The sequence below is a fragment of the Xenopus tropicalis genome, chromosome 7 (genome assembly GCF_000004195.4).
Source record: "Xenopus tropicalis strain Nigerian chromosome 7, UCB_Xtro_10.0, whole genome shotgun sequence".
Lineage (NCBI taxonomy): Eukaryota > Metazoa > Chordata > Amphibia > Anura > Pipidae > Xenopus > Xenopus tropicalis.
In genome coordinates, this window is record NC_030683.2 from 132,694,872 (window position 1) to 132,836,541 (window position 141,670).

Below are 141,670 nucleotides of genomic sequence, written 5' to 3' on the forward strand. Positions count from 1 at the left end.
CACCCCCCAATCCCACCCACCGGATCCATAATCACCCCCTAATCCCATCTGATCTATAATTTCCCCGCAGTTCCTATCTGATCCATAATCAGACCAGTTTCATCAGACGCTTTTAATTTAGTCCCAGTTAAAGGGGTGGGTCGGGGTATCGGCCGGTATCGTGGGAATATTATAGCTGCTCCCAGTTAAAGGGGTGGGTCGGGGTATCGGCCGGTATCGTGGGAATATTATAGCTGCTCCCAGTTAAAGGGGTGGGTCGGGGTATCGGCCGGTATCATGGGAATATTATAGCTGCTCCCAGTTAAAGGGGTGGGTCGGGGTATCGGCCGGTATCGTGGGAATATTATAGCTGCTCCCAGTTAAAGGGGTGGGTCGGGGTATCGGCCGGTATCGTGGGAATATTATAGCTGCTCCCAGTTAAAGGGGTGGGTCGGGGTATCGGCCGTATCGCTGGGATATTTATAGCTGCTCCCAGCTTAAAGGGTGGGTCGGGGTATCGCGGTATCCGTGGGATACTTAAGCTGCCCAGTAAGGGTGGGTCCGGGTATGGGCCGGTATCGTGGGATATCTATAGCTGCTCCAGTTAAAGGGGTGGGTCGGGGTATCGGCCAGTATCGTGGGAATTATAGGGAATATTACTAGCTGCTCCAGATTAAGGGGTGGGTCGGGTATCGGCCAGTATCGTGGGAATATTATAGCTGCTCCCAGTTAAAGGGGTGGGTCGGGGTATCGGCCGGTATCATGGGAATATTATAGCTGCTCCCAGTTAAAGGGGTGGGTCGGGGTATCGGCCGGTATCATGGGAATATTATAGCTGCTCCCAGTTAAAGGGGTGGGTCGGGGTATCGGCCGGTATCATGTGAATATTATAGCTGCTCCCAGTTAAAGGGGTGGGTCGGGGTATCGGCCGGTATCGTGGGAATATTATAGCTGCTCCCAGTTAAAGGGGTGGGTCGGGGTATCGGCCCCGTATCATGGCAATATTATAGCTGCTCCCAGTTAAAGGGGTTGGGTCGGGGTATCGGCCGGTATCGTGGGAATATTATAGCTGCTCCCAGTTAAAGGGGTGGGTCGGGGTATCGGCGGTATCGTGGGAATATTATAGCTGTCCAGTTAAAGGGGTGGGTCGGGGTATCGGCCAGTATCGTGGGAATATTATAGTGCTCCCAGTTAAAGGGGCTGTGGGTCGGGTATCGGCCAGTATCGTGGGAATTATAGCTGTTCCCAGTTAAAGGGGTGGGTCGGGGTATCGGCGGTATCGTGGGAATATTATAGCTGTTCGTTAAAGGGGTGGGTCGGGGTATCGGCGGTATCATGGGAATATTATAGCTGCTCCCAGTTAAAGGGTGGGTCGAGGTATCGGCCGGTATCATGGATATTATAGCTGCTCCCAGTTAAAGGGGTGGGTCGGGTATCGGCCGGTATCATGGAATATTATAGCTGCTCCAAGTTAAAGGGGTGGGTCGGGTATCGGCCGGTATCAATGGAATATTATAGCGTTCCAGTTAAAGGGGGTGGGTCGGTGGTATCGGCCGGTATCGTGGGAATATTATAGCTGCTCCCAGTTAAAGGGGTGGGTCGGGGTATCGGCCGGTATCGTGGGAATATTATAGCGTGCTCCCAGTTAAAGGGGTGGGTCGGGGTATCGGCCGGTATCGTGGGAATATTATAGCTGCTCCCAGTTAAAGGGGTGGGTCGGGGTATCGGCCGGTATCATGGGAATATTATAGCTGCTCCAGTTAAAGGGGTGGGTCGGGGTATCGGCCGGTATCGTGGGAATATTATAGCTGCTCCCAGTTAAAGGGGTGGGTCGGGGTATCGGCCAGTATCATGGGAATATTATAGCTGCTCCCAGTTAAAGGGTGGGTCGGGGTATCGGCGGATAATCTGGGAATATTATAGCTGCTCCCAGTTAAGGGGTGGGTCGGGGTATCGGCCGGTATCATGTGAATATTATAGCTGCTCCCAGTTAAGGGGTGGGTCGGGGTATCGGCCGTATCGTGGAATATTATAGCTGTTCCCAGTTAAGGTGGGTCGGGTATCGGCCGGTATCATGTGAATATTATAGCTTGTCCCAGTTAAAGGGTGGGTCGGGGTATCGGCCGGTATCATGGGAATATTATAGCTGCTCCCTCTGGGGTGGGTCGGGGTATCGGCCGGTATCGTGGGAATATTATAGCTGCTCCCAGTTAAAGGGGTGGGTCGGGGTATCGGCTTCTTCGGTATCATGGATATTATAGCTGTTCCAGTTAAAGGGGTGGGTCGGGGTATCGGCCGGTATCGTGGGAATATTATAGCTGCTCCAGATTAAAAGGGGGGGTCGGGATCGGCCAGTATCATGGGAATATTATAGCTGCTCCCAGTTAAGGGGTGGGTGGGGTATCGGCGATCATGGGAATTTATAGCTGTCAGTTATAAAGGGGTGGGTCGGGGTATCGGCCGGTATCGTGGGAATATGTATAGCTGCTCCCAGTTAAAGGTGGTCGGGGGTATCGGCCAGTATCGTGGGAATATTATAGCTGTTCCCAGTTAAAGGGGTGGGTCGGGGTATCGGCCGGTATCATGTGAATATTATAGCTGCTCCCAGTTAAAGGGGTGGGTCGGGGTATCGGCCGGTATCATGGGAATATTATAGCTGCTCCCAGTTAAAGGGGTGGGTCGGGGTATCGGCCGGTATCATGGGAAGATTATAGCTGCTCCCAGTTAAAGGGGTGGGTCGGGGTATCGGCCGGTATCATGGGAATATTATAGCTGCTCCCAGTTAAAGGCGGTGGGTCGGGGTATCGGCCGGTATCGTGGGAATATTATAGCTGCTCCCAGTTAAAGGGGTGGGTCGGGTATCGGCCAGTATCAGGGAATATTATAGCTGCTCCCAGTTAAAGGGGTGGGTCGGGGTATCGGCCGGTTATCTCGGGAATATTATAGCTGCTCCCAGTTAAAGGGTTGGGTCGGAGGGTATCGGCCGGTATCATGGGAATATTATAGCTGCTCCCAGTTAAAGGGGGGGTCGGGGTATCGGCCAGTATCGTGGGAATATTATAGCTGTTCCCAGTTAAAGGGGTGGGTCGGGGTATCGGCCGGTATCATGTGAATATTATAGCTGCTCCCAGTTAAAGGGGTGGGTCGGGGTATCGGCCGGTATCATGGGAATATTATAGCTGCTCCCAGTTAAAGGGGTGGGTCGGGGTATCGGCCGGTATCATGGGAATATTATAGCTGTTTCCAGTTAAGGTGGGTTGGGGTATCGGCGGTATCATGTGAATATTATAGCTGCTCCCAGTTAAAGGGGTGGGTCGGGGTATCGGCCGGTATCGTCGGGAATATTATAGCTGCTCCCAGTTAAAGGGGTGGGTCGGGGTATCGGCCGGTATCGTGGATATTTATAGCTGCTCCCAGTTAAAGGGGTGGGTCGGGGTATCGGCCGGTATCGTGGGAATATTATAGCTGCCCCAGTTAAAGGGGTGGGTCGGGGTATCGGCCAGTATCGTGGGAATATTATAGCTGTTCCCAGTTAAAGGGTGGGTCGGACGAAGGGTATCGGCCGGTATCATGTGAATATTATAGCTGCTCCCAGTTAAAGGGGTGGGTCGGGTTCGGCCGGTATCGTGGATAATTATAGCTGCTCCCAGTTAAAGGGGTGGGTCGGGGTATCGGCCCCGTATCATGGCAATATTATAGCTGCTCCCAGTTAAAGGGGTGGGTCGGGGTATCGGCCGGTATCGTGGGAATATTATAGCTGCTCCCAGTTAAAGGGGTGGGTCGGGGTATGGACCGTATCGTGGGAATATTATAGCTGCTCCCAGTTAAAGGGGTGGGTCGGGGTATCGGCCAGTATCGTGGGAATATTATAGCTGCTCCCAGTTAAAGGGGCTGGTCGGTCGGGGTATCGGCCAGTATCGTGGAATATTATAGCTGTTCCCAGTTAAAGGGTGGGTCGGGGTATCGGCCGGTATCGTGGGAATATTATAGCTGTTCCCAGTTAAAGGGGTGGGTCGGGGATCGGCCGGTATCATTGGAATATTATAGCTGCTCCCAGTTAAAGGGGTGGGTCGGGGTATCGGCCGGTATCATGGGAATATTATAGCTGCTCCCAGTTTAAAGGGTGGGTCGGGGTATCGGCCAGGTATCATGGGAATATTATAGCTGCTCCCAGTTTAAAGCGGGTGGGTCGGGGTATCGGCCGGTATCATGGGAATATTATAGCTGTTCCCAGTTAAAGGGGTGGGTCGGGGTATCGGCCGGTATCGTGGGATATATTATAGCTGCCTCCCAGTTTAAAGGGTGGGTCGGGGTATCGGCCGTATCGTGGGAATATTATAGCTGCTCCCAGTAAAGGGGTGGGTCGGGGTATCGGCCGGTATCGTGGGAATATTATAGCTGCTCCCAGTTAAAGGGGTGGGTCGGGGTATCGGCCAGTATCATGGGATATTATAGCTGCTTCCCAGTTAAAGGGGTGGGTCGGGGTATCGGCCAGGATCGTGGGATATATTAGCTGCTCCCAGTTAAAGGGGTGGGTCGGGGTATCGGCCGGTATCATGTGAATATTATAGCTGCTCCCAGTTAAAGGGGTGGGTCGGGGTATCGGCGTATCGTGGGAATATTATAGCTGTTCCCAGTTAAAGGGGTGGGTCGGGGATATCGGCCGGTATCATGTGAATATTATAGCTGCTCCCAGTTAAAGGGGTGGGTCGGAGTATCGGGCGGGTATCATGGGAATATTATAGCTGCTCCCAGTTAAAGGGGTGGGTCGGGGTATCGGCCGGTATCGTGGGAATATTATAGCTGCTCCCAGTTAAAGGGGTGGGGGGGTATCGGCCGGTCATGGAATATTATAGCTGTTCCCAGTTAAAGGGGTGGGTCGATGGTATCGGCCGGTATCGTGGGAAGTATTATAGCTGCTCCCAGTTAAAGGGGTGGGTCGGGGTATCGGCCAGTATCATGGGAATATTATAGCTGCTCCAGTTAAAGGGGTGGGTCGGGGTATCGGCCGGTATCATGGGAATATTATAGCTGCTCCCGTTTTAAAGGGTGGGTCGGGGTATCGGCCGGTATCGTGGGAATATTATAGCTGCGCCCAGTTAAAGGGGTGGGTCGGGGTATCGGCCAGTATCGTGGGAATATTATAGCTGTTCCCAGTTAAAGGGGTGGGTCGGGGTATCGGCCGGTATCATGTGAATATTATAGCTGCTCCCAGTTAAAGGGGTGGGTCGGGGTATCGGCCGGTATCATGGGATATTATAGCTGCTCCCAGTTAAAGGGGTGGGGTCGGGGTATCGGCCGGTATCATGGGAATATTATAGCTGCTCCCAGTTAAAGGGTGGTCGTGGGTATCGGCCGGTATCGTGGGAATATTATAGCTGCTCCCAGTTAAAGGGGTGGGTCGGGGTATCGGCCAGTATCATGGGAATATTATAGCTGCTCCCAGTTAAAGGGTGGTCGGGGTATCGGCCGGTATCTGGGGAATATTATAGCTGCTCCCAGGTTAAAGGTGGGTCGGGGTATCGGCCGGTATCATGGGAATATTATAGCTGCTCCCAGTTAAAGGGGTGGGTCGGGGTATCGGCCAGTATCGTGGGAATATTATAGCTGTTCCCAGTTAAAGGGGTGGTCGGGGTATCGGGCCGTATCATGTGAATATTATAGCTGCTCCCAGTTAAAGGGGTGGGTCGGGGTATCGGCGGTATCATGGGGAATATTATAGCTGCTCCCAGTTAAAGGGGTGGGTCGGGGTATCGGCCGGTATCATGGGAATATTATAGCTGTTCCCAGTTAAAGGGGTGGGTTGGGGTATCGGCCGGTATCATGTGAATATTATAGCTGCTCCCAGTTAAAGGGGTGGGTCGGGGTATCGCCCGGTATCGTGGGAATATTATAGCTGCTCCCAGTTTGAAAGGGGTGGGTAGGGGTATCGGCCGGTATCGTGGGAATATTATAGCTGCTCCCAGTTAAAGGGGTGGGTCGGGGTATCGGCCGGTATATGGGAATTATTATAGCTGCTCCCAGTTAAAGGGGTGGGTCGGGGTATCGGCCGGTATCATGGGAATATTATAGCTGCTCCCAGTTAAAGGGGTGGGTCGGGGTATCGGCCGGTATCGTGGGAATATTATAGCTGCTCCCAGTTAAAGGGGTGGGTCGGGGTATCGGCCGGTATCATGGGAATATTATAGCTGCTCCCAGTTAAAGGGGTGGGTAGGGGTATCGGCCCCGTATCATGGGAATATTATAGCTGCTCCCAGTTAAAGGGGTGGGTCGGGGTATCGGCCGGTATCATGGAATATTATAGCTGCTCCCAGTTAAAGGGGTGGGTCGGGGTATCGGCCGGTATCGTGGGAATATTATAGCTGCTCCCAGTTAAAGGGGTGGGTCGGGGTATCGGCCGGTTATCATGTGAATATTATAGCTGCTCCCAGTTAAAGGGGTGGGTCGGGTATGGCGGTATCGTGGCGGAAGTATTATAGCTGCTCCCAGTAAAGGGGTGGGTCGGGGTATCGGCCGGTATCATGTGAATATTATAGCTGCCTCCAGTTAAAGGGGTGGGTCGGGGTATCGCCCGGTATCATGGGAATATTATAGCTGCTCCCAGTTAAAGGGGTGGGTCGGGGGTATCGGCCGGTATCATGGGAATATTATAGCTGCTCCCAGTTAAAGGGGTGGGTCGGGTATCGGCCGGTATCATGGGAATATTATAGCTGCTCCCAGTTAAAGGGGTGGGTCGGGGTATCGGCCGGTATCGTGGGAATATTATAGCTGCTCCCAGTTAAAGGGGTGGGTCGGGGTATCGGCCGGTATCGTGGGAATATTATAGCTGCTCCCAGTTAAAGGGGTGGGTCGGGGTATCGGCCTGGTATCGTGGGAATATTATAGCTGCTCCAGTTAAAGGGGTGGGTCGGGGTATCGGCCGGTATCCTGTGAATATTATAGCTGCTCCCAGTTAAAGGGGTGGGTCGGGGTATCGGCCGGTATCATGGGAATATTATAGCTGCTCCCAGTTAAAGGGGTGGGTCGGGGTATCGGCCGGTATCGTGGGAATATTATAGCTGCTCCCAGTTAAAGGGGTGGGTCGGGGTATCGGCCGGTATCGTGGAATATTATAGCTGCTCCCAGTTAAAGGGGTGGGTCGGGATATCGGCCCGGTATCCTGGGAATATTATAGCTGCTCCCAGTTAAAGGGGTGGGTCGGGGTATCGGCCGGTATGGGAATATTATAGCTGCTCCAGTTAAAGGGGTGGGTCGGGGTATCGGCCGGTATCATGGGAATATTATAGCTGCTCCCAGTTAAAGGGGTGGGTCGGGGTATCGGCCGGTATCGTGGGAATATTATAGCTGCTCCCAGTTAAAGGGGTGGGTCGGGGTATCGGCGGTATCGTGGGAATATTATAGCTGCTCCCAGTTAAAGGGTGGGTCGGGGTATCGGCCGGTATCGTGGGAATATTATAGCTGCTCCCAGTTAAAGGGGTGGGTCGGGGTATCGGCCGGTATCGTGGGAATATTATAGCTGCTCCCAGTTAAAGGGGTGGGTCGGGGTATCGGCCGGTATCGTGGGAATATTATAGCTGCTCCCAGTTAAAGGGGTGGGTGGGGTATCGGCCGGTATCGTGGGAATATTATAGCTGCTCCCAGTTAAAGGGGATTGGGTCGGGGTATCGGCCGGTATCATGGAGATATTATAGCTGCTCCCGTTAAAGGGGTGGGTCGGGTATCGGCCGGTATCATGGGAATATTATAGCTGCTCCCAGTTAAAGGGGTGGGTCGGGGTATCGGCCGGTATCGTGGGAATATTATAGCTGTTCCCAGTTAAAGGGGTGGGTCGGGGTATCGGCCGGTATCGTGGGAATATTATAGCTGTTCCCAGTTAAAGGGGTGGGTCGGGGTATCGGCCGGTATCATGGGAATAATATAGCTGCTCCCAGTAAAGGGTGGGTCGGGGTATCGGCCGGTATCATGGGAATATTATAGCTGTTCCACAGTTAAAGGGGTGGGTCGGGGTATCGGCCGGTATCGTGGGAATATTATAGCTGCTCCCAGTTAAACGGGGTGGTCGGGGTATCGGCCGGTATCATGGGAATATTATAGCTGCTCCCAGTTAAAGGGGTGGGTCGGGGTATCGGCCGGTATCATGGGAATATTATAGCTGCTCCCAGTTAAAGGGGTGGGTCGGTGGTATCGGCCGGTAACGTGGGAATATTATAGCTGCTCCCAGTTAAGGGGTGGGTCGGGGTATCGGCCGGTATCATGGGAATATTATAGCTGCTCCCAGTTAAAGGGGTGGGTCGGGGTATCGGCCGGTATCATGGGAATATTATAGCTGCTCCCAGTTAAAGGGGTGGGTCGGGGTATCGGCCGGTATCATGGGAATATTATAGCTGCTCCCAGTTAAAGGGGTGGGTCGGGGTATCGGCCGGTATCATGGGAATATTATAGCTGCTCCCAGTTAAAGGGGTGGGTCGGGGTATCGGCCGGTATCATGGGAATAATATAGCTGCTCCCAGTTAAAGGGGTGGGTCAGACTCTGGGAAGGAATGAGTTAATGAGGCTGATTGCTGATTGGCCGGCTAACCCATATAAAGAGGGGAGGGGGAGGGGCGGGTTGCTCACAGAGGGAGGCTGGGTTTGGGGGTACCTGTGCAGCTGCTGAGCCCCTCACTTCTCTCCAGGTGAGTTTAACTCTTTCCTCCCCAGTGTCTCCTGGCAGCCTCCCCTGATAGGCAGAGACACAGGTATCCATGGAGATATGGGCCCCCCCTGCCCCCAGTACAGGGAACATTACTGTGCATAGGCCCAAATATATACTGATAATGAGGCTCCTCCCATTTATGGGGCAAAGTGTTAATTAAGCCCATTCCTATGAGGAGACTGGGGGGGCAGTATAGGGAGACTGGGGGGGCGATGCGGCTATAGGGAGACTGGGGGGCGGTATAGGGAGACTGGGGGGGCAGTATAGGAGACTGGGGGGGCGGTATAGGGAGACTGGGGGGCAGTATAGGGAGACTGGGGGGGGCAGTATAGGGAGACTGGGGGGGGCAGTATAGGGAGACTGGGGGGGCAGTATAGGGAGACTGGGGAGGGCAGTATAGGGAGACTGGGGGGGCAGTATAGGGAGACTGGGGGGGCAGTATAGGGAGACTGGGGGGGCAGTATAGGGAGACTGGGTGGGGGCAGTATAGGGAGACTGGGGGGGCAGTATAGGGAGACTGGGGGGGCAGTATAGGGAGACTGGGGGGGGCAGTATAGGAGACTGGGGGGGCAGTATAGGGAGATGGGGGGGCAGTATAGGGAGACTGGAGGGGGCAGTATAGGGAGACTGGGGGGGCAGTATAGGGAGACTGGGGGGGGCAGTATAGGGAGACTGGGGGGGGCAGTATAGGGAGACTGGGGGGGCAGTATTGGGAGACTGGGGGGGCAGTATAGGGAGACTGGGGGCAGTATAGGGAGACTGGGGGAGGCAGTATAGGGAGACTGGTGGGGGCAGTATAGGGACACGGGGGGGATAGGGAGACTGGGGGGGCAGTATAGGGAGACTGGGGGGGCAGTATAGGGACACGAGGGGGCAGTATAGGGAGACTGGGGGGGCAGTATTGGGAGACTGGGGGGGCAGTATAGGGAGACTGGGGGGCAGTATAGGGAGACTGGGGGGGCAGTATAGGGACACGGGCGGGGCAGTATAGGGAGACTGGGGGGCAGTATAGGGAGACTGGGGGCAGTATAGGGAGACTGGGGGCAGTATAGGGAGACTGGGGGGCAGTATAGGGACACGGGGGGGCAGTATAGGGAGACTGGGGGGGAGTTATAGGGACACGGGGGCAGTATAGGGAGACTGGGGGGGCAGTATAGGGACACGGGGGCAGTATAGGGAGACTGGGGGGCCAGTATAGGGAGACTGGGGGGCAGTATAGGGACACGGGGGGGCAGTAGGGAGACTGGGGGGGGCAGTATAGGGACACGGGGCAGTATAGGGAGACTGGGGGGGCAGTATAGGGACACGGGGGGGCAGTATAGGGACACGGTGGGGCAGTATAGGGAGATGGGGGCAGTTAGGGAGACTGGGGGGGCAGTATAGGGACACGGGGGGCAGTATTGGGAGACTGGGGGGGCAGTATAGGGAGATGGGGGCAGTATAGGGACCGGGGGGGCAGTATAGGGAGACTGGGGGGGCAGTATAGGGACACGGGGGGCAGTATTGGGAGACTGGGGGGGCAGTATAGGGACACGGGGGGGCAGTATTGGGAGACTGCGGGGCAGTATAGGGACACGGGGGGCAGTATAGGGAGATTGGGGCGGCAGTATTTGGAGACTGGGGGGGCAGTATAGGGAGGGGGGGGCAGTATAGGGACACGGGGGGGCAGTATAGGGAGACTGGAGGGGGCAGTATTGGGAGACGATGGGGGGCAGTATAGGGACACGGGGGGGCAGTATAGGATGTAGGGCAGTATAGGGACACGGGGGGCAGTATAGGGAGACTGGGGGGCAGTATAGGGACCACGGGGGCAGTATAGGGAGACTGGGGGGCAGTATTGGGAGACTGGGGGGGCAGTATAGGGACACGGGGGGGCAGTATAGGGAGACTGGGGGGGCAAGTATAGGGACACGGGGGGGCAGTATAGGGAGACTTGGGGCAGTATAGGGACACGGGGGGGCAGTATAGGGAGATGGGGGGGCAGTATTGGGAGACTGGGGGGCAGTATAGGGAGACTGGGGGGCGTATTGGGGACTGGGGGGCAGTATAGGGAGACTGGGGGGCAGTATTGGGAGACTGGGGGGGCAGTATAGGGAGACTGGCGGGGGCAGTATAGGGACACGGCGGGGCATATAGGGAGACTGGGGGGGCAGTATAGGGACACGGGGGGGCACGGAGCTGGCAGGGGCGGGGCACGGAGCTGGCAGGGGCGGGGCACGGAGCTGGCAGGGGCGGGGCACGGAGCTGGCAGGGGCGGGACACGGAGCTGGCAGGGGCGGGGCACAGAGCTGGCAAGGGGCGGGGCACATAAATACAGACCTGTGGGTTTTACATTATAAATAAGTTGTTTTCTCTTTAAACTGAGATTTTATTTAAAGGGGAACTTGTCCCTCCCCGAGTCCCGGCCAATCCGCTTCCCAACATTCCTATTGGCCCAGTAATCCCTGCGGGTTCCTATAAATGCTGAGAGGGCCCCGGCACCTCCCACAGACTTACCCCGGTGCCCTGGCACTGCCCCACCTGTTAATATTATACCCCCCCCCCCCCAGCCAGCCAATCCTGGCTCCCCCACAGTTTGCTCAGGGAGTTCCTATTGGTTAGTAAGTTATTTATGGGCAAATAGGGCTCCTCCTCTGTTCCATGGGCCCATTCATGCGCTGCTGCTGGGGTTGCTGGGAGTTGTAGTTTGACAGCAGCAGTCACCAGATCTTCTCGTTACACTGCTGGGAACCAACCGGCACAATCCACTCCGGGGCACGTAACATGGGGCAGTCTCTGCTGGGGGGGGGGGGGTATCTGGGCTGAGGGCCCGGGGAATCTCGTAGAGAAACAAATTTACATTACATGCATTTAAAGGGGAAGTTAACCTTTTATTGTGATTATATTGTGTCATTATCAGTCTGTGGTTTGTCTTTAACTCAGAATATTACCTGGTTGCTAGGGCCGCTGCCTGTGGAAACCAGAAAGCCTTTGGTGAGGCCAGGCCCCCTCCTAGTCTTCAGGGTAGGGGCTTTTATACAGAGCCCCAGCAGTAGGTGGCACAGGGGCCTCACTTGTCCCAAGAGCTTGCAGTCTAGAAATCCAATAAAAGGTGTCGCCCTGTAGTTTTCTGTCTTTATATCTAAGACTCTGAGTCCTCAGGAGAGAGAGGGGGTATTTACTCTGGGCCTTTATCAATATACCCCTGGGGGGGCAAATATAGATAAGTGGGAGGGACCTGCATTGGGAGAGATGATGCATCAGAGCGGATCCTGATTGGATACGGACCGGTTTATTTCGCTGACATCACAGAGAGATTAAAGCGAACACTGATTGGCTGCTCTGTCCCTCTCCGTCTGGCCAATGATTTTCATGAATTGGATCTGCCCCGCCCCCTGTTTCCCTGGAGGCTTTTCATCCTACTAAATTGCTGCTCCAGTCTGGGCCTTAGGGGCAGGGGTAAGCTTGGGGCACAGAGACCCTGGGGCACCCCATGTGTGGGGTGAGGGGGGGCAAGGGTGCCAGAGGGATGGGGGGCAGGGGTGATGGAGGGGTAAATAGGGGCAGGGGTGATGGAGGGGTGAATAGGGGCAGAGGATGGAGGGGGGCAGGGGTGATGGAGGGGTGAGGGAGGGGTGAGGGGCAGGGGTGATGGAGGGGTGAATAGGGGCAGGGGTGATGGAGGGGTGAATAGGGGCAGGGGTGAGGGGGGCAGGGGTGATGGAGGGGTGAGGAGGGGTGAAGGGGGGCAGGGGTGATGGAGGGGTGAATAGGGGCAGGGGGTGAATAGGGGAGGGGTGAAGGGGCATGGAGGGGATAGGGCAGGGTGATAGGGGCAGGGGTGATGGAGGGGGATATAGGGGCAGGGGTGAGGGGGAGGGGGGTGATGGAGGGGTGAATAGGGGCAGGGGTGAATAGGGGCAGGGGTGATGGAGGGGGGAATAGGGGCAGGGGTGAATAGGGGCAGGGGTGGAGGGGGGATGGAGGGTGAATAGGGGCAGGGGTGAGGGGGGAGGGGGCAGGGGTGATGGAGGGTGAATAGGGGCAGGGGTGAGGGGGCAGGGGGGCAGGGGTGATGGAGGGGTGAATAGGGGCAGGGGTGATGGAGGGGTGAGGGGGGCAGGGGTGATGGAGGGGTGAATAGGGGCAGGGGTGATGGAGGGGTGGGAGGGGTGAATAGGGGCAGGGGTGAGGGGGGCAGGGGTGATGGGGGGTGATGGAGGGGTGAGGGAGGGCAGGGGTGATGGAGGGGTGAATAGGGGAGGGGGTGAGGGGGGGCAGGGCTGATGGAGGGGTGCCCCCCATCAGTGTAACCTCCTCGGTTCTAGGATGAGTCCATTCTCCGTCAGGGCCGGGGCAGTAAAGCAGAGGTAGTTCATTTACACTGGGTTCTGCCCCATTAGTAGAAGAGCTGGAGGGAGAGGAGGGGCAGTAGGGCCGACACCAGCGTTAGGGAGGTTCTGGCGCCGTAACTCTCTTTGCCAGACGTGCAGTGGTCCTGGTTCTGCCCAATACAGGCCGCGTAGGCCATGACGTGGGGGATATAGTTCTGTTCATGGACCCCGTGCAGGAGGTGCGCCATTGGGCCCTTGGCAAACACCGCCACGTCCTCCCCACCGTGGGTTTCCATACGGAGCGGCACCGCCGACTGGGCCAGGTAGTTGGGGTGGGCTGCAAATGGGAGAACAACTGGGTCAATGGGGGGTCCGACAGCGTTATACAGTCATGTAAAGGGCAAATATAGTGATTATTTCCTCTATAAATGTATCGGCCTCCCTGCTACATTGTGTCAGGAGTCAGTACAGCCAGTGAGAATGGATATTGGGGGGTCGTTATTCTGATAATGGGGGGTTCCGACAGCGTTATACAGGGAGTAGGGGTGCTGGGAGTAGGGATGCTGGGAGTAGGGGTGCTGGGAGTAGGGTTGCTGGGAGTAGGGATGCTGGGAGTAAGGGTGCTGGGAGTAGGGGTGCTGGGAGTAAGGGTGCTGGAGTTAAGGGTGCTGGGAGTAGGGGTGCTGGGAGTAAGGGTGCTGGGAGTAGGGGTGCTGGGAGTAAGGGTGCTGGGAGTAAGGGTGCGGGAGTAAGGTGCTGGGAGTAAGGGTGCTGGGAGTAGGGGTGCTGGAGTAGGGGTGCTGGGAGTAAGGGTGCTGGGAGTAAGGGTGCTGGGAGTAAGGGTGCTGGGAGTAAGGGTGCTGGGAGTAGGGGTGCTGGGAGTAGGGGTGCTGGGAGTAGGGGTGCTGGGAGTAGGGGTGCTGGGAGTAGGGGTGCTGGGAGTAGGGGTGCTGGGAGTAGGGGTGCTGGGAGTAAGGGTGCTGGGAGTTAAGGGTGCTGGAGTAAGGGTGCTGGGAGTAAGGGTGCTGGGAGTAGGGGTGCTGGGAGTAGGGGTGCTGGAGTAAGGGTGCTGGGAGTAAGGGTGCTGGGAGTAAGGGTGCTGGGAGTAGGGGTGCTGGAGTAGGGGTGCTGGGAGTAAGGGTGCTGGGAGTAAGGGTGCTGGGAGTAGGGGTGCTGGGAGTAGGGGTGCTGGGAGTAGGGGTGCTGGGAGTAGGGGTGCTGGGAGTAGGGGTTCCCCCCCTGTAACTCCCGGCTACTCACAGAAATCCACAGTGGAGACGTTCTCCCGTTGCCCATTCACCAGTTTGTAGCCCGGGCCGTTCCCATACAGGATGGAGGTGAAGGGCTTCTGGTCCACGTCGCTCACAGCCGGAGCCAAACCTGGGAACGGAGATCATGTGTCATGTATGTTACACGCTAACCTGGGCGCCATCTTGCTTGTGCGCTGAAACCCACCCAGTGCTCATTAGGGGTGCAGATGATTAGCAGTTGTCAAGGAAATATCATGTGGGGTAGCATTATCCCCACTATCCCAGGGGTCCTTACACTGGCCTCATGGGAACTCGGGGTACAGTTATCCCTAATTTTTCCCAGGGGTCCCTGCACCAGCCTCATGGGAACTTGGGGTACAGTTATCCCTAATTTTTCCCAGGGGTCCCTGCACTGGTGTCATGGGAACTTGGGGTACAGTTATCCCTAATTTTTCCCAGGGGTCCCTGCACTGGTGTCATGGGAACTTGGGGTACATTTATCCCTTATCTATCCCAGGGGTCCCTGCACCAGCCTCATGGGAACTTGGGGTACAGTTATCCCTAATTTTTCCCAGGGGTCCCTGCACTGGTGTCATGGGAACTCGGGGTACAGTTACCTCTAATCAACCCCAGGGGTCCCTGCACCAGTCTCATGGGAACTTGGGGTACAGTTATCCCTAATCTACCCCAGAGGATCCCTGAACTGGTTTCATGGGAATTTGGGGTACAGTTATCCATAACCTATCCCAGGGGTCCCTGCACTGGCCTCATGGGAACTTGGGGTACAGTTATCCCTAATCTACCCCAGAGGATCCCTGAACTGGTTTCATGGGAATTTGGGGTACAGTTATCCATAACCTATCCCAGGGGTCCCTACACTGGCCTCATGGGAACTTGGGGTACAGTTATCCCTAATCTACCCCAGGGGTCTCACACCAGTCTCATGGGAACTTGGGGTACAGTCATCCCTAATCTATCCTGGGGGTTCCTGCACCGGTCTCATTGGAGCTTGGGGTACAGTTACCCCTAATCTACCCCAGGGGGTCTCACACCAGTCTCATGGAAACTTGGGGTACAGTTACCCCTAATCTACCCCAGGGGGCCCCTGCACTGGTCTCATTGGAGCTTGGGGTGGAGTTACCCCTAATAACTGTCCCTTCAGGAGCCTCGAGGGGCTGGAGGTTCCGCGGTACATAGGCCCCCACCTACCAAAGATGGAGGTTCCGCGTTACATAAGCCCCACCTACCAAAGATGGAGGTTCCCCGGTACATAGGCCCCACCTACCAAAGATGGAGGTTCCCCGGTACATAGGCCCCACCTACCAAAGATGGAGGTTCCCCGGTGGGTGTAACCCCCGAAGGTGAAGACGTGGGAGTGGTCGGCGGTGACCACTGTTAGGGTGTCCTCTTCGGATGTCATGCTCCCCGCCAGCCCAATAGCGATGTCCATCTGTACCGCCTCGTGCAGCGCTTGGTTTGCCTTCCCCTCGTGGTGTCCGTGGTCTATTCTTCCCCCTGAGAACCAGAGAACAGTCAGTCCAACTATACCTAGAACCCCAATTAAATTAAATTTGCTCCCACTGTACCTAGAACTGCTCCCCAACTCGTACAAACCCCAACCCAATACCGTGTCTATCAATAAAGTTCTGATGGGAAATGTAATGTTGGGTTTCTCATTGATTTGGTCAAGACTTTCTGGACCATTCACAGAACCAGACTGGACTCACCTTCTACAAGGAGGAAAAATCCCTCTGGGTTTTTCCTCAATATTTTGATTGCCATTTCCACCATTTCAGGCAAAGATGGGTCCATGGTCGTATTTCTCTCCAACTCATACAGCATGTCTATTGGCTCAAAGAGTCCTGCAGAACAGACAGTCATTAGCGGCACGGGAGGTGCCATAGTGTTTCCCTTAGACAGTACAGTATGGGGGTACAGCTTATTGTGTGCCCAGAACATTCCTTCTCTGTATATTTGTATTTATACATATGGGTAGGGGGTGCCATAGTGTTTCCCTTAGACAGTACAGTATGGGGGTACAGCTTATTGTGTGCCCAGAACATTCCTTCTCTGTATATTTGTATTTATACATATGGGTAGGAGGTGCCATAGGTTTCCTTAGACAGTACAGTATGGGGGGTACAGCTATTGTGTGCCCAGAACATTCCTTCTCTGTATATTTGTATTTATAACATATGGGTAGGGGGTGCCATAGTGTTTCCCTTAGACAGTACAGTATGGGGGTACAGCTTATTGTGTGCCAGAACATTCCCTCTCTGTATATTTGTATTTATACATTGGTAGGGGGTGCCATAGTGTTCCTTAGACAGTACAGTATGGGGGTACAGCTTATTGTGTGCCCAGAACATTCCTTCTCTGTATATTTGTATTTATACATATGGGTAGGAGTGCCATAGTGTTTCCCTTAGACAGTACAGTATGGGGGTACAGCTTATTGTGTGCCCAGAACATTCCTTCTCTGTATATTTGTATTTATACATATGGGTAGGGGGTGCCATAGTGTTTCCCTTAGACAGTACAGTATGGGGGTACGCTTATTGTGTGCCCAGAACATTCCTTCTCTGTATATTTGTATTTATACATATGGGTAGGGGTGCCATAGTGTTTCCCTTAGACAGTACAGTATGGGGGTACAGCTTATTGTGTGCCCAGAACATTCCTTCTCTGTATATTTGTATTTATACATATGGGTAGGAGGTGCCATAGTGTTTCCCTTAGACAGTACAGTATGGGGGTACAGCTTATTGTGTGCCCAGAACATTCCTTCTCTGTATATTTGTATTTATACATATGGGTAGGGGGTGCCATAGTGATTCCCACAGATGACACAGTAGGGGGTGGAGCTTATAGTAATTATGCAGGTAGGTGACTGCATATAAGACACTTACCAAGCAGATGATCCACTTCCTGCGGATTGACAGACAGTAGCTGTTGCCGGTTCCAGACATATCGGGCCGCCTGCGGAAGGGACAAGTTTAGGGTCGTACTGGCGTGTTATTGGCGTGTTATTGGCGTGTGATAGGCGGTTCCTATGTATGTACAGTGTGTGTATATAAAGTGCTGCTTCCTGTCTGTGTGGGGCAGGAATGAGTTCTTTGGGCTTTTATCCCTGGTTCACCCCCGCCCTGTGTTACTAAGGATTATGGGTAAAGTTGCGCACAGATGGAGGGAACATCCCCTGCGACTGATACAGGTTCTTGTTTCAAGGCCCAAACGTTGCCGGGGTGGGTTCTCCTGTATTTGCCCCAGGGGAGGGTACTCGGCGCCGCTATAGGTTGCACATTTGTCCGGTTCTCACAAACCAATTGGTTCTGCTTTATCTTCAGGTCTACAGACTCCGCCCCCCAGAACCGTCGCCCGATGCCCACCCAGGGGATGTGTGCGCACCTGTATGTGCCAGGTAAGGGCGTGGCACCGGCAATGGGCATCACATAGAAATGGGAGAATTTACCTGTTTATTGGGTTTTTGGTCCAGCCAGATTTGGGTCAGGTTTAGTCCGTCCAATCGAGTGCCGCTCGCCTTGTCATCATTGGGGTACTCCACGTCCGAGGTGTTTCTGGGGTACATGTACTTCCTGCCCCCTCCCATAATTACCTGCGGGGAAATTGGGAACAAAGTCCAGTTCTGAACTTACAGGTCCAATATTATCCAATTTCTGTCCGGGCACAGAGGTACCCGCTCCCCCCGGGCACAGAGGTACCCGTTCCCCCGGGCACAGAGGTACCCGCTCCCCCCGGGCACAGAGGTACCCGCTCCCCCCGGGCACAGAGGTACCCGCTCCCCCCCGGGCACAGAGGTACCCGCTCCCCCCCGGGCACAGAGGTACCCGCTCCCCCCGGGCACAGAGGTACCCGCTCCCCCCCGGGCACAGAGATACCCGCTCCCCCCCGGGCACAGAGATACCCGCTCCCCCCCCGGGCACAGAGATACCCGCTCCCCCCCCCGGGCACAGAGATACCCGCTCCCCCCCGGGCACAGAGATACCCGCTCCCCCCCGGGCACAGATACCCGCTCCCCCCCCCCGGGCACAGAGATACCCGCTCCCCCCCCGGGCACAGAGATACCCGCTCCCCCCGGGCACAGAGATACCCGCTCCCCCCACCCCGGGCACAGAGGTACCCGCTCCCCCCGGGCACAGAGATACCCGCTCCCCCCACCCCGGGCACAGAGGTACCCGCTCCCCCCAGGCACAGAGGTACCTGCTCCCCCCGGGACTTTTCTGGGTGCAGTTATACTGCTTATTGGTGCCAGGCTAATGAGTCCCACACCCGACCCCCTACATTGTGTGTAATGTGAGTGCAAGCTCTTGTTACTTATTACAGTCAGTGTAACCCTTTGTGTGCCCCTCGCAGAATAGAGAAATCCCAGCTGGCACCAAATACCTTTAGTTCCAGCTCATTTATGGAGCATTTGGCACCACCGGGGAGCGGATGTTCTTCCCCAGATACAGCGCAGCCTTTTATAGTGAGGAATCTGGTGTGGGGCTGGGGGGGTTCTTGGCTCGGACCCTCACATTCCGTAGCGCTGACCTCCCTTCAGCTGTTTTATGGGCTTTATCCCGACAGTCGGGAACCATTGTGGCTTCTCACTAACAGAGAGAGAGAGGTGCCCCCTATAGGCGGGTAACTGGCACCGCTGTCTGTGCCTCCTATTAATGAGATTGGCATCGGGGAATGGGGTAACTGGCACCGCTGTCTGTGCCTCCTATTAATGAGATTGGCATCGGGGAATGGGGTGACTGGCACCGCTGTCTGTGCCTCCTATTAATGAGATTGGCATCGGGGAATGGGGTGACTGGCACCGCTGTCTGTGCCTCCTATTAATGAGATTGGCATCGGGGAATGGGGTGACTGGCACCGCTGTCTGTGCCTCCTATTAATGAGATTGGCATCGGGGAATGGGGTGACTGGCACCGCTGTCTGTGCCTCCTATTAATGAGATTGGCATCGGGGAATGGGGTGACTGGCACCGCTGTCTGTGCCTCCTATTAATGAGATTGGCATCGGGGAATGGGGTGACTGGCACCGCTGTCTGTGCCTCCTATTAATGAGATTGGCATCGGGGAATGGGGTGACTGGCACCGCTGTCTGTGCCTCCTATTAATGAGATTGGCATCGGGGAATGGGGTGACTGGCACCGCTGTCTGTGCCTCCTATTAATGAGATTGGCATCAGGGAATGGGGTAACTGGCCGGGCAAGTAACATGCCAGTCAGGTCCCACCCTACAGGCACAGGGGGGTCTTATGGTTTGTTCCTGTAACAGCCCCAGTCCCCCTGTAACAACCCCTTTCAGTCCGCCACATGGGGGCAACTAAGGGAAGGCAGCTTGTTCCTAGCTGTGCTGAGATTATCTATCTATCCAATATCTGTCACCTGCCTGCCTGCCTGTCACCTGCCTGCCTGCCTGTCACCTGCCTGCCTGCCTGTCACCTGTCTGCCTGCCTGTCACCTGTCTGCCTGCCTGTCACCTGTCTGCCTGCCTGTCACCTGTCTGCCTGCCTGTCACCTGTCTGCCTGCCTGTCACCTGTCTGCCTGCCTGCCTGTCACCTGTCTGCCTGCCTGTCACCTGTCTGCCTGCCTGTCACCTGTCTGCCTGCCTGTCACCTGTCTGCCTGCCTGTCACCTGTCTGCCTGCCTGTCACCTGTCTGCCTGCCTGCCTGTTACCTGTCTGCCTGCCTGTTACCTGTCTGCCTGCCTGTCACCTGTCTGCCTGCCTGCCTGTCACCTGTCTGCCTGCCTGTCACCTGTCTGCCTGCCTGTCACCTGTCTGCCTGTCACCTGCCTGCCTGTCACCTGCCTGCCTGCCTGTCACCTGTCTGCCTGCCTGTCACCTGTCTGCCTGCCTGTCACCTGTCTGCCTGCCTGTCACCTGTCTGCCTGCCTTGCCTGTCACCTGTCTGCCTGCCTGTCACCTGTCTGCCTGCCTGTCACCTGTCTGCCTGCCTGTCACCTGCTGTCTGCCTGCCTGTCACCTGTCTGCCTGCCTGCCTGTTACCTGTCTGCCTGCCTGTCACCTGTCTGCCTGCCTGTCACCTGTCTGCCTGCCTGCCCTGTCACCTGTCTGCCTGCCTGTCACCTGTTCTGCCTGCCTGTTACCTGCCTGCCTGTCACCTGCCTGCCTGTCACCTGCCTGCCTGCCTGTCACCTGTCTGCCTGCCTGTCACCTGTCTGCCTGCCTGTCACCTGTCTGCCTGCCTGTCACCTGTCTGCCTGCCTGTCACCTGTCTGCCTGCCTGTTACCTGTCTGCCTGCCTGTTACCTGCCTGTTACCTGCCTGCCTGCCTGTTACCTGCCTGCCTGCCTGTCACCCGCCTGTTACACTGGGATTTTTAGTAATAAAGGAGTAAAACACCCTGTAACTGTGGGTTTGGGCTCAGAACCGAGGTGCCATTATCCTGCCCAGTTCTTGCACTATTCTGGGATATTTACAGGCAACACAATCCCCCCCTACTGCCCCAGGGGCTGTTATTAGTGCAAATAATACCCCATACACTATCTCTATTGTTCCGCAGCACAGAACTAATAATCCCTGTGTTCTGTTCTAGTGAAACGGGTTCTGCTGGAACTGGGATTTGGCTCCGGGACTCCTGGAGAGGTGAGTGAAGGCCAATACCGGGCCCCGGCGTCTTGTTGGGTTTTAGATCTGTTTTTGTACAAGTCGGGGGGCAATTGTATGGGGCCCAAAGCTGCTCGTCACATGACCAAAGCTGATTCAGTTCCATCTGGACCTTGAGGCCGGTTCTGCCCGTCAGTATAGGGAAAAGAATAGGGACTAGGGCTGACTGTGCACTACTTAGGCAATCTGTCCCAGATTTGGACTGCCCTTGTAATGCTCATGGACTTGGGCAGAGTCCAATGGGTTAATCATAGGAAACAGAATGTTTTGGGTCCATTTAATACCAAATGGGCTTCTGACCAGCGGCTACAACCTGCCTGTGTGGGCTCCTTGGCCCCAGTCCATCTGTCCATAAGGGAAAAGCCTTACATAAACCAATAAAGACCTCACAAACCAGTACCAGCTGGTCCAAAATCCCTGCAGTGTCTGCCTAACTGGTTCTCCCATAAGTGGCCAGGATTGGTCGGCTGGTACCAGTGGATCTGCCCGTGGGGCCCAATATTGGTAAATTCCCATTAGCCTCCCTTTATGCCCACCATATGCCATTGGACACAGTACCCATCTATGTATTGGGAAAGTGGCCCTGGCGGTTCTGGGGGCCCCAGCACTGTAAGTGGAAGAAATCGGGGTCCCCGTTTGTGCTTTGCGCTCACCTCAATATTCGGGACATTGTGCATGAGTTGCCAGGCGATGTCCTTACAGCCCTGTTCCACCGCCTCCTTGGGCATCTCCAGGTCCGAGTACCAGTCTCTGTTCACGCAGTGGGCATAGGCGGCGCTGGGGGTGGCATGATTAATCCGCGTTGTGGTTACTACCCCTACGGATTTCCCTGGAGGCAGAAAAAATGGGCATTAAGCCCCTTGAGAAGAACTAGTGGCAAACTGACCCAATTGCACCAGCCTTGTGTGCCCACTTTATCCCATTGGTGTCTTTGCCAGCCCCTGCCCCGTGCCAGTACCCGGCCCCCTGGCTCACCTGCTTGCTTGGCCCATTTCAGGATGGAGTCCACCTCGTTGCCCCGGGTGGTGTTACACTGGCCCCGCACTGCGGCTGCATTGACTCCCACTGTGCCCTCGTTGGCTTTCACCCCACATAGATAGGCAGTGGCAGTGCCCGCGCTGTCTGGCACCTGTGCGTTGGTGTTGTAGGTCTGTGCGGGAAGGAAATGGTTAATGGGGTTGCCGTGCCAGGGAACACAGGGGGCTGGGGTGCTGTTACCCATAAGGGCCCCTTTCCGTGTATGGACCCGGGTCCAGTTCTGGGCAGACAAAGCTCTAGAACTTCTCATTTTACTGGGAAAGGAAAAGCTGCAGATTAAATGGCCAATAAATAGGACTTTCCTAGCGGCGGGTTTGGGTTTCACTGGAGAGTGACCGGGCCGGTTCTACTTGTGCAATTGGTTCTCCTTTGTTTGTAGTAAACACTGAAACCCAATGGAACCTGGGTTAATTCTGCCCTCGCTCTCCTGTATGGGGGGCATCAGATTGTGCCCAGGGATAGGCTGCTCTCCTGCCCCTGAGTGCCAATAACCTGCCCAGCAGAGGGGCAATAGCAGCCATGCCAGTGGGTGGCAGCTTAGTGCCCTTAATGTTCCCCCCTGCCTGGGCATCTGTGTGATTCTGCCCTACTCTGGGTAAGCAATGCTAAGTTCTGCCCCGGCACGGGGTGGCACAGGGGAATCTGCCCCCAGGAGTCATGGGAGGGACATCTCCATGGAATGTGTTGGTGCTATAGTAATGTTACTTACCCCCCAACAGGGGGCAGCAGGGTCTGATTTCTCCATAGTGACAGCACTGGGGGGCCCTCAGGTCTGCACTTGTGTCGCTACAGGCCAGAATGACCCTGCAGGGGGGCTTGTGGGTTCACTGGGGGGGTGCAGTCGGCTCTGGCTGGATGGGAAAGGGGGGGGGATTGTTCATGGGGGTAATTAGATCCATATGCAGGTTAATTGGAAGGTTCCACACTGCACTGGATGGGGGGGAGGCCTTGGTCCCCTTTAGGCCCAACAGGTGGTACTGGCTGCTCTGGGCTGACCCAACATGAACCTGGGGGGGTGTGAGGCCCAGATGTTTGTGCTTCTGTCCCAGAATAGTTCTGGTGCCTCCGGACGGGACAGGAAAACACCGAGAGATTCACTTGAGGTCTCGGCTGAGATCCCAATGGAAAAGCAGATTCCCCAGCCCAGAGGGACACAAAGATTCTCTCATTGCCGAGGGGCAAAAATACACCGTGTGGGGCAAAAATACACCGTGTGGGGCCCCGGAGCCAAAATAGCCAGTGGGAGGCACAGAGCGTTAATGAGCCGCTGGGTCTGTGGCCTTGGCTGCCCCGGAATGGGCCGATCCGGGCAGCACCCTGGTATAGTCGGTGCCACTCTGTGCCCTGCCATGGGGGGAGCTGCCCTATTGGGGGGTATAACTCTGTACCTTGGAGAGAGCCACGTGGGGAAACTTGTCCATTTCAAGCTGTGTCTCTTCCCCGGGCTGCCCGGCCATTTGCCCTTTGAGAATCCGCGTGGCTGTTACTGTGGGCACCCCCATACCTGCAATAATGGGGTACAGTGGTTAGTAAAGTGCTGCCCAAATCTGATTGGTTCTCTTGTTAAGCAATCATGTGCTCGCCGTTCTGTCCTTTGTTAATATCCTACTGTGCAATAAAGGGGAATATCCCTGGTGGGTCTGTATTGGGTTGGGCTGTGCCTGGGGGGGGCGCTGATGGGTCTGTATTGGGTTGGGCTGTGCCTAGGGGGCGCTGATGGGTCTGTATTGGGTTGGGCTGTGCCTAGGGGGCGCTGATGGGCCTGTATTGGGTTGGGCTGTGCCTAGGGGGCGGCTGATGGGTCTGTATTGGGTTGGGCTGTGCCTGGGGGGGGGCGCTGATGGGTCTGTATTGGGTTGGGCTGTGCCTAGGGGGCGCTGATGGGTCTGTATTGGGTTGGGCTGTGCCTAGGGGGCGCTGATGGGTCTGTATTGGGTTGGGCTGTGCCTGGGGGGGGGCGCTGATGGGTCTGTATTGGGTTGGGCTGTGCTAGGGGGCGCTGATGGGTCTGTATTGGGTTGGGCTGTGCCTAGGGGGCGCTGATGGGTCTGTATTGGGTTGGGCTGTGCCTGGGGGGGGGCGCTGATGGGTCTGTATTGGGTTGGGCTGTGCCTAGGGGGCACTGATGGGTCTGTAATTGGGTTGGGCTGTGCCTGGGGGGGGCGCTGATGGGTCCTGTATTGGGTTGGGCTGTGCCTAGGGGGGGGCGCTGATGGGTCTGTATTGGGTTGGGCTGTGCCTAGGGGGGGGGGCGCTGATGGGTCTGTATTGGGTTGGGCTGTGCCTAGGGGGGGGGGCGCTGATGGGTCTGTATTGGGTTGGGCTGTGCCTAGGGGGGGGGCGCTGATGGGTCTGTATTGGTTGGGCTGTGCCTGGGGGGGGCGCTGATGGGTCTGTATTGGGGTTGGGCTGTGCCTGGGGGGGGGGCGCTGATGGGTCTGTATTGGGTTGGGCTGTGCCTAGGGGGCGCTGATGGGTCTGTATTGGGGTTGGGCTGTGCCTGGGGGGGCGCTGATTGGGTCTGTATTGGGTTGGGCTGTGCCTGGGGGGGCGCTGATGGGTCTGTATTGGGTTGGGCTGTGCCTGGGGGGGGCGGCTGATGGGTCTGTATTGGGGTTGGGCTGGTGCCTGGGGGGGCGCTGATGGGTCTGTATTGGGCTGTGCCTGGGGGGGGGCGCTGATGGGTCTGTATTGGGTTTGGGCTGTGCCTGGGGGGGGGGCGCTGATGGGTCTGTATTGGGTTGGGCTGTGCCTAGGGGGCGCTGATGGGTCTGTATTGGGTTGGGCTGTGCCTAGGGGGGCGCTGATGGGTCTGTATTGGGTTGGGCTGTGCCTGGGGGGGGCGCTGATGGGTCTGTATTGGGTTGGGCTGTGCCTGGGGGGGGCGCTGATGGGTCTGTATTGGGTTGGGCTGTGCCTAGGGGGCGCTGTTGGGTCTGTATTGGGTTGGGCTGTGCCTGGGGGTCAGTTTTTGCCCTGGGGGCACTTACCATCACCCAGGAACATGATGACGTTCTTTGCCACGTTGGTGTTGAGGTTCTGCAGCAGCAGCAGCGCATCCCTCAGTGTGTCTTGGGCCTGGCGCCGCCAGTACTTTGGGTCCTTCTCTTGTTCTTGAGGGAAAGATCCAGCAAATCCATTAATCATGTGATCTGCATAATTACTTGCCCTAATGAGGGTCTAACCCAATGGGGGGGTTAAACCCAGAAATACCGATAAGGGCAAATAAGTCCTGCCAGGGGGCCGGCCGCCCAGGGGTCCCAGTCGGTCACGTTGCCCCCAGGGGTGCCAGTCGGTCACGTTGCCCCCAGGGGTGCCAGTCGGTCACGTTGCCCCCAGGGGTGCCAGTCGGTCACGTTGCCCCCAGGGGTCCCAGTCGGTCACGTTGCCCCCAGGGGTGCCAGTCAGTCACATTGCCCCTTGTAGACACTCTCTCTTTAAAGCAGTGAGGGGTAAGAGGGCAGAACTGCCTCGTTAGAGAGGGTTAATATTCAGCTCGTTATTAGGAACTCCCAGCTGCCTGCGCTTGACCCCCCAACACAGCGTGACCCCTTTGGGTTAATTGGTTACTCCGTGTTAATGAGCAGCCACAGCTGGCAGGGTCCGTCAGCGCCGGGCAGTGTAATCACCCTAACGAACCTCTGGGGCAATATCCGCTGTATGGGGTATAATTCCCATTAATATTAAGGTGCCAGGCGTGCCTCTCACTCAGGGCGGAGCCTACAGTGGCCCCTGAAGCCTGGCCCCGTCTCATTGGCTCCAATGTGTCTGAGGGGCTGAGCTGGCAGGGCTAAACCCCAACATCTGTACCCCCTGAATGTTACCTGGGAACGTGACAGACTCAGAGAGGGTCCCCAGCAGGAGCAGCACCCACAGTTTCACCATCGTTCTCTCCCCTCGGCCACAAGGCTGGCACTCGGATCTGCTGCTCAGAACAACTCAAAGTTTCTATTGGCCGCCCTGCAATGCAGAAAGGAACAGGGAATCACTATTTACACTGAATTATTTGCCTCACTGCCCCCGGATAAAGCTGAAGTTTCCCTGCGCTGCTATAATCCACTTACACCTCTTGGCACCTTCCTCTGGGCATTTTATTGGCACCCAGAGCCTTTCCACTGCCAACTGAAATGTCATTTGCCCTAATACCCTAATACCCCCCCACCTTAAGCCTGAACTTTCCTTTGTGCCAATTGTATTCTCTGTTTTATATTCAGTTATTAATAACAAGGTTACAGATATATAGAAACATTGGGGTAACAGTCACCCTGCTATAGTTCCAGGGGTACCCAGGGCACAAATAAGCACTCACCCCAAATCCCCCCCTAACTGGCCTTCAGGCTGGGCCCCCTTAGCCCATAACAAGGTTACAGATATATAGAAACATTGGGGGTAACAGTCACCCCGCTATAGTTCCAGGGGTACCCAGGGCACAAATAAGCACTCACCCCAAATCCCCCCCTAACTGGCCTTCAGGCTGGGCCCCCTTAGCCCATAACAAGGTTACAGATATATAGAAACATTGGGGTAACAGTCACCCCGCTATAGTTCCAGGGGTACCCAGGGTACAAATAAGCACTCACCCCAAATCCCCCCTAACTGGCCTTCAGGCTGGGCCCCCTTAGCCCATAACAAGGTTACAGATATATAGAAACATTGGGGTAACAGTCACCCCGCTATAGTTCCAGGGGTACCCAGGGCACAAATAAGCACTCACCCCAAATCCCCCCCTAACTGGCCTTCAGGCTGGGCCCCCTTAGCCCATAACAAGGTTACAGATATATAGAAACATTGGGGTAACAGTCACCCCGCTATAGTTCCAGGGGTACCCAGGGCACAAATAAGCACTCACCCCAAATCCCCCCCTAACTGGCCTTCAGGCTGGGCCCCCTTAGCCCATAACAAGGTTACAGATATATAGAGATATTGGGGTAACAGTCACCCTGCTATAGTTCCAGGGGTTCCCAGGGCACAAATAAGCACTCACCCCAAATCCCCCCCTAACTGGCCTTCAGGCTGGGCCCCCTTAGCCCATAACAAGGTTACAGATATATAGAAACATTGGGGTAACAGTCACCCCGCTATAGTTCCAGGGGTACCCAGGGCACAAATAAGCACTCACCCCAAATCCCCCCCTAACTGGCCTTCAGGCTGGGCCCCCTTAGCCCATAACAAGGGTACAGATATATAGAAACATTGGGGTAACCGTCACCCTGCTATAGTTCCAGGGGTACCCAGGGCACAAATAAGCACTCACCCCAAATCCCCCCCTAACTGGCCTTCAGGCTGGGCCCCCTTAGCCCATAACAAGGTTACAGATATATAGAAACATTGGGGTAACAGTCACCCCGCTATAGTTCCAGGGGTACCCAGGGCACAAGCACTCACCCCAAATCCCCCCCTAACTGGCCTTCAGGCTGGGCCCCCTTAGCCCATAACAAGGTTACAGATATATAGAAACATTGGGGTAACAGTCACCCCGCTATAGTTCCAGGGGTACCCAGGGTACAAATAAGCACTCACCCCAAATCCCCCCTAACTGGCCTTCAGGCTGGGCCCCCTTAGCCCATAACAAGGTTACAGATATATAGAAACATTGGGGTAACAGTCACCCCGCTATAGTTCCAGGGGTACCCAGGGCACAAATAAGCACTCACCCCAAATCCCCCCCTAACTGGCCTTCAGGCTGGGCCCCCTTAGCCCATAACAAGGTTACAGATATATAGAAACATTGGGGTAACAGTCACCCCGCTATAGTTCCAGGGGTACCCAGGGCACAAATAAGCACTCACCCCAAATCCCCCCCTAACTGGCCTTCAGGCTGGGCCCCCTTAGCCCATAACAAGGTTACAGATATATAGAGATATTGGGGTAACAGTCACCCTGCTATAGTTCCAGGGGTTCCCAGGGCACAAATAAGCACTCACCCCAAATCCCCCCCTAACTGGCCTTCAGGCTGGGCCCCCTTAGCCCATAACAAGGTTACAGATATATAGAAACATTGGGGTAACAGTCACCCCGCTATAGTTCCAGGGGTACCCAGGGCACAAATAAGCACTCACCCCAAATCCCCCCCTAACTGGCCTTCAGGCTGGGCCCCCTTAGCCCATAACAAGGTTACAGATATATAGAAACATTGGGGTAACAGTCACCCCGCTATAGTTCCAGGGGTACCCAGGGCACAAATAAGCACTCACCCCAAATCCCCCCCTAACTGGCCTTCAGGCTGGGCCCCCTTAGCCCATAACAAGGTTACAGATATATAGAAACATTGGGGTAACAGTCACCCCGCTATAGTTCCAGGGGTACCCAGGGCACAAGCACCCCAGATGAGGAGAGTGGTGCCCCCATGTATAATTTCTTCCTCCTTTGTGATGTAGGAAAGTACTGGTGTTTATTCAGCACAAGTCCCAACACAGCACGATTACACGTGGGGGCACACACACACCCTATAAGGTGCTGAAGGCTCGGGGGCAATCAGTGTGGCAGCCCCCACCCATAGAGATAAACAGGGAACGTGGGATCCGCCCTTATGATTCCTGGAAAAGCCAAAACTCCACCCAGAAAGGGTTTATCCTGGCGACGCAGCACATTCCCGCCGAGGGGCTTTATCTTTAGCGTTTGTTTTACTTTGCCTTTTCTGATTAAATTACACTCCCCCCCCCCGAAAAGAACAGGGACCCCCGTGGGGAAGTGGAGCCAATGGGCTGCCCCCCCGCTGTCTGCCTGACCGGCCCCCTCACCCCAAACGGATCTTTCTTTTTTTTTAAAAAATATTGTTCAAAATTGCGATTTGTCCATCAAGGAAAGCGGCGATTTCTGGCGAAACTGTCAGGTTGGACCTGGGGATCTGCCCCCGGGGTCCTGGGAGCGATGGGGTAATGGGGCAATGGGAGAGATGGGGCAATGGGAGTGATGGGGCAATGGGGTAATGGGGCAAATTTCACTGGTAACGGCGGAACCTGCCAACCGGTTCTCTGATCTTGCGATTGGTCGGATTTGTTGCACTGAAATTGGTCGTTAGGGAGAGAGAAATCTTAGTGTGTGTGGGGGTCAGATGGAATCCTTAAGGTGGCCATACACGCACCGATATTATCGTACGAAACATCGTCGGATCGCCACGTGTATGGCCACCTTTAGTCATGGCTTGGGGGGTGTTGTTATTGGGGGGCTGTCCCCTTATTCTCCCTGCCCTGTGCGAGAAGGCCGGGGCTGAGAGTTGGGGGGCTGTTATTAGGGAAAGGTGGGGCTGAGAGTTGGGGGGCTGTTATTAGGGAAAGGTGGGGGCTGAGAGTTGGGGGGCTGTTATTAGGGAAAGGTGGGGGCTGAGAGTTGGGGGGCTGTTATTAGGGAAAGGTGGGGGCTGAGAGTTGGGGGGCTGTTATTAGGGAAAGGTGGGGGCTGAGAGTTGGGGGGCTGTTATTAGGGAAAGGTGGGGGCTGAGAGTTGGGGGGCTGTTATTAGGGAAAGGTGGGGGCTGAGAGTTGGGGGGCTGTTATTAGGGAAAGGTGGGGGCTGAGAGTTGGGGGGCTGTTATTAGGGAAAGGTGGGGGCTGAGAGTTGGGGGGCTGTTATTAGGGAAAGGTGGGGGCTGAGAGTTGGGGGGCTGTTATTAGGGAAAGGTGGGGGCTGAGAGTTGGGGGGCTGTTATTAGGGAAAGGTGGGGGCTGAGAGTTGGGGGGCTGTTAATAGGGGTTCAGTTTCTCAGGTGAGTGTGGGACTTTGGGGTGCCAGGGGGTGCTGCAGTAAGATGCTGGAACCTCCGTGCCTGAGGGGCGCACACTGGGGCAGTTCTGGCGCTGGGACCTCGGCAGTGAATGAGTCACAGGATCCCAATCTGGGGGGCAAGTTCCCAATCTGGGGGGCAGTTCTGCCTGTTTATGACTCCTGGTTCGGCCCCTGTGACCCCAGCATTGCCGCTGGTACCCCATATCTAGTTTGGGGTGTGCAAAGGAAAGCCTGTTGCCAAGGTAACTTGTTACGGGGTGGAACAGTAATGTAGTGAAGATCCTTAGTGTTGGGCTGGGGGTTAATCTTTCCTGCCTGCCCCGGGGAGTCCGACCGTAAGGCTCTGGGTTCCCCACTAACGAGGAAATAACATTTCAGGGATGTAAAATTGGGAACGTTCCCCTCGTTTCCTGCACATCTGGTTTGGGGGGAGAAACTCTTCCCTGTGCCAATTCCCCCGATCCCACACAGCGAAACCCTGCCAACTCCCTGCACCCCACTCACTCATGTATTCCTTAATGTGAGTCTTCCGACACTGGTGCAGGGAGTTAGACTAGTGACCTATAAGAGACGAGCTTGTTTTGGGGGTGCAGGGAGTTAGACTAGTGACCTATAAGAGACGAGCTTGTTTTGGGGGTGCAGGGAGTTAGACTAGTGACCTATAAGAGACAAGCTTGTTTTGGGGGTGCAGGGAGTTATAGATTAGTAACCAATGAGAGACAAGCTTGTATTGGGGGTGCAGGGAGTTAGACTAGTAACCAATGAGCAACAAGCTTGTATTGGGGGTGCAGGGAGTTAGACTAGTAACCAATGAGCAACAAGCTTGTATTGGGGGTTCAGGGAATTACAGATTAGTAACCTATAAGAGACAAGCTTGTATTGGGGGTGCAGGAAGTTACAGACTAGGAACCTATAAGAGACGAGCTTGTATTGGGGGTGCAGGGAGTTACAGATTAGTAACCTATAAGAGACAAGCTTGTATTGGGGGTGCAGGGAGTTACAGACTAGGAACCTATAAGAGACGAGCTTGTATTGGGGGTGCAGGGAGTTACAGACTAGGAACCTATAAGAGACGAGCTTGTATTGGGGGTGCAGGGAGTTACAGACTAGGAACCTATAAGAGACGAGCTTGTATTGGGGGTGCAGGGAGTTACAGACTAGGAACCTATAAGAGACAAGCTTGTATTGGGGGTGCAGGGAGTTACAGACTAGGAACCTATAAGAGACGAGCTTGTATTGGGGGTGCAGGGAGTTACAGACTAGGAACCTATAAGAGACGAGCTTGTATTGGGGGTGCAGGGAGTTACAGACTAGGAACCTATAAGAGACGAGCTTGTATTGGGGGTGCAGGGAGTTACAGACTAGGAACCTATAAGAGACAAGCTTGTATTGGGGGTGCAGGGAGTTACAGACTAGGAACCTATAAGAGACGAGCTTGTATTGGGGGTGAGAGCTTGTGGCTTTCTGCCTGTAGTAGAACTGCCACTTTCTGGCAGGGGCTTCTGGGAACTGTAGTTGAGCCACAGGTTGATCACAGCTGCATTTGGGGTGAATAAGAGACATTTGGGGGGCCCCCCATGGGGGCTACTTACCCCGCCAGGCGACATGTGAAGTAGCAGAGGCACATGAGGACCCCCAGGGCCACCAGGGAACATAGGGCCCCCGTGAGGAGCACCTGCTGCTCGTTGCTCAGAGTCATGTTGGGGGGCCGGGGGGCTGCGCGCTGACTGCTCTACCCACCGACACAACTCCCTGCAGCCTGTCAGCACTTCTCCAGATTAAATCCTACCTCATCCGCTAATTCCTACAGATTAACTGATAGAGACCTGCCCCTGTCACTCATACAGTGTCCCGCCCCCTGGGCTCCTGTCACTCATACAGTGTCCCGCCCCCTGGGCTCCTGTCACTCATCCACAGTGTCTTGTCCCCTGGGCTCCTGTCACTCATACAGTGTCCCACCTCCTGTCACTCATACAGTGTCCCGCCCCCTGGGCTCCTGTCACTCATACAGTGTCCCGGCCCCTGTCACTCATATACAGTGTCCCGCCCCCTGGCCCCTGTCACTCATATACAATGTCCTGCCCCCTGGCCCGTCACTCATATACAGTGTCCCGCCCCCTGGCCCCTGTCACTCATATACAGTGTCCTGGCCCCTGTCACTCATATACATTGTCCCGCCCCCTGGACCCTGTCACTCATAAACAGTGTCCCGCCCCCTCGCCCCTGTCACTCATATACAGTGTCCCGCCCCCTGGCCCCTGTCACTCTTATACAGTGTCCCGCCCCCTGGGCTCCTGTCACTCATATACAGTGTCCCGCCCCCTGGGCTCCTGTCACTCATATACAGTGTCCCGCCCCCTGGGCTCCTGTCACTCATATAGAGTGTCCCGCCCCCCTGGGCTCCTGTCACTCATATAGAGTGTCCCGCCCCCTGGGCTCCTGTCACTCATATACAGTGTCCCGCCCCCTGGGCTCCTGTCACTCATATACAGTGTCCCGCCCCCTGGGCTCCTGTCACTCATATACAGTGTCCCGCCCCCTGGGCTCCTGTCACTCATATACAGTGTCCCGCCCCTGGGCTCCTGTCACTCATATACAGTGTCCCGCCCCCTGGGCTCCTGTCACTCATATACAGTGTCCCGCCCCCTGGGCTCCTGTCACTCATATACAGTGTCCCGCCCCCTGGGCTCCTGTCACTCATATACAGTGTCCCGCCCCCTGGGCTCCTGTCACTCATATACAGTGTCCCGCCCCCTGGGCTCCTGTCACTCATATACAGTGTCCCGCCCCCTGGGCTCCTGTCACTCATATACAGTGTCCCGCCCCCTGGGCTCCTGTCACTCATATACAGTGTCCCGCCCCCTGGGCTCCTGTCACTCATATACAGTGTCCCGCCCCCTGGGCTCCTGTCACTCATATACAGTGTCCCGCCCCCTGGGCTCCTGTCACTCATATACAGTGTCCCGCCCCCTGGGCTCCTGTCACTCATATACAGTGTCCCGCCCCCTGGTCCCCTGTCACTCATACACAGTGTCCCGCCCCCTGTCACTCATACACAGTGTCCCGTCCCCTGTCACTCATACACAGTGTCCCGCCCCCTGTCACTCATACACAGTGTCCCGCCCCCTGTCACTCATACACAGTGTCCCGCCCCCTGTCACTCATACACAGTGTCCCGCCCCCTGTCACTCATACACAGTGTCCCGCCCCCTGTCACTCATACACAGTGTCCCGCCCCCTGTCACTCATACACAGTGTCCCGCCCCTGTCACTCATACACAGTGTCCCGCCCCCTGTCACTCATACACAGTGTCCCGCCCCCTGTCACTCATACACAGTGTCCCGCCCCCTGTCACTCATACACAGTGTCCCGCCCCCTGTCACTCATACACAGTGTCCCGCCCCCTGTCACTCATACACAGTGTCCCGCCCCCTGTCACTCATACACAGTGTCCCGCCCCCTGTCACTCATACACAGTGTCCCGCCCCCTGTCACTCATACACAGTGTCCCGCCCCCTGTCACTCATACACAGTGTCCCGCCCCCTGTCACTCATACACAGAGTCCCGCCCCCTGTCACTCATACACAGAGTCCCGCCCCCTGGTCCCCTGTCACTCATACAGTGTCCTGCCCCCCACCCAGTTTGCCTTACACCCCCACTGACAATTGATGGGCCGTTCCAGTCCCTGATGCAGAGAGGGATTACTTCCCCTTTAGTTCTCCAGACACAGAACATTCCGCTCGGGGTATTTGGCAGCCAAGAAATTCCTAAATTCCTAGATTCCTATAGATACGATTCAATAGTGTGAGCCCCAAGATTATATTTATAATCCCCAACTCTCTGTGGGGGCAGAGTGGGGGGGCAGGGAGACCCCTCTATTGGCGTCAGGATTATTGCCCCCAGTGGCCCCGTCTGCCTCACACCTGCTCACATTTCCCATCTGGCTGCCCCCCCCCCCCCGGGAATAAGATGTTCCGGCTGCAACATCAGTGTTTCTTCCTATTGCACATCTGCATCCGGCCAATCCCGGCCCTGTACTGCCAGGGGCCACCGGGCCCTAAACTCTCAGCTGGGCTTTATTATGAGCCAAATGACTGACTTTCAGAAGTAACTTAAAGGGGAAATTCACCTTCTAAATGCACTTTTGTTCAGGTATTGCAGAAATAATACCCATAATAACAACAATGACCAATATTATTAGCGTTACTAACATCTGTCCCATAGCAACTGTTACAGTTAGTACATTAGTCGGTCCATTTCACACAATAAGCTGTACCCCCATACTGTACTGTCTAAGGGAAACACTATGGCACCCCCTACCCATATGTATAAATACAAATATACAGAGAAGGAATGTTCTGGGCACACAATAAGCTGTACCCCCATACTGTACTGTCTAAGGGAAACACTATGGCACCTCCTACCCATATGTATAAATACAAATATACAGAGAAGGAATGTTCTGGGCACACAATAAGCTGTACCCCCATACTGTACTGTCTAAGGGAAACACTATGGCACCCCCTACCCATATGTATAAATACAAATATACAGAGAAGGAATGTTCTGGGCACACAATAAGCTGTACCCCCATACTGTACTGTCTAAGGGAAACACTATGGCACCTCCTACCCATATGTATAAATACAAATATACAGAGAAGGAATGTTCTGGGCACACAATAAGCTGTACCCCCATACTGTACTGTCTAAGGGAAACACTATGGCACCCCCTACCCATATGTATAAATACAAATATACAGAGAGGGAATGTTCTGGGCACACAATAAGCTGTACCCCCATACTGTACTGTCTAAGGGAAACACTATGGCACCCCCTACCCATATGTATAAATACAAATATACAGAGAGGGAATGTTCTGGGCACACAATAAGCTGTACCCCCATACTGTACTGTCTAAGGGAAACACTATGGCACCTCCTACCCATATGTATAAATACAAATATACAGAGAGGGAATGTTCTGGGCACACAATAAGCTGTACCCCCATACTGTACTGTCTAAGGGAAACACTATGGCACCTCCTACCCATATGTATAAATACAAATATACAGAGAGGGAATGTTCTGGGCACACAATAAGCTGTACCCCCATACTGTACTGTCTAAGGGAAACACTATGGCACCCCCTACCCATATGTATAAATACAAATATACAGAGAGGGAATGTTCTGGGCACACAATAAGCTGTACCCCCATACTGTACTGTCTAAGGGAAACACTATGGCACCCCCTACCCATATGTATAAATACAAATATACAGAGAAGGAATGTTCTGGGCACACAATAAGCTGTACCCCCATACTGTACTGTCTAAGGGAAACACTAAGGCACCTCCCTACCCATATGTATAAATACAAATATACAGAGAGGGAATGTTCTGGGCACACAAAAATCTATCTCTTTCAGCTTCCTTAGTAATTCATAATTTCTGGCTAATATACCCCCATCTTCCCCCCCCCCCCCCCCCCCCCCCCACTGTCACAGTGTAACCCCCATATCATATATGTAACTATTGTACCTCTCCTGCAGTAGAACTGGCCTATGGAATGAAGCAAGTTAACAGCTGATAGGTTTGTTCCGCAGGCTGATGGTGGTAGAAGTGGATCTGACTGGGCAGTTGGCAGGATCTGCCCTGGGAAGGGGAATAAACATCTCATGGGGGGGGGAAAGGGGTGCAGAAATCCCTAGATACAATACTAGAGAAAGGTCACTTGGTTCTCTTTGAAATTGAGAAGGTTATAATAACACCAATAACCTTCAGCTTTTCTGCTGCTCAGGGTCTGGTGTAAGCTCTTTGGGCAGGGAACTCCCTCCTACTGTGTCTTTTAGCCAATGGCATTTACTCTGTGTATTAATAATTATTTTCCAGTTATTATTTAGTTATGTCCACTGTGACAGAATGCTCTGTTATACAGATAGCTAGAATCTCAGCCATAAAGCAGGGCAGGACTGCTGCTTACAATGGGGGGGGATCAGATAGGATCTGTGCCACTGTGACAGAATGCTCTGTTATACAGATAGCTAGAATCTCAGCCATAAAGCAGGGCAGGACTGCTGCTTACAATGGGGGGGGGGATCAGATAGGATCTGTGCCACTGTGACAGAATGCTCTGTTATACAGATAGCTAGAATCTCAGCCATAAAGCAGGGCAGGACTGCTGCTTACAATGGGGGGATCAGATAGGATCTGTACCACTGTGACAGAATGCTCTGTTATACAGATAGCTAGAATCTCAGCCATAAAGCAGGGCAGGACTGCTGCTTACAATGGGGGGGGATCAGATAGGATCTGTGCCACTGTGACAGAATGCTCTGTTATACAGATAGCTAGAATCTCAGCCATAAAGCAGGGCAGGACTGCTGCTTACAATGGGGGGATCAGATAGGATCTGTGCCACTGTGACAGAATGCTCTGTTATACAGATAGCTAGAATCTCAGCCATAAAGCAGGGCAGGACTGCTGCTTACAATGGGGGGGGATCAGATAGGATCTGTGCCACTGTGACAGAATGCTCTGTTATACAGATAGCTAGAATCTCAGCCATAAAGCAGGGCAGGACTGCTGCTTACAATGGGGGGATCAGATAGGATCTGTGCCACTGTGACAGAATGCTCTGTTATACAGATAGCTAGAATCTCAGCCATAAAGCAGGGCAGGACTGCTGCTTACAATGGGGGGATCAGATAGGATCTGTGCCACTGTGACAGAATGCTCTGTTATACAGATAGCTAGAATCTCAGCCATAAAGCAGGGCAGGACTGCTGCTTACAATGGGGGGATCAGATAGGATCTGTGCCACTGTGACAGAATGCTCTGTTATACAGATAACTAGAATCTCAGCCATAAAGCAGGGCAGGACTGCTGCTTACAATGGGGGGATCAGATAGGATCTGTGCCACTGTGACAGAATGCTCTGTTATACAGATAGCTAGAATCTCAGCCATAAAGCAGGGCAGGACTGCTGCTTACAATGGGGGGATCAGATAGGATCTGTGCCACTGTGACAGAATGCTCTGTTATACAGATAGCTAGAATCTCAGCCATAAAGCAGGGCAGGACTGCTGCTTACAATGGGGGGATCAGATAGGATCTGTGCCACTGTGACAGAATGCTCTGTTATACAGATAGCTAGAATCTCAGCCATAAAGCAGGGCAGGACTGCTGCTAACAATGGGGGGATCAGATAAGACTCTATATAAACAAACTCCTGCCCCATTCGGCACCATTAGTTAGACCTGGGCCCATTTACCCCCCAGTTAGATTCCCGAACTCAATGCTCTGGGTATTTTGAACAATAAGCAGTAATTCTCAGTGGGAGGGTTTATTGGACATTTCTCTATGGAATTTGTTTTCTCTCTTAGGGACTGAGCTAAAGGCTTTACTTTATTAGAGAAACGCAAGCTCCGCCTTCCTCCCCCCCCCCCAGAGAGACCTGCCCCCCCTGTTACCTGCAGTGTCACCCAATCTGGGCCAAGGGCAAGTCTGTGTAGGGTTTGGTACCTGCACCCCAAGTCCCACTGATAGGGGGGGTAGCAGCAATGTGGCCCCAATATATCTGCCCCTATCTGCCCCCCAGGGAACAACAGCAACAACATTTACCCATAACTATAAACCCAGTGAGAATGAGGAATGAATGGATATTGGGGAGTTGTATCAGGAGTCAGAACCAGCAGTGCAGGGAAGGGAAAGGGACAGACACAGTGACAGTTACACATAACTATAAACCCAGTGAGAATGAGGAATGAATGGATATTGGGGAGTTGTATCAGGAGTCAGAACCAGCAGTGCAGGGAAGGGACAGACACAGTGACAGTTACACATAACTATAAACCCAGTGAGAATGAGGGATGAATGGATATTGGGGAGTTGTATCAGGAGTCAGAACCAGCAGTGCAGGGAAGGGAAAGGGACAGACACAGTGACAGTTACACATAACTATAAACCCAGTGAGAATGAGGGATGAATGGATATTGGGGAGTTGTATCAGGAGTCAGAACCAGCAGTGCAGGGAAGGGAAAGGGACAGACACAGTGACAGTTACACATAACTATAAACCCAGGGAGAATGAGGAATGAATGGGTATTGGGGAGTTGTATCAGGAGTCAGAACCAGCAGTGCAGGGAAGGGAAAGGGACAGACACAGTGACAGTTACACATAACTATAAACCCAGGGAGAATGAGGAATGAATGGGTATTGGGGAGTTGTATCAGGAGTCAGAACCAGCAGTGCAGGGAAGGGAAAGGGACAGACACAGTGACAGTTACACATAACTATAAACCCAGTGAGAATGAGGGATGAATGGATATTGGGGAGTTGTATCAGGAGTCAGAACCAGCAGTGCAGGGAAGGGAAAGGGACAGTCACAGTGACAGTTACACATAACTATAAACCCAGTGAGAATGAGGAATGAATGGATATTGGGGAGTTGTATCAGGAGTCAGAACCAGCATTGCAGGGAAGGGAAAGGGACAGACACAGTGACAGTTACACATAACTATAAACCCAGTGAGAATGAGGAATGAATGGATATTGGGGAGTTGTATCAGGAGTCAGAACCAGCAGTGCAGGGAAGGGAAAGGGACAGACACAGTGACAGTTACACATAACTATAAACCCAGTGAGAATGAGGGATGAATGGATATTGGGGAGTTGTATCAGGAGTCAGAACCAGCAGTGCAGGGAAGGGAAAGGGACAGACACAGTGACAGTTACACATAACTATAAACCCAGTGAGAATGAGGAATGAATGGGTATTGGGGAGTTGTATCAGGAGTCAGAACCAGCAGTGCAGGGAAGGGAAAGGGACAGACACAGTGACAGTTACACATAACTATAAACCCAGTGAGAATGAGGAATGAATGGGTATTGGGGAGTTGTATCAGGAGTCAGAACCAGCAGTGCAGGGAAGGGAAAGTTACACATAACTATATTCAGTATCTGCCGGATCTCATTATCACCCCCCTGAGTTTCAGGCGAGACCGAGCCTTTCCCACAATCCCACCTGCTAACGAGCCCCCCCAAACACAGAGGTGCCAGTCGTTACACATTAACAGCCCAGGTGATTGCACTGACCCATTGTGCTCAGCGGAGCAGATACTGACAAGTTTCTTCCTGGGCTTTTCATTGTCTTGTAAATTCAATTTCCTTCCTATGGGGGGGGGGGGGTCTTGCCTAATTGCTACACAGACACCGGGCACCATTCCCAAATAACATCTCCCCCCCCTCTGTCTGGGTACATATTTGCCCTTACAGGGGGTAATTGATGCCTCTCCTTTGTTTGCTCATAGACAGTGGCCCATTTTCCTATTTCCCAGTCTCGGTGGCCCCTGGGCTCGTATTGTAGCCAGTCCCCAGCCTGTATGTCTGTACCTGGGGGGGGGGGGGGAGGCTAGTGGGACCCCCTGGTGCCATTTTTATTCTGTTTGTTACATGAGCGTCAGATATGTGGGAATAAAGTGGATTTACCCTCAGCCAATCAGAACATTCCTAGGAATAATGAACTGCTACAAGGGGGCAAATATCCACCAATCACAGCCCCCCCCCCCCGTCTAATTTCCTGAGGCCCCCTAACCCCCCAGCCTGTATCCCTAGCCCCCCGCAGATTCAGTTCTCTGCTGGGAGACTATTCCCTGCACCCACTACCCTTTCGGTACAGAGACCTCTCTGCAGTTTCTTTCCAGCTCAGTTTCACTCTAAATCCTCCTTTCTCTGATCTTGTGCCCCCCCCTGCACCCTGTGCTCCCACCCCATGCAATGTGCGGACCCCCTGCTAATGCTCTGCTCTTTGAGGGGCCCCATTGGGTGACGGGCTACTGTGTCCCAAACAGCCCTGGGGGCCCAATGGAACTGCCCTAATCTGCCCCTGATCTTGCTACAATCTCAATAGAGGGTGGGGGTAAGAGAACCCCCTTCCTCTATTACAAGACCCCCCTGCCCAACTGCCCTAGATACCCCAGAGGGGCAGGAGCAGCTCCTTTTCCCCAGCCAGCAGGGCAAGTACAAAGCAATTTGCCTCCCTAAGTGTTTCCTCTCCAGGGAATGTGCCAACATGTTGTGCAAGTACCTGTGGGGCGCCGGGCACGTGTGCCAGTCCCATACCAACCCTCGGTTTGTGGGCATGGGGGGCATGAGTGCCAATCCCATACCAACCCCAGTCTGTGGGCATGGGGGGCATGTGTGCCAATCCCATACCAACCCCAGTCTGTGGGCATGGGGGCATGTGTGCCAATCCCATACAAACCCCAGTCTGTGGGCATGGGGGCATGTGTGCCAATTCCATACAAACCCCAGTCTGTGGGCACGGGGGGCACTTCATGCAACATTCACTCTCACCCCAGCCAGCTGCTGACTATAAACTGCAAGCTCTGTGGCTCAGAAGTGGGAAAGTTCTGTGGCCAATGTGTCCCATTCCGACTCCCAGCGGAACAATGGCCCCTTGCAGGGATGTGTAGCCCCCCAGGCGCTGTGCCAATTAGGGGGGGCACAAGTTCAGACATTCCCTCCCTGACCCTTCACCCCATCCCTCCAGCAGATGTTGAGCAGAGAAGTGGGGGCTGCTGTAGCCCAGGGGACCCCTGGGGGGGTAGAACTTACCTACTGGTGCTGTGGCCACAGCGGAGCCTGATACTGGGAAGGGTTAGTCCTGGGCTCCAGCTGATCCTTCCCTCCCAATTGGTTCCAGGATCTGAACCCCCAGTAGCCGTTCGTGCAGGAGATGATGGTGGAGGTGTAACCAGGGCGCAGCCCATTGGCATTCAGGGAGCAAATCCTCACCCTCCCCAGGATCCCAGCCCCTTCTGCTCCCCCTCTCCCCCCTCTCCCTCCTCCCCTCCCCACACTCCTTTCAGCCCCGGAACAAACAGCATTTCACCCTCAGTGTGAGACACTTTATACCCAGAAGCCTGGCCCCGCCTGCGGCCAGGATCCAGCAACTGTCATTGGGGGCAGTAGCAGCACTGGGGAAAGCACTGCTATTGAGCACGCCTATTGGGGCAGATACAGAAGCCATTGGCACATTGGGGCAGATACACGCCTATTGCACATTAGGAGGCCAGATACCACAGCCTATTGGCACATTAGGGCAGATACACAGCCTATGGCACTTGGGGCAGTACACAGCCATTGGATACACAAGCTATTGGCATATATGGGGCAGATACACAGCCTATTGGCACATTAGGGGCAGATACACAGCCTATTGGCACATTAGGGGCAGATACACAGCCTATTGGCACACTTGGGGCAGATACACAGCCTATTGGCACATTAGGGGCAGATACACAGCCTATTGGCACATTAGGGGCAGATACACAGCCTATTGGCACACTGGGGGCATGGTACAGAAGGAGAGCTTGGTAGGTGCTGACCAGTAGATACACGGTGCCAGGGGTTGGCAGTGCCAGGGGTTGGCGTTGGGCACACACTATCCCTTCTCTCTCATTCATTCTATCCTGTATTATTGGGCTCTGTATCACACCGGGGGGCACTCACACTGATTGGTGTAGATTCTGCCACCCTTTCTGACTGCAGTGCCATGTTAGTGCCCTCGGCCCCATGGGTAGGGAGCGTGTGTGTATTCCCTGCACTGCCTGTTCCGACCCCTGACACTATGTAGCATTATCCGGCTGATTAACTGCCCTGAGGGAGAACTGACTGCTCATATTGGGGCCACCGTGCCAGGGTGCCAAGGCCAAGCCTCCCTCATCTGCCCAACCTTGCCAACTGATGTGCGGGCAGCGGCCCCAGGCGCCTCTGTTACATGGGGGATATGTACATGTAAAGGCATTGCCCCCTAGTGGTGGGTTTGGGTGCTTGCAGGACCGGTTCTGCCTGTGCCCTGTGCCCGCTGAGCCTGTGCCCGCTGAGCCTGTGCCAGGAAATGCAGATTTAATTTGAATTAATTGAATGGAATATGGTTCATAGGGCGGCTATCCCTGTGGGGCTGCGGTTCTGCGGTTCCGTTCCCCATGGAACAAGCTAAGAACGTATTAGAACTCTGACCCGCTGTGTGCGGTACCGCTCTGTGCCAGAACCAATAAAATTCTGTATTTGCATTGAATCCTAGATCCGACCCTTGCAAGGGTTAAATCTCCTTAGTATGTATGGAATGTTAGTCATGTGACTACATGAAGCCTTTATATGGGTCGGGCCTGTCAGGAGTCAGAACCAGCAGTGCAGAGAATATAAGCAGCCAGGCAAATACTGATATCAATAGCAATTCTATTTACAAATAACTTTCACCATCATTTTATTTATGTGCAAAATAAATAAGTTTGGGTGGAGTTCCCCTTTAATCAGCCTTTCAGCGCTTGGGCGTTACTGTCGCTTTTATGGGGCAAACATGGCAGTTTGGCTTCTGCATTTATACTGCGACCAATAGGAAGGGAGCATTGTGAGTCACATGATTGGGAACATCAGTTCGGTGCATTACTGTGACGCTTGGAATTGTGGGTATCGGGGCGAGTCTGTGGGAAACGCCGACTTGGGGGATATGGGCCAAGGCGGGAGAGGCACCCCAATAAGTTATATAAGGGGCCTTTGGAGCCAGGTGCATTATGGGATTTGGTGCAGTAGAGAGACGTTTGGGGGCGTATTTATTAATATTGGAGACAAACATCACCGGGAATGTTGCCCATAGCAACCAATCAGCAATTACATTTGATCGGTCACCTACAGTACAAGTTACAAGACCAAAGCAAATATCTGATTGGTTGCTATGGGCAATGTCACCGGTGTCTGCAGTGGTAATAAATACCCCCGTTACTGGGGTGCATTAAGCAGGGTTGGGCACAAATTGGAGGTGATTTGCCCTTTGCCCCTCAGGGTTGGCATTTGGTGCCAGCGGTACCCACCTGCTTTATGGGTGCCAATCACCCACATCTATGGTGGAAATAGCGCAGGGGCCCCAGCCAGGAGGGAAAGGTTACGGGGGTCCCTGAGGGTATTTTGTCAGGCTGTGCCGCTACATACGGTGCCCGAGTTCAGTCAGCAAATGCTCTGCCCCTTGTTGGCACGTCATGTGACTGGTTAGGGGCAGGGAGTGGCAGGGCACAAGTTCATTGTGACCCCCGGGGGCCCCAGAGGGGCGGAGCAGCGGATGAGGCAATTAGCCGGGTGGGGCAGGTGCAGCTCTGATGCCGTTGTACCGACACAGTATGGGCGTGGCGTCCTCGTGTGCCCTCTGGCCGTGCCCCGGTGCCACCTCCATGCTCTGCAGAACTGAAGGTTCCGTGTGGCCCAGTGCAAAGGGGCAACTACACACAATTCTGCCCATTTAGTCACGTGAGAGGGGCAATAGCTTCCTGTGCCCGGCTGGAACGGGGCACAAAGGGGCCCATGATTGTGCCCACTTGGCTCTGCCGCCCTGTATGCCCAGTGCTTAGTACTGCCAACCAATAGGATCAGTAGCCAGGGCGGCAGGGGATTATTGGGGAGGGTGGGGCCCCGGTGCCAGTGGCTAAAGGAAAGAGGAAACAAATGCCCCGTTGGTGCCACTCGTGCCCACTTCCCCTATACCCTTCCCCTCCACTCGCCACATTTCCACTTCTTTAATATTTTCCAGTCTCGGGGGGGGGGGGGGGTAGCATCTTTTAAAGGGGAAGCTATGACTGATTTCCTCATGCCCCTTAGTTACTTTTATTCATTTATTTCTAAAGAGCCGTCTCTCTCCTCGCTGGACAATGGTTGGCACCTTGGCACCGTCTCTATACATAAGGGCATTGGCGCCAGTGCCAGTTATTATGATACTCAGGGACAACTGTGCCTTTAATTGGCATCTCAGGCTGTGGCACCCTGGCAGATGGGTACCGCTTTATCCAACTGGTACCCATCTGCCAAGGGCTGCCCAGAACATGGCGGGTACCACTGGTCAGCTCTGCCAACTCAGCCCCTCCAGACCAGGGTGCCAGCTGATTGGCCATGGTATGAGGCTGCCCCAATGGCATCCAATCCAGTGTGGCCCTTTCCTGTCTGCTGTGCATGATCCTCCACTGGCATCCAGTTGTGCCCGGTGTGTGGGTGGCCAAACTGGGCAAGTCCCCCTTTGGGGACCCCACTGTGCCATAACCTGGTGATGCAGATAAGGGATCTGGCTCCTCCCCCATATCCGCAGCCAATCATGTCCCAAAAGGCATTGTTTGCCCCAGGGGGGGTCCCTGCTTTGGCCGACTGGCACCATTCACATAATGCCCCCTGCCCATCCCTAGTTTATCTTGTGCCCCCTGCCCATTTCTAGTTTATCTTGTGCCCCCACCCACCCTACCTGCCCCGGGACTTATAATGGGGGGTATCAGACAGTGGAGCCGGGGGCGGGGTTATTGGGGTGCCATTGCCAGGGAGACGCCGCTACTGATTGACATGCCCAGTTGTGCAATGTTCCTGCCCCCACGGGGTGCGGCCGACTCACTCAGGAGCCACTTAGGGAACGCGGTGTTTGCTCCACTTGCACTGAGGGCAGATTTATGGGCAGGTTCCTACTTGCACCGACCGCCCGGGGCAACTGCTGCGCCGACGTCCCACAGATGGGTTCCTGTAGGTGAATGGAGGGGTTGGGGGTACGGAAAGGGGCTCATTGGAAAGGGGCCCTTAGGCACAACCATTGGGGGGGGTATTCCTTGGAACAAACCCCCCAAGTTTTATGCCTGAGGGATAGAGGTCCGACAGGCTAGAGCGGCCACGTCAGAACCTTATATTGGCCCAGAACCTTATATCACTGGTACCGGCTGCACAAGTTCCAATAGAACCCCTCATGCCGAGCTGGAATTCTGAATCACCTTGTGCCCCCCTTACCCCTCCCTCTGGCTTAGGCATCAAGGGAACAGGGGTTCCACCTTGTGGCCAGGGAAGAGCATTGCAGGGACAAGAAATACATTGGTGCCAGTGGGAAAATATAGTGTAATGGGCTCAGTTATGGGGAAAGGCTGGCCCAGTTGGGATTGGTTACACTGGGGGGGGGGGGGGGCAGTTAAGGGGGGGGTCACTATATATAAATATATAAGGGGGGGGCAGTAATGAAATAGAGAAAGTACAGGGAAGAGCGACTAAGCTGATAAAGGGAATGGGCTCAGTTATGGGGAAAGGCTGGCCCAGTTGGGATTGGTTACACTGGGGGGGGGGGGCAGTTAAGGGGGGGTCACTATATATAAATATATAAGGGGGGGGGCAGTAATGAAATAGAGAAAGTACAGGGAAGAGCGACTAAGCTGATAAAGGGAATGGGCTCAGTTATGGGGAAAGGCTGGCCCAGTTGGGATTGGTTACACTGGGGAAGGGGCAGTTAAGGGGGGGTAGGATCCCCCCCCCTGAATCAGTGGTACTGGCAGATACATTAGATAGGTACAAGGAAGGGGAGTTACAGGGGGGCTGGGAAGTTGTGGGATCCCCCCCCCTGAATCAGTGGTACTGGCAGATACATTAGATAGGTACAAGGAAGGGGGGTTACAGGGGGGCTGGGAAGTTGTGGGATCCCCCCCCCTGAATCAGTGGTACTGGCAGATACATTAGATAGGTACAAGGAAGGGGAGTTACAGGGGGGCTGGGAAGTTGTGGGCTCCCCCCCCCCCCTGAATCAGTGGTACTGGCAGATACATTAGATAGGTACAAGGAAGGGGAGTTACAGGGGGGGCTGGGAAGTTGTGGGATCCCCCCCTGAATCAGTGGTACTGGCAGATACATTAGATAGGTACAAGGAAGGGGAGTTACAGGGGGGGCTGGGAAGTTGTGGGATCCCCCCCCTGAATCAGTGGTACTGGCAGATACATTAGATAGGTACAAGGAAGGGGAGTTACAGGGGGGCTGGGAAGTTGTGGGCTCCCCCCCCCCCTGAATCAGTGGTACTGGCAGATACATTAGATAGGTACAAGGAAGGGGAGTTACAGGGGGGCTGGGAAGTTGTGGGATCCCCCCCCCCCTGAATCAGTGGTACTGGCAGATACATTAGATAGGTACAAGGAAGGGGAGTTACAGGGGGGGCTGGGAAGTTGTGGGATCCCCCCCCCCTGAATCAGTGGTACTGGCAGATACATTAGATAGGTACAAGGAAGGGGAGTTACAGGGGGGCTGGGAAGTTGTGGGATCCCCCCCCCCTGAATCAGTGGTACTGGCAGATACATTAGATAGGTACAAGGAAGGGGGATTACAGGGGGGCTGGGAAGTTGTGGGATCCCCCCCCCCTGAATCAGTGGTACTGGCAGATACATTAGATAGGTACAAGGAAGGGGAGTTACAGGGGGGGCTGGGAAGTTGTGGGATTCCCCCCCCCTGAATCAGTGGTACTGGCAGATACATTAGATAGGTACAAGGAAGGGGAGTTACAGGGGGGCTGGGAAGTTGTGGGATCCCCCCCCCCCCTGAATCAGTGGTACTGGCAGATACATTAGATAGGTACAAGGAAGGGGAGTTACAGGGGGGGCTGGGAAGTTGTGGGATCCCCCCCCCTGAATCAGTGGTACTGGCAGATACATTAGATAGGTACAAGGAAGGGGAGTTACAGGGGGGGCTGGGAAGTTGTGGGATCCCCCCCCCTGAATCAGTGGTACTGGCAGATACATTAGATAGGTACAAGGAAGGGGAGTTACAGGGGGGCTGGGAAGTTGTGGGATCCCCCCCCTGAATCAGTGGTACTGGCAGATACATTAGATAGGTACAAGGAAGGGGAGTTACAGGGGGGCTGGGAAGTTGTGGGATCCCCCCCCCCTGAATCAGTGGTACTGGCAGATACATTAGATAGGTACAAGGAAGGGGAGTTACAGGGGGGCTGGGAAGTTGTGGGATCCCCCCCCTGAATCAGTGGTACTGGCAGATACATTAGATAGGTACAAGGAAGGGGAGTTACAGGGGGGGGCTGGAAGTTGTGGGATCCCCCCCCCTGAATCAGTGGTACTGGCAGATACATTAGATAGGTACAAGGAAGGGGAGTTACAGGGGGGCTGGGAAGTTGTGGGATCCCCCCCCCCTGAATCAGTGGTACTGGCAGATACATTAGATAGGTACAAGGAAGGGGAGTTACAGGGGGGGCTGGGAAGTTGTGGGATCCCCCCCCCCTGAATCAGTGGTACTGGCAGATACATTAGATAGGTACAAGGAAGGGGAGTTACAGGGGGGGCTGGGAAGTTGTGGGATCCCCCCCCCTGAATCAGTGGTACTGGCAGATACATTAGATAGGTACAAGGAAGGGGAGTTACAGGGGGGGCTGGGAAGTTGTGGGATCCCCCCCCTGAATCAGTGGTACTGACAGATACATTAGATAGGTACAAGGAAGGGGGGTTACAGGGGGGCTGGGAAGTTGTGGGATCCCCCCCTGAATCAGTGGTACTGGCAGATACATTAGATAGGTACAAGGAAGGGGAGTTACAGGGGGGCTGGGAAGTTGTGGGATCCCCCCCCCCTGAATCAGTGGTACTGGCAGATACATTAGATAGGTACAAGGAAGGGGAGTTACAGGGGGGGCTGGGAAGTTGTGGGATCCCCCCCCTGAATCAGTGGTACTGGCAGATATATTAGATAGGTACAAGGAAGGGGAGTTACAGGGGGGGGCTGGGAAGTTGTGGGATCCCCCACTGAATCAGTGGTACTGGCAGATACATTAGATAGGTACAAGGAAGGGGAGTTACAGGGGGGGCTGGGAAGTTGTGGGATCCCCCCCCCCTGAATCAGTGGTACTGGCAGATACATTAGATAGGTACAAGGAAGGGGAGTTACAGGGGGGGCTGGGAAGTTGTGGGATCCCCCCCCCCTGAATCAGTGGTACTGGCAGATACATTAGATAGGTACAAGGAAGGGGAGTTACAGGGGGGGCTGGGAAGTTGTGGGAGGGGTTGGGGATGTACGACTTCTGTCCTTTCTCCCCTAATTTCCTTCTGTCTGAAACTTCAGATTGCCCTCTCGGTATATGTGGCACTTTAAGCAACCATAGATTGTAAGCTCTTGGGAAAAGAACATAACGGATACCCACAAAAGCCAATGTTGTATAAAGGGGATTCGTTTTCCTGACTCTCCCAAATATCTCCACTTGCCTTCTTTTTCCCAAATGCAGAATCCCCCGAGGGCCCCACATTCCCAGTGCCGAGGGCCCCACATTCCCAGTGCCGAGGGCCCCACGTTCCCAGTGCCGAGGGCCCCACGTTCCCAGTGCCGAGGGCCCCACGTTCCCAGTGCCGAGGGCCCCACGTTCCCAGTGCCGAGGGCCCCACGTTCCCAGTGCCGAGGGCCCCACATTCCCAGTGCCCTGGGAAACCTAAACTGTTTGCTGCAGTCTGATTGGACACTGCATGGCTACTGGGACCCATGGCAGGACAGTACCCTGAGACACCAGATGGGGGAGACACCTCTGTGGGGAGAAGAAGCCCCACCCAGTGTGATACTTGTCTATAGGAAATGCAAGGGGTGCTCTGAGCTCATTTCCCCAGCAGAGGGCGGTGTGACCCCCTGGTAATAGAACATTGTGTTCCAGACATTGGGCGCCTCGTACTCCTGGCCCTGGGGCAGAACTTGCTGTTTGTTTGTTGTGTCTTTCTGCTGCACATTTGCCCTTTATCCCATGTGACCCAACAGTACGCCCGGGGGTAGATAAATACAGTTATGTAAAGGAACAGTTATGGGAAAACATGCAGAACAATGGGAAGGGAGCAAGATAGCAGCTCCCAGTAGGTATCAGAATAGCACTCAATAGTAAGAAATCCAAGTCCGGCTTGGGACTCCTCCAGTTACATGGGAGTAGGAGAAACAATAGGTTAGCTGAAAGCAGTTCTAATGTGTAGCGCTGGCTGAAAGCTCAGACTCAGGCACACTTTACTGCTGCGCTGCAAGTTGGAGTGATATCCCCCCCCCTCACCCCCAGCAGCCGATCAGCAGAACAATGGGAAGGGAGCAAGATAGCAGCTCCCAGTAGGTATCAGAATAGCACTCAATAGTTTGCTAGTCTGGGCCTGCTAATGGGGTGAGGACTGCATCAATGAGCCAATGGGGTCCTCCATCCATCCAGTGGGGGGAAGGCAGACTGTGCATTCTGGGAGCTGTAGTTCAGCTAGAATTCCTCGTTATATAGGCACTGGTTACAGAAAGCTCCACACAACTCTGTGGCCAGTGAGCCAGTCCTACTCCTGAGTACTCATTCCATTATAATGGCGCAGAGATCCTGCTTTGTGACCCACTGGATCGCTAATATGCTAAGGGGAGGAGCCAGCTCTCCCCCAGTACTTACCCAGGTACAGCACTCCAATTCTCTGTACTTCCTGCTCCTGGGCTGCTCTCTTTCCCATGGTCAGGCAGGAACCCCCCCTGGGTAAGGGAATCCAATCTCCCCCCAGTACTTACCCGGGTACAGAGCTCTGATTCTCTGTACTTCCTGCTCCTGGGCTGCTCTCTTTCCCATGGTCAGACAGGGATCTCCTCCTGGGTAAGTGAATCCAATCTCCCCCCAGTACTTACCCGGGTACAGAGCTCTGATTCTCTGTACTTCCTGCTCCTGGGCTGCTCTCTTTCCCATGGTCAGACAGGAACCCCCCCCCCCTGGGTAAGTGAATCCAATCTCCCCCCAGTACTTACCCAGGTACAGAGCTCTGATTCTCTGTACTTCCTGCTCCTGGGCTGCTCTCTTTCCCATGGTCAGACAGGAACCCCCCCCCTGGGTAAGTGAATCCAATCTCCCCCCAGTACTTACCCAGGTACAGAGCTCTGATTCTCTGTACTTCCTGCTCCTGGGCTGCTCTCTTTCCCATGGTCAGGCAGGAACCCCCCCCCCCCGGGTAAGTGAATCCAATCTCCCCCCAGTACTTACCCAGGTACAGAGCTCTGATTCTCTGTACTTCCTGCTCCTGGGCTGCTCTCTTTCCCATGGTCAGACAGGAACCCCCCCCCCCCTGGGTAAGTGAATCCAATCTCCCCCCAGTACTTACCCAGGTACAGAGCTCTGATTCTCTGTACTTCCTGTACCCCCCCACCTAAGTGATGTGTACCAACCACCCGTGTTTCCCCCCCCCCCCTTGATTTCCATCCTGCCCCCCCTGACTTGTGAAAGAAGAGCGTGGGGGGGGGGGATAAACCCAGGAATTTGGCTCCCGGAGAGAAGATTAAATCTAATAAAAACACTTGCGCTTCCCTTTGAAACTGAAGGGATAATTTGTGCAACTAAACAAACACCCCCACTTCCTGCCCCCCCTCTGCTACCGTGGGGGGTCCCAAATCTTCCCAACTCTTGGGAAAGTCACCCAATATTGTGTGTCCCCCCCCGCCAGTCTGTACAGTGTGTGAGTCCTGCTTTGTATTGGCCACTACCATTCCCAACCTGGGGGGGGTTCTGTCCCCAACTTTTGCAAAACAGGAAGTGCCAAACAGAAACACCATGGGGGGGGGGGAAGCCCACCCATGGGTGCAACTACACCGAGACCCCCCCCCAGTTTTAACAAACCCCAGGGGGCTAGGGGTGCATAGGGTTGTTGGGGCAGTCCCACCAATGAGATCCAATCGTTACCCCCCAAGGCGGCCATATTGGGGAGACCTCGCCAAACGAGCGGATCTTTCCGTGTGTGACCCCCCCCCCCCCCCCGGGAGTCACTGCTGGGCCCATAGGGGAACTTAACGTGAGATTAGAGGAGAATTTCTCTGAGGAAACAGGTGTTGGGGGGGGGGGGTGACTCAGTGTTTCCCCTGATAAGTCACATGGAGGCTCCTCCCTCTTTATGTTTCCCTGCCCCCCCCCTTATCTGCCCGAATGGGAACGTCTCACTGTTTGTGCAGATACAGAGGCCTGAGCTGTGGGGCCCAAACAGGGGCCGTTCCACTCACTCACAGGGGGGAAATCTACCCCGGGGCAGAATGGTGCCCTCCTGTCCCACTCACTCACAGGGGGGAAATCTACCCCCGGGGCAGAATGGTGCCCTCCTGTCCCACTCACTCACAGGGGGGAAATCTACCCCCGGGGCAGAATGGTGCCCTCCTGTCCCACTCACTCACAGGGGGAAATCTACCCCCGGGGCAGAATGGTGCCCTCCTGTCCCACTCACTCACAGGCTGCAGGGGGGAACAATGGGGAAATCTACCCCCGGGGCAGAATGGTGCCCTCCTGTCCCACTCACTCACAGGCTCCAGGGGGGGAACAATGGGGAAATCTACCCCCGGGGCAGAAAGATTACCCTCCCCCCAGAGCTCAGTTGAGCTCCACTGCACCCCAACCCACAGCATAACTACCCCCCTCACCTAAACTGACTCCTCTGCACCCCCCCAGCTCAGCCCCTGTACCCCCCAGCTCAGCCCCTGTACCCCCCAGCTCAGCCCCTGTACCCCCCAGCTCAGCCCCTGTACCCCCCCAGCTCAGCCCCTGTACCCCTCAGCCCCTGTACCCCCCCAGCTCAGCCCCTGTACCCCCCCAGCTCAGCCCCTGTACCCCCCCCAGCTCAGCCCCTGTACCCCCCCCAGCTCAGCCCCTGTACCCCCCCCAGCTCAGCCCCTGTACCCCCCCCAGCTCAGCCCCTGTACCCCCCCCAGCTCAGCCCCTGTACCCCCCAGCTCAGCCCCTGTACCCCCCAGCTCAGCCCCTGTACCCCCCCCAGCTCAGCCCCTGTACCCCCCCAGCTCAGCCCCTGTACCCCCCCAGCCCCTGTACCCCCCCAGCCCCTGTACCCCCCCCAGCTCAGCCCCTGTACCCCCCCCAGCTCAGCCCCTGTACCCCCCCCCAGTTCAGCCCCTGTACCCCCCCCAGTTCAGCCCCTGTACCCCCCCCAGTTCAGCCCCTGTACCCCCCCCAGTTCAGCCCCTGTACCCCCCCCAGTTCAGCCCCTGTACCCCCCCAGTTCAGCCCCTGTACCCCCCCAGCTCAGCCCCTGTACCCCTCAGCCCCTGTACCCCTCAGCCCCTGTACCCCTCAGCCCCTGTACCCCTCAGCCCCTGTACCCCCCAGCTCAGCCCCTGTACCCCCCAGCTCAGCCCCTGTACCCCCCCAGCTCAGCCCCTGTACCCCCCCAGCTCAGCCCCTGTACCCCCCCAGCTCAGCCCCTGTACCCCCCCAGCTCAGCCCCTGTACCCCCCCAGCTCAGCCCCTGTACCCCCCCCAGCTCAGCCCCTGTACCCCCCCCAGCTCAGCCCCTGTACCCCCCCAGCTCAGCCCCTGTACCCCCCAGCTCAGCCCCTGTACCCCCCCAGCTCAGCCCCTGTACCCCCCCAGCTCAGCCCCTGTACCCCCCCAGCTCAGCCCCTGTACCCCCCCAGCTCAGCCCCTGTACCCCCCCAGCTCAGCCCCTGTACCCCCCCAGCTCAGCCCCTGTACCCCCCCAGCTCAGCCCCTGTACCCCCCCAGCTCAGCCCCTGTACCCCCCCCAGCTCAGCCCCTGTACCCCCCCCCAGTTCAGCCCCTGTACCCCCCCCAGTTCAGCCCCTGTACCCCCCCCAGTTCAGCCCCTGTACCCCCCCCAGTTCAGCCCCTGTACCCCCCCAGCTCAGCCCCTGTACCCCCCCAGCTCAGCCCCTGTACCCCCCCAGCTCAGCCCCTGTACCCCCCAGCTCAGCCCCTGTACCCCTCAGCCCCTGTACCCCCCAGCTCAGCCCCTGTACCCCCCCAGCTCAGCCCCTGTACCCCCCCAGCTCAGCCCCTGTACCCCCCCAGCTCAGCCCCTGTACCCCCCAGCTCAGCCCCTGTACCCCCCCAGCGCCCTGTACCCCCCCCAGCTCAGCCCCTGTACCCCCCCCAGCTCAGCCCCTGTACCCCCCCAGCTCAGCCCCTGTACCCCCCCCAGCTCAGCCCCTGTACCCCCCCCCAGCTCAGCCCCTGTACCCCCCCAGCTCAGCCCCTGTACCCCCCCAGCTCAGCCCCTGTACCCCCCCAGCTCAGCCCCTGTACCCCCCAGCTCAGCCCCTGTACCCCTCAGCCCCTGTACCCCTCAGCCCCTGTACCCCTCAGCCCCTGTACCCCCCAGCTCAGCCCCTGTACCCCCCCCCAGCTCAGCCCCTGTACCCCCCCCAGCTCAGCCCCTGTACCCCCCAGCTCAGCCCCTGTACCCCCCCCAGCTCAGCCCCTGTACCCCCCCCCCAGCTCAGCCCCTGTACCCCCCCCAGCTCAGCCCCTGTACCCCCCCCCCAGCTCAGCCCCTGTACCCCCCCCAGCTCAGCCCCTGTACCCCCCCAGCTCAGCCCCTGTACCCCCCCAGCTCAGCCCCTGTACCCCCCCCAGCTCAGTATAAAGGGGAAGCTGTAGGTACACGGTAGGTTACAGAGGGGCCATTCGAGCAACTGCCCTACTAGGGGGCATTATTCTGGCCCTTGCTAACCTGCCCCTTTTATAGACTAAGGCTTATCCTACTCATCTCCAGTTAACTTTCCCAGACTGCCCCTGGGTTGCCAGTGTAATAAATCCCTAGCAACCATATAAAATGCCAGCGCCACACAGGGTAAGAGAAATACCAATCCCAGAATTCCGCACTCCTCTCACAGCAAAGCAACCCTGCCCGGTAAGTGCCCGGTAAGTGACCCCCTCGGTTCCCACTTTCTGCCCCGGACCCTGTCTCTTTTCCGAGAAGCCCCTGCCTCTTCCTGCGGACATTGCCGCCCCCGCTGGGCACTCAGGGGTTAAAGGAAGGTCCTTGCCCCGCCCCTGTTCATCATTGGCCGAGCTGCTAGGTTATCCCCTCTCCCTGTGCCCATTGGCCGGTGTGGCTGTCAGTCTCCCTCAGGCTGGTGGGTGCTGCTCTCTGGTCGCTCCCTACACTGACTCTCCCCGGCCCGACCGGTACGTACCCCCGGGGCAACTCTCCCAGCAGCGCAGTATGGGGGGGTATATGGGCTGGGCTGGGCAGTATACAGGGGGTATATAATGGCTTGGGGTACATGGGGCAGCACAGAGTTGTTTGGTTGGGGTCCTCCTGTCTCACTCGGGGGGCTGGCCGGCTGGGAGCCTTGGGTTCCTGTGAGGGAGGGATAAGCCCTTGGGCTCCCCCTGTGCCAGAGGCATTTAAGGATCTTGCAGGTGTAGATTCTCAGTACCTGATTGGCTGGCAGGCAGGGTATCAGTGCTGGGAGTGAGTGTAGATTCTCAGTACCTGATTGGCTGGCAGGCAGGGTATCAGTGCTGGGAGTGAGTGTGGATTCTCAGTGCCTGATTGGCTGGCAGGCAGAGTATAAGTGCTGGGAGTGAGTGTAGATTCTCAGTACCTGATTGGCTGGCAGGCAGGGTATCAGTGCTGGGAGTGAGTGTAGATTCTCAGTACCTGATTGGCTGGCAGGCAGGGTATCAGTGCTGGGAGTGAGTGTAGATTCTCAGTGCCTGATTGGCTGGCAGGCAGGGTATCAGTGCTGGGAGTGAGTGTAGATTCTCAGTGCCTGATTGGCTGGCAGGCAGGGTATCAGTGCTGGGAGTGAGTGTAGATTCTCAGTACCTGATTGGCTGGCAGGCAGGGTATCAGTGCTGGGAGTGAGTGTAGATTCTCAGTATCTGATTGGCTGGCAGGCAGAGTATCAGTGCTGGGAGTGAGTGTGGATTCTCAGTATCTGATTGGCTGGCAGGCAGGGTATCAGTGCTGGGAGTGAGTGTAGATTCTCAGTACCTGATTGGCTGGCAGGCAGGGTATCAGTGCTGGGAGTGAGTGTAGATTCTCAGTACCTGATTGGCTGGCAGGCAGGGTATCAGTGCTGGGAGTGAGTGTAGATTCTCAGTGCCTGATTGGCTGGCAGGCAGGGTATCAGTGCTGGGAGTGAGTGTAGATTCTCAGTACCTGATTGGCTGGCAGGCAGGGTATCAGTGCTGGGAGTGAGTGTAGATTCTCAGTGCCTGATTGGCTGGCAGGCAGGGTATCAGTGCTGGGAGTGAGTGTAGATTCTCAGTACCTAATTGGCTGGCAGGCAGGGTATCAGTGCTGGGAGTGAGTGTAGATTCTCAGTGCCTGATTGGCTGGCAGGCAGGGTATCAGTGCTGGGAGTGAGTGTAGATTCTCAGTGCCTGATTGGCTGGCAGGCAGGGTATCAGTGCTGGGAGTGAGTGTGGATTCTCAGTGCCTGATTGGCTGGCAGGCAGGGTATCAGTGCTGGGAGTGAGTGTAGATTCTCAGTGCCTGATTGGCTGGCAGGCAGGGTAGAGGCAGGGGGGCTCATATGGGTGGGTGTTTGAGTGTCGGTGTTGCCCCCCCGGCTATGAGACAACGAAGTAACTACTCCCAGAATCCTTTGGGATCTATAAAGGGGAGTTCAAACATCCTGTTTATAAAAGACTACATTTCCCTTAGGGCCACACAAGGGCCAAACGGGGGCCCATGGGGCAGAACTGAGCCAACTTGGCAACATGGTCTCCTATAATTGGCTGGATGTGGCTATTGGGTGGGTCTGGGTGCCTGGGATACAGACAGGGCCGCTCCTGATTGGCAGAGGATGTGCCTGTATGGTAAGAGCGGGCACCATGTTGGGCAGGAGAAGGGGCCAGCCTGAGGGCCTGTCAATCCAATTTTCTTTTATTACAAAATTCCCTCACTCTGTGTGTGTCCTCCATCCTTCCCTTACATTGCAGCAGTCCTGCCCTGCTTTATGGCTGACATTCTCTACCTTTGTAACGGTGCCACGCTGGGGTGCTGCTAGCTGTGCATGCTGGGAAGTGTAGTTTAGGGACTGCTGGCCTTGTGGAACCAAGGGAACACCAAGGCCTCTCTCTATTGGCCGAGTGTCGGGGGCTATATTTAGGGGGATGGGCTGATGGGTAATGGGATTAAGTGTGTCACTGGGGTAATTCTATTTCATGCCCTTAATCCCAGTCTGTGGGCGGCGCCGTGTCAGATTGTGGGTGGGGCTCAGAGAGCCGTGTGAGGTGCGGGGAGTTGCACTGAGACAGCTGTTGGTGCGGGGAATCCTGCCTGTGTGTTTGCTGAACGGGGGGGCAGGTTCGGGGGCAATAGTTGGAGGTACCAAGTACCCCCCAAGAAGGAAACAGGGTGGTTTAGAGGCTCTGCCTTCTATAGGGCACATGGTTCTGTAACATTTGCTGCACTCTATAGGCCAGTTCTGTCTGTAATTGTCACAGCAGGATCTGCGTATCTGCGGCCCTCCAGCTCCTCACCTATAATGGCCTGAAAGCCTAAGGAGACCAATTAGGTGAAATTACTCTAGGTGTCTAATTGCAGGGGAGGGGGAGGGTATGTTTTAAAGGGGAAGTAAAGCTCTATGTTACAACTGAATATTGTTGTAGTTTAACATTCAGAGGGTCACTAGGGGTCTATAGAGCTTAGTGGGTTGGTGCTAGCCAATGGCTGTGGCCCAACTGTCACGGATTTAAAAAGCCCATTGCTAAATTCCTGTGGGTACCGGCCAGGGTGCTGGGAGTTGAACAGCAAATATCCACATTGTAAACTACAGTTCCCAGCATTCCCTGCTGGCCTTGGAATGTTTAGGTTGCTGTTTGTACCCCCGGGGGGCAGTAAATAGGCTGCAGCGCAGGGGCTTGGTACATCCCATAGCAGGGCGCAGTTATACACCAGCAGTGGCAGCAGCAGCCCTGTTTGCCCTCCTCTCTGGGAGCCAAGAGCCTCGGACTGTTTGGGCAGTAGGGCGGCGCCATAGCAATTCCTCAGCCTCCGGCTCTGTCTTCTGAACTGCAGCCAGGGGCCTTCAGAGACTGCTGGGAGTTGTAGTGTTTAGGTGCTGAGGCGGCTTGCTTGGAGGTGTATCATAGGGAGAAGCCCCCCAGAGCAGAGGTACTGAGAGAGCGAGGGAACCCCCAACTGAAACCCCTAAATACTCGTGGTTACCCCAAGACTGGATGGGCGGGGCTTTGTGTTTCCTGAGGGGGAAACAATTTGTTGTTTATTGGGGGAAGCCTTTTCCGTTGCAGCCGTTACTTCCTGCTCGGTGCATAACCAGGAAGTGAGGTTCTAGTCAGTATGGCATCCCCCACCTGTGGAAACCCTACAGAGATGGCTGCTGTGGGGGCCCCCCACCCCTTTATTAGTAACCCTACAGAGATGGCTGCTGTGGGGGCCCCCCACCCCTTTATTAGTAACCCTACAGAGATGGCTGCTGTGGGGGCCCCCCACCCCTTTATTAGAAACCCTACAGAGATGGCTGCTGTGGGGGCCCCCCACCCCTTTATTAGTAACCCTACAGAGATGGCTGCTGTGGGGGCCCCTCACCCCTTTATTAGAAACCCTACAGAGATGGCTGCTGTGGGGGCCCCTCACCCCTTTATTAGTAACCCTACAGAGATGGCTGCTGTGGGGGCCCCTCACCCCTTTATTAGTAACCCTACAGAGATGGCTGCTGTGGGGGCCCCTCGCCCCTTTATTAGTAACCCTACAGAGATGCTAGAAGTTTAATCTGTTTGGGTTAAGTTCCCCTTTAGGATCCCACTGAGGGATTAATGTAACAACCTGTGGGGATTATTTTGCCCATAAGCCGCTCATTTGCTTATTAATCTGCTGTTATCCGGGGCCCCCGCCGAGCGGGAACACGTCTGGCCAATAACAGGGGAGATTCAGTCTGTGGCCCTGGGGCCATACGTGTCCAGGGGTTGCTTGGCCCCCATATAGAGAGATAGGGGCCCCTGGCGGTAACTGGGGGCTGATTGGGTCCCATAAAGGCACCAATCAGATTGTGTAGTGAGTCTGAGCTGCCAAGGTGCAAGCTGGGAGTTGTAGTTTATCTGTATCTGCCTTCTTAGGGGCCTGGAGCCTGACCCTGTAGTTCCACTTCCCCCCAGTACCAGCCAGGGGCCCCTGGTTCCCCAAAGGGTTCTATTGGGACAGCGCCACAGATTAGGATCCGCCCCATGTGACGGGCTGGCTCCGCCCATTAAGAGAAATGCAGATGTTTGTGGCAGGTGCAGGGAGTTGCGGTTCTGCTTGGGGGGTGCAGGTGCGGAAGTGGGAGGCGCAGAACTGATTCTCATATCCCTGTGTGTATAGTGGGGGGGGGGGGTCCCATTAACCCTTCCCTGGGCTGCTTTGTGCAGTTCTGCCCCAGGGTAGTTGTTTAGGGGCAGCTGTGAGATTTGCTGCCCACGGGGTGTTTGCCGTGTAACGGATCAGAACCAGTGTTTCCCTATACAGGGTTGCGCCCACAAGTACCGACCCGCAGGGCAGGGTGCAGCCCGTTAACCCTCGCACTGCTGCACAGGAGCATGGGGATCCCACGGCAAATACAAAGGGGAAGTAAATAAGGGAGAAATGTAACTGGGATTCCTATTGGTCGGTGTCTGCTCGGCCCTGAAATGTAACTTAGAGGAGGTTCACCTTTTAGTTAGGCCAATTCTAAGCAACTTTTCAATTGGTCTTCATTATTTTTTATAGTTTTTTAATTATTTGCTTTCTTCGGATGACTCGTTACAGCTTCCAAATGGGGGTCACTGACCCCGGCAGCCAAACCCTATTGCTCTGTGAGGCTCCAGTTTTATTGTTGTTGTTACTTTTTATTCCTTATCTTTCTATTCAACTCCTCCCCTATTCATATTCCTGTCTCTCATCCGAACCACTCTCTGGTTGCTAAGGTCATTTGGACCCTAGCAACCAGATACTGTGATACTTGGGGTTACACTGGGGCTTAAATGACTAGGATACATGGGGTTACACTGGGGGTGGAATGGCTGGTTTAGGGGGGCACAGGGTGCCCAAGTGGTTGATATTTGGGGGCCAAGGGTTTAAATGGGATTAAATGGGTCTGGTTGATGGGGATCCTACATGTTGTTTCTAGCTCTGGGCTGCAGAGGGTTAATACCAGGAGTCAGGGCACCAGGGGTTAACAGTGGAAGCCTCTCCTCCCCCCTCCCTGTCTCTCAGTGGTTGAGCCCCACCCCAAACACTAAATAATGGAAGGGGGGAGGGGCTAAGAGTTGCTGAGAGAAGGGAGCGACATGAAAACTTTACCCTCATTTCTGCCCAATCCCTGCCCTGGAATGTGGGCCCCAAATACAGCCGGGGCCACCGCTTGCCTTTGTAGCCCCCATGCCCCCCGTAGTAGCCCCCCAGCCAGTGAGAGTCCCCTAGGGAGCCCCTTATTGCCTCTTGTCACTGACTTGTAGGAAACTGCAGGGGGACCCCCTGTGTCTGTAATGTTCCAGGGGGGCTGCTGGGTAGGAAATAGGCGGGAGAGGTGAGGGATCGGGGCCCCCCATTGGCTGCTGGGAATGGAGGCGCTAAGAGAATCTGTGGGACATTTCACCTTTCAGATGTCTGCGTACAAGAGGGCCACGCTGGACGAGGAGGACCTGGTGGATTCCCTCGGGGAAGGAGAGGTCTATCCCAACGGGCTCCAGGTAAGTGTGGGGCCCCCGGCTGGGCCCCTGATGGGGGCAGGAGGGCAGGTTTGTAGGGTGAATCCCCGTCCCCTCTGCAGATTTCGCAATATGGTTGTGGGAGGAGCATAATCCCTTGTTTTTATCCTAAAATGTGAGTGTATTTCCCCTTTAATAGTGAGTGTGGGATTGTGTGTGGGTGGGAGCTGCCATATTGCTCTGTCCCTAGGCCCCACGTGGGGGTCCGTGTTTGTGAGGATATTGTCCCACCCCCCAGCAATGGCAGGGATTATATGTATCTCTGTAGGGTTTATCTGCCCTTTAGGGAGCCACATGGAAGTGTTGGGGAGTCCCATAAACCTGCGCCCCCTTCCCTTCCTGGTGACTGATTGGTTGGGCCAGAAACTCCCTGCAGGCTTCATCCCATTGGTCTCTCATCCAGCTGCCTTGGTCTGTCCCTGTGATAATGTGGGATAAGCCTGGGCTCAGGCCTGTCTGTGACCCCCCCCAACCTGTCCCACCCCCCCAACCTGTGTGACCCACCCCCAACCTGTCCCACCCCCCCCAACCTGTCCCACCCCCCCAACCTGTGTGACCCACCCCCAACCTGTCCAACCCCCCCCAACCTGTCCCACCAGGGGATCAGCAGGGTTACTTCATATATCTCCCAGGTAATTAGGGCTGGGACCTTAATCTCTTTACCTGGGGGGAGGAAACCTGGGTGAGACAGGGACTTTGCCCCCCATCCTATTAGTGGCCCCTCCCTTCTATGCCCCTAAGGGCTCTGGCACACGGGGAAATTAGTCGCCCGCGACAAAACTCCATGTTCGCGGGCAACTAATCTCCCCGAGTTGTCATGACCCGCCATCCCACCGGCGAACATGTAAGTCGCCGGCGGGATGGCACACGCGGCGGCGCGATTTCCCGAAATCGCCGAAAAAGACTCGTGAGCGGGCGACTGATCTCCCCGTGTGCCAGAGCCCTAAAGCCCCCAACCCTCACTCTGATTTATACCCCATTTATTCTATCACCCCATGGCTTGTAACTGCCACCCCGCTATAGTTCCAGGGGTACCCAGGGCACAAATAAGCACTCACCCCAAATCCCCCCCTAACTGGCCTTCAGGCTGGGCCCCCTTAGCCCATAACAAGGTTACAGATATATAGAAACATTGGGGTAACAGTCACCCCGCTATAGTTCCAGGGGTACCCAAGGCACAAATAAGCACCCCAAATCCCCCCCTAACTGGCCTTCAGGCTGGGCCCCCTTAGCCCATAACAAGGTTACAGATATATAGAAACATTGGGGTAACAGTCACCCCGCTATAGTTCCAGGGGTACCCAGGGCACAAATAAGCACTCACCCCAAATCCCCCCCTAACTGGCCTTCAGGCTGGGCCCCCTTAGCCCATAACAAGGTTACAGATATATAGAAACATTGGGGTAACAGTCACCCCGCTATAGTTCCAGGGGTACCCAGGGCACAAATAAGCACTCACCCCAAATCCCCCCCCTAACTGGCCATCAGGCTGGGCCCCCTTAGCCCATAACAAGGTTACAGATATATAGAAACATTGGGGTAACAGTCACCCCGCTATAGTTCCAGGGGTACCCAGGGCACAAATAAGCACTCACCCCAAATCCCCCCCTAACTGGCCTTCAGGCTGGGCCCCCTTAGCCCATAACAGGGTTACAGATATATAGAAACATTGGGGTAACAGTCACCCCGCTATAGTTCCAGGGGTACCCAGGGCACAAATAAGCACTCACCCCAAATCCCCCCCTAACTGGCCTTCAGGCTGGGCCCCCTTAGCCCATAACAAGGTTACAGATATATAGAAACATTGGGGTAACAGTCACCCCGCTATAGTTCCAGGGGTACCCAGGACACAAATAAGCACTCACCCCAAATCCCCCCCTAACTGGCCTTCAGGCTGGGCCCCCTTAGCCCATAACAAGGTTACAGATATATAGAAACATTGGGGTAACAGTCACCCTGCTATAGTTCCAGGGGTACCCAGGGCACAAATAAGCACTCACCCCAAATCCCCCCCTAACTGGCCTTCAGGCTGGGCCCCCTTAGCCCATAACAAGGTTACAGATATATAGAAACATTGGGGTAACAGTCACCCCACTATAGTTCCAGGGGTACCCAGGGCACAAATAAGCACTCACCCCAAATCCCCCCCCTAACTGGCCTTCAGGCTGGGCCCCCTTAGCCCATAACAAGGTTACAGATATATAGAAACATTGGGGTAACAGTCACCCCGCTATAGTTCCAGGGGTACCCAGGGCACAAATAAGCACTCACCCCAAATCCCCCCCTAACTGGCCTTCAGGCTGGGCCCCCTTAGCCCATAACAAGGTTACAGATATATAGAAACATTGGGGTAACAGTCACCCCGCTATAGTTCCAGGGGTACCCAGGGCACAAATAAGCACTCACCCCAAATCCCCCCCTAACTGGCCTTCAGGCTGGGCCCCCTTAGCCCATAACAAGGTTACAGATATATAGAAACATTGGGGTAACAGTCACCCTGCTATAGTTCCAGGGGTACCCAGGGCACAAATAAGCACTCACCCCAAATCCCCCCCTAACTGGCCTTCAGGCTGGGCCCCCTTAGCCCTTAACAAGGTTACAGATATATAGAAACATTTGGGTAACAGTCACCCTGCTATAGTTCCAGGGGTACCCAGGGCACAAATAAGCACCCCAAATCCCCCCCTAACTGGCCTTCAGGCTGGGCCCCCTTAGCCCATAACAAGGTTACAGATATATAGAAACATTGGGGTAACAGTCACCCCGCTATAGTTCCAGGGGTACCCAGGGCACAAATACTCACCCCAAATCCCCCCCTAACTGGCCTTCAGGCTGGGCCCCCTTAGCCCATAACAAGGTTACAGATATATAGAAACATTGGGGTAACAGTCACCCCGCTATAGTTCCAGGGGTACCCAGGGCACAAATAAGCACTCACCCCAAATCCCCCCTAACTGGCCTTCAGGCTGGGCCCCCTTAGCCCATAACAAGGTTACAGATATATAGAAACATTGGGGTAACAGTCACCCCGCTATAGTTCCAGGGGTACCCAGGGCACAAATAAGCACTCACCCCAAATCCCCCCTAACTGGCCTTCAGGCTGGGCCCCCTTAGCCCATAACAAGGTTACAGATATATAGAAACATTGGGGTAACAGTCACCCCGCTATAGTTCCAGGGGTACCCAGGGCACAAATAAGCACCCCAAATCCCCCCCTAACTGGCCTTCAGGCTGGGCCCCCTTAGCCCATAACAAGGTTACAGATATATAGAAACATTGGGGTAACAGTCACCCCGCTATAGTTCCAGGGGTACCCAGGGCACAAATAAGCACTCGCCCCAAATCCCCCCCTAACTGGCCTTCAGGCTGGGCACTGTTCCCCTAATGTCAGTGCCTGTAAGTTACCTGCACAAACAGATTGCAAGCTCTGTGGGGAAGGCGCTTGTTGCCCTGTATGCGGGTGCTGAGTACACAGGTGACGCCATATAAACAGATACAGATGATTACAAGGATCTGATTGGACGCCTGGTCTCACCCTGCTGTCCCCTCCCACTAGTGCGCCATCTGGTGGTTTCTGTGACACCTGCAAGCAGATACCCCCTGTGACCCCCCTGGGGGGGGGGGTGTAATGTAGCCCTGATCTGCTGCAGTGTTGGGGGGGGGGCAGTGGGTGAGTGTGAGCTCTGGTGTCAGGCAGAGGTGCATGCTGGGAGTGAGGAATCCCGGAATGTGAGAGGGAGTGCGACACAATAAGCAGCACATTCCTCCGGTGTCAGGCAGGGATATCTGAGCTGTGTCTGTGCTGGGGGGGCAGGAAGTGTGGGAATGTGCCCTGGGGGGGCAGTAGCTGTTAGGGAGGTGGATGTGGCGCATGTGTAGGTGCTCAGATTGGGTTTGCCCATTGGCTCATGTAGTTTTAGCTTGGGGGCCACTGCAGGGATGGGGGGGGGGGGCACTTGTATCTTCTGTTCAGAAGCTATTGTTGTATCAGTGCTACTTGGCCTTTGTTACTAGCCAAACCGGCAGTACTGGCCCCGGCTGAGCTTTTGAGCAAGTTGCCCCTTGGGTGTGTCATGAGGGCTGTTCCTGCTGAATTGTGCTTAGTACAGGGGAATCCCTATGTGCCATAGTTTTATGGTATCTCTCTGTACAGGCTATGGGCAAACTTAGGGGGCTGTTCCTGCTGAATTGTGCTTAGTACAGGGGAATCCCTATGTGCCATAGTTTTATGGTATCTCTCTGTACAGGCTATGAGCAAACTTAGGGGGCTGTTCCTGCTGAATTGTGCTTAGTACAGGGGAATCCCTATGTGCCATAGTTTTATGGTATCTCTCTGTACAGGCTATGGGCAAACTTAGGAGGCTGTTCCTGCTGAATTGTGCTTAGTACAGGGGAATCCCTATGTGCCATAGTTTTATGGAATCTCTCTGTACAGGCTATGGGCAAACTTAGGGGGCTGTTCCTGCTGAATTGTGCTTAGTACAGGGGAATCCCTATGTGCCATAGTTTTATGGAATCTCTCTGTACAGGCTATGGGCAAACTTAGGGGGCTGTTCCTGCTGAATTGTGCTTAGTACAGGGGAATCCCTATGTGCCATAGTTTTATGGTATCTCTCTGTACAGGCTATGGGCAAACTTAGGGGGCTGTTCCTGCTGAATTGTGCTTAGTACAGGGGAATCCCTATGTGCCATAGTTTTATGGTATCTCTCTGTACAGGCTATGAGCAAACTTAGGGGGCTGTTCCTGCTGAATTAGGATGCACAATAGAAGACCTGTGGGAGCAGCTTGGCAAGTGAACTGTGGCTTTGATAATTCCAGTGAGCTTACAGTCTAAGGTCCCTATCCCATTCCCATCAGCCCCTGCCCCAGTGAGCTTACAATCTAAGGTCCCTATCCCATTCCCATCAGCCCCTGCCCCAGTGAGCTTACAATCTAAGGTCCCTATCCCATTCCCATCAGCCCCTGCCCCAGTGAGCTTACAATCCAAGGTCCCTATCCCATTCCCATCAGCCCCTGCCCCAGTGAGCTTACAATCTAAGGTCCCTATCCCATTCCCATCAGTCCCTGCCCCAGTGAGCTTACAATCTAAGGTCCCTATCCCATTCCCATCAGTCCCTGCCCCAGTGAGCTTACAATCTAAGGTCCCTATCCCATTCCCATCAGTCCCTGCCCCAGTGAGCTTACAATCTAAGGTCCCTATCCCATTCCCATCAGTCCCTGCCCCAGTGAGCTTACAATCTAAGGTCCCTACCACATTCCCATCAGTCCCTGCCCCAGTGAGCTTACAATCTAAGGTCCCTACCACATTCCCATCAGCCCCTGCCCCAGTGAGCTTACAATCTAAGGTCTCTATCCCATTCCCATCAGCCCCTGCCCCAGTGAGCTTACACTCTAAGGTCCCTATCCCATTCCCATCAGTCCCTGCCCCAGTGAGCTTACAATCTAAGGTCCCTATCCCATTCCCATCAGTCCCTGCCCCAGTGAGCTTACACTCTAAGGTCCCTATCCCATTCCCATCAGTCCCTGCCCCAGTGAGCTTACAATCTAAGGCCCCTATCCCATTCCCATCAGTCCCTGCCCCAGTGAGCTTACAATCTAAGGTCCCTATCCCATTCCCATCAGTCCCTGCCCCAGTGAGCTTACAATCTAAGGTCCCTATCCCATTCCCATCAGTCCCTGCCCCAGTGAGCTTACAATCTAAGGTCCCTATCCCATTCCCATCAGTCCCTGCCCCAGTGAGCTTACAATCTAAGGCCCCTATCCCATTCCCATCAGCCCCTGCCCCAGTGAGCTTACAATCTAAGGTCCCTATCCCATTCCCATCAGTCCCTGCCCCAGTGAGCTTACAATCTAAGGCCCCTATCCCATTCCCATCAGTCCCTGCCCCAGTGAGCTTACAATCTAAGGCCCCTATCCCATTCCCATCAGTCCCTGCCCCAGTGAGCTTACAATCTAAGGTCCCTGGCAGCGCAGAGTGAAACATCCCAGGAATGTTCTCAGAGTTCCGAGAGGTTCTGGCATGTTCTGCCCAGTGCCGACCCGACTTCCTCTCATTGTCTGGCGCTTCCTACAGGCTCTGGCACCGGGTGCTGGTTAATTACTCTCCAGTGCCCGTAGGTGAATGCTGCCCCCCCCTGGTAATGTATTGGGTTGAACCCGTAGGTGAACCTGCGAGGAGTGCGGCCCCGGAGCGGCTGTTGGGCCGAGAGGACACACGTAGAGAAGAGACTGCTGGTTCTGGTGGTGCTGCTGTCGCTTGGGCTGTTTATGTGTCTGCTGGCGCTGTCACTGCAGTACCGGAACAGTAAGTGCCACCTGGGGGAGGGCGGGGGGGACAGTAAGTGCCACCTGGGGGAGGGCGGGGGGAACAGTAAGTGCCACCTGGGGGAGGGCGGGGGGAACAGTAAGTGCCACCTGGGAGAGGGCGGGGGGAACAGTAAGTGCCACCTGGGGGAGGGCGGGGGGGACAGTAAGTGCCACCTGGGGGAGGGCAGGGGGAACAGTAAGTGCCACCTGGGGGAGGGCGGGGGGAACAGTAAGTGCCAACTGGGGGAGGGGGGGTAACAGTAAGTGCCACCTGGGGGAGGGCGGGGGGAACAGTAAGTGCCACCTGGGGGAGGGGGGGAACAGTAAGTGCCACCTGGGGGGGGGCGGGGGGAACAGTAAGTGCCACCTGGGGGGGGGCGGGGGGAACAGTAAGTGCCACCTGGGGGAGGGCGGGGGAACAGTAAGTGCCACCTGGGGGAGGGCGGGGGGAACAGTAAGTGCCACCTGGGGGAGGGCGGGGGGACAGTAAGTGCCACCTGGGGAGGGGGGAACAGAGTGCCACCTGGGGGAGGGGACAGTAAGTGCCAACTGGGGAGGGGGGGGGTAACAGTAAGTGCCACTTGGGGGAGGGCGGGGGGAACAGTAAGTGCCACCTGGGGGAGGGGGGGTAACAGTAAGTGCCACCTGGGGGGGGCGGGGGGAACAGTAAGTGCCACCTGGGGGAGGGCGGGGGGAACAGTAAGTGCCACCTGGGGGAGGGCAGGGGGGACAGTAAGTGCCACCTGGGGGAGGGGGGGAACAGAGTGCCACCTGGGGGAGGGGACAGTAAGTGCCACCTGGGGGAGGGGGGGGAACAGAGTGCCACCTGGGGAGGGGGGAACAGAGTGCCACCTGGGGGAGGGGGGGAAACAGAGTGCCACCTGGGGGAGGGGACAGTAAGTGCCACCTGGGGGAGGGGGGGGAACAGAGTGCCACCTGGGGGAGGGGGGGAACAGAGTGCCACCTGGGGGAGGGGGGGAACAGAGTGCCACCTGGGGGAGGGGGGAACAGAGTGCCACCTGGGGGAGGGGACAGTAAGTGCCACCTGGGGGAGGGGGGGGAACAGAGTGCCACCTGGGGGAGGGGACAGTAAGTGCCACCTGGGGGAGGGGGGGGAACAGTGTGCCACCTGGGGGAGGGGGGGAACAGTAAGTGCCACCTGGGGGAGGGCGGGGCTCTGGTGCAGTTGGATCATTGGGCTCATCGGCTCTTCATTGGTTCTGCTCCAGGTCACCGCGTCTGTCTGTCCGAGTCGTGCATCTCCGTCACCAGCTCCATTCTTCGCTCCCTCGACCGGTCGGCGGATCCGTGCCAGGACTTCTACCAGTACTCGTGTGGGGGCTGGATCAAAGGCAACCCAGTTCCAGATGGGCACTCGCGCTGGGGCACCTTCAACGAGCTGTGGGAGCACAACCAGGCGACCATGAAGCATCTGCTGGGTGCGTGCAAGGGGGGCCGGGGTGTGGGGGGGTTGGGGGGGGTCAGGGTGTTGGGGGGGCCGGGGTGCGAGTAAGAGGCATGTCATGACCCTGTGCCCAGGTAGCTGGGAGGGAATTCTGGGTTATGCTCCCCCCCCGCCATCTGTTGGAGTAGTGAGGGGCCCCCTCTCTCTGAGGCCAGACCCCCCAGCAGTTGCCTCTGTCCCAGTTCTAATTAGTGCCCCCCCCCGCACCCTGTGGCTCAGTATTTGGCACCCGGTGGTGCGACTGTGACCCACTTTTCACACTGGGTGGGGGGGTTACATGAATATCATTAGTGAGTTGTGGGGAGCCGCCTCTTTCCCACGCTGGGGGCTGCGCTCACATATTTGGGGGGGGGGGAGATTCCATAAATATTTAGAGAATTTTAGCCGCCGAGACCACATCACATAAAGGGGATTTGGCACCGGATCCATCTTGTTCCCTAAGGATAAAGTCTAGTTGGACCCACAGGGCCCCCCCCCCCCCCACAACTGAGACCCGTATGTGTGGTTCCGCCCTTACAGAGAACTCCACCATAGAGACAAACAGCACGGCAGAACGCAAGGCCCAGCGCTACTTCCAGGCCTGTATGAATGAGACCAAGATCGAGGAGCTCGGGGCCAAACCCCTGCAGGATCTGATCCAGAAGGTGAGGTCACCATTGCACGGACCAATCAGTGGGGGGCTGGAGGATTTGTTCATGGGCTGGCACTTAGTACCGCCCCCGAGGGACCTTTCTGTCTGTGTGTGGGAAATTCTATTGCCCCAGGTGGCTCCATGAAAGGGCAATATGGCTGGATAGCGAGAGTGCCAGTGGCCACTGGGGATCATGGGAAATCTGATTTTGCTTTCCAGCTCGGGGGCTGGGCCATCACCGGCCCGTGGGACAGAGACAACTTCCAGGAGACTCTGCAGTTGGTGACTGCCCATTACCGGACCTCCCCCTTCTTCTCTGTCTTCGTCAGCGCCGACTCCAAGAACTCCAATAGCAATGTTATCCAGGTGAGTATGGGCGGGGCAAATTGTACCCTCCTCCTACCCTCTGTAGCCTGGCTCCGCCCAAGCCCCACCCTCTCTGTTGCCTGGCTCCACCCAAGCCCCACCGTCTCTGTTGCCTGGCTCCGCCCAAGTACCACCCTCTCTGTTGCCTGGCTCCGCCCAAGTACCACCCTCTCTGTTGCCTGGCTCCACCCAAGCCCCACCGTCTCTGTAGCCTGCCTCTGCCCAAGTCCCACCCTCTCTGTTGCCTGGCTCCGCCCAAGTCCCACCCTCTCTGTAGCCTGGCTCTGCCCAAGCCCCACCCTCTCTGTAGCCTGCCTCTGCCCAAGTCCCTCCCTCTCTGTAGCCTGCCTCTGCCCAAGCCCCACCCTCTCTGTAGCCTGCCTCTGCCCAAGCCCCACCCTCTCTCTAGCCTGCCTCTGCCCCACCCCCACCCTCTCTGTAGCCTGGCTCTGCCCAAGTCCCTCCCTCTCTGTAGCCTGGCTCTGCCCAAGTCCCTCCCTCTCTGTAGCCTGGCTCCGCCCAAGCCTGACTCCGCCCAAGTCCCACCTTTTCTGTAGCCCAGCTCTGCCCAAGCCTGACTCCGCCCAAGTCCCTCCCTTTCTGGCTCCACCCAACTCCTTCCGTCTCTGCGACTTTTGAATGCAGCCCTTGCTGAGACCCCGCCTATCTCCTACATTGTCATGTGACTGATTGGCCCCAGGGCCCAGTGATGGGAATATTAGGGTATAGTGTGTGGCCCCCTTAACCCCCAGTACCTTCCTCCCCAGATAGACCAGTCGGGCCTGGGGTTGCCCTCTCGGGAATTTTACCTCAACAAGACTGAGAATGAGAAGGTAAGTGGCTCCTCCCTCTGCTCCTCTCTGAGCTGATTGGTTGGAAATTCCCCCTCAGGACCTGCCCTTCTCCCCCAGGTGCTCACAGGGTATTTAAACTTCATGATCCAACTGGGGGTGCTGCTGGGGGGTGCGGAGAACTCCACCCGGGAGCAGATGCAGGAGATCCTGGACTTTGAGACCACCCTGGCCAACATCACCATCCCCCAGGAGAAGCGGCGGGACGAGGAGCAGATTTACCACAAGATGGCGGCGGGGGAGCTCAAGGTGGGTGTATAGCAACTCCCCGCACTCCCCGCACCCTTGGGCACGTGGCTCTAGTCATGTGATTTCCATTCCCCCGGCAGGACCTGGTGCCGGCTGTTGATTGGATGCCGTTCCTGCAGACCGTGTTTTACCCCGTGGCGATTAATGAGTCGGAACCGGTGGTGGTTTATGCCAAGGAATATCTGGTCGCGGTCTCCGGCCTCATCAACTCCACCGACAAGAGGTAATTGGGTGGGGGCATTGGGGCAGGAGAGTGAGGCAAATGCTCAGGGTTCGGAGCATAACTGACGCCATCTTGTTTTTCTGGCCCCGCCCCCTAGGATCCTGAATAACTACATGATGTGGAACCTGGTGCGCAAGGCCAGCTCCTTCCTGGATCAGCGCTTCCAGGACGCCGAGGAGAAGTTAATGGAGGTCATGTACGGCACCAAGAAGGTGAGAGCTCCCCAGCTGAACTACAGCTCCCAGCAACCTCAGCGACTGAAACATTCTGCCCCTTACAGGGGGGGCGGTGGGGCGGAACCTCCCTGCAATGTCTGAGCCCATAAGCACTCACAGGAGCCAGTGTGCCTACTGCTGGGCCACAAGTCACTGCATTAACCCCGTGTGGCCGGGACTCTCAGAACCGCCCAATGGGCTCGGCACACAGGATGGACTAGTTGGGCTCTACTAATGCTGAGGTTACGGGGGGGGGGCAGACTGTGCCATTTAGTCTGGGGGTGACTCTGCCCGAGGGGGTGTGATTGGGGGCAGTGCTAGTGGGTCAGGGGGTAACTGAGGGGCAGTTCTGCCATATTAACCCCTCGCTCTCCCTCAGACCTGCCTCCCGCGCTGGAAGTTCTGTATCAGCGACACGGATAATAACCTCGGCTTCGCTCTGGGCGCCATGTTTGTAAAGGCCACGTTCGCCGAGAACAGTAAATTGCAGGTAAGTCCTGGGTTTGGGGTCCCTGTGGGGTCCGAGTGTCCCCTGTAATGTCCAGAGCCCGGGGCCCTGTTCCCACCCCCAGATGCCCCCCTCTGGCCTCTGCACTATATAATTGCCCCTGGTTACGGGAGGGGGCAAGGCTCATAGCCTGTATGGGAGGATCTCTGTTATGATTGGGCTGCTGGATGTGTAGAAGGGGCGTGGCACCTGCACGCTGGGGGTGGGGCTCTTCGCTGGCGCTTACCCCCCCCCCCCCCATGTTCCCTCAGGCGCTAAAAATGATAAAGGAGATAAAGGCGGCATTCGAGGAGAATCTGAGCACCCTGACCTGGATGGACGATGAGACCCGCAGGGCTGCCAGGGAGAAGGTGAGTCGGACGGTAGGAGCTGCCATAGCGGCTGCCAACCCCCCCATGTGACTCATGGGTAGCGCTGACCCTGGGTGTTACCCCTGGTGCCACATTGTGCCATTCCCTTACCCACTTGTGCTTCTATCCAGGCCGAAGCCATTTATGACATGATTGGGTACCCCAACTTCATTATGGACCCCAAGGAACTGGATAAAGTCTTCAATGATGTAAGTCTGAATTCTCATTCAGGAAGGGGGTGTTCCCCTTGTGCTGCACCCCAAGTCCTCTCCATACCCACAACCCCCCCCCCCCCGCTCCTGGGCTGCTCTCTTTCCCATGGTCAGGCAGGAACCTCCCCGTGGGTAAGTGAATCCAATCTCCCCCCAGTACTTACCCAGGTACAGAGCTCTGATTCTCTGTACTTCCTGCTCCTGGGCTGCTCTCTTTCCCATGGTCAGGCAGGAACCCCCCCCCCTGGGTAAGTGAATCCAATCTCCCCCCAGTACTTACCCAGGTACAGAGCTCTGATTCTCTGTACTTCCTGCTCCTGGGCTGCTCTCTTTCCCATGGTCAGGCAGGAACCCCCCCCTGGGTAAGTGAATCCAATCTCCCCCCCAGTACTTACCCAGGTACAGAGCTCTGATTCTCTGTACTTCCTGCTCCTGGGCTGCTCTCTTTCCCATGGTCAGGCAGGAACCCCCCCCTGGGTAAGTGAATCCAATCTCCCCCCAGTACTTACCCAGGTACAGAGCTCTGATTCTCTGTACTTCCTGCTCCTGGGCTGCTCTCTTTCCCATGGTCAGGCAGGAACCTCCCCATTTTCAGCAAGGTATCCTGGGATAGTAACCTTTGTGCCTAGGCCCTCCCCTGAGGAACATGTGATGCAGGGAGCCTTAACCCTTTCCTTCCTTACCCCTCTCGCTCTCTCAGTACAATGTGACGTCAGATTTTTACTTCGAGAATGGAATGAGATTTTATAACTTCTCGGCGCGAGTGACTGCGGATCAACTGCGCAAAGCGCCCAGCAAGGACCAGTAGGTACCGGGGCCCCTGTGTGTTCTGTTTGTGTATCTGTGGCGCCCTGCCATTATCCTTTCCATCAGCCCCTGCCCCAGTGAGCTTACAATCTAAGGTCCCTATCCCATTCCCATCAGCCCCTGCCCCAGTGAGCTTACAATCTAAGGTCCCTATCCCATTCCCATCAGCCCCTGCCCCAGTGAGCTTACAATCTAAGGTCCCTATCCCATTCCCATCAGCCCCTGCCCCAGTGAGCTTACAATCTAAGGTCCCTATCCCATTCCCATCAGCCCCTGCCCCAGTGAGCTTACAATCTAAGGTCCCTATCACATTCCCATCAGCCCCTGCCCCAGTGAGCTTACATTCTAAGGTCCCTATCCCATTCCCATCAGTCCCTGCCCCAGTGAGCTTACACTCTAAGGTCCCTATCACATTCCCATCAGCCCCTGCCCCAGTGAGCTTACACTCTAAGGTCCCTATCCCATTCCCATCAGTCCCTGCCCCAGTGAGCTTACAGTCTAAGGACCCTGTCACATTCCCATCAGTCCCTGCCCCAGTGAGCTTACATTCTAAGGTCCCTATCCCATTCCCATCAGCCCCTGCCCCAGTGAGCTTACACTCTAAGGTCCCTATCACATTCCCATCAGTGCCTGCCCCAGTGAGCTTACATTCTAAGGTCCCTATCCCATTCCCATCAGCCCCTGCCCCAGTGAGCTTACAATCTAAGGCCCCTATCCCATTCCCATCAGCCCCTGCCCCAGTGAGCTTACACTCTAAGGTCCCTATCACATTCCCATCAGTGCCTGCCCCAGTGAGCTTACATTCTAAGGTCCCTATCCCATTCCCATCAGCCCCTGCCCCAGTGAGCTTACAGTCTAAGGACCCTGTCACATTCCCATCAGTGCCTGCCCCAGTGAGCTTACATTCTAAGGTCCCTATCCCATTCCCATCAGCCCCTGCCCCAGTGAGCTTACACTCTAAGGTCCCTATCACATTCCCACTATCCAACAGTATCAGCCAGGGGAAACCCAGCAGAGGAGAGCAGACATCCCTGCAGTGCAGCCCCAGTGTGTGTGGGGGCGCCAGCTAGTGGCAGGATTGGACATTGCGCCTGAGGCTGTTACTTATTATTATTAACATTTATTTATAAAGCGCCAACATACCCCGCAGCGCTGTACAATAAGTGGGTTTCATACATTGGGCATACAGTAACATATAAAGCAATCAGTAACCGATACTTCCCATGTGACTCCCCTTCTTCCATTCCAGATGGAGTATGACGCCCCCTACAGTCAACGCTTATTACTCCCCCACCAAGAACGAGATTGTGTTTCCCGCGGGAATCCTGCAGGCCCCCTTCTACACCAGCAGCTCTCCCACGTACGTGTGGGGCCCTGGGGGGGGGGGGTAAGGGCAACTGGAACCCTAATTTGGACTGATCCTGCCCAATAATAATGAGCACCCCATTGGCTGCTGTACCTGGGGGACAGACTTTTAGGTTGTTTCCTATTTCTTGGAATCCATACAGCGCTGGGGAGGCTGGGGGATTCCATCGGGGGGGGGGGGGAATAGTTGGCTGTGGCAGAGGGGGCTCAGAAATGGAAAAACATAGTTAATTAATGGGTGACCAAATGGGCGGTGCTTGCAGGAGAGGGTTTTGGGGGTGGGGTGTGTTCTGAATGTATTGGGGGTGGGGTCTGTACTGAATATATTGGGGGGTGGGGTCTGTACTGAATGTATTGGGGGGGCGGGGTCTGTATACTGAATGTATTGGGGGGGCGGGGTCTGTATACTGAATGTATTGGGGGGCGGGGGCTGTATACTGAATGTATTGGGGGGGCGGGGTCTGTACTGAATGTATTGGGGGGGGCGGGGTCTGTACTGAATGTATTGGGGGGGTGGGGTCTGTACTGAATGTATTGGGGGGGTGGGGTCTGTACTGAATGTATTGGGGGGGGCGGGGTCTGTACTGAATGAATTGGGGGGGCGGGGTCTGTACTGAATGTATTGGGGGGGGCGGGGTCTGTACTGAATGTATTGGGGGGGCGGGGTCTGTACTGAATGTATTGGGGGGCGGGGTCTGTACTGAATGTATTGGGGGGGCGGGGTCTGTATACTGAATGTATTGGGGGGTGGGGTCTGTACTGAATGTATTGGGGGGGCGGGGTCTGTACTGAATGTATTGGGGGGGCGGGGTCTGTACTGAATGTATTGGGGGGGGCGGGGTCTGTACTGAATGTATTGGGGGGGGGCGGGGGCTGTATACTGAATGTATTGGGGGGGCGGGGTCTGTATACTGAATGTATTGGAGGGGCGGGGTCTGTACTGAATGTATTGGGGGGGGCGGGGTCTGTACTGAATGTATTGGGGGGGGCGGGGGCTGTACTGAATGTATTTGGGGGGGCGGGGTCTGTATACTGAATGTATTGGGGGGGCGGGGTCTGTATACTGAATGTATTGGGGGGGCGGGGTCTGTATACTGAATGTATTGGGGGGGCGGGGTCTGTACTGAATGTATTGGGGGGGCGGGGTCTGTACTGAATGTATTGGGGGGGGCGGGGGCTGTATACTGAATGTATTGGGGGGGCGGGGGCTGTATACTGAATGTATTGGGGGGGCGGGGTCTGTATACTGAATGTATTGGGGGGGCGGGGTCTGTACTGAATGTATTGGGGGGGCGGGGGCTGTATACTGAATGTATTCTATATGATATATTCTATATTAGGGCTCTGAACTTCGGGGGAATCGGGGTAGTGATGGGGCACGAGCTGACGCACGCCTTCGATGACCAAGGTACTTGTGTAACAATATGGCAGCTCCCACCCGAGTGCTTATACTAAGGGTAACAATATAGACCCTGGGGGCAGAGATGGCTGGGGGTTAATGTTGTGCCCCCTGTGCAGGGCGGGAGTACGACAAGGATGGGAACCTGCGGCCCTGGTGGAAGAACGCGTCGGTTGAGGCCTTTAAGAAGCAGACGGAGTGCATCACGGAGCAGTATGGCAACTACACTGTGAATGGGGAGCCGGTGAATGGGCGGCAGACCCTGGGGGAGAACATCGCCGATAACGGGGGCCTGAAGGCGGCCTATCGGGTTGGTTCACTGTGCATAAATGTGTGTGTAATGGGGGTCAGGCAGTAGCCCCCCAATACTGAGGCTCTCTCTCCCCGCAGGCCTATAAGAACTGGGTGCGGAAGAACGGGGCGGAGCAGCTCTTACCCTCCCTCGGGCTCTCCAACGACCAACTCTTCTTTGTGGGGTTTGCGCAAGTAAGTATTGGGGGCAGAATGCTCACCCCCCTCTGTTGCACCCCGTATCCTGCTCACCCCCCTCTGTTGCACCCCGTATTCTGCTCACCCCCCTGTGTTGCACCCCGTATTCTGCTCACCCCCGTGTTGCACCCCGTATCCTGCTCACCCCCCTGTGTTGCACCCCGTATCCTGCTCACCCCCCTGTGTTGCACCCCGTATCCTGCTCACCCCCCTGTGTTGCACCCCGTATCCTGCTCACCCCCCTGTGTTGCACCCCGTATCCTGCTCACCCCCCTGTGTTGCACCCCGTATCCTGCTCACCCACCCTGTGTTGCACCCCCGTATCCTGCTCACCCACCCTGTGTTGCACCCTGTATCCTGCTCACCCCCCCTCTGTTGCACCCCGTATCCTGCTCACCCCCCTCTGTTGCACCCCGTATCCTGCTCACCCCCCTCTGTTGCACCCCGTATCCTGCTCACCCCCCTCTGTTGCACCCCGTATCCTGCTCACCCCCCTCTGTTGCACCCCGTATCCTGCTCACCCCCCTCTGTTGCCCCCGTATCCTGCTCACCCCCCTGTGTTGCACCCCGTATCCTGCTCACCCCCCTCTGTTGCACCCCGTATCCTGCTCACCCCCCTGTGTTGCACCCCGTATCCTGCTCACCCCCTCTGTTGCCCCCGTATCCTGGCTCACCCCCCTCTGTTGCCCCCCGTATCCTGCTCACCCCCCTCTGTTGCACCCCGTATCCTGCTCACCCCCCTCTGTTGCACCCCGTATCCTGCTCACCCCCTCTGTTGCACCCCGTATCCTGCTCACCCCCCTCTGTTGCACCCCGTATTCCTGCTCACCCCCCGTGTTGCACCCCGTATCCTGCTCACCCCCCCGTGTTGCACCCCGTATCCTGCTCACCCCCCTGTGTGCACCCCGTATCCTGCTCACCCCCCCGTGTTTGCACCCCGTATCCTGCCCCCCCCGTGGTTGCACCCGTATCCTGCTCACCCCCCGGTGTTGCACCCCGTATCCTGCTCACCCCCCCCTGTTGCACCCCGTATCCTGCTCACCCCCCCTCTGTTGCACCCCGTATCCTGCTCACCCACCTGCTGTTTGCACCCCGTATCCTGCTCACCCCCCCGTTGCACCCCTTCTGCTCCCCCCCTCTGTTGCACCCCGTATCCTGCTCACCCCCCTGTGTTGCACCCCGTATCCTGCTCACCCCCCTGTGTTGCACCCCGTATCCTGCTCACCCCCCTCTGTTGCACCCCGTATCCTGCTCACCCCCCTCTGTTGCACCCCGTATCCTGCTCACCCCCCTCTGTTGCACCCCGTATCCTGCTCACCCCCCTGTGTTGCCCCCCCAGGTTTGGTGCTCTGTTCGCACCTCGGAAAGCTCGCACGAGGGGCTCATCACCGACCCGCACAGCCCCTCCCGCTTCCGCGTGATTGGCTCCGTCTCCAACTCCCAGGAATTCGCCGAGCATTTCCGGTGCCCCCCGGGGTCTCCCATGAACCCCAGGAACAAGTGTGAAGTGTGGTGACCGGCGGTGACTAACGGCGCGTATGGGTGTAACCACTGGGACGTTTGGGGGAGCCCCCACCCCTTTCCTTACGCACATTTGACTCTCTGATGCACTAAACTTTCTATGCACTTTCAGTCTGGGCGCCCGCGGGTGCTGCCGCCCTGGGGGGAGCCATATTGGGTGCTCCTGTAGCGCGGCACTAGGGGGCGCTCCTTCACACTTCTATTCACGTTTCACTGCCAGACTGGGAAGTGTTTCTCTTCTCCGTCCAATCAGATTGTGCGTCTGTGTGCTGGTCTGTACATATTGCCTGTGTATATAGACGTGATTTTGTACATATTTATAGCGCCCCCTGCCTCTCATTTATATGACGGGGATTTTTCTGCTGCTTTTTCTAAGATGAAGTTTGCCTTTAGCTGTGGGCGGGGCCTGGGTGGGGCCTGCCCCGCCCCAGGAGGAGTTAATGTGCCTATCATATTCCTGCACTCTATTTATAATCACTATGGAAACCGTGCTGGTACCAGAATGAACAACTTCACCATTGCGACTTTGGTACCAATGGGGCAAATAAAGTGCTGGAGGGGCTGATTCTGCCCCAAACACTCAGGGCTTATCTGGGAGACCCCCCCTTACCCCATTTTATATGATTTGGTTTATACCTGTGGGCAGAGGCGCTAAGGGGGCAGATTGCCAACCAGGTCCCAATAAACTGACTGCCTTGCTACCCTCGGCTTTGTGTATTTGTTCATGTGATTGGGGGGGGTAACTGCCCCCTCGCACCCAGCGGGGCCTTGCATCTGCCCCCTCGCACCCAGCGGGGCCTTGCATCTGCCCCCTCGCACCCAGCGGGGCCTTGCAACTGCCCCCTCGCACCCAGCGGGGCCTTGCAACTGCCCCCTCGCACCCAGCGGGGCCTTGCAACTGCCCCCTCGCACCCAGCGGGGCCTTGCAACTGCCCCCTCGCACCCAGCGGGGCCTTGCAACTGCCCCCTCGCACCCAGCGGGGCCTTGCAACTGCCCCCTCGCACCCAGCGGGGCCTTGCAACTGCCCCCTCGCACCCAGCGGGGCCTTGCATCTGCCCCCTCGCACCCAGCGGGGCCTTGCATCTGCCCCCTCGCACCCAGCGAGGCCTTGCATCTGCCCCCTCGCACCCAGCGGGGCCTTGCATCTGCCCCCTCGCACCCAGCGGGGCCTTGCATCTGCCCCCTCGCACCCAGCGGGGCCTTGCATCTGCCCCCTCGCACCCAGCGGGGCCCTGCATCTGCCCCCTCGCACCCAGCGGGGCCTTGCATCTGCCCCCTCGCACCCAGCGAGGCCTTGCATCTGCCCCCTCGCACCCAGCGGGGCCCTGCAACTGCCCCCTCGCACCCAGCGAGGCCTTGCATCTGCCCCCTCGCACCCAGCGGGGCCTTGCATCTGCCCCCTCGCACCCAGCGGGGCCTTGCATCTGCCCCCTCGCACCCAGCGGGGCCTTGCATCTGCCCCCTCGCACCCAGCGAGGCCCTGCATCTGCCCCCTCGCACCCAGCGGGGCCTTGCATCTGCCCCCTCGCACCCAGCGGGGCCTTGCATCTGCCCCCTCGCACCCAGCGAGGCCCTGCATCTGCCCCCTCGCACCCAGCGGGGCCTTGCATCTGCCCCCTCGCACCCAGCGAGGCCCTGCATCTGCCCCCTCGCACCCAGCGGGGCCCTGCAGCTGCCCCTCGCTAGCCAACCAGAAGGGGCTAATACATTAGTGCTGATTTGCTGTAAATTAATTTTGAGTTTGTAATTGCCCCTGGATTGGGCTGGTCGTGGTACATCTTTGGGCCGGACCTGCCCAGTAGCATTTACCCCATTGCCCCAATGATGGGTTGAGGGCACAAACATCACTCAGTGGCTTATTTAGCCCTTCTGCACCGGTGTCAGTCACTGTTACTGCCCCTAGTTACTGCCCCATTGCCTTCCTGCCCCAAACTTCAGTTGCAGATTCCCATTCCAATGGCAACTTGCCCTCTCTAATGGGGCAACAATCTGGGGCCTCTCATTGGCCTCTGGTCTGAGACAAAAATCTCTGAATAAAGAAGACCCCCCCCCCTCCAGATCATAAATTAGTTCCAGGGGGCACTACTGTACAGGGAGTGAATGTGCCCCCCCCACAGGGCAAGGAGCTGTACTGCCCCTTTAACTAGACCATGTGATCAGCTGCACTGGGCCTCGCGGCTAAACGGACCCCAAAGGTTCTGGATATGAAGGTTCCGGAGCGACACCCTGAGCCGGAGAAACTGCTGCAAATAATGTGATAAAATCTGAGCTGTGTGACTTCTACTGCGTGGGACAGTGGGGTGCAATGGGGCACAGTGGGAATAGACTGGGAAACAATGGGGCACAGTGGGAATAGACTGGGAAACAATGGGGCGCAGTGGGAATATACTGGGAAATGATGGGGCGCAGTGGGAATAGACTGGGAAATAATGGGGCACAGTGGGAATAGACTGGGAAACGATGGGGCACAGTGGGAATATACTGGGAAATAATGGGGCGCAGTGGGAATAGACTGGGAAATAATGGGGCACAGTGGGAATAGACTGGGAAATAATGGGGCACAGTGGGAATAGACTGGGAAATAATGGGACACAGTGGGAATAGACTGGGAAACGATGGGGCACAGTGGGAATAGACTGGGAAACGATGGGGCACAGTGGGAATAGACTGGGAAACGATGGGGCACAGTGGGAATAGACTGGGAAACGATGGGGCACAGTGGGAATAGACTGGGAAACGATGGGGCACAGTGGGAATAGACTGGGAAACGATGGGGCACAGTGGGAATAGACTGGGAAACGATGGGGCACAGTGGGAATAGACTGGGAAACGATGGGGCACAGTGGGAATAGACTGGGAAACGATGGGGCACAGTGGGAATAGACTGGGAAACAATGGGGCACAGTGGGAATAGACTGGGAAACAATGGGGCACAGTGGGAATAGACTGGGAAACAATGGGGCACAGTGGGAATAGACTGGGAAACAATGGGGCACAGTGGGAATAGACTGGGAAATAATGGGGCACAGTGGGAATAGACTGGGAAACAATGGGGCACAGTGGGAATAGACTGGGACACAGTGGGAATATACTGGGAAACAATGGGGCACAGTGGGAATAGACTGGGAAACAATGGGCACAGTGGGAATAGACTGGGAAACAATGGGGCACAGTGGGAATAGACTGGGAAATAATGGGGCACAGTGGGAATAGACTGGGAAATAATGGGGCACAGTGGGAATAGACTGGGACACAGTGGGAATAGACTGGGAAACAATGGGGCACAGTGGGAATAGACTGGGAAACAATGGGGCGCAGTGGGAATATACTGGGAAATGATGGGGCGCAGTGGGAATAGACTGGGAAATAATGGGGCACAGTGGGAATAGACTGGGAAATAATGGGGCACAGTGGGAATAGACTGGGAAACGATGGGGCACAGTGGGAATAGACTGGGAAACGATGGGGCACAGTGGGAATAGACTGGGAAACGATGGGGCACAGTGGGATAGACTGGGAAACGATGGGGCACAGTGGGAATAGACTGGGAAACGATGGGGCACAGTGGGAATAGACTGGGAAACGATGGGCACAGTGGGAATAGACTGGGAAACGATGGGCACAGTGGAATAGACTGGGAAACGATGGGGCACAGTGGGAATAGACTGGGAAACAATGGGGCAAGTGGGAAATAGACTGGGAAACAATGGGCACAGTGGGAATAGACTGGAAACAATGGGGCACAGTGGGAATAGACTGGGAAACAATGGGGCACAGTGGGATAGACTGGGAAATAATGGGGCACAGTGGGAATAGCTGGGAACAATGGGGCACAGTGGGAATAGACTGGGACACAGTGGGAATATACTGGGAAACAATGGGGCACAGTGGGAATAGACTGGGAAACAATGGGGCACAGTGGGAATAGACTGGGAAATAATGGGGCACAGTGGGAATAGACTGGGAAATAATGGGGCACAGTGGGAATAGACTGGGAAATAATGGGGCACAGTGGGAATAGACTGGGACACAGTGGGAATAGACTGGGAACAATGGGGCACAGTGGGAATAGACTGGGAAATAATGGGGCACAGTGGGAATAGACTGGGAAATAATGGGGCAGCAGTGGGAATAGACTGGGAAACAATGGGGCACAGTGGGAATAGACTGGGAAATAATGGGGCACAGTGGGAATAGACTGGGAAATAATGGGACACAGTGGGAATATACTGGGACACAGTGGGAATATACTGGGAAATAATGGGACACAGTGGGAATATACTGGGAAATAATGGGACACAGTGGGAATATACTGGGACACAGTGGGAATATACTGGGAAATAATGGGACACAGTGGGAATATACTGGGACACAGTGGGAATATACTGGGAAATAATGGGACACAGTGGGAATAGACTGGGAAATAATGGGACACAGTGGGAATAGACTGGGAAATAATGGGGCACAGTGGTAATAGACTGGGAAATAATGGGACACAGTGGGAATAGACTGGGAAATAATGGGGCACAGTGGGAATAGACTGGGAAATGATGGGGCACAGTGGGAATAGACTGGGAAACGATGGGGCACAGTGGGAATAGACTGGGAAACGATGGGGCACAGTGGGAATAGACTGGGAAACGATGGGGCACAGTGGGAATAGACTGGGAAACGATGGGCACAGTGGGAATAGACTGGGAAACGATGGGGCACAGTGGGTAATAGACTGGGAAACGATGGGGCACAGTGGGAATAGACTGGGAAACGATTGGGGCACAGTGGGAATAGACTGGGAAACGATGGGGCACAGTGGGAATAGACTGGGAACGATGGGGCACAGTGGGAATAGACTGGGAAACGATGGGCACAGTGGGAATAGACTGGGAAACGATGGGGCACAGTGGGAATAGACTGGGAAACAATGGGGGCACAGTGGGAATAGACTGGGAAAGAATGGGGCACAGTGGGAATAGACTGGGAAACAAATGGGGGCACAGTGGGAATAGACTGGGAACATGGGGCGGGAAAGTGGGAATAATGACTGGGAAACATGGGGCACAGTGGGAATAGACTGGGAAACAATGGGGCACAGTGGGAATAGACTGGGAAACAATGGGGCACAGTGGGAATAGACTGGGAAATAATGGGGCACAGTGGGAATAGACTGGGAAATAATGGGGCACAGTGGGAATAGACTGGGAAATAATGGGGCACAGTGGGAATAGACTGGGACACAGTGGGAATAGACTGGGAAACAATGGGGCACAGTGGGAATAGACTGGGAAATAATGGGGCACAGTGGGAATAGACTGGGAAATAATGGGGCACAGTGGGAATAGACTGGGAAACAATGGGGCACAGTGGGAATAGACTGGGAAACAATGGGGCACAGTGGGAATAGACTGGGAAATAATGGGACACAGTGGGAATATACTGGGACACAGTGGGAATATACTGGGAAATAATGGGACACAGTGGGAATATACTGGGAAATAATGGGACACAGTGGGAATATACTGGGACACAGTGGGAATATACTGGGAAATAATGGGACACAGTGGGAATATACTGGGACACAGTGGGAATATACTGGGAAATAATGGGACACAGTGGGAATATACTGGGACACAGTGGGAATAGACTGGGAAATAATGGGACACAGTGGGAATAGACTGGGAAATAATGGGGCACAGTGGGAATAGACTGGGAAATAATGGGGCACAGTGGGAATAGACTGGGAAATAATGGGGCACAGTGGGAATAGACTGGGAAACAATGGGGCACAGTGGGAATAGACTGGGAAACAATGGGGCGGGGCAGTGGGAATATACTGGGAAATGATGGGGCGCCAGTGGGAATAGACTGGGAAATAATGGGGCACAGTGGGAATAGACTGGGAAATAATGGGGCACAGTGGGAATAGACTGGGAAACGATGGGCACAGTGGGAATAGACTGTGGGAAACGATGGGGCACAGTGGGAATAGACTGGGAACGATGGGGCACAGTGGGAATAGACTGGGAAACGATGGGGCACAGTGGGAATAGACTGGGAAACGATGGGGCACAGTGGGAATAGACTGGGAAACGATGGGGCACAGTGGGAATAGACTGGGAAACAATGGGCACAGTGGGAATAGACTGGGAAACAATGGGGCACAGTGGGAATAGACTGGGAAACAATGGGGCACAGTGGGAATAGACTGGGAAATAATGGGCACAGTGGGAATAGACTGGGAAACAATGGGGCACAGTGGGAATAGACTGGGACACAGTGGGGAATATACTGGGAAACAATGGGCACAGTGGGAATAGACTGGGAAACAATGGGGCACAGTGGGAATAGACTGGGAAATAATGGGGCACAGTGGGAATAGACTGGGAAATAATGGGGCACAGTGGGAATAAGACTGGGAAATAATGGGCACAGTGGGAATAGACTGGAAATAATGGGCACAGTGGGAATAGACTGGAAAAATGGGGCACAGTGGGAATAGACTGGGAAATAATGGGGCACAGTGGGAATAGACTGGGAAATAATGGGGCACAGTGGGAATAGACTGGGAAATAATGGGGCACAGTGGGAATAGACTGGGAAACAATGGGGCACAGTGGGAATAGACTGGGAAATAATGGGGCACAGTGGGAATAGACTGGGAAATAATGGGACACAGTGGGAATATACTGGGACACAGTGGGAATATACTGGGAAATAATGGGACACAGTGGGAATATACTGGGAAATAATGGGACACAGTGGGAATATACTGGGACACAGTGGGAATATACTGGGAAATAATGGGACACAGTGGGAATATACTGGGACACAGTGGGAATATACTGGGAAATAATGGGAAGCACAGTGGGAATAGACTGGGAAATAATGGGGCACAGTGGGAATAGACTGGGAAATAATGGGCACAGTGGGAATAGACTGGGAAATAATGGGGCACAGTGGGAATAGACTGGGAAATAATGGGGCACAGTGGGAATAGACTGGGAAACAATGGGGCACAGTGGGAATAGACTGGGAAATAATGGGGCACAGTGGGAATAGACTGGGACACAGTGGGAATATACTGGGAACAATGGGGCACGTGGGAATTAGACTGGGAAATAATGGGGCACGGTGGGAATAGACTGGGAACACAGTGGGAATAGACTGGGGAACAAATGGGGGCACAGTGGGAATAGACTTGGGAAATAATGGGGCACAGTGGAATAGACTGGGAAATAATGGTGGCAACAGTGGGGAATAGACTGGGAAAATAATGGGGCACAGTGGGGAATAGACTGGGACACAGTGGGAATACGACCTGGGAAAACTAATGGGCACAGTGGGAATAGACTGGGAACATAATGGGGCACAGTGGGAAAAGATCTGGGAAATAATGGGGCACGAGTGGGATAGACTGGTAAACCATGGGGCCACGTGGGAATAGTACTGGGAAATAATGGGGCACAGTGGGAATAGACTGGGAAATATGGGACACGAGTGGGAATATACTGGGACACCAGTGGGAAATACTGGAAATAATGGTTACCAGTGGGATATACTGGGAAATAATGGGACACAGTGGGAATATACTGGACACAGTGGGAATATACTGGGAAATAATGGGACACAGTGGGAATATACTGGGACACAGTGGGAATAGACTGGGAAATAATGGGACACAGTGGGAATAGACTGGGAAATAATGGGGCACAGTGGGAATAGACTGGGAAATAATGGGGCACAGTGGGAATAGACTGGGAAATAATGGGGCACAGTGGGAATATACTGGGAAATAATGGGACACAGTGGGAATAGACTGGGAAATAATGGGGCACAGTGGGAATAGACTGGGAAATAATGGGACACAGTGGGAATATACTGGGACACAGTGGGAATATACTGGGAAATAATGGGACACAGTGGGAATTTACTGGGAAATAATGGGCACAGTGGGAATAGACTGGGAAATAATGGGACACAGTGGGAATATACTGGGAAATAATGGGGCACAGTGGGAATACTGGAATAAGGGCACAGTGGGAATAACTGGGAATAATGGGCACTGGAAGTGGAAATAGACTGGGAAATAATGGGGCACAGTGGGAATAGACTGGGAATAAATGGGGCACAGTGGGAATAGACTGGGAAACAATGGGGCACAGTGGGAATAGACTGGGAAATAATGGGGCACAGTGGGAATAGACTGGGAAATAATGGGGCACAGTGGGAATAGACTGGGAAATAATGGGACACAGTGGGAATATACTGGGAAATAATGGGGCACAGTGGGAATAGACTGGGAAATAATGGGACACAGTGGGAATATACTGGGAAATAATGGGGCACAGTGGGAATAGACTGGGAAATATGGGGGGGCACAGTGGGAATATATGGGACACAGTGGGAATATACTGGGAAATAATGGGACACAGTGGGAATATACTGGGAAATAATGGGGCACAGTGGGAATAGACTGGGAAATAATGGGGCACAGTGGGAATATACTGGGACACAGTGGGAATATACTGGGAAATAATGGGACACAGTGGGAATATACTGGGAAATAATGGGGCACAGTGGGAATAGACTGGGAAACAATGGGGCACAGTGGGAATAGACTGGGAAACAATGGGGCACAGTGGGAATAGACTGGAAACAAATGGGGCACAGTGGGAATAGACTGGGAAACAATGGGGCACAGTGGGAATAGACTGGGAAACAATGGGGCACAGTGGGAATATACTGGGAAATAATGGGGCACAGTGGGAATAGACTGGGAAATAATGGGGCACAGTGGGAATAGACTGGGAAATAATGGACACAGTGGGAATAGACTGGGAAATAATGGGGCACAGTGGGAATAGACTGGGAAAATAATGGGACACAGTGGGAATAGACTGGGAAATAATGGGACACAGTGGGAATAGACTGGGAAAAAAATGGGGCACAGTGGGAATAGACTGGGAAACAATGGGGCACAGTGGGAATAGACTGGGAAACAATGGACACAGTGGAATAGACTGGGAAATGGGGCACAGTGGGAATAGACTGGGAAACAATGGGGCACAGTGGGAATAGACTGGGAAATAATGGGGCACAGTGGGAATAGACTGGGAAATAATGGGGCACAGTGGGAATAGACTGGGAAATAATGGGGCACAGTGGGAATAGACTGGGAAACAATGGGGCACAGTGGGAATAGACTGGGAAATAATGGGGCACAGTGGGAATAGACTGGGAAAAAATGGGGCACAGTGGGAATAGACTGGGAAACAATGGGGCACAGTGGGAATAGACTGGGAAACAATGGGGCACAGTGGGATAGACTGGGAATAATGGGGCACAGTGGGAATAGACTGGGAAATAATGGGGCACAGTGGAATAGACTGGGAAACAATGGGGCACAGTGGGAATAGACTGGGAAATAATGGGCACAGTGGGAATAGACTGGGAAATGATGGGGCACAGTGGGAATAGACTGGGAAACGATGGGGCACAGTGGGAATAGACTGGGAAATAATGGGGCACAGTGGGAATAGACTGGGAAATGATGGGGGCACAGTGGGAATAGACTGGGAAATGATGGGGCACAGTGGGAATAGACTGGGAAACGATGGGGCACAGTGGGAATAGACTGGGAAACAATGGGGCACAGTGGGAATAGACTGGGAAATAATGGGACACAGTGGGAATAGACTGGGAAACAATGGGGCACAGTGGGAATAGACTGGGAAATAATGGGGCACAGTGGGAATAGACTGGGAAATAATGGGGCACAGTGGGAATAGACTGGGAAATAATGGGGCACAGTGGGAATAGACTGGGAAATAATGGGACACAGTGGGAATAGACTGGGAAATAATGGGGCACAGTGGGATAGACTGGGAATAATGGGGCAAGTGGGAAAGACTTGGAAATATGGGGCACAGTGGGAATAGACTGGGAAATAATGGGGCACAGTGGGAATAGACTGGGAAACAATGGGCACAGTGGGAATAGACTGGGAAAATGGACACAGTGGAATAGACTGGGAAATAATGGACACAGTGGGAATAGACTGGGAAACAATGGGGCACAGTGGGAATAGACTGGGAAATAATGGGACACAAGTGGGAATATACTGGAAATAATGGGACACAGTGGGAATATACTGGGACACAGTGGGAATATACTGGGAAATAATGGGGACACAGTGGGAATATACTGGGAAATAATGGACACAGTGGGGAATATACTGGGAAATAATGGGACACAGTGGGAATAGACTGGGGAAACAATGGGGCACAGTGGGAATAGACTGGGAAATAATGGGGCACAGTGGGAATAGACTGGGAAACAATGGGGCACAAGTGGGAATAGACTGGGAAAACCAATGGGGCACAGTGGAATATACTGGGGAAACAATGGGGCACAGTGGGAATAGACTGGGAAATAATGGGGCACAGTGGGAATAGACAGGGAAATAATGGGGCACAGTGGGAATAGACTGGGAAAACAATGGGCACAGTGGGAATAGACTGGGAAATAATGGGGCACAGTGGGAATAGACTGGGAAATAATGGGGCACAGTGGGAATAGAACTGGGAAACAATGGGGCACAGTGGGAATAGACTGGGAAACAATGGGCACAGTGGGAATAGACTGGGAAATAATGGGGCACAGTGGGAATAGACTGGGAAATAATGGGGCACAGTGGGAATAGACTGGGAAACAATGGGGCACAGTGGGAATAGACTGGGAAACAATGGGGCAGCAGTGGGAATAGACTGGGAAACAATGGGGCACAGTGGGAATAGACTGGGAAATAATGGGGCACAGTGGGAATAGACTGGGAAATAATGGGGCACAGTGGGAATAGACTGGGACACAGTGGGAATATACTGGGAAACAATGGGGCACAGTGGGAATAGACTGGGAAATAATGGGGCACAGTGGGAATAGACTGGGAAATAATGGGGCACAGTGGGAATAGACTGGGAAATAATGGGACACAGTGGGAATAGACTGGGAAACAATGGGGCACAGTGGGAATAGACTGGGACACAGTGGGAATATACTGGGAAACAATGGGGCACAGTGGGGAAATAGACTGGGAAATAATGGGAACATAACAGTGGGAATATACTGGAAATAATGGGGCACAGTGGGATACGACTGGGACACAGTGGGAATAGACTGGGAAACAATGGGGCACAGTGGGAATAGACTGGGAAATAATGGGGCACAGTGGGAATAGACTGGGAAATAATGGGCACAGTGGGAATAGACTGGGAAATAATGGGGCACAGTGGGAATAGACTGGGAAACAATGGGACACAGTGGGAATAGACTGGGAAATAATGGGGCACAGTGGGAATAGACTGGGACACAGTGGGAATAGACTGGGAAACAATGGGGCACAGTGGGAATAGACTGGGAAATAATGGGGCACAGTGGGAATAGACTGGGAAATAATGGGGCACAGTGGGAATAGACTGGGAAACAATGGGGGCACAGTGGGGATAGACTGGGAAATAATGGGGGCACAGTGGGAATAGACTGGGAAACAATGGGACACAGTGGGATAGACTGGGAAATAATGGGACACAGTGGGAATAGACTGGGAAATAATGGGACACAGTGGGAATAGACTGGGAAATAATGGGACACAGTGGGGAATAGACTGGGAAACAATGGGGCACAGTGGGGAATAGACTGGGAAATAATGGACACAGTGGGAATGACTGGGAAAACAATGGGGCACAGGTGGGAATAGACTGGGAAATAATGGACACAGTGGGAATAGACTGGGAAATAATGGGACACAGTGGGAATAGACTGGGAAATAATGGGACACCAGTGGGAATAGACTGGGAAATAATGGGACACAGTGGAACTGAAGGACTGGGAAATAATGGGACACAGTGGGAATAGACTGGGAAATAATGGGACACAGTGGGAATAGACTGGGAAACAATGGGGCACAGTGGGAATAGACTGGGAAATAATGGGACACAGTGGGAATAGACTGGGAAACAATGGGGCACAGTGGGAATAGACTGGGAAATAATGGGACACAGTGGGAATAGACTGGGAAATAATGGGACACAGTGGGAATATACTGGGACACAGTGGGAATATACTGGGAAATAATGGGACACAGTGGGAATATACTGGGAAATAATGGAGCACAGTGGGAATAGACTGGGAAATAATGGGACACAGTGGGAATATACTGGGACACAGTGGGAATATACTGGGAAATAATGGGACACAGTGGGAATATACTGGGAAATAATGGGGCACAGTGGGAATAGACTGGGAAATAATGGGACACAGTGGGAATATACTGGGAAATAATGGGGCACAGTGGGAATAGACTGGGAAATAATGGGACACAGTGGGAATATACTGGGAAATAATGGGGCACAGTGGGAATAGACTGGGAAATAATGGGACACAGTGGGAATAGACTGGGAAATAATGGGGCACAGTGGGAATAGACTGGGAAATAATGGGCAACAGTGGGAATAGACTGGGAAATAATGGGACACAGTGGGAATATACTGGGACACAGTGGGAATATACTGGGAAATAATGGGACACAGTGGGAATAGACTGGGAAACAATGGGGCACAGTGGGAATAGACTGGGAAATAATGGGGCACAGTGGGAATAGACTGGGAAACAATGGGGCACAGTGGGAATATACTGGGAAATAATGGGGCACAGTGGGAATAGACTGGGAAATAATGGGACACAGTGGGAATATACTGGGAAATAATGGGACACAGTGGGAATATACTGGGAAATAATGGGGCACAGTGGGAATAGACTGGGAAATAATGGGACACAGTGGGAATATACTGGGAAATAATGGGACACAGTGGGAATATACTGGGAAATAATGGGGGCAGGCAGTGGGAATAGACTGGGAAAATAATGGGACACAGTGGGGAATAGACTGGGGAAACAATGGGGCACAGTGGGGAATAGACTGGGAAATAATGGGGCACAGTGGGAATAGACTGGGAAACAATGGGACACAGTGGGAATAGACTGGGAAACAATGGGACACAGTGGGAATATACTGGGAAACAATGGGACACAGTGGGAATAGACTGGGACACAATGGGACACAGTGGGAATAGACTGGGACACAATGGGACACAGTGGGAATAGACTGGGACACAATGGGACACAGTGGGAATAGACTGGGACACAATGGGACACAGTGGGAATAGACTGGGACACAGTGGGAATAGAACTGGGACACAGTGGGAATAGACTGGTGACACAATGGGACACAGTGGGAATAGACTGGGACACAATGGGACACAGTGGGAATATACTGGGAAATAATGGGGCACAGTGGGAATAGACTGGGACACAATGGGACACAGTGGGAATAGACTGGGACACGATGGGACACAGTGGGAATAGACTGGGACACAATGGGACACAGTGGGAATAGACTGGGACACAATGGGACACAGTGGGAATAGACTGGGACACAATGGGACACAGTGGGAATAGACTGGGACACAATGGGACACAGTGGGAATAGACTGGGACACAATGGGACACAGTGGGAATAGACTGGGACACAGTGGGAATAGACTGGGACACAGTGGGAATAGACTGGGACACAATGGGACACAGTGAGAATAGACTGGGACACAATGGGACACAGTGAGAATAGACTGGGACACAATGGGACACAGTGAGAATAGACTGGGAAACAATGGGACACAGTGGGAATATACTGGGACAGAATGGGATACTATGGGACAGAACGGGATACAGTTGGATACAATGGAACTCAGCAGGATATAATGGGATAGAGTGAAAACCAGTGGGATATAATGATACAATTGGATATAGTGGAAATGAATGAGATACAGTTGGATACAATAAGATAGAATGGGATACAGAGGGATACAGTTGGATAGAATGAAATACAGTTGGATATGGTGGGATTGAATGGGATACAGGGGAATAGAATAGGATATACTGGGATAGAATGAGATACTGTGGGATAGAATGGGATACAGTTGGATAGAGCTGGATACAGGGGAATAGAATGGGATATACTGGGATACAATGGGATAGAATGAGATACAGTTGGATACAATGGGAAATAGTGGGATAGAATGAGATACAGTGGAATAGAATGAGGTACAGTTGGAAACAATGGGATATAGTGGGATAGAATGAGATACAGTTGGATACAGTGGGATAGAATGAGATACTGTGGGATAGAATGAGATACAGGGGGAAAGAATGGGATACAGGGGGAAAGAATGGGATGCAGGGGGATAGAATGGGATATAGTGGGATAGAATGGGATACAGTGGGATAAAATGGGATATAGTGGGATAGAATGAGATACAGTGGGATAGAATGGGATACAGGGGGATAGAATGGGATACAGTGGGATAAAATGGGATATAGTGGGATAAAATGGGATACAGGGGGATAGAATGGGATACAGTGGGATAAAATGGGATATAGTGGGATAAAATGGGATACAGTGGGATAGAATGAGATACAGGGGGATAGAATGGGATACAGTGGGATAAAATGGGATATAGTGGGATAGAATGAGATACAGTGGGATAGAATGGGATACAGGGGGATAGAATGGGATACAGGGGGACAGAATGAGATACGGTGGGATAGAATGGAATACAGTGGGATAGAATGGGATACAGTGGGATACAATGAGATACAGGGGGATAGAATGAGATACAGTGGGATAGAATGGGATACAGGGGGACAGAATGGGATACAGGGGGATAGAATGGGATACAGTGGGATAGAATGGGATACAGGGGGATAGAATGGGATACAGGGGGATAAAATGGGATACAGTGGGATAGAATGAGATACAGGGGGATAGAATGAGATACAGTTGGATACAATGGGATATAGTGGGATAGAATGAGATACAGTGGGATACAGGGGGACAGAATGGGATACAGGGGGATAGAATGGGATACAGTGGGATAGAATGGGATACAGGGGGATATAATGGGATACAGGGGGATATAATGGGATACAGTGGGATAGAATGGGATACAGGGGGATAGAATGAGATACAGGGGGATAGAATGGGATACAGTGGGATAGAATGGGATACAGGGGATAGAATGGGATACAGGGGGACAGAATGGGATACAGGGGGATATAATGGGATACAGGGGATAGAATGAGATACAGGGGGATAGAATGGGATACAGGGGGACAGAATGAGATACAGGGGGATAGAATGGGATACAGGGGGATAGAATGGGATACAGGGGGATAGAATGAGATACAGGGGGATAGAATGGGATACAGGGGGATAGAATGAGATACAGGGGGATAGAATGGGATACAGGGGGATATAATGGGATACAGTGGGATAGAATGGGATACAGAGGGATAGAATGGGATACAGGGGGATAGAATGGGATACAGGGGGATAGAATGAGATACAGGGGGATAGAATGGGATACGGTGGGATAAAATGGGATACAGGGGGATAGAATGAGATACAGGGGGACAGAATGGGATACAGGGGGATAGAATGGGATACAGTGGGATAGAATGGGATACAGGGGGATAGAATGGGATACAGAGGGATAGAATGGGATACAGGGGGATAGAATGAGATACAGGGGGACAGAATGGGATACAGGGGGATAGAATGGGATACAGTGGGATAGAATGGGATACAGGGGGATAGAATGGGATACAGGGGGATAAAATGGGATACAGTGGGATAGAATGAGATACAGGGGGATAGAATGAGATACAGTTGGATACAATGGGATATAGTGGGATAGAATGAGATACAGTGGGATACAGGGGGACAGAATGGGATACAGGGGGATAGAATGGGATACAGTTGGATAGAATGGGATACAGGGGGATAGAATGAGATACAGGGGGATAGAATGGGATACAGTGGGATAGAATGGGATACAGGGGGATATAATGGGATACAGGGGGATATAATGGGATACAGTGGGATAGAATGGGATACAGGGGGATAGAATGGGATACAGGGGGACAGAATGAGATACAGGGGGATAGAATGGGATACAGGGGGATAGAATGGGATACAGGGGGATAGAATGAGATACAGGGGGATAGAATGGGATACAGGGGGATAGAATGAGATACAGGGGGATAGAATGGGATACAGGGGGATATAATGGGATACAGTGGGATAGAATGAGATACAGGGGGATAGAATGGGATACAGAGGGATAGAATGGGATACAGGGGGATAGAATGGGATACAGGGGGATAGAATGAGATACAGGGGGATATAATGGGATACGGTGGGATAAAATGGGATACAGGGGGATAGAATGGGATACAGTGGGATAAAATGGGATACAGTGGGATAAAATGGGATACAGTGGGATACAATGGGATATAGTGGGATAGAATGAGATACAGTGGGATACAGGGGGACAGAATGGGATACAGGGGGATAGAATGGGATACAGGGGGATAGAATGAGATACAGGGGGATAGAATGGGATACAGGGGGATAGAATGGGATACAGTGGGATAGAATGAGATACAGGGGGATAGAATGGGATACAGGGGGATAGAATGGGATACAGGGGGACAGAATGAGATACAGGGGGACAGAATGGGATACAGTGGGATAAAATGGGATACAGGGGGATAGAATGAGATAAAGGGGGATAGAATGGGATACAGTGGGATAAAATGGGATACAGTGGGATAAAATGGGATACAGGGGGATAGAATGGGATACAGTGGGATAAAATGGGATACAGTGGGATAAAATGGGATACGGTGGGATAGAATGAGATACGGTGGGATAGAATGGGATACAGTGGGATAGAATGAGATACAGGGGGACAGAATGGGATACAGGGGGATAGAATGGGATACAGGGGGATAGAATGAGATACAGGGGGATAGAATGGGATACAGGGGGATAGAATGGGATACAGTGGGATAGAATGGGATACAGGGGATAGAATGAGATACAGGGGGATAGAATGGGATACAGCGGGATAGAATGGGATACAGGGGGATAGAATGGGATACAGGGGGATATTATGGGATACAGGGGGACAGAATGAGATACAGGGGGATAGAATGGGATACAGGGGGATAGAATAGGATACAGGGGGATATTATGGGATACAGGGGGACAGAATGAGATACAGGGGGATAGAATGGGATACAGTGGGATAGAATGGGATACAGGGGGATAGAATGGGATACAGGGGGATAGAATGAGATACAGGGGGATAGAATGGGATACAGGGGGATAGAATGGGATACAGTGGGATAAAATGGGATACAGGGGGATAAAATGGGATACAGTGGGATAGAATGAGATACGGTGGGATAGAATGGGATACAGTGGGATACAATGGGATATAGTGGGATACAGGGGGACAGAATGGGATACGGTGGGATAGAATGGGATACAGTGGGATACAATGGGATATAGTGGGATACAGGGGGACAGAATGGGATACAGGGGGATAGAATGGGATACAGGGGGATAGAATGGGATACAGTGGGATAGAATGAGATACAGGGGGAAAGAATGGGATACAGGTGGATAGAATGGGATACAGTGGGATAGAATGAGATACAGGGGGATAGAATTGGATACAGGGGGATAGAATGGGATACAGTGAGATAGAATGAGATACAGGGGGATAGAATGAGATACAGTGGGATAGAATGGGATACAGGGGGATAGAATGGGATACAATGGGATAGAATGGGATACAGGGGGATAGAATGGGATACAATGGGATAGAATGGGATACAGGGGATAGAATTGGATACAGTTGGATACAATGGAATATATTGGGATACAGGGGGCACACCATACAGTGAGTGTGTGTAACAGTCGGTGCCAATGCGACTCCCTCAGGCTGGGAAGCAATAGCCCGTTGGGCACACTGGGCACCACATAGACACGGGGGGGGGGGCAGTGTCAGTCTCTCAGGTTCCCCCCATCGCCCCCCAAAGTGCCAGTGAGGTAAAAAGTTAACCCAAGCGCTGGCAGTGAGACCCGGTATAACCTGGTGCCAGTAAGTCTCACCCAGTGCCACCTGCGCCAGGTCCTCATTGTGCCCAATCAGTGGTACCGGCTGCCAACACTTCTGCCAATGGGGCCCCTCGGTGCTGTGGGAACTGGATCTGTCCATGTACTGGTTCTGTTACTGTATATAGAGCCCCCCCTATAGCCATCCTGTGTGTAACCGGCCTATGGCGCCTCATTCCTGCAAGGGCACAGCCTCAATAGGGAGGGATATTTCCCCTTTAATATCAGAGTATCATTCCTATCAATGGGTCCGTATGGAACCGTCCAACAAGAGCCATGGGCTTAATGTGGCCCTCAGCTACTCGGGGGTCCCGGGGGCCTGATTATACGGCTATAGAGGCTGAATACCATGTGGGATACGGGGGCAAGTACTTGTGCCCCCCCTGCCCTGGCACTAAACTCTGGAATTGCAGCAACTTTCTGGTTGCTAGGGTCAAAAAGTACCTTAGCAACCAGGGATGCCTGTGCAAGGGGGGCAGATCATATGGAAATTCAGGGACACATCTAATAAATCCATGTTACAGGGCGGCGCCAAGTGCATTAAACTGTATCCGTACAGCCCTGCGCAATGGATCTCCAAGTGATCCGGTCGCTCCGGGGCTGCAGGGAATCGGTAAATCCAGGAAAAACCTGAGTGATTCCAGGAGTGGGGGGAGGATTTACAGGGGTTCGGGGAGCATATAGGGGGATATGGGGTTAAACACTGCACCCTGGGGCTCCCGCTATGGGCCCCTCACTGGTACCCAGCGCTGCAACTGGGAAAGCACAGGGGCCCTGCCCACAATTATAAGCCACACCCGCTGTTATAAGCCACACCCACCAATATTCCTGGTTTCCCCCACTTTAATCCAAAGCCATTTTGTTATTAACTCCTGCCTGCCCGTGTTGGGAATTCTCTCAGCTTCAAACTCAGCCCCGCCCCTGCGTATTGCGCGCCATTGCCCCACCCCATTATTCCCCATAGCTCCTCCTCCCCTGTTCCCTATTGCCCCCTCATCTCCCTCTGTACAAACCTATACACCAATCCCTTTAACCCTTTAGATACTCTTTCCTTGGGGTTTTAACCCCCCCCCTACTATTTGCCCGCAGAAGTGCAGGACTAATTCCCCCAGCAGGGGGCGCTATTTCACAGAAACAAAGAAGCCCCCCCCTATTATTTACCCGCAGAAGTGCAGAGGAAAGTGCAGGACTGATTCCCCCCAGCAGGGGGCGCTATTTCACAGAAACAAAGACCCCCTCCCCTATTATTTACCCGCAGAAGTGCAGAGGAAAGTGCAGGACTGATTCCCCCCAGCAGGGGGCGCTATTTCACAGAAACAAAGACCCCCTCCCCTATTATTTACCCGCAGAAGTGCAGAGGAAAGTGCAGGACTGATTCCCCCCAGCAGGGGGCGCTATTTCACAGAAACAAAGACCCCCCCCCCTATTATTTACCCGCAGAAGTGCAGAGGAAAGTGCAGGACTGATTCCCCCCAGCAGGGGGCGCTATTTCACAGAAACAAAGACCCCCCCCCCCTATTATTTGCCCGCAGAAGTGCAGAGGAAAGTGCAGGACTGATTCCCCCAGCAGGGGGCGCTATTTCACAGAAACAAAGACCCCCCCCCCCTATTATTTGCCCGCAGAAGTGCAGAGGAAAGTGCAGGACTGATTCCCCCCAGCAGGGGGCGCTATTTCACAGAAACAAAGACCCCCCCCCCTATTATTTACCCGCAGAAGTGCAGAGGAAAGTGCAGGACTGATTCCCCCCAGCAGGGGGCGCTATTTCACAGAAACAATAACCCCCTCCCCCTATTATTTACCCGCAGAAGTGCAGAGGAAAGTGCAGGACTGATTCCCCCCAGCAGGGGGTGCTATTTCACAGAAACAAAGACCCCCCCCCCTATTATTTACCCGCAGAAGTGCAGAGGAAAGTGCAGGACTGATTCCCCCCAGCAGGGGGCGCTATTTCACAGAAACAAAGACGTCCCCCCCCCCTATTATTTGCCCACAGAAGTGCAGAGGAAAGTGCAGGACTGATTCCCCCCAGCAGGGGGCGCTATTTCACAGAAACAAAGAAGCCCCCTCCCCCTATTATTTGCCCGCAGAGGAAAGTGCAGGACTAATTCCCCCAGCAGGGGGCGCTATTTCACAGAAACAAAGACCCCCCCCCTATTATTTACCCGCAGAAGTGCAGAGGAAAGTGCAGGACTGATTCCCCCCAGCAGGGGGCGCTATTTCACAGAAACAAAGACCCCCCCCCTATTATTTACCCGCAGAAGTGCAGAGGAAAGTGCAGGACTGATTCCCCCCAGCAGGGGGCGCTATTTCACAGAAACAAAGAAGCCCCCTCCCCCTATTATTTGCCCGCAGAGGAAAGTGCAGGACTAATTCCCCCAGCAGGGGGTGCTATTTCACAGAAACAAAGACCCCCCCCCTATTATTTACCCGCAGAAGTGCAGAGGAAAGTGCAGGACTGATTCCCCCCAGCAGGGGGCGCTATTTCACAGAAACAAAGACCCCCCCCCCTATTATTTGCCCGCAGAAGTGCAGAGGAAAGTGCAGGACTGATTCCCCCCAGCAGGGGGTGCTATTTCACAGAAACAAAGACCCCCCCCCCTATTATTTACCCGCAGAAGTGCAGAGGAAAGTGCAGGACTGATTCCCCCCAGCAGGGGGCGCTATTTCACAGAAACAAAGACGTCCCCCCCCCCTATTATTTGCCCACAGAAGTGCAGAGGAAAGTGCAGGACTGATTCCCCCCAGCAGGGGGCACTATTTCACAGAAACAAAGACCCCCCCCTATTATTTGCCCGCAGAAGTGCAGAGGAAAGTGCAGGACTGATTCCCCCCAGCAGGGGGCGCTATTTCACAGAAACAAAGAAGCCCCCTCCCCCTATTATTTGCCCGCAGAGGAAAGTGCAGGACTAATTCCCCCAGCAGGGGGCGCTATTTCACAGAAACAAAGACCCCCCCCCCTATTATTTGCCCGCAGAAGTGCAGAGGAAAGTGCAGGACTGATTCCCCCCAGCAGGGGGCGCTATTTCACAGAAACAAAGACCCCCCCCCCCCTATTATTTGCCCCCAGAAGTGCAGAGGAAAGTGCAGGACTGATTCCCCCCAGCAGGGGGCGCTATTTCACAGAAACAAAGACCCCCCCCCCCTATTATTTGCCCGCAGAAGTGCAGAGGAAAGTGCAGGACTGATTCCCCCCAGCAGGGGGCGCTATTTCACAGAAACAAAGACCCCCCCCCTATTATTTGCCCGCAGAAGTGCAGAGGAAAGTGCAGGACTGATTCCCCCCAGCAGGGGGCGCTATTTCACAGAAACAAAGACCCCCTCCCCCAGGCACAAACCTACAGTATGGGGCGCTCAGCATTTCTCAGGTGCAATACCCGCCAGGCCCGGAAGGCGGCAGCAAAGTTCTCTGTTAGAGCAGCGACTCCGAACCCCTTTAGCCACGCCCTCATCTCCGCATCGACACTAATCCCCGGCCGCGCCACCAAGCTTTGGCTCCGCCCATTCACCTTTCCGCTACAAACTTGCCGCGCCCCCTGACCCGCCCTTTTCACTTTTCTTCTTGTCTCCCCCTCCCCGGCTACAAGAACCCAATAGACTCCTCCCCCACAGACCGAGCATAGTTCCGAAGGTTTCGGTTTGTCCCCGCCTTATTGCCCCGATCACCTCCGATATACGTCACTAGGCTGCTCTCCCATGTCCCAGCGCTAGCCCCACCCCTTTCTCCCTGTCTCCCAGCTTTTGCCCCGCCCCTACCCTTATAAACTCCGCCGTTAGGCCCACCCCTTCCCCCGAGTACCTCCGATCTTCGTGTTGTAGCTCCACCTTTTCCCCCGAAACCCAGCGGTATCTCCGCCCCTGCCGGCAGCCCAGTCCCCGAGCGGAGCCGAAGCTTTCCGGAGATTGCCGAGGGTCCGTCCTGCCGGACTGCTGGAGGCGGACGCAGCGCCATGTTGGATGCTCCGCTTTCTGAGTGAGGAAAATCCGCCGGCTCTGAGCATCCCCGAAGCGACAGCGACAGCCGCCCCCCCGGGCCGTGTCCCTCCCCCATGAGGATCGGGTCTTGAGCCCCCTGCTGCCTCCCTATTGCCCCTGTGCCCTGGGGGGCCCCGCTCTGCCATGAGTCTCCCGCAGAAAGCGGCCCTCAAGCCCGCCGCACCGACCGGCACCGGAGCCCTAGTGGTTGGGCCTCCCCCCAGTGCCGCCCCTCCCGCCGCAGCCCCCTCCGCCATCCGGGCCCTTCAACCGCCGCCTCAGTATCCTTTCCGGGGCCCTGGGGCCCTCACTGGCTCTACTCATGTATTGGGGGGCCCTCACTGGCTCTACTCATGTATTGGGGGGCCCTGACTGGCTCTGCTCATGTATTGGGGGGCCCTGACTGGCTCTACTCATGTATTGGGGGGCCCTGACTGGCTCTACTCATGTATTGGGGGGCCCTGACTGGCTCTACTCATGTATTGGGGGGCCCTGACTGGCTCTGCTCATGTATTGGGGGGCCCTACTCATGTATTGGGGGGCCCTGGGGCCCTCACTGGCTCTGCTCATGTATTGGGGGCCCTCACTGGCTCTACTCATGTATTGGGGGGCCCACTGGCTCTACTCATGATGGGGGCCCTCACTGGCTCTACTCATGTATTGGGGGGCCCTCACTGGCTCTACTCATGTATTGGGGGGCCCTCACTGGCTCTACTCATGTATTGGGGGGCCCTCACTGGCTCTACTCATGTATTGGGGGGCCCTCACTGGCTCTACTCATGTATTGGGGGGCCCTCACTGGCTCTACTCATGTATTGGGGGGCCCTCACTGGCTCTACTCATGTATTGGGGGGCCCTCACTGGCTCTACTCATGTATTGGGGGGCCCTCACTGGCTCTACTCATGTATTGGGGGGCCCTCACTGGCTCTACTCATGTATTGGGGGGCCCTCACTGGCTCTGCTCATGTATTGGGGGGCCCTCACTGGCTCTGCTCATGTATTGGGGGGCCCTCACTGGCTCTGCTCATGTATTGGGGGGCCCTACTCATGTATTGGGGGCTCTGCTCATGTATTGGGGGGCCCTGACTGGCTCTACTCATGTATTGGGGGGCCCTGACTGGCTCTACTCATGTATTGGGGGGCCCTACTCATGTATTGGGGGGGCTCTACTCATGTATTGGGGGGCCCTGACTGGCTCTACTCATGTATTGGGGGGCCCTGACTGGCTCTGCTCATGTATTGGGGGGCCCTGACTGGCTCTACTCATGTATTGGGGGGCCCTCACTGGCTCTGGCTCATGTATTGGGGGGCCCTACTCATGTATTGGGGGGCTCTACTCATGTATTGGGGGGCCCTGACTGGCTCTGCTCATGTATTGGGGGGCCCTCACTGGCTCTGCTCATGTATTGGGGGGCCCTACTCATGTATTGGGGGGCTCTACTCATGTATTGGGGGGCCCTGACTGGCTCTGCTCATGTATTGGGGGGCCCTGACTGGCTCTGCTCATGTATTGGGGGGCCCTGACTGGCTCTACTCATGTATTGGGGGGCCCTGACTGGCTCTGCTCATGTATTGGGGGGCCCTGACTGGCTCTGCTCATGTATTGGGGGGCCCTCACTGGCTCTGCTCATGTATTGGGGGGCCCTGACTGGCTCTGCTCATGTATTGGGGGGCCCTCACTGGCTCTACTCATGTATTGGGGGGCCCTCACTGGCTCTACTCATGTATTGGGGGGCCCTCACTGGCTCTACTCATGTATTGGGGGCCTGACTGGCTACTCATGTATTGGGGGGCCCTGACTGGCTCTACTCATGTATTGGGGGGCCCTGACTGGCTCTACTCATGTATTGGGGGGCCCTGACTGGCTCTACTCATGTATTGGGGGGCCCTCACTGGCTCTACTCATGTATTGGGGGGCCCTCACTGGCTATACTCATGTATTGGGGGCCCTCACTGGCTCTGCTCATGTATTGGGGGGCCCTCACTGGCTCTACTCATGTATTGGGGGGCCCTGACTGGCTCTGCTCATGTATTGGGGGGCCCTCACTGGCCCTGCTCATGTATTGGGGGGCCCTACTCATGTATTGGGGGGCCCTACTCATGTATTGGGGGGCCCTCACTGGCCCTGCTCATGTATTGGGGGGCCCTCACTGGCTCTGCTCATGGATTGGGGGGCCCTCACTGGCTCTGCTCATGGATTGGGGGGCCCTCACTGGCTCTGCTCATGGATTGGGGGGCCCTCACTGGCTCTGCTCATGGATTGGGGGGCCCTCACTGGCTCTGCTCATGGATTGGGGGGCCCTCACTGGCTCTGCTCATGTATTGGGGGGCCCTCACTGGCTCTGCTCATGTATTGGGGGGCCCTGACTGGCTCTGCTCATGGATTGGGGGGCCCTGACTGGCTCTGCTCATGGATTGGGGGGCCCTGACTGGCTCTGCTCATGGATTGGGGGGCCCTGACTGGCTCTGCTCATGGATTGGGGGGGCCCTGACTGGCTCTGCTCATGTATTGGGGGGCCCTCACTGGCTCTGCTCATGGATTGGGGGGCCCTCACTGGCTCTGCTCATGGATTGGGGGGCCCTCACTGGCTCTGCTCATGGATTGGGGGGCCCTCACTGGCTCTGCTCATGGATTGGGGGGCCCTGACTGGCTCTGCTCATGGATTGGGGGGCCCTGACTGGCTCTGCTCATGGATTGGGGGGGCCCTGACTGGCTCTGCTCATGTATTGGGGGGCCCTCACTGGCTCTGCTCATGTATTGGGGGGCCCTCACTGGCTCTGCTCATGTATTGGGGGGCCCTCACTGGCTCTGCTCATGTATTGGGGGGCCCTCACTGGCTCTGCTCATGTATTGGGGGCCCTCACTGGCTCTGCTCATGTATTGGGGGGCCCTCACTGGCTCTGCTCATGTATTGGGGGGCCCTGACTGGCGCTGCTCATGTATTGGGGGGCCCTGACTGGCGCTGCTCATGTATTGGGGGGCCCTGACTGGCGCTGCTCATGTATTGGGGGGCCCTGACTGGCGCTGCTCATGTATTGGGGGGCCCTCACTGGCGCTGCTCATGTATTGGGGGGCCCTCACTGGCGCTGCTCATGTATTGGGGGGCCCTCACTGGCGCTGCTCATGTATTGGGGGGCCCTCACTGGCGCTGCTCATGTATTGGGGGGCCCTCACTGGCTCTGCTCATGTATTGGGGGGCCCTCACTGGCTCTGCTCATGTATTGGGGGGGCCCTCACTGGCTCTGCTCATGTATTGGGGGGCCCTCACTGGCTCTGCTCATGTATTGGGGGGCCCTCACTGGCTCTGCTCATGTATTGGGGGGCCCCTCACTGGCTCTGCTCATGTATTGGGGGGGCCCCTCACTGGCTCTGCTCATGTATTGGGGGGGCCCTCACTGGCTCTGCTCATGTATTGGGGGCCCTCACTGGCTCTGCTCATGTATTGGGGGGCCCTCACTGGCTCTGCTCATGTATTGGGGGGCCCTGACTGGCTCTACTCATGTATTGGGGGGCCCTCACTGGCTCTGCTCATGTATTGGGGGGCCCTGACTGGCTCTGCTCATGTATTGGGGGGCCCTGACTGGCTCTGCTCATGTATTGGGGGGCCCTGACTGGCTCTGCTCATGTATTGGGGGGCCCTGACTGGCTCTGCTCATGTATTGGGGGGGGTCCCTCACTGGCCCTGCTGATGTATGGGGGGGTGGGGGGTCGCTCACTGGCCCTGCTGATGTATGGGGGGGGGGGGGTCCCTGACTGGCCCTGCTGATGTATGGGGGGGGTGGGGGGTCGCTCACTGGCCCTGCTGATGTATGGGGGGGGGGGGTCGCTCACTGGCCCTGCTGATGTATGGGGGGGGTCCCTGACTGGCCCTGCTGATGTATGGGGGGGGGGGTCCCTGACTGGCCCTGCTGATGTATGGGGGGGGGGTCCCTGACTGGCCCTGCTGATGTATGGGGGGGGGGTCCCTGACTGGCCCTGCTGATGTATGGGGGGGGGGTCCCTCACTGGCCCTGCTGATGTATGGGGGGGGTCCCTGACTGGCCCTGCTGATGTATGGGGGGGGGGGGTCCCTGACTGGCCCTGCTGATGTATGGGGGGGGGGTCCCTGACTGGCCCTGCTGATGTATGGGGGGGGGGGTCCCTGACTGGCCCTGCTGATGTATGGGGGGGGGGTCCCTCACTGGCCCTGCTGATGTATGGGGGGGGGTCCCTCACTGGCCCTGCTGATGTATGGGGGGGGGAGGTCCCTCACTGGCCCTGCTGATGTATGGGGGGGGTCCCTCACTGGCCCTGCTGATGTATGGGGGGGGTCCTCACTGGCCCTGCTGATGTATGGGGGGGGGTCCCTCACTGGCCCTGCTGATGTATGGGGGGGGGTCCCTCACTGGCCCTGCTGATGTATGGGGGGGGTCGCTCACTGGCCCTGCTGATGTATGGGGGGGTCGCTCACTGGCCCTGCTGATGTATGGGGGGGGTCGCTCACTGGCCCTGCTGATGTATGGGGGGGGTCCCTACTTTGGAGCAGGGATGTGCGGGGTCTTTCAGTAATGATGATTAAGGGGTTAGATAATTGGGGGGGTGCCTACGTGCGCTAGGGATCTATAGGGGTGTTATAACGATGGGGGGTTCCCTCAGTGGTTGGTTTGAGGCCTGGGGGCCTTCACAGATTAGGGGCTTTCAGTGGGTGGGACAATGAATGGCGGCCTCTTATTGGGTGAAATGATTAGAGGCTCAGTGGGTGATTGGCTGGGGGAAGTTCTGTTGGGTTGGGACAGGACCTGTTGCTTTTCCCACATCTGCAGTATAAGCTGCCACTGGGAGGCGGGCACCTCCGGGATGGGCAGGAGCCGGTGGCACAGTCCTACCTACCCCTGCCCTTGGGAGCAGCGCTTATACAGGGGCAACGTACCGTGGGGTGCCTGCCCCCTCTGTATGCCAACGCCTGGATACTTACCCTCTCTGTATGCCAACGCCTGGATACTTACCCTCTCTGTATGCCAACGCCTGGATACTTACCCTCTCTGTATGCCAACGCCTGGATACTTACCCTCTCTGTATGCCGTCGGCATGGTACTTACCCTTTCTGTATGCCGTCGGCATGGTACTTACCCTTTCTGTATGCCGTCGGCATGGTACTTACCCTCTCTGTATGCCGTCGGCATGGTACTTACCCACTCTGTATGTCGTTGGCACGGTGGTACCCACTCTATGTCATTGGCACAGTGGTACCCACTCTGTATGTCGTTGGCACGGTGGTACCCACTCTGTATGTCGTTGGCACGGTGGTACCCACTCTGTATGTTGTTGGCATGGTGGTACCCACTCTGTATGTCGTTGGCACGGTGGTACCCACTCTGTATGTTGTTGGCACGGTGGTACCCAGTCTGGTGGGTGCCTCAGAGTGTTGCTATGAATGTTCAGTTGGCACCCAGGTCTTGTGGGCATGGTGCTGTCTCTGGGCTGGGAGGTGCCCTCTGACCGTTGGCACACACTCGTTTCCTTGCCACAGAAAGTAACAGGGGCACGTGATTGGCTCGTGAGTTCGTCCCGTGGCTCCTTCTCAGGTTGTTCCCAACACAGTGACAACTTTCCATGCCCAGCTGGTGGCACCGGCGCCCCCCCCCCAGCCTGACATTGCACCTGTATGGCACACTCACATCCCTGGGCAGGCGTGTATGCCCACCCTCCGGCTGGCACAGGCTGGCATCTCTGGGCTCCTGGCTGGAAGCGGCTCTTGCACAGTCAGCACTGCAATGCAGTCGCACCACCTCGGGCTCCCAGGGCCGCTGCCTCGTCTGTACCCGCTCTCTGCCCGCGGTGCCACTCGCCTGCCAGCCTGAGTCACATGGGCTCTGACAGCCGCCGGGATGAGAGTAATCGCGGGCACTGGGGACCAACGCTGGCAGGTAAGTGGCACATTTCTCTCTCTATTGGCCCTCAGTGTCTGCTCAATTTCATAATCACTTAATTAGCACTGGGCATTGTCTGGTTAATTGTCACTGCTGGGTGGGGTGCACTGGGGGTGGGCGCGGGGGCACAGGTGGGCAGACAGTGGGCGCTTGGGTCCCTGCCATTTGATTTCCATTGGTATTTAACCCCTGCTGCCCCTGGGCAGTGCTGATTGAGTCGTTCTGCTGGGGGGCCATCCCCCTGGGGGCTGGGGGCCCGATGCTCATGATTAGCAGCGTCTGTGTCGGTTTCCTGTGAAGTGCAAGCTCATGGGATCAGAGTACTGGCAGATATGTAGGGCAGTTACTGCATGGCCATTGGCTGAAGTACACCGGCCCCCCTTTCCGTATCGTGGGGCCCTGGGAAAGTTGGGGTGCTACATTTCTAAACGGATATATTACTATATATGTATTGGCCCCGGGGCCCGATTCTGTCACAGACATGGAGGGGTTAATAGCCAATGAGCTTTTTGCCTCACTCCGCAGGGGCATATTGTGCCCGGGGGCAGTCATTGGCACCAGTGCAGGGTAACTAGATGGCAATAGGGCACAGCCTGGCGTGTGTGGGGCAAATACACCTGTAATGGGAAATGCCACTGGTTGGGCCCCCACTGGAACCCCCAAAGCCTGTGCCACTATATAACCTAGGGACTGGGCGCTGAGCCGCGGGGCTGCCATGTTGCCTTCCCACAAATAGACACCCCACTTTATAGGACCTTTATACCACTTTTGTTATTTTTTATTTCAAAAGGGTTACCCTGTAAACATTTTTTGACTGGCTAACACGGTACCTCACCTTTTCCTGCATCTAAAATCTCCCTAAAAACCCCCCGACCTGCTCCCAGCATGGCAGCCAATCAGCTTCCAGCCAGACCTGACAGGGAACTGCAGTCTATCTTCTCCTATTTGTATTTATACATATGGGTAGGGGGTGCCATAGTGTTTCCCTTAGACAGTACAGTATGGGGGTACAGCTTATTGTGTGCCCAGAACATTCCTTCTCTGTATATTTGTATTTATACATATGGGTAGGGGGTGCCATAGTGTTTCCCTTAGACAGTACAGTATGGGGGTACAGCTTATTGTGTGCCCAGAACATTCCCTCTCTGTATATTTGTATTTATACATATGGGTAGGGGGTGCCGTAGTGTTTCCCTTAGACAGTACAGTATGGGGGTACAGCTTATTGTGTGCCCAGAACATTCCCTCTCTGTATATTTGTATTTATACATATGGGTAGGGGGTGCCATAGTGTTTCCCTTAGACAGTACAGTATGGGGGTACAGCTTATTGTGTGCCCAGAACATTCCTTCTCTGTATATTTGTATTTATACATATGGGTAGGGGGTGCCATAGTGTTTCCCTTAGACAGTACAGTATGGGGGTACAGCTTATTGTGTGCCCAGAACATTCCCTCTCTGTATATTTGTATTTATACATATGGGTAGGGGGTGCCATAGTGTTTCCCTTAGACAGTACAGTATGGGGTGGAGCTTATTGTGTGCCCAGAACATTCCCTCTCTGTATATTTGTATTTATACATATGGGTAGGGGGTGCCATAGTGTTTCCCTTAGACAGTACAGTATGGGGGTACAGCTTATTGTGTGCCCAGAACATTCCCTCTCTGTATATTTGTATTTATACATATGGGTAGGGGGTGCCATAGTGTTTCCCTTAGACAGTACAGTATGGGGGTACAGCTTATTGTGTGCCCAGAGCATTCCCTCTCTGTATATTTGTATTTATACATATGGGTAGGGGGTGCCATAGTGTTTCCCTTAGACAGTACAGTATGGGGGTACAGCTTATTGTGTGCCCAGAACATTCCTTCTCTGTATATTTGTATTTATACATATGGGTAGGGGGTGCCATAGTGTTTCCCTTAGACAGTACAGTATGGGGGTACAGCTTATTGTGTGCCCAGAACATTCCTTCTCTGTATATTTGTATTTATACATATGGGTAGGGGGTGCCATAGTGTTTCCCTTAGACAGTACAGTATGGGGGTTACAGCTTATTGTGTGCCCAGAACATTCCCTCTCTGTATATTTGTATTTATACATATGGGTTAGGGGGTGCCATAGTGTTTCCCTTAGACAGTACAGTATGGGGGTGGAGCTTATTGTGTGCCCAGAAACATTCCCTCTCTGTATATTTGTATTTATACATATGGGTAGGGGGTGCCATAGTGTTTCCCTTAGACAGTACAGTATGGGGGTACAGCTTATTGTGTGCCCAGAACATTCCCTCTCTGTATATTTGTATTTATACATATGGGTAGGGGGTGCCATAGTGTTTCCCTTAGACAGTACAGTATGGGGGTACAGCTTATTGTGTGCCCAGAGCATTCCTTCTCTGTATATTTGTATTTATACATATGGGTAGGAGGTGCCATAGTGTTTCCCTTAGACAGTACAGTATGGGGGTACAGCTTATTGTGTGCCCAGAACATTCCTTCTCTGTATATTTGTATTTATACATATGGGTAGGGGGTGCCATAGTGTTTCCCTTAGACAGTACAGTATGGGGGTACAGCTTATTGTGTGCCCAGAACATTCCTTCTCTGTATATTTGTATTTATACATATGGGTAGGGGGTGCCATAGTGTTTCCCTTAGACAGTACAGTATGGGGGTACAGCTTATTGTGTGCCCAGAACATTCCTTCTCTGTATATTTGTATTTATACATATGGGTAGGGGGTGCCATAGTGTTTCCCTTAGACAGTACAGTATGGGGGGGGGCAGGTACTTACCAGGAACCAAAACAAGCTTTGCACGTGATTGTGAAAGTGATAGAGTCACAGCTGAGTCATGTTTTCCCGTAGGTTACACAGTAAGAGGGAGGGGGCAGAGGTACAGGGCAGGATTGTGGGACTGGGGGGCCGTAGGGCAGGGGCAGGATTGGGGGACTGGTGGGCCGTAGGGCAGGGGCAGGATTGGGGGACTGGGGGGCCGTAGGGCAGGGGCAGGATTGGGGGACTGGGGGGCCGTAGGGCAGGGGCAGGATTGTGGGACTGGGGGGCCGTAGGGCAGGGGCAGGATTGTGGGACTGGGGGGCCGTAGGGCAGGGGCAGGATTGGGGGACTGGGGGCCGTAGGGCAGGGGCAGGATTGGGGGACTGGGGGGCCGTAGGGCACGGGCAGGGGCAGGATTGGGGGACTGGGGGGCCGTAGGGCAGGGGCAGGATTGGGGACTGGGGGGCCGTAGGGCAGGGGCAGGATTGGGGGACTGGGGGGCCGTAGGGCAGGGGCAGGATTGGGGGACTGGGGGGCCGTAGGGCAGGATTGGGGGGCCGGTAGGGCAGGGGCAGGATTGGGGGACTGGGGGCCGTAGGGCAGGGGCAGGATTGGGGGACTGGGGGGCCGTAGGGCAGGGGCAGGATTGGGGGACTGGGGGCCGTAGGGCAGGGGCAGGATTGGGGGACTGGGGGGCCGTAGGGCAGGGGCAGGATTGGGGGACTGGGGGGCCGTAGGGCAGGGGCAGGATTGGGGGACTGGGGGGCCGTAGGGCAGGGGCAGGATTGGGGGACTGGGGGGGCCGTAGGGCAGGGGCAGGATTGGGGGACTGGGGGGCTTTAGGGCAGGGGCAGGATTGGGGGACTGGGGGGGGCGCAGGCTGAGGTTGGTGGAGGAATCTCTATTAGGGTGGGTTTTGGGGCGACACTCACTGTACCAGGTATGGCTGAACCCAATGCTGATTGGCCCCCAGATTTAATAGTATTTTAGTATTTGAAGGAGAAAGTCCAGGCTTGGGGGGCAGATAAGAGCCCAGTATGGGGGTTAGGGAGGCGGGGGGGGTAAGGCTAGAGAGTACAGGGCAAATGGCGCTGTGGGTGGGGCAGGCAAGTCGGGGGGGTCAGGTTCTGTATGGACTGTATAGGGGCTGGGAGCTTGGGACAATATGAGATCAGGGAGGTTCTGAGGGGCTGGGCTGGTACTGCCAGTATCTCTGCCACTCAATTGCCTCTTTGTTATCCTGTGTGCCCCCCCAGCACCCACTCACTGTATGAGCCCATTGCTCCCCACTGGTGCCCCTCTGTGTGTCAGCTAGTGGCAGTAATGTGCAGTAGGTAGCCCTGCATTATATGTGCCACTACTGCCCCCCCAGCACCCACTCACTGTATGAGCCCCCACTGGTGCCCCTCTGTGTCTCAGCTAGTGGCAGTAATGTGCCGTAGGTAGCCCTGCATTATATGTGCCGTAGGTAGCCCTGCATTATATGTGCCACTACTGCCCCCCCCAGCGCCCACTCACTGTATGAGCCCCCACTGGTGCCCCTCTGTGTCTCAGCTAGTGGCAGTAATGTGCCGTAGGTAGCCCTGCATTATATGTGCCACTATTGCCCCCCCCCCAGCGCCCACTCACTGTATGAGCCCCCACTGGTGCCCCTCTGTGTGTCAGCTAGTGGCAGTAATGTGCAGTGGGTAGCCCTGCATTATATGTGCCACTACTGCCCCCCCCAGCGCCCACTCACTGTATGAGCCCCCACTGGTGCCCCTCTGTGTCTCAGCTAGTGGCAGTAATGTGCCGTAGGTAGCCCTGCATTATATGTGTCACTACTGCCCCCCCCCCAGCGCCCACTCACTGTATGAGCCCCCACTGGCGCCCCTCTGTGTCTCAGCTAGTGGCAGTAATGTGCCGTAGGTAGCCCTGCATTATATGTGTCACTACTGCCCCCCCCCCAGCGCCCACTCACTGTATGAGCCCCCACTGGTGCCCCTCTGTGTCTCAGCTAGTGGCAGTAATGTGCCGTAGGTAGCCCTGCATTATATGTGTCACTACTGCCCCCCACACCCCAAGCCCGAGCGATGTATGGGCAATGCACAGGGACGCGGCTGGGAGCTGCCATGTTGATTCCCCCAGTCAGTAAGGGAATGGGACGTTTATATGTTGGGTGGGGGGGGGGTGAGTGTTAGTTTCGGTGGTTGGGCAAGTCCATTGAGGGAGGGGGAGAGTACCCAGTGGCAGTTGCTATACAGCAGAGGGGGGTTGTTACTAGGGATGGGTTGAGGCACAGGATTAGCCAATAACAGTGCAGGAAGTTCCCACCCCGGGAACATCGGATCACCCAGTACTGTCCTTCCAGTTCTGTTGGTTCTGCTTAGGCCCTGCCCTGCCCCACTCTGTGCCGGAGAAAGGAAACCGAAATCTGCCTGGCACTGCCCAATGGGCCCGGCCCTCTCTCCCTCCCACCAATGGGAACTCCCTCCTGGCACGGCAACAGGGGCATCGCTGGTATTTGCCCCCAGCCAGAGATCAGTCCCTGTGTATTACCCACCCATTGCTGCCCCCGGGGCAGGAGGAACATGGGGCCCATACATAGGCCTGGTACTGTAGCCTGCTGGGCCGGGTTCTGCCCCCTGAACCGATACCCCACCAGGCCCTGGTCACAGATCCAACTGGGGGGGGGGGGGGTGGTATAATATCTGCCCCTTAGGGTTTTGTAGTAGTTTGTCTGGGGCACAGCAGTTACTCATAGGAACCAAGTAAAGCCCAGTACCCTTGCCCCTAAGGTACCACCCACCTCCCAGTAAGGACTGTAGGGCCCAGTATGTGTGACTGGCAATTTACCTGTGTATTAGGGCTACTGGGGTATAGTAACTGCCCTTGTTGCCATAGAGATACGGGGGTATAGTTACTGCCCTTGTTGCCATAGAGATACTGGGGGGGTATTGTAACTGCTCTTGTTGCCATAAAGATACTGGGGGGGTATAGTTACTGCCCTTGTTGCCATAGAGACACTGGGGGGTATAGTTACTGCCCTTGTTGCCATAAAGATACGGGGGGGGTTTAGTTACTGCCCTTGTTGCCATAGAGACACTGGGGGGGTATAGTTACTGCCCTTGTTGCCATAGAGACACTGGGGGGGTATAGTTACTGCCCTTGTTGCCATAGAGAGACTGGGGGGGGTATAGTTACTGCCCTTGTTGCCATAGAGAGACTGGGGGGGGTATAGTTACTGCCCTTGTTGCCATAGAGACACTGGGGGGGGTATAGTTACTGCCCTTGTTGCCATAGAGACACTGGGGGGGGGGTATAGTTACTGCCCTTGTTGCCATAGAGACACTGGGGGGGGGTATAGTTACTGCCCTTGTTGCCATAGAGACACTGGGGGGGGGGGGATAGTTACTGCCCTTGTTGCCATAGAGACACTGGGGGGGGGCTATAGTTGGGTAGAGTTGGGAACTGAATGTGAATGTGCTGCTCCATGTGGGACACAAACAGATCCGTTGGTACCGAGTCATGTGGCTGTGAGATCAGGTTCTGATTGTGTAACCGGCGCCTTCCCTGTAAACAAGTGTCCTGGGCTCCTCTACTGTTCTGCCCCCGGGGCCCTCCTGCCCTCGGCCATCTAGATCTACTGCCCCCGGGGCCCTCCTGCCCTCGGCCATCTAGATCTACTGCCCCCAGGGCCCTCCTGCCCTCTGCCATCTAGATCTACTGCACCCGGAGCCCTCCTGCCCTCGGCCATCTAGATCTACTGCCCCCGGGGCCCTCCTGCCCTCGGCCATCTAGATCTACTGCCCCCGGGGCCCTCCTGCCCTCGGCCATCTAGATCTACTGTACTGCCCCCGGGGCCCTCCTGCCCTCGGCCATCTAGATCTACTGCCCCCGGGGCCCTCCTGCCCTCGGCCATCTAGATCTACTGCCCCCGGGGCCCTCCTGCCCTCGGCCATCTAGATCTACTGTTCTGCCCCCGGGGCCCTCCTGCCCTCGGCCATTTAGATCTACTGCCCCCGGCCCCCGGGGCCCTCCTGCCCTCGGCCATCTAGATCTACTGCCCCCGGGGCCCTCCTGCCCTCTGCCATCTAGATCTACTGCCCCCGGGGCCCTCCTGCCCTCGGCCATCTAGATCTACTGTACTGCCCCCGGGGCCTTCCTGCCTGCTGCCCTCGGCCATCTAGATCTACTGTACTGCCCCCGGGGCCGTCCTGACTGCTGCCCTCGGCCATCTAGATCTACTGTTCTGCCCCCGGGGCCCTCCTGCCCTCGGCCATCTAGATCTACTGTACTGCCCCCGGGGCCTTCCTGCCTGCTGCCCTCGGCCATCTAGATCTACTGTACTGCCCCCGGGGCCGTCCTGACTGCTGCCCTCGGCCATCTAGATCTACTGTTCTGCCCCCGGGGCCCTCCTGCCCTCGGCCATCTAGATCTACTGCCCCCGGGGCCCTCCTGCCCTTGGCCATCTAGATCTACTGTACTGCCCCCGGGGCCCTCCTGCCCTTGGCCATCTAGATCTACTGTACTGCCCCCGGGGCCTTCCTGCCTGCTGCCCTCGGCCATCTAGATCTACTGTACTGCCCCCAAGGCCCTCCTGCCTGCTGCCCTCGGCCATCTAGATCTACTGTACTGCCCCGGGGCCCTGCTGCCACCTAGATCTACTGTTCTGCTCCCAGGGCCCTCCTGCCTGCTGCCATCTAGATCTACTGTACTGCCCCCGGGGCCTTTCCTGCCTGCTGCCCTCGGCCATCTAGATCTACTGTACTGCCCCCGGGGCCTTCCTGCCTGCTGCCCTCGGCCATCTAGATCTACTGTACTGCCCCCAAGGCCCTCCTGCCTGCTGCCCTCGGCCATCTAGATCTATTGTACTGCCCTCGGGGCCCTCCTGCCTGCTGCCATCTAGATCTACTGTTCTGCCCCCAGGGCCCTCCTGCCTGCTGCCATCTAGATCTACTGTACTGCCCCCCGGGGCCTTCCTGCCTGCTGCCCTTGGCCATCTAGATCTACTGTACTGCCCCCCGGGGCCTTCCTGCCTGCTGCCCTTGGCCATCTAGATCTACTGTACTGCCCCCAGGGCCCTGCTGCCCATGGCCATCTAGATCTACTGTACTGCCCTGCCCCCGGGGCCCTCCTGCCTGTTGCCCTCGGCCATCTAGAAACCCTGCACTGCCCACTGGGTAATATGCATTTGTAAAAGATTCCTGGGAACTGCCCATGATTGGCACCCAGAGATGTAATGTCAGTGTATCAACAGTGCGTTCCTGCTGAACTGTGTTTAGTATCTGTCTGTAACTGAGGGGGCTGTTCCTGCTGAATTGGAATCCCTATGTGCCATAGTTTTATGGTATCCCTCTGTACAGGCTATGGGCAAACTTAGGGGGCTGTTCCTGCTGAATTGTGCTTAGTACAGGGGAATCCCTATGTGCCATAGTTTATGGGATCTCTCTGTACAGGCTATGGGCAAACTTAGGGGGCTGTTCCTGCTGAATTGTGCTTAGTACAGGGGAATCCCTATGTGCCATAGTTTTATGGTATCTCTCAGTACAGGGTAGGATGTAGATCAGAACTTAGTGTATTTTCTTGACAGCCCAGTTGGTTGGTACCGGCACCGGCTAGACATGGGCCCAATGCAGATAATGCCGGATGTGCCACTCGCCCCCCATTCTGTCCCTGACACCGCCCCCCCCCCCCCCCCGGATTGTCCCTAATCAGCTCCTTATTCTCCTGCCCAGCTGGGAGAAATCCCTTTAAACCCTGAGCGCTGGGTCAGAATAGGTCCCAACCTGTCCAGGGGGGTCTGTGCCACTGGTTTATGTGCTGGGACTTTGTGGGGGGCTGTAGGATCCGGGGTACTTTGCTGCTAAGGGACTCCCAGAGGGTCAGACCAATTGAGGGGGCATATTATGGTGGGTAGAACCCAGAGGGTCAGACCAATTGAGGGGGCATATTATGGTGGGTAGAACCCAGAGGGTCAGACCCACTGAGGGGGCATATTATGGTGGGTAGAACCCAGAGGGTCAGACCCATTGAGGGGGCATATTATGGTGGGTAGAACCCAGAGGGTCAGACCCATTGAGGGGGCATATTATGGTGGGTAGAACCCAGAGGGTCAGACCCACTGAGGGGGCATATTATGGTGGGTAGAACCCAGAGGGTCAGACCCACTGAGGGGGCATATTATGGTGGGTAGAACCCAGAGGGTCAGACCCATTGAGGGGGCATATTATGGTGGGTAGAACCCAGAGGGTCAGACCCATTGAGGGGGCATATTATGGTGTGTAGAACCCAGAGGGTCAGACCCATTGAGGGGGCACATTATGGTGGGTAGAACCCAGAGGGTCAGACCCATTGAGGGGGCATATTATGGTGGGTAGAACCCAGAGGGTCAGACCCATTGAGGGGGCATATTATGGTGGGTAGAACCCAGAGGGTCAGACCCATTGAGGGGGCATATTATGGTGGGTAGAACCCAGAGGGTCAGACCCACTGAGGGGGCATATTATGGTGGGTAGAACCCAGAGTGTTGGGTACAGGGGGGCAGGGAATGTGTTGGGGGGGGAGGGCAATATCCTGTAGGAAATGAATGGGGGTGGGGGGGTGCCAGGGAGGGGTGACACTGGGGTGTGGGACGGGTGGGGGGAGGGGTGACGCTGGGGTGAGGGTGCTTGGGTACATGCCTGTACGGCGCCGCTCTCCCACCAATCAGCACCTCTCGCTCTGTGTTGCTTTGTGCAGAGAAACTGCCTGACGACATGTTCCGACCTGAAGTAACCCCGGCGCGATGCTCTGTTCCTCCCCCGTCTGGGTGCCGTGTCCCCCGGCCTATTGGTGCCTCAGTTACGGGGCTTGTTTTCCTGCCTGAGCAGGGCATGCTGGGAAATTCACTGCCCTCGTCAGACTCCCTGCGCCCCCATGTGTTTATCCCTCATCCCCCCCCCGTCTGTCAGTTACTCTCCTACTCACTCAGTGCTCGGCTGCTCCTACTCACTCAGTGCTGCTCCTACTCACTCAGTGCTCGGCTGCTCCTACTCACTCAGTGCTGCTCCTACTCACTCAGTGCTGCTCCTACTCACTCAGTGCTGCTCCTACTCACTCAGTGCTGCTCCTACTCACTCAGTGCTCGGCTGCTCCTACTCACTCAGGGCTGCTCCTACTCACTCAGGGCTGCTCCTACTCACTCAGTGCTGCTCCTACTCACTCAGTGCTGCTCCTACTCACTCAGTGCTCGGCTGCTCCTACTCACTCAGTGCTGCTCCTACTCACTCAGTGCTGCTCCTACCCTGCAGCCTTGGGATTCTGGGAAACAGCTTGTGTCTGACTCCCTGCAGCCTTGGGATTCTGGGAAACTGCTCCTACTCACTCCCTGCAGCCTTGGCATTCTGGGAAACTGCTCCTACTCACTCCCTGCAGCCTTGGCATTCTGGGAAACTGCTCCTTCTCACTCCCTGCAGCCTTGGCATTCTGGGAAACTGCTCCTACTCACTCCCTGCAGCCTTGGCATTCTGGGAAACTGCTCCTACTCACTCCCTGCAGCCTTGGGATTCTGGGAAACAGCTTGTGTCTGACTCCCTGCAGCCTTGGAATTCTGGGAAACTGCTCCTTCTCACTCCCTGCAGCCTTGGGATTCTGGGAAACTGCTCCTACTCACTCCCTGCAGCCTTGGCATTCTGGGAAACTGCTCCTACTCACTCCCTGCAGCCTTGGGATTCTGGGAAACAGCTTGTGTCTGACTCCCTGCAGCCTTGGAATTCTGGGAAACTGCTCCTTCTCACTCCCTGCAGCCTTGGGATTCTGGGAAACAGCTTGTGTCTGACTCCCTGCAGCCTTGGAATTCTGGGAAACTGCTCCTACTCACTCCCTGCAGCCTTGGCATTCTGGGAAACTGCTCCTACTCACTCCCTGCAGCCTTGGCATTCTGGGAAACTGCTCCTACTCACTCCCTGCAGCCTTGGGATTCTGGGAAACTGCTCCTACTCACTCCCTGCAGCCTTGGCATTCTGGGAATCCCTGACTCTCCCGGCAAACAGTGGATCTGCTCTATTCTTCAGTTGGTGTAACTTCAGGCTCTGCTGGTCGGCAGTTCTACACCAAAGAGGCACAAAGCCCAACTGCCCCGCTGCCCCGTCTCTCTATGTAACTGCTGGATGTGACTCTGGAATCCTTAGCGTTGGACACAGAGCTGAATGAGCAGTGGCTTTCCCTGGAGCGGGGGGAGAGCAGGGAATTCTGGGAGTATTTGATGGGGAAGGCTGGAGCCTACATACAGGTAGGGGCCGCGCTTCTATTGGCTGCATTGCCTGGCTTCTGATTGGTGCTTTGTATGCGCTGTGCTGAGAACCAAGGGCTCCCTGTCAGTTAGGGGCAGGCATTCCCCCCGCTCGCTGCACCCCTGCACCCCATCCTTCTGCCCCCCCCCCCCCCCGGCACTGGCAGAGAAGTGTTGGGTTCTGTTCTGATTCCTATGGGGTAATATATAAAGAGAGAGCAACATAGGTAGGTAGCTAGACACAGAGTGGGGGGGGGGGGTAGGTAGCTAGACACAGAGTGGGGGGGGGGTAGGTAGCTAGACACAGAGTGGGGGGGTAGGTAGCTAGACACAGAGTGGGGGGGTAGGGGGGGGTAGGTAGCTAGACACAGAGTGGGGGGGGGGGCTAGACAGGGGGGTAGGTAGCTAGACACAGAGTGGGGGGTAGGTAGCTAGACACAGAGTGGGGGGGGGTAGGTAGCTAGACACAGAGTGGGGGGGGGGTAGGGTAGCCTAGACACGGGGGGGGGGTAGGGTAGCTAGACACGGGGGGGGGTAGCTAGACACTGGGGGGGGGGTAGGTAGCTAGACACAGAGTGGGGGGCGGTAGGTAGCTATAGCTAGACACAGAGTGGGGGGGGTAGGTAGCTAGACACAGAGTGGGGGGGGTAGGTAGCTAGGACACGGGGGGGGGTAGGTAGCTAGACACAGAGTGGGGGGGCGGTAGGTAGCTAGACACAGAGTGGGGGGGGTAGGTAGCTAGACACGGGGGGTAGGTAGCTAGACACGGGGGGGTAGGTAGCTAGACACGGGGGGTAGGTAGCTAGACCGGGGGGGTAGGTAGCTAGACACGGGGGGTAGGTAGCTAGACACGGGGGGTGTAGGTAGCTAGGCTAGACACGGGGGGTAGGTAGCTAGACACGGGGGGGTAGGTAGCTAGACACGGGGTGGTAGGTAGCTAGACACGGGGGGGTAGGTAGCTAGACACAGAGTGGGGGGGGTAGGTAGCTAGACACAGAGTGGGGGGGGTAGGTAGCTAGACACGGGGGGGTAGGTATCTAGACACGGGGGGGTAGGTATCTAGGACACGGGGGGGTAGGTATCTAGACACGGGGGGGGGTAGGTATCTAGACACGGGGGGGTAGGTATCTAGACACGGGGGGGTAGGTATCTAGACACGGGGGGGTAGGTATCTAGACACGGGGGGTAGGTATCTAGACACGGGGGGGTAGGTATCTAGACACGGGGGGGTAGGTATCTAGACACGGGGGGGTAGGTATCTAGACACGGGGGGGTAGGTATCTAGACACGGGGGGGTAGGTATCTAGACACGGGGGGGGTAGGTATCTAGACACAGTTTGGGGGGGTAGCTAGACACGGGGGGGGGTAGGTAGCTAGAGTAAAGGGGAAGGAAATATATACACACTTAGTAATATTGGATCCGGTGTCTCCTTTATCTGGCAGGCTGGTGTGTGCTGGGAATGGGCTGGTACTGCAGGTTCTGTGTGAGGGAATTGGGCCAGGTGCTGGGAATGGGCTGGTACTGCAGGTTCTGTGTGAGGGAATTGGGCTGGGTGCTGGTACTGCAGGTTCTGTGTGAGGGAATTGGGCCGGGTGCTGGGAATGGGCTGGTACTGCAGGTTCTGTGTGAGGGAATTGGGCCGTGTGCTGGGAATGGGCTGATACTGCAGGTTCTGTGTGAGGGAATTGGGCTGGGTGCTGGTACTGCAGGTTCTGTGTGAGGGAATTGGGCTGGGTGCTGGTACTGCAGGTTCTGTGTGAGGGAATTGGGCCGGGTGCTGGGAATGGGCTGGTACTGCAGGTTCTGTGTGAGGGAATTGGGCCGGGTGCTGGGAATGGGCTGGTACTGCAGGTTCTGTGTGAGGGAATTGGGCCGGGTGCTGGGAATGGGCTGGTACTGCAGGTTCTGTGTGAGGGAATTGGGCTGGGTGCTGGTACTGCAGGTTCTGTGTGAGGGAATTGGGCTGGGTGCTGGGAATGGGCTGGTACTGCAGGTTCTGTGTGAGGGAATTGGGCTGGGTGCTGGTACTGCAGGTTCTGTGTGAGGGAATTGGGCCAGGTGCTGGGAATGGGCTGGTACTGCAGGTTCTGTGTGAGGGAATTGGGCCGGGTGCTGGGAATGGGCTGGTACTGCAGGTTCTGGGTGAGGGAATTGGGCCGGGTGCTGGGAATGGGCTGGTACTGCAGGTTCTGTGTGAGGGAATTGGGCTGGGTGCTGGGAATGGGCTGGTACTGCAGGTTCTGTGTGAGGGAATTGGGCCGGGTGCTGGGAATGGGCTGGTACTGCAGGTTCTGTGTGAGGGAATTGGGCTGGGTGCTGGTACTGCAGGTTCTGTGTGAGGGAATTGGGCTGGGTGCTGGGAATGGGCTGGTACTGCAGGTTCTGTGGGAGGGAATTGGGCCGGGTGCTGGGAATGGGCTGGTACTGCAGGTTCTGTGTGAGGGAATTGGGCTGGGTGCTGGTACTGCAGGTTCTGTGTGAGGGAATTGGGCTGGGTGCTGGTACTGCAGGTTCTGTGTGAGGGAATTGGGCCGGTGCTGGTACTGTGCTGCCGCTCTGGGTAGGAGGGAATAATGGCTCCCAGAACAAGGGCCACTTTGTGCCGCCCCCCCCCCCCCCCCGCCTGTGCCAGTTCCCAGGGGGATAACGGGGCTTCTTGTTCTCTGGCTTCTTCCTGGGAATCACTGATTATTATTGTGCCCCCCCGGCTGGAGCGTAAGCAGGCTGGCACTGTGCTGGTGTTCTGTGCTACCTGTGCTCTCGGTGCTGAGTGTTATATTTGGGTCTCGGTGCCGAGTGTTATATTTGGGTCTCGGTGCTGAGTGTTATAGTTGGGTCTCGGTGCTGAGTGTTATATTTGGGTCTCGGTGCTGAGTGTTATAGTTGGGTCTCGGTGCTGAGTGTTATATTTGGGTCTCGGTGCCGAGTGTTATATTTGGGTCTCGGTGCTGAGTGTTATAGTTGGGTCTCGGTGCTGAGTGTTATATTTGGGTCTCGGTGCTGAGTGTTATAGTTGGGTCTCGGTGCTGAGTGTTATAGTTGGGTCTCGGTGCTGAGGGTTATAGTTGGGTCTCGGTGCTGAGTGTTATATTTGGGTCTCGGTGCTGAGGGTTATAGTTGGGTCTCGGTGCCGAGGGTTAAAGTTGGGTCTCGGTGCCGAGGGTTATAGTTGGGTCTTGGTGCCGAGGGTTATAGTTGGGTCTCGGTGCCGAGGGTTATAGTCGGGTCTCGGTGCCGAGGGTTATAGTCGGGTCTCGGTGCCGAGGGTTATAGTCGGGTCTCGGTGCCGAGGGTTATAGTCGGGTCTCGGTGCCGAGGGTTATAGTCGGGTCTCGGTGCCGAGGGTTATAGTCGGGTCTCGGTGCCGAGGGTTATAGTCGGGTCTCGGTGCCGAGGGTTATAGTTGGGTCTCGGTGCCGAGGGTTATAGTCGGGTCTCGGTGCCGAGGGTTATAGTCGGGTCTCGGTGCCGAGGGTTATAGTCGGGTCTCGGTGCCGAGGGTTATAGTCGGGTCTCGGTGCTGCAGATTTGCCAGTAAAACCGTTGCGCGCGCACACACATTTACACACATTGTGGCACCAGTAGTTTTGTTGTACAGTTTATGGGGGACTCTGGGAGTTGTAGTTCACATGTATAATAGTGCTGCCTGTATGGGCAGGAATATCCATTCCTTAACTGGCTGCACCACAGAATATCCAGGGGAGCCCTGCAACAGAGCCTCGATGAGCGAATCTTCTCCCCCTCCGCCGTTTCTGCCGTCTACAGCACAGTAAGTACCGGCCCAGTAACCCTGTGTGCCCCATACCTTTCCAGCGATTGGGGTAACTGCTAGGCCCATGTGTGTAACCTGCCCCATTATACCCCCCCCCCCTCCCCAGCTAAGTGACTCCAGTCCCCCCCAGTACTTACCCAGGTACAGAGCTCTGATTCTCTGTACTTCCTGCTTCTGGGCTGCTCTCTTTCCCATGGTCAGACAGGAACCCCCCCCTGGGTAAGTGAATCCAATCTCCCCCCAGTACTTACCCAGGTACAGAGCTCTGATTCTCTGTACTTCCTGCTCCTGGGCTGCTCTCTTTCCCATGGTCAGACAGGAACCTCCCCCCTGGGTAAGTGAATCCAATCTCCCCCCAGTACTTACCCAGGTACAGAGCTCTGATTCTCTGTACTTCCTGTTCCTGGGCTGCTCTCTTTCCCATGGTCAGGCAGGAACCTCCCCCTGGGTAAGTGAATCCAATCACCCCCAGTACTTACCCAGGTACAGAGGTACCTGTTCCACATCTCCGCACAAGGGGAGGAGTTACCTGGTCAGTAAGGAAATTAAACTCCTCCCATTGCATAAACATGGCAGCATTCGTGTCCTGCGCATTGTGCCTATGGGCTCGTATCGTTCCTTCCTGCGTCTCACTCTGATTTTACTCTCTTGCAGGTTGCAGCACAGGTAGCCAGGCAACCCGGCCCTCCGGCCCCTTCTCCTTATTCTACTCATGATTTATCCAAGGGACACCCTAATCTGGCTGCCACCCCTCCAGGGCATGCCGCCTCCCCAGGATTGTCACAGGTGAGTCCCATAACCAGCATTCTGGTCCAATCTGATCCCCCCCCCCCCCCCCCCCCCCCCCATTGTAAGCAGCAGTCCTGCCCTGCTTTATGGCTGAGATTCTAGCTATCTGTATAACAGAGCATTCTGTCACAGTGGCACAGATCCTATCTGATCCCCCCCATTGTAAGCAGCAGTCCTGCCCTGCTTTATGGCTGAGATTCTAGCTATCTGTATAACAGAGCATTCTGTCACAGTGGCACAGATCCTATCTGATCCCCCCATTGTAAGCAGCAGTCCTGCCCTGCTTTATGGCTGAGATTCTAGCTATCTGTATAACAGAGCATTCTGTCACAGTGGCACAGATCCTATCTGATCCCCCCCCCATTGTAAGCAGCAGTCCTGCCCTGCTTTATGGCTGAGATTCTAGCTATCTGTATAACAGAGCATTCTGTCACAGTGGCACAGATCCTATCTGATCCCCCCATTGTAAGCAGCAGTCCTGCCCTGCTTTATGGCTGAGATTCTAGCTATCTGTATAACAGAGCATTCTGTCACAGTGGCACAGATCCTATCTGATCCCCCCCATTGTAAGCAGCAGTCCAGCCCTGCTTTATGGCTGAGATTCTAGCTATCTGTATAACAGAGCATTCTGTCACAGTGGCACAGATCCTATCTGATCCCCCCCATTGTAAGCAGCAGTCCTGCCCTGCTTTATGGCTGAGATTCTAGCTATCTGTATAACAGAGCATTCTGTCACAGTGGCACAGATCCTATCTGATCCCCCCATTGTAAGCAGCAGTCCTGCCCTGCTTTATGGCTGAGATTCTAGCTATCTGTATAACAGAGCATTCTGTCACAGTGGCACAGATCCTATCTGATCCCCCCATTGTAAGCAGCAGTCCTGCCCTGCTTTATGGCTGAGATTCTAGCTATCTGTATAACAGAGCATTCTGTCACAGTGGCACAGATCCTATCTGATCCCCCCCATTGTAAGCAGCAGTCCTGCCCTGCTTTATGGCTGAGATTCTAGCTATCTGTATAACAGAGCATTCTGTCACAGTGGCACAGATCCTATCTGATCCCCCCATTGTAAGCAGCAGTCCTGCCCTGCTTTATGGCTGAGATTCTAGCTATCTGTATAACAGGGGGGGTGGTGACCGCATGTTGGTGTTGCCAAGTTGCCATGTGTGGTGCCCGTGCCGGTACAGTGGGTAGGTTATTTATAGGCAGGTAAGTGCGTAGGAGGATACACAGCCCCGGTACCACTCACTATAAACACAAAGTGCACACTCATGAGTCACGGCAGCGAGTCTATAGGATCCGGCAAAGCCATGAGTCACCCCCCGGCACTGGCGTCAGCACAAAACACTGAAAGGATTTTCTTAAAGGGAAAGTGACCCCAGGGGGAGGTGGGTGCCCCTTGTAGCTGCTTCCCTGCTATTGGGGAAGGGATTGGTGCAGAATTTGGCAACTGTCCCAACAAGTCTCACCGGTATAAATACTCAATCCCAGCTACTCCCTGCATGTGTGCAGCTACCTGGGAGTCCTCCCTGTCTGTAAATAGCCACGGCATTCCCTTTATTTCCTGTGAATGGCTAGAGGGGCGCATCTAGTAACCCGTAGCAACCAGTTGGCAGGCAGCATTTACCGGCTGTAAGGTGTATAGGGATGGCAGTGAGCACGTGGCTGCCTGATGTTATGGATTCATGTATATTTACTATGCTCTGTGTTGGCCCCACCCCCTCTCCTTAGTCCTGCCCCTTTCCCATTAGTACTGTTTATATTTTATTCCAATTAATTAAGTCCCTACAAAAATGCCCCCCCCCCCCCCCCATCCCTTATTGATTTACAGACCCCAAAGTTGGTTGGTATTATTTATCCCTTGCATATAAAAGAGAAATATCCTCCTCCTATAGTTCTGTAAAGGCAATGGGAATCCCGTATGGCAGCTCCTACACAGTGAGCAGGAATAGAATATGCTGTGTGCGGCCCCCTCATCCTACCGGCTGATTCATAGTCACTGGTACTTACCCAGGGGGCAGGACACTAACTGCCCCCACCCTCTCTCAGTGCTATGGTCACATATATGGTCACAGAGCCCCTCAGTGACTGCTAATATCCTTATCATTTACAGTAGGGGGTACATTATCCCTTATAATACATGAGTGATACTCAGAGTTCCCTGTATAACTCAGCCTGCAGCCTTGTGCCTTTATATGGGGGGCACAGAACCCCTCAGTGACTGCTAATATCCTTATTATTTACAGTAGGGGGTACATTATCCCTTATAATACATGAGTGATACTCAGAGTTCCCTGTATAACTCAGCCTGCAGCCTTGTGCCTTTATATGGGGGGCACAGAACCCCTCAGTGACTGCTAATATCCTTATCATTTACAGTAGGGGGTACATTATCCCTTATAATACATGAGTGATACTCAGAGTTCCCTGTATAACCCAGCCTGCAGCCTTGTGCCTTTATATGGGGGGCACAGAACCCCTCAGTGACTGCTAATATCCTTATCATTTACAGTAGGGGGTACATTATCCCTTATAATACATGAGTGATACTCAGAGTTCCCTGTATAACTCAGGCTGCAGCCTTGTGCCTTTATATGGGGGGCACAGAACCCCTCAGTGACTGCTAATATCCTTATCATTTACAGTAGGGGGTACATTATCCCTTATAATACATGAGTGATTTTCGGGTATTATTGCTGTGCGAGTATGTGAGCTTTGCCCCCCAGACTTACCCCCCAGACATTACTCGTGTGCCTCTCTCATTCGCAGGCTTCCTATGCGTCGGGCCAGAGCCCAGCAGCACCCACCCTGGTGTACCCTCAGCCACCGCAGACTATGAGTACTCAGCCCCAAAATCGCTCACCAGTAAGTACCCTGCCCCAGCCAATCAGGGAGTCCGATTCCCCTGCCATACCCTGTTACTGTTGGTCGGACTGTGTATATATAATTCCATTCTGACTGGAGCTCCGGGACCCTGTGGGATTTTAGTTTCGATTTCCGGATACTTTGTCATATGATTGGTGCATTCAGCTAAATTCCTCCTACGTTTGTGATTGGTCAAATTCTGATAGTGCTGATTGCCCCAAGCGTGTGATTGGTTCGATTGTGCAGGGCGGCACCTATTCATTTGAATAGGCAGATTGTGCTCGAGGAGATCTAAGTGTATGATTGGGCAGGTTTTGTTGAATGTCACCTCTGCGTGTGATTGGACAGATTCTGCCTTGCATCACCCACTGATTGGGCGACTTTTATTAACCTCTAATTACCAGCACCAAAATCCTTACAGGATCGTAGGTACCAGCACCATGTGTGTGTGTGATTTATATTGGGGAGGAAGGTGTGTGTGTGGAGGGGGGGGGGATAGTGCCCCCTAGGCTGATTTATATTGGGGAGGAAGGTGTGTGGGGGGGGGGGATAGTGCCCCCTAGGCTGTTTTATATTGGGGAGGAAGGTGTGTGGGGGGGCGGGATAGTGCCCCGTAGGCTGATTTATATTGGGGAGGAAGGTGTGTGGGGGGGCGGATAGTGCCCCCTAGGCTGATTTATATTGGGGAGGAAGGTGTGTGTGGGGGGGGGGATAGTGCCCCCTAGGCTGATTTATATTGGGGAGGAAGGTGTGTGGGGGGGCGGGATAGTGCCCCCTAGGCTGATTTATATTGGGGAAGAAGGTGTGTGTGTGGGGGGGGGGGATAGTGCCCCCTAGGCTGATTTATATTGGGGAGGAAGGTGTGTGTGTGTGTGGGGGGGGTTATTGCCCCCTAGGCTGATTTATATTGGGGAGGAAGGTGTGTGGGGGGGGATAGTGCCCCTAGGCTGATTTATATTGGGGAGGAAGGTGTGTGTGGGGGGGGGGGGGTTAGTGCCCCTTAGGCTGATTTATATTGGGCAGGAAGGTGTGTGTGTGGGGAGGGGGATAGTGCCCCCCAGGCTGATTTATATTGGGGAGGAAGGTGTGTGTGGGGGGGGGGGGTTAGTGCCCCTTAGGCTGATTTATATTGGGCAGGAAGGTGTGTGTGTGGGGAGGGGGATAGTGCCCCCTAGGCTTATTTATATTGGGGAGGAAGGTGTGTGTGGGGGGGGGGGGGGTTAGTGCCCCCTAGGCTTATTTATATTGGGGAGGAAGGTGTGTGTGGGGGGGGATAGTGCCCCCTAGGCTGATTTATATTGGGGAGGAAGGTGTGTGTGGGGGGGGATAGTGCCCCCTAGGCTGATTTATATTGGGGAGGAAGGTGTGGTGGGGGGGATAGTGCGCCCCCTAGGCTGATTTATATTAGGGACGTTAGGTGTGTGTATGTGGGGGGATAGTGCCCCCCAGGCTGATTTATATTGGGGAGGAAGGTGTGTGGGGGGGGATAGTGCCCCCTAGGCTGATTTATATTGGGGAGGAAGGTGTGTGGGGGGGGGGATAGTGCCCCCTAGGCTGATTTATATTGGGGAGGAAGGTGTGTGGGGGGGGGGGATAGTGCCCCCCAGGCTGATTTATATTGGGGAGGAAGGTGTGTGGGGGGGGGGATAGTGCGCCCCCTAGGCTGATTTATATTAGGGACTTTAGGTGTGTGTATGCGGGGGATAGTGCGCCCCCTAGGTCTGTAGGTGCTGTTATTACTCAATAGCCCAGATTCAGCATAAGACGCATCCTGGGGGTCTCTGAGTGCCCCCCTGTCCCCTGTGTCACCTGATTGGCCAGCTGGGTTTGTGATTATTACATAGAAGAATCCAGCACATTTGCTGCTCCCCATTGGTTCCTATAGAACATGTTGGCATGACCGCAGAGCCATAGGTTCCAGATCTCTGCCCCTCCCCCTGAGCCCTCCTGCTAATCCTGCTGTAGTTTGACCCTTCCTGCTCTCTGTACTTGTCTGTCACTATAGCTGAGCAGTCTGTGAGTGTCTGTGGGCATTTCCCTTGGCACCGTGTGGGAATGGCAGCTTGTTATTGTGTCCGTGCCGCCGCCGCCACGTGACTTCTGACTCTCTGTACCTCTCCTTTTGTGATTGTCTCTCTTGCTCCTCTCTTTAGTTTGCAGCTGGACCCCGACCTGCCCATCACCAGGTACTGTGCCTTCCGTTAGCCCTTTGTGCCCCGCACCCTCGCCATCCTCACTGACTGCCACACGCTCCTCCGGCCCTCGCTCTCTATCTGCCCTCAGTCAGGGCAACCGCTCGTGCCTAATATTGGCCCATACGTGTGACTGACGGCTAAATAAAGCATCTGTCTCTTTAAGAATCCTTTGTTAACACCAAGCTGATTGGCTAATTATCATTATGCCTCGGATGGTAAAATCTCCTGACTGGTTGGCTTCCATTCTGATAAGTGCCTGGTTGCTGTGTTTGGCAGACTAGCAACCAAAGAGCAGTTTAAAGGGCAAAACAATGCCAATCTGCCTACAGGCATCACAGGGTCCTGCAGCTTCTGGGCTGGTCCCTTTAATAAAAGATCAATTACCCCCTTATGCCCAGTGTTGGCACCATTTGTGCAGTAAGGAGGAGCCGGATGCTGGGGCAGATCAGCGGTGATGGTGATTCCCGGCACTAGTGCCCCCCCACACGCCCGCCTGTTTAGCGCTTACGGCAGCTCCATGGTGCAAAGGTGCATTTGTCTCTCAGGCTGAATTAAAGGGGAACTAAAGGAAAGATAACAGAAATTCCCCAGGGTGAGTTTAGCTTTGCTATTGGCTCATACAGTAAAGTGTTGGGTTACAAGTGACCAATAGTGGGGCGTTGGGGGCCGGGGGGGTATATAGTGCTTGGGACTGTATAGAACATTCCCCCTCATAATGAATGGGATCTCTTGTACCCATTTCACCCCTCAGAGAGAATGCACTTTTCATTGGAGGAGAGCTCTGTGTCAGCCATGTTGCTTTAATTCCCAGCATTCCCTGATGTCTTTGCTTGTTTCACGATGTCTCCTGTTGCCCTCTTGTCTGGCTACTGCTTCCCTTCCCCCCAGGATCAGACTGTGGCTAACTGGCCGCACCTTTCCTCAGGCAGTTGCAGCTGCACAGGGGGCACCCACAAACAGAGCCTTGTTCTTGGTATTAAAGGGAAACTATTCCTTAATTTCTATGTTTTCCCATACACAGTGACATAAGCACTTGAGCCTGACAGGCCCCAGCCGTGTGTATTAATGCACAAGTTCAACCCTCATATTGTGCTGCCTTCCCATTGGCCACTGCCCATCTGCCTTTATTAGATTCCCCCCTGGCTTAGCCCCCCCGGACTGCATGGCAATGGGATGCATAGAAAGAAATACCTGTACGGTATAGCCAACTTCCACTGGGTATAAAGTCTCCATTTCTTACCTCCTGGTCCCCTGGCTAGTGAGTAGGGACTGCCCAGAACTGGGCTGTTCTCTCTCCCATGGTCAGGCAGGAACCTCCCCCCTGGGTAAGTGAATCCAATCTCCCCCCAGTACTTACCCAGGTACAGAGCTCTGATTCTCTGTACTTCCTGCTCCTGGGCTGCTCTCTTTCCCATGGTCAGACAGGAACCCCCCCTGGGTAAGTGAATCCAATCTCCCCCAGTACTTACCCAGGTACAGAGCTCTGATTCTCTGTACTTCCTGCTCCTGGGCTGCTCTCTTTCACATGGTCAGACAGGAACCTCCCCCTGGGTAAGTGAATCCAATCTCCCCCCAGTACTTACCCAGGTACAGAGCTCTGATTCTCTGTACTTCCTGCTCCTGGGCTGCTCTCTTTCCCATGGTCAGACAGGAACCCCCCCTGGGTAAGTGAATCCAATCTCCCCCAGTACTTACCCAGGTACAGAGCTCTGATTCTCTGTACTTCCTGCTCCTGGGCTGCTCTCTTTCACATGGTCAGACAGGAACCCCCCCCTGGGTAAGTGAATCCAATCTCCCCCCAGTACTTACCCAGGTACAGAGCTCTGATTCTCTGTACTTCCTGCTCCTGGGCTGCTCTCTTTCCCATGGTCAGGCAGGAACCTCCCCCATGGTAAGTGAATCCAATCTCCCCCCAGTACTTACCCAGGTACAGAGCTCTGATTCTCTGTACTTCCTGCTCCTGGGCTGCTCTCTTTCCCATGGTCAGACAGGGATCTCCCCCTGGGTAAGTGAATCCAATCTCCCCCCAGTACTTACCCAGGTACAGAGCTCTGATTCTCTGTACTTCCTGCTCCTGGGCTGCTCTCTTTCCCATGGTCAGACAGGAACCCCCCCCCCCCTGGGTAAGTGAATCCAATCTCCCCCCCAGTACTTACCCAGGTACAGAGCTCTGGTTCTCTGTACTTCCTGCTCCTGGGCTGCTCTCTTTCCCATGGTCAGACAGGAACCTCCCCCTGGGTAAGTGAATCCAATCTCCCCCCAGTACTTACCCAGGTACAGAGCTCTGATTCTCTGTACTTCCTGCTCCTGGGCTGCTCTCTTTCCCATGGTAAATGAATGCAATCTCCCACTTATAATAATAATAATAATACAGAGAATCAGAACTTATACTGGGGCAAGATTTAGTTACCCCGGGGGAGGTTCCTGCCTGACCATAGAGCACCATTTATTCCCCACTGCACCAAACAGAGTAAACTGTGGGGCCCCTAATGGGTTAAAGATGAGTGTAAGCAGAGAATGTATTGGGGGGGGGGGCGGCAGAGGAACAGCCCAGTTGGGGGGCTGCCAGCCATGGAAAGATGTTTCTTAGGAAACATGAAACTCCCAATTATTTAATCTTTTCCAGACCCTCCCGAGCAGTAGGGCCCCACTGGGTCACATGATAGAGATACCACTTGGAATGTACCATTAACGGGGGGGGGGGTGCTAGTTCTACCATTCCCAGCATTCACCTTGTTTAACCAGCACTGCAGAAATGGCCAATAAAGCCCATGGCTCTGTATCATGCACTACAAATCCCAGCATCCTTAGCCAGTGGCCTTAGTCTGTCCTGTTCCTTCATCGCTCCTCCTTCCTACCATCTTTCTTTATACTATAAAGGGAAAAGATTTAGGGGGGAGAGAGTCAGTGGGTGACCTGTAGCCAGAAATGCCCCTTGCGGAGGACATAGGGGGGTATGAGCTGCTGCACAGGAAGGGAGGGTTTGTATGGACCAAACCATATTGGTCGGGGGGGGGATATAAGCCACTGCACAGGAAGGGAGGGTTTGTATGGACCAAACTATATTGGTCGGGGGGGGGATATAAGCCACTGCACAGGAAGGGAGGGTTTTCTTATGGACCAAACCATATTGGTTGGGGGGGTATGAGCTGCTGTACTGGAAGGGAGGGTTTGTATGGACCAAACCATATTGGTCAGGGGGGGGTATATTTTGTCTCACTCATGTTGCCGATAGGCTGTTTTGTCTTTGTCTCTCCTACTGATCTCTGTATACTCTTCCATTGGCTTCCCCTCTGTCTCTGCTGCTCTGGTTCATTCTCCAAGGGAGGATTCAGACCCATCCAGGTAATTGACCAATAGCTGCCCGAAGCTTGTCCTGATGTAAGCGGCCTTGGATTAAAGGGGCGGTCTTCATTATTTATTTATTTTTATAGTTTTTTAATTATTTACCACCATTGCAGCTTTCAAATGGGGGTCACTGACCCCGGCAGCCAAACCCTATTGCTCTGTGAGGCTCCAGTTTTATTGTTATTGTTACTTTTTATTCCTTATCTCTCTATTCAGCCCCTCCCCTATTCATATACCAGCCTCTCATTCCAACCGCTCCCAGGTTGCTAAGGTAATTTGTACCCTAGCAACCAGATAGCTGCTGAAACTCCAAACTGGAGAGCTGCTGAGCAAAAAGTGAAATATCTAAAAAAAAACTACAAATAATAAAAAATGAAGACCAATTGCAAATTGTCTCTCTACATCATGCTAAAAGTAAAGGTGAACAACCCCTTTAATGCAGAGAAAGCTGCAGTGTAATAGGTTGTGTATGGCAGCTCCGCTTTCCCAGTATAACCTTCCCTTAATGTCTGTCCTAGTCATTTACTATTCAAACCAATGGTGCCACTCTATCTTTATGCCCCCCATTAGTGCCACAAAGACCCTAATCTGGCAACACAGTTCCAGTTAAATTACCCCCCTCCCTGCACAGAGTGGAACTGGTCCTGTTGGTGTATGTGATGGCCTGAGAGCAGGTCCCGACTGGGATATAAAATAGGCTCTAGGGCATTCCCAGTACCCAAACAGCCCCCCTGGCATTCCCAGTACCCTAAGGCCGAATCAGCCCCCCCAGCCCAATACATAGCCCCCAGTCTGGGCCCGCCTCTTAGCCACTGGGCCAGATTTCCCCCTCCCATTGGCTGCTGTAATGGTCTCCCCAAGTAATAGCTGGGCCAAATGCAGTTTAAAATGCCCCGGGAGAGGGGGCTCCTACCTAAGGTGCTTGGGGGGGGGGGGGGGGGGGATTCAGATGAACCTATCTGGGTTGCTATGATTGACAGTTTAATGCCAGCGCAGGGATGAACAATGGAGGTAGAAGTTGCCTTAAGGTTCTATCACAGTCGGTTCTGACCCAGTCGCCTTCTGTCTCTGTTCTTTCTCTGCAGTTTTTCCAGAGGACCCAGATTCAGCCTCCCCGTGCCGCCATCCAGACTAGTAGCCCCTCCATCCGGGCCGGGGCCCAGACCCCAACTGCGGTCTATCAAACCAACCAGCACATCATGATGGTCAATCATCTGCCGATGCCATATGCAATGCCCCAGGGGCCACAGTACTGCATTCCCCAGGTATGGCAGCCCTTCCATTGTGCCCTGCTCATATGTGCCACCCCAGGTTTAGTAGGTACCATCACACTGGTAACCTGGCCTGGGCTAGGATATAAAATAGGCCCTCGGGCATTCCCAGTACCCAGAGGCCAAACTGCCCCCTTGGCACCAGGGCTGCCCTACTCTATATACCCTATGGCGCCAGGGCTGCCCTACTCTATATACCCCTTGGTGCCAGGGCTGCCCTACTCTATATACCCCTTGGTGCCAATGTTGCCCTACTCTATATACCCCTTGGTGCCAATGCTGCCTTACTGTATTAGCTCCCAGCCCAGCTGTGTAACCTAATGTTGTTCCCTTTCAGTACCGACACAGTGCCCCCCCATACGTGGGGCCTCCCCAGCAGTACCCAGTTCAGCCGCCTGGTCCTAGTCCGTTCTACCCCGGCCCGGGGCCCGGAGACTTTCCGACCCCCTATGGTAAGGCTGCCTGTCCTTTTCATTGGCTTTTTGGGAGTCTGTGCCTTCCTTGTTGTATAGAGAGAAGAAAGCCGTAACCAGGGAGAGGCAGGTTTTGGGGTGAGACTGACTAACTGGGGGTGCCCTAATCTAACAGCTGGCATAGAAACCTGCATATTCTGCAAAAAAAGTTTCTCCTAAACTGGCGAGTTGCTTCTGCCCATCACGCTCTAGACAAACGTCTGTCTCTCCCAGAGGAACAAGGGGCAAAGTGTCAGAATTCAGTGGCGTCACCCACAGAGCAGAACCTGGGGGCTCCCTCTAGTGGCCAAATTGTGTTATTGCTTGGCCTGTTGGGATCAGCCACTATCCCAGCCTGGACTGAACCAGATCTGCGGGGCGGGGGATCTGTTAACTGGTTGCACTGGATCTGTGTACCCCGAGGCACCTTCCGGTGGGATGTCTCACACGTGGGGGGGGATTTACTTATACACAAGGACTTCTCTCTCAGCAGACTGGGGGACACAGGAACTGGGGGTACAGTCTCGACCACTAGAAGGCAGGCGATAGAGGAAAAAGACTCCTCTTTCTGGTACTAAACCCCTCACACCCACCCGGAGAATTCTGGTTTATTTTATATTCCTCAGAAGACATGATTGGCTGGCCTTCTCACCTGTCTGGAAGCTGGGCGGAGCTTCGGCATAATGCACACTTCCTTTCCCCTTCCTTTCACGCTAGAGTGCTCCCACTCGCTTTACGGCACATCTGCTCGCCATCCCAACCTACTCCCAGTTACAGCAGGGGGAATGGGATCCTATGCGGAAGGCAGGCTCCAAGGGAGGGAGGAACCTTCAGGGGCAAATTAAGGAATGCTCAAGCAGTTAAAAGGACAGATTTGGTTTGTTATTAACCCTACTTACCTGCACCGTGGATGAGGGCAACTGTGAGGGACCCCTTTCCCCACAGGCTACATCTGCTGTTTGGCCTCTTCTCAGTCCAGTTCCAAGATCTGTTTTCAGGGTAAGCCCAGGACACCCAAATCCTTCAGCCAAGATCAGCCTGAGGGGCAGGCCTCACCTATACAGTGGGAGGCACAGCAAGATCTTGTATCTATGGGGGTATCACCTGGGGATCCCCCTCCACGCTTCTTCATGCTGCCTTCCTACCATTCATGCTTCTAGAACCATCTCTGTACAACCCAGAGACACCTTCATAGAGTCTATTCATGGGAGGGACCCAACAGGCCTGAGTTTGATCCATTTGTCCTGTCGGGTTCAAAATGGAGTCGTTGGGATCCCTCATCGCATCCATGAGTCCTGGGCCAAGTCCATGCCATCTGGGGGTTGCCCTGCACATTCCCATTTTTCCTTCCTTCCAGAAATTCTTAAAATTTTCCTTCCTGGCGTTATCAGTTCACGGCACTTCTGTTCAGACTTACCTCGATACCATGGGCCTTTACCAAGGCGACGGCAGCTCCATCGGCCGAACTGCTTAGGGCATATCCATGGCACTATTTAGGCTACTTTACATTCAAGGCCCAATCCTGTTAGGCGGCACAGCCTCCTTCTTGCAATGCCAACTTTGGCCGGCCTGGGATGGGCCATCATCAACAAAAGTTGTCTCTCCCTCCCAGCCCTTTCCCCTAGCATTTAGGCTTGATGTTCCACACCAGGCTTGCCCAGTTCATGGCACACTGCAGAGTTCGCTTGACCTTTACTGTCAATGCATAGAGGACTCCATGTTCCTCAACTTGTGTATGTTCCCCTTCCTCTCCTCCCACCCAGGGTGGTCAAGGTCAGAAGGGAGCACTGTGATGTTCATAGTTCCCCCCTGGCCTCTCGGAGCTTGGTTCTCCGGCCTGGAGAATGTGGCAGAAGGTCCCATCTGACACCTCATCCCCAAGATGCTCCGTTTCACAGTGTGGCCCTTGGCTCCCTAGTACTCAACTGAAAGTGGTTGTCTCCACAGATCATCGCTACCTTCATGGCCACCAGAAAACCCATGTTGGCCAAAGCCTTCCATTGACTCTTAAAGGAACAGTAACACCAAAAAATGAAAGTGTATAAAAGTAACTAAAATATAATGTGCTGCTGCCTGCACTGGTAAAAGTTGTGTGTTTACTTCAGAAAGTCTACTATAATTTATATAAATACCCCGCTGTGTAGCCCCGGGGGCAGCCATTCAAAGGAGAAAAGGCACAGGCACATAGCAGATAACAGATAAAACAGGAGGGTCTTAAAGCTACAGTCTGTGCTTCCTACCCCCTGTACTTTTTTGGGGGGCAGCTTTGGTCTCCCCAATGGCCCTGTGTCCCATAGTCTCGCTCCTGGTGGGTTGCATCAGTATAGTGCCCGAAGGAGGGGTCTTCATTCCTATAGTGTTCTGCCCCTTAGGAACCATGGGCATTGCCCACTGTGTCCTATACAATGGCACAATCTACCCCCACTGTATTCCTGAACCTGATGTACGGGGGGCAGAGACGGCCCCTCTGGAGCTGGGGCAGAGACGGCCCCTCTGGGGCTGGGGCAGAGACGGCCCCTCTGGGGCTGGGGCAGAGACGGCCCCTCTGGGGCTGGGGCAGAGACGGCCCCTCTGGGGCTGGGGCAGAGACGGCCCCTCTGGGGCTGGGGCAGAGACGGCCCCTCTGGGGCTGGGACTGGGGCAGAGACGGCCCCCTCTGGGGCTGGGACTGGGGCAGAGACGGCCCCCTCTGGGGCTGGGACTGGGGCAGAGACGGCCCCCTCTGGGGCTGGGACTGGGGCAGAGACGGCCCCCTCTGGGGCTGGGACTGGGGCAGAGACGGCCCCCTCTGGGGCTGGGACTGGGGCAGAGACGGCCCCCTCTGGGACTGGGGCAGAGACGGCCCCCTCTGGGGCTGGGGCAGAGACGGGCCCCTCTGGGGCTGGGGCAGAGACGGGCCCCTCTGGGGCTGGGGCAGAGACGGGCCCCTCTGGGGCTGGGGCAGAGACGGGCCCCTCTGGGGCAGGGGCAGAGCCCAGAGTACTGGGCTTATATACAACATGGCAGTACAGTCTGTGTCCCAGTGCTGGGGTTGGGGCCGGGGTGAGTTGGCCCACAGGTTGCTCTCCAAATGCCCCCTGAGTTGAGGGGCTAAGGGGGTTATATCTGGTGGGGGGGGGGGGCAGAGTTGCACTGTGCTAGGATCCTCGTGTGTCAGTAAAGCCCCCCTTGTGTGTATGAGGTGGGTTTGGGGGGCACCATAGTGGCCTCACTTCATGGGCAGAACATGGCGGTGCCGGTGGATACGTGGGGGTTTGACTCGCGGCCCCCCTGATTTTCCCAATGATCTTCTGATTGTTTCTCTGTGTGTTTGCCATGCAGGAGCCCCGTTCTACTCGAGCCAACCCGTGTACCAGTCTGCGCCCATCATTGTGCCTACCCAGCAGCAGCAGCAGCCGCCTCCCCCTGCCAAGCGAGAGAAGAAGCCGGTACAGAGCCAATCAACTTGCCCCTTTGGCTGTTATGCCCATTGTTATACGTGGGGATCAGTTGGGACGTGCTTAGGGTTAATAACGTGGGGGGGGTTCGTCTGCTCTGCTCAGACACCCCTAGAATTGCTTGCCATAGCTGCTTCTCTCCCTGCCCCCTCCAGCCCCCCGAGCCCTAACCGCACCCCTTTCCCTTCCTTTTCAGATTAGAATACGAGACCCCAATCAAGGGGGCAAAGATATCACAGAGGAAATCATGTCGGGAGTAGGCAGTCGGAACTCCACCCCGCCCATCCTCAGACCCAACTCTACGCCGACGCCCCCTCAGGTAAGGAGAGTGTAAGGGCATCACCGCATTATTAAAGGGGAAGTAAAGCCCCCTCCCTTGAGATCACATGACAGGGACGCCAGGATCACATGACAGGGGCACCATAAACGAGAGGCGCTGCAACTACAACATTATACAGTTAATATAAATGCGATTCTGCGCAGCCGGGGGAGTGGCCATAGTAGCGAGGCGGATAACCAATCAGCTGTTACAATGCAAGGGGTCACATGTCTTGCATGGCTCACCCCTATAGGGTGGAAAGGTCTCTAGTGTGTAACCTTGCACTTTAGGGGGTCCCAGGGGGGGGCTGCACTGGGCAATGGCGCCACTCATTGGCTGGAGTGTATGTGGGTCACATGTTCAAACGGCAGGAAGAGGAAATGCTTGCTGGGTCTGTGTCTCTAATTTGATGTCTTTCTTTTCCTTTTCCTGTCTCCTGTTGTTTTTCCTTCCTGCCTTTATTCTTTAATTGAATTGAACTTTTATTTTGCTTCCCATTGGTCGGCTTTTATCCACTCTTTGCTTTGTTTCTCTTTCCTGTTTCCTCCCCACTTCCTCTCCTCTGCTTCCTGCTTTGGCCACTTCCCTCCCTTTTTAATCTCATTGGTCTTTCATCACCTCCTCCTACATTTCCTTTTTCCTCTCCCCCTCCTTCCTGTTTCCTGTCCCTTTTTTCCTGCTTTCATTCATTTCTTTATTCCTGTTTCCTGTCAACCTCTTCCTGTTATCCTTTACTTCCTGTTTCCTGTTACCCACTGGGTAACCCCTATATTATCATCTACTCCCCCCCAACCCAACATGGGACCCTCCATTCAAATGTCCCCCCCTCCCTGTTGTGTTTCCTTTATTCCGTTCTCATTTTTGTCCCACTTTTGCCAGTTTTTCTGTTCGCGCGCTCATTATCACCCTCTTTTGTACTTCAAATCCCAGCAGCTGCCTAGCCAGGCGCCCGAGCACGGCCCAGTGGTGTACGGGACTATGGAGAGTCCTCATCTCCCAGCGACTTTCCCTGCCGCTCCTGTCAGCGAACCCAAACCAGGTCAGTGCCCCCCGACCCACTTCCTTATGTTTCCCTTCAGCCCCCCCCCCATTCCTACTGTTAGTCCCACCGGCCCTGCTGGGAGGCTGTTCCCTGTACCTACCCCCCTTTCTGTAAAGTAGCACTTCCTTATGGCCCCAGAAGTCTTTCCCAGTAAGCCTATCTGGTACCTCTGCCACTTTTCCTCCATCCAAGCCTGCGCTTCCCACCATGCCCTGTACGCTTCTGTTATTCTCATGTCACAGCCTGCAAGGCATTGTGGGTATTCCTGGCTGATTGCTGCCACGTTGTTTAGTCAGGACCAGCAGTGCAGAAAACTACAAGGGACAGACGCTGCTCCCATCAGCAGTGGAAATGACTAATATATAATTAATATAGGGAGGTTACTCGTTTGCTTTAGGGACCAGTGATTGGTCAGTGACTCCTATCTGTCCAATCAGAATGGAGCAGTCACTCAGGTTGTTCTGCTTATTGCCCCTACAGAAGAGAAGCCCAAGCCGGAGCACACCGTAAAAGCCACGCCCCCCCCATGTGTGCGGCCCGACCCCGTAGATATTGGCACCAGTGATGTCATCGAGCAGACGCCCAGACCCGCCTCCTCTGAGCGCCCCGAGCTCCAACCGTGTCTTCTGCCGGGGGTAACGGCCGCCCCTATCGTGGTACCCATTGTGCCCACCGCCCAAGCCTTTCCTTGCCACCTGGATGATACGAGGGGCAGCGAGAGCCCGGCAGAGGTGCGTGCCCCCACTCCCAGCACCCCGCAAGAGTCAGACCCGGCCGAAACGGAGGAGGTGGTATGCAAGGACCCTGTGGGGCAAGTGGCGCCCGCTGATGCCCCTCTGCCTGCCTCTGCTTTGCCTGCTCAGGAAATGAATGGCCTAGGGGACGATATGGCCGGTACGGCGGCCGGCGCTGCAGGGGAGGAGTCGGCCCTGGCAGAAGTGGATTTGCCCGAGGTGCCCGGTTTGGCTGCGCCAATGGATGCAGACGCTGAATGCACTACTTCTTCCAACGTGCCTCTTTCCTCCCCGGCTCTGTCTGCCTCCCCACTGCCCGACTCTCCTCCTCCTCTCATTGCTGCTAGCCTCTCCCCCCCTGCCAGCGCCCTCGCCACCCTCTGTGCCCAAGATGTGGCAGAGCAGGAAGATGGCAGAGCCGCCACCCTAGAGAGTGACGGAGAGGGACAGGGCAAAGGGAGAACCGAGGGGGACTCCGAGCTGGAATCCAGTGTTAAACTCCTGAGCATCAACTCCAAGAAGAGCCCTGTGGAAGGTAGGTCATCTTGCCCCTGCTTGTGGGCTGAGCCCCGGCCTCCATTGCTTATAGTTTGTGGGGAACATAAGCCCTGTGAGAAGGTAGGTCATCTTGCCCCCTCTTGTGGGCTGAGCCCCGGCCTCAATTGCTAATAGTTTGTGGGGAACATAATCCCTGTGGAAGGTAGGTCATCTTGCCCCCTATTGTGGGCTGAGCCCCGGCCTCCGTTGCTTATAGTTTGTGGGGAACATAAGCCCGGTGGAAGGTAGGTCATCTTGCCCCTGCTTGTGGGCTAAGCCCCGGCCTCAATTGCTTATAGTTTGTGGGGAACATAAGCCCTGTGGGAAGGTAGGTCATCTTGCCCCCTATTGTGGGCTGAGCCCCAGCCTCCGTTGCTTATAGTTTGTTGGGAACATAAGCCCTGTGGAAGGTAGGTCATCTTGCCCCTGCTTGTGGGCTAAGCCCCGGCCTTAATTGCTTATAGTTTGTGGGGAACATAAGCCCTGTGGGAAGGTAGGTCATCTTGCCCCTGCTTGTGGGCTGAGCCCCAGCCTCCGTTGCTTATAGTTTGTTGGGAACATAAGCCCTGTGGAAGGTAGGTCATCTTGCCCCTGCTTGTGGGCTAAGCCCCGGCCTCAATTGCTTATAGTTTGTGGGGAACATAAGCCCTGTGGGAAGGTAGGTCATCTTGCCCCTGCTTGTGGGCTAAGCCCCGGCCTCAATTGCTTATAGTTTGTGGGGAACATAAGCCCTGTGGGAAGGTAGGTCATCTTGCCCCTGCTTGTGGGCTAAGCCCCGGCCTCAATTGCTTATAGTTTGTGGGGAACATAAGCCCTGTGGGAAGGTAGGTCATCTTGCCCCTGCTTGTGGGCTGAGCCCCGACCTCTGTTGCTTATAGTTTGTGGGGAACATAAGCCCTGTCCTGGCTGTTAAATGCCAATAGCAGAACCGGCCGTGCTAACCAGCCGCTGTGAATATCTGGCCAGTTTTTCTGCCGAGGGGCTTCCCAGACAGGAGCCATGGGGAAATTGGTTTGATTTACTGGGAGCTGCCTGAGAGGCATGCTGCAGCTTAGGCAAGGGAGGGGCTTGTTTGTACAGAGCTCATTATCTCTGATAGATATTCTGTGTATGAGAAATGGAACAGACCTGTACCAATCTATCTACAGCCCCGGCCGCCATAACTGCACCAAAGATGTGGCAGAAACCAAAAGATGAGAGTCCAGACATAGAGGAGATCTCACAGTCAGAGACCGAGGTAAGTTGTTCTCTTGGATATATTGCCCCTGCGGGGGTCACTTCCTGTGGGAGGGCAGAGCTGAATTATGGGGTGTGGCCAAGCTTAGCCCAACCCCCTATTGCAGAAGGTTATAGACCTATTGCCGTGGTACAGCACCAATCCCTGCTTGAAGTTGGAAAAGCCACACCCCCAGCCAAAGGGCAATAAAACTATGGCACATAGGGATTCCCCTGTACTAAGCACAATTCAGCAGGAACAGCCCCCTAAGTTTGCCCATAGCCTGTACAGAGAGATACCATAAAACTATGGCACATAGGGATTCCCCTGTACTAAGCACAATTCAGCAGGAACAGCCCCCTAAGTTTGCTCATAGCCTGTACAGAGAGATACCATAAAACTATGGCACATAGGGATTCCCCTGTACTAAGCACAATTCAGCAGGAACAGCCCCCTAAGTTTGCCCATAGCCTGTACAGAGAGATACCATAAAACTATGGCACATAGGTATTCCCCTGTACTAAGCACAATTCAGCAGGAACAGCCCCCTAAGTTTGCTCATAGCCTGTACAGAATGAGGATGGAATGCCATACTCTTCCTACAGCCACAATATGAGGATGATCCCCTAGAGGACAAAGTCACAGAATTGGATCAAGACCCAGTCACATACAGCGGTACCAGCACAATGGAGGTGGAGCAGCTGTACCTTAACAATGCCAAGCCACAGGAGCAGAATGGGGAGGTGGAGCCTATACGCAATGGGGCTGATGCCGTCTCTGAGAGTGAAGGCACCGATATCCCATCAGGCACTGAGGAAGGCTTGGCCTACCCTTACAGTAAAGCAGGTAATGCTGACGATACAGTGTTTGTAAATAAAAATATCCACATACGAAATGTAAAGTAGAAGTTCCCCTTTAATGTTCAATACAAGGCTCGCTAGTAGCAGTAGTGGTATTGGCCTACTGTTCTGTGTTCTGATCCGCAGCCTTCCTTCTTCTCTTGTGCAGGAATCGGTGCAGCCGAGCAACCCCCCGACCCCTCTCAGGAGCCCCCGGCACCTCCACAGTCGGCTGATGGGAAGCGCCAGTACGACCGTGACTTCCTGCTGGGGTTCCAGTACATGCCCGCGTGTGTCCAGAAGCCCGAGGGCCTCCCCCCCATCAGCGACGTGGTTCTGGACAAGGTGATTTGTCATGGTGCCACCGGTCACGTGCAGTCTGATTACTGCGGGTATTTGGGCTGGCACCCTTCCTTTCTTCTATACAACTGCCCTGTCTGTGTTAGACCTGGGGGTGCAAAGGGCAAGTATCTGTGCCAGTGTAGCCATACTGCGGGTATTTGGGCTTGGCACCCTTCCTTTCTTCTATACAACTGCCCTGTCTGTGTTAGACCTGGGGGTGCAAAGGGCAAGTATCTGTGCCAGTGTAGCCATACTGCGGGTTTTTGGGCTGGCACCCTTCCTTTCTTCTATACAACTGCCCTGTCTGTGTTAGACCTGGGGGTGCAAAGGGCAAGTATCTGTGCCAGTGTAGCCATACTGTGGGTATTTGGGCTGGCACCCTTCCTTTCTTCTATACAACTGCCCTGTCTGTGTTAGACCTGGGGGTGCAAAGGGCAAGTATCTGTGCCAGTGTAGCCATACTGCGGGTATTTGGGCTGGCACCCTTCCTTTCTTCTATACAACTGCCCTGTCTGTGTTAGACCTGGGGGTGCAAAGGGCAAGTATCTGTGCCAGTGTAGCCATACTGCGGGTATTTGGGCTGGCACCCTTCCTTTCTTTTATACAACTGCCTTGTCTGTGTTAGACCTGGGGGTGCAAAGGGCAAGTATCTGTGCCAGTGTAGCCATACTGCGGGTATTTGGGCTGGCACCCTTCCTTTCTTTTATACAACTGCCTTGTCTGTGTTAGACCTGGGGGTGCAAAGGGCAAGTATCTGTGCCAGTGTTGCCATACTGCGGGTATTTGGGCTGGCACCCTTCCTTTCTTCTATACAACTGCCCTGTCTGTGTTAGACCTGGGGGTGCAAAGGGCAAGTATCTGTGCCAGTGTCTCCATACTGCGGGTATTTGGGCTGGCACCCTTCCTTTCTTCTATACAACTGCCCTGTCTGTGTTCTGCCCTTTTTACCCCCCAAGTCTGTCTTTTGCCTACCCCTCCTTATTGTACCAAGTGTGTATGTAGCCTGGCACCCACTCATGCCAGTGGCACTGTGCCTGCAAATGACCCCTTTATTGGAACTCCCTATAGATCCTCTCAGGTCCCTGTCTGTGTTTCAAATGAGGGGTGGGCGTGTCCTAACAGTCCCTGCCAGAAGCACAGTAGGAGGGGGAGAGCCAATCACAGCCCTGCACTCACACAAGCACAGACAGGCTTCAGTTCCCTGTCAGGTCAGCCTAGCTGCTGATTGGATCCTATCCTACAGTGCTGCACAGCCTGGGAAAGGAGGCAGCAGGAAGTGGCACAGATGGGCGGGGCTAGTGGGCATTTTTAAAGATGAGTCCAATTCATTGGGGCAATTTGTCACACAATACGTCCCCTTTAAAGTGCCGCCCCCTGAGTATTGTTTATTCCTCTCATTGGCAGATCAATCAGCCCAAACTGCCCATTCGGGCCCTGGATGCTCGGATGCTGCAGCGGGGGCCAGATTTCACCCCTGCCTATGCTGATTTTGGGAGACCCGCCCCTGGGGGCCGGGGCATGCCGGTGAGTATTGGCCGATGGCCCAGAATAACGGCCATAGAACCAGGGTTCCTAAATGGTAACCGGGCCCCCCCGGGAAGCCTGTAATGGCCCCTCAGCAGCCTTGTTGTGTTGTACCCTGTAGCTGCTGAGTGTGGGCCCCCGGCGCTCCCAGCCGGGACAGAGGCGAGAGCCCCGAAAGATCATCATGAACATCTCCGTCAGCGACGACGTCCATCTGAAGAAATCGGAAAACGCCTGGAAGCCCAGCGTCAAACGGGATAGTCTGCCGGAGGATCCGGATAGCATCAGAACTCAGGTGGGCGGGCCTAACCCCCAGCTGTCATTGTGCTGTACACCAGTGGTACTCCATAGGCTGTACAGTGATGGTGACACTTGCCCCACATCTCTACAGGGCATTAAAGGGGTGTGTCACCTTTGTATGATGTAGAGAGTGACATTCTGAGACAATTTGCAATTGGTCTTCATTTTTTATTATTTGTAGATTTTTTTAGTTTATTTCATTTTCAGTTCAGCAGCTGCTTGGTTGCTAGTGTCCAAGTTACCTTAGCAACCAGGGAGCGGTTGGAATGAGAGGCTGGTATATGAATAGGGGAGGGGCTGAATAGAAAGATAAGGAATAAAAAGTAACAATAACACTGGAGCCTCACAGAGCAATAGGGTTTGGCTGCCGGGGTCAGTGACCCCCATTTTAACTGCAAAGAGTCAGAAGAAGGAAAATAATTCAAAAACTATAACAAATAATTAATGAAGACCAATTGAATAGTTGCTTAGAATTGGCCACTCTATAACATACTAAAAGTTAACTTAAAGGTTAACCTCCCCTTTGATTAGGCCTGATATACTTCATGCCTTAATGGGGGTTAAGTTTCCCTTTAGAAACACCTTATGCATTTTCCTTTATTGGAAAAAAAAAAAAATCATCATTCTAATTGGCTGTTGTGTTACTGCTCCTAAAATGTTCCTGCTTTGGGAATTTCCTCACCACCCCAAAGAGGTGGGGGTTGGTTTCACAGCTTTCACTTCATCTTCAACTAAAGGTGAATCTCCCCTTTTAAAGGGACACCCAACACCTTTGGGGCATATAAATCCCCTGTAGGTAAATGTGTTTCTTACATTGGTGCTCAGGTACTGATCCGATTGCTTCCCTAGGCCCTGTTCCGCAAGGTCCGGAGCATTCTCAACAAGCTCACCCCTCAGATGTTCAACCAACTGATGAAACAGGTGACGGATCTGACGGTGGACACAGAGGAGAGGCTCAAAGGGGTCATTGACTTGGTCTTTGAAAAAGCAATAGATGAGCCCAGTTTCTCCGTGGCCTATGCCAACATGTGCCGCTGCCTTGCCACGGTGAGTCCGGCTCCGTTACGGGGGGTTCTGATCATTTCCCTGAGCCCTAGAACCTTCCACGGTGGCTTTTGGGCCAGAGCTTTCTGATTGGGTGGAGCTGTTTCCTGTGCATGTGAATCCACCAATCAGGCAGCAGCACCTAAAGCTCTGCCGCCGTTTTGTTTGTTCGCTACTTTCTTGTTGTCACCAAAACTCCTCCCTTTTCCAGCTGAAAGTGCCGATGGCCGACAAGCCGGGGAGCACGGTGAATTTCCGTAAACTGCTGCTCAACCGCTGCCAGAAGGAGTTTGAGAAAGATAAAGCTGACGACGATGTTTTCGAGAAGAAGCAAAAAGATCTAGAACTGGCAACAACGGTAACCATGGAAATGCGCTGGGGCCCCGTCTTCCTCTGCCTGCCCATCAGTCCCTGCCCCAGTGAGCCTACAATCTAAGGTCCCTATCCCATTCCCATCAGCCCCTGCCCCAGTGAGCTTACAATCTAAGGTCCCTATCCCATTCCCATCAGCCCCTGCCCCAGTGAGCTTACAATCTAAGGTCCCTATCCCATTCCCATCAGTCCCTGCCCCAGTGAGCTTACAATCTAAGGTCCCTATCCCATTCCCATCAGTCCCTGCCCCAGTGAGCTTACAATCTAAGGTCCCTATCCCATTCCCATCAGCCCCTGCCCCAGTGAGCTTACAGTCTAAGGTCCCTATCCCATTCCCATCAGTCCCTGCCCCAGTGAGCTTACAATCTAAGGCCCCTATCCCATTCCCATCAGTCCCTGCCCCAGTGAGCTTACAATCTAAGGTCCCTATCCCATT

At 54.8% G+C, this 141,670-nt stretch overlaps 4 protein-coding genes across 16 annotated transcripts in view; 3 read left to right on the forward strand and 1 right to left on the reverse strand.

The window, feature by feature from the left end:
- Window positions 1-8,581: 8,581 nt before the first annotated feature.
- On the forward strand, window positions 8,582-76,552 carry ece1 (endothelin converting enzyme 1). 2 transcript variants are annotated; one of them, XM_031906452.1, is made up of 21 exons: window positions 8,582-8,654; window positions 17,585-17,658; window positions 20,807-20,856; window positions 58,789-58,875; window positions 65,057-65,198; window positions 66,430-66,639; window positions 67,185-67,309; window positions 67,516-67,662; window positions 68,430-68,495; window positions 68,574-68,762; window positions 68,843-68,985; window positions 69,083-69,197; window positions 69,580-69,690; window positions 69,960-70,058; window positions 70,190-70,267; window positions 70,971-71,074; window positions 72,327-72,437; window positions 73,783-73,850; window positions 73,961-74,151; window positions 74,232-74,327; window positions 75,670-76,552. In XM_031906452.1, exons 2-21 carry the CDS (start codon window positions 17,619-17,621, stop codon window positions 75,844-75,846), a joined length of 2,349 nt encoding a protein of 782 aa, XP_031762312.1. In that variant the 5' UTR covers window positions 8,582-8,654; window positions 17,585-17,618; the 3' UTR covers window positions 75,847-76,552. The 2 variants fall into 2 exon arrangements, with proteins under 2 accessions (XP_031762312.1, XP_031762313.1); XM_031906453.1 differs by lacking the exons at window positions 8,582-8,654; window positions 17,585-17,658; window positions 20,807-20,856 and adding an exon at window positions 53,276-53,379.
- alpl (alkaline phosphatase, liver/bone/kidney) lies at window positions 12,976-40,416 on the reverse strand. Its single transcript, XM_031906454.1, has 12 exons — window positions 40,260-40,416; window positions 25,740-25,875; window positions 24,906-25,028; window positions 23,304-23,419; window positions 21,853-22,027; window positions 21,531-21,706; window positions 17,710-17,853; window positions 17,147-17,216; window positions 15,965-16,099; window positions 15,561-15,752; window positions 14,248-14,367; window positions 12,976-13,324 (listed from the first exon to the last, which is right to left on the reverse strand). Exons 2-12 carry the CDS (start codon window positions 25,798-25,800, stop codon window positions 13,053-13,055), a joined length of 1,584 nt encoding a protein of 527 aa, XP_031762314.1. The 5' UTR covers window positions 25,801-25,875; window positions 40,260-40,416; the 3' UTR covers window positions 12,976-13,052.
- A 21,094-nt stretch (window positions 76,553-97,646) lies between the features above and the next one.
- Window positions 97,647-141,670, forward strand: part of eif4g3 (eukaryotic translation initiation factor 4 gamma, 3) — a 56,631-nt gene continuing 12,607 nt past the window's right edge. For 4 of the 7 annotated variants that reach the window (XM_031904881.1, XM_031904882.1, XM_031904883.1 and 1 more), the window contains exons 1-19: window positions 97,647-98,179; window positions 118,527-118,605; window positions 119,263-119,394; window positions 122,167-122,262; window positions 124,416-124,448; window positions 127,782-127,802; window positions 128,891-129,070; window positions 129,414-129,528; window positions 132,850-132,956; window positions 133,162-133,284; window positions 134,215-134,323; window positions 134,807-135,595; window positions 136,746-136,834; window positions 137,419-137,659; window positions 137,822-137,997; window positions 139,399-139,518; window positions 139,640-139,813; window positions 140,668-140,865; window positions 141,074-141,220. In XM_031904881.1, the coding sequence (XP_031760741.1) occupies window positions 98,043-98,179; window positions 118,527-118,605; window positions 119,263-119,394; window positions 122,167-122,262; window positions 124,416-124,448; window positions 127,782-127,802; window positions 128,891-129,070; window positions 129,414-129,528; window positions 132,850-132,956; window positions 133,162-133,284; window positions 134,215-134,323; window positions 134,807-135,595; window positions 136,746-136,834; window positions 137,419-137,659; window positions 137,822-137,997; window positions 139,399-139,518; window positions 139,640-139,813; window positions 140,668-140,865; window positions 141,074-141,220 (3,066 nt within the window). In that variant the 5' untranslated portion in view covers window positions 97,647-98,042. 7 annotated transcript variants of the gene reach the window in all.
- Window positions 116,201-118,520, forward strand: LOC116412207 (glycine-rich cell wall structural protein-like). Of its 6 annotated transcripts, none has more exons than XM_031905903.1 (6): window positions 116,201-116,312; window positions 116,404-116,454; window positions 116,546-116,687; window positions 116,779-116,854; window positions 116,895-117,124; window positions 117,165-118,520. In XM_031905903.1, the coding sequence occupies exons 1-6, from the start codon at window positions 116,296-116,298 to the stop codon at window positions 117,315-117,317; spliced, it is 669 nt and encodes a 222-aa protein (XP_031761763.1). In that variant the 5' UTR covers window positions 116,201-116,295; the 3' UTR covers window positions 117,318-118,520. The 6 variants fall into 6 exon arrangements, 2 of the variants coding, with proteins under 2 accessions (XP_031761763.1, XP_031761764.1); XM_031905904.1 differs by lacking the exon at window positions 116,201-116,312 and adding an exon at window positions 116,318-116,363; XR_004223583.1 differs by having other exon boundaries at window positions 116,201-116,286; window positions 116,338-117,266; window positions 117,307-118,520.

Bases quoted from the DNA above. Each gene is read 5' to 3' on its own strand.
- ece1 (XM_031906452.1), top strand. From the start codon at position 17,619: ATGCCCACCCAGGGGATGTGTGCGCACCTGTATGTGCCAG. The intron at 65,199-66,429 runs GTAAGTGCCACC...GTTCTGCTCCAG, and splicing joins GTCACTGCAGTACCGGAACA to GTCACCGCGTCTGTCTGTCC. The intron at 69,691-69,959 runs GTAAGTCCTGGG...ATGTTCCCTCAG, and splicing joins CCGAGAACAGTAAATTGCAG to GCGCTAAAAATGATAAAGGA.
- alpl (XM_031906454.1), bottom strand. From the start codon at position 25,800: ATGGTGAAACTGTGGGTGCTGCTCCTGCTGGGGACCCTCTCTGAGTCT. The intron at 21,707-21,852 runs GTGAGCCAGGGG...TTCTGCCTCCAG, and splicing joins GAAATGGGCCAAGCAAGCAG to GGAAATCCGTAGGGGTAGTA. The intron at 13,325-14,247 runs GTGAGTAGCCGG...TCCCATTTGCAG, and splicing joins CGTCTCCACTGTGGATTTCT to CCCACCCCAACTACCTGGCC.
- LOC116412207 (XM_031905903.1), top strand. The intron at 116,455-116,545 runs GTTCTGTGTGAG...CTGGTACTGCAG, and splicing joins GGAATGGGCTGGTACTGCAG to GTTCTGTGTGAGGGAATTGG. The intron at 117,125-117,164 runs GTTCTGTGTGAG...CTGGTACTGCAG, and splicing joins GGAATGGGCTGGTACTGCAG to GTTCTGTGTGAGGGAATTGG.